Source organism: Amphiprion ocellaris, chromosome 2 (assembly GCF_022539595.1).
Source record: "Amphiprion ocellaris isolate individual 3 ecotype Okinawa chromosome 2, ASM2253959v1, whole genome shotgun sequence".
NCBI lineage: Eukaryota > Metazoa > Chordata > Actinopteri > Pomacentridae > Amphiprion > Amphiprion ocellaris.
The window spans coordinates 12070237-12214415 of NC_072767.1; the positions used below are offsets into that span (position 1 = coordinate 12070237).

Below are 144179 nucleotides of genomic sequence, written 5' to 3' on the forward strand. Positions count from 1 at the left end.
CAGACCAGCCAGTCGTGGGTGATCAGTGTGTATGTGTGTGTGTGTGTGTGTGTGTGTGTGTGTGTGTGTGTGTGTGTGTGTGTGTGTGTGTGTGTGTGTGTGTGTGTGTGTGTGTGTGTGTGTGTGTGGGTGTGTGGGTGTGTGTGTGTGTTGTTTTTATGACACATGTAATGATCTGGAAATGAAGGAAAGTAAAAATGTGAGGATTCCTTGTTCTCTCTGCAGCTCAGGGTGGAATATAAAAGCAGACTTGAGGTGCCTGAGTCACCACTACATACTGTGTGGGAGGACGGGATGACAGAAGCAGAATGAAATACATGGACTTTCAGCATGTAGGACAGATGAAAAAGAGGGCTAATATACATCATGCATTTGTGGTGCATTGAGAAGAAAATTGGAATTGGATGAGTTAAGTCTTCTTACCTTGTGAAAAAAAATGAAAGTATCAGAAAAAATGTGCTGCACATCAAACACAGACCTCAGTCTCCCACTTCCCTGACAGTTCAAATTGATAAAATAACCCGCCTCCTACTTTGAGAACCCTACTGCAACTGCATCACCTCTTTCATTCCACCCTCAGAGCTCTGAGGAAATGGAGGTTTGCAGCTGAGTTCACCACACCAGTGGAATTAATAAGATATGTTATCTAGGCCAGCATGTGAAAACTGCTTGTTAATGTATTTTTTAAAATTTCTTTTTGGAACTGGATGTGTGTTTATCTTCTTTCCTGATAAACTGACTTTTCTGCTTGTTTTTCATTCTCCTGCAAATAAGCAGAGTTTTACATCAATCACAGAGGGTAATAGAGTAAGATAGAGAGAATATATTTTTAGAGGCACTCTTCTAAGGGCCTCCTCTTCCGCCTCCACTGCCTACTGTTGGTAGTAAGAGAATTAGATTCCTAAAAGCATAGACTGCCACATTCTGCAGACTGGATTGTGCATTGATTGCGAAGTGCAAATTAAAAGTGAAAACCAATGTGTCATAGAAAAGTGTTGTGAAGTTTGTAAAACAGCTTAAATTCTCCACTCTGAGACCCTACTGGAAAGAATGAATACCACTTTTGCAAAAAAAAATAAAAAAATCCTTTATTCGTGTTTTGATACTAGTGAACGGAAGCAGTGTTCAAAAGGCTCAGTAACCTCTGAGTTTACAAACCTCTGTTTAATATTCAATAATGCCATGGAGCAATGCCCACTATTATGGTCTATTAATTGTCTATACTCGCTTTATCCTGTAAAGGGTTGTGGGGGTGCTGGTGCCTATTGCAGCTGATACTGGGTGAGAGGTGGGCTACACCCTGGACTGGTCACCAGTCCATCACAGGGCAAACACAAAGAGACAAGAAAGCCCACTCACACCTACAGCTGGCTTGGAATCACCAATTATCTGACTTCGTTAATCTGCGGGAGGAAACTGAAGTAAACAAATACAGATCCAGGGAGAAAACACAAGTAAATAAGTAAGTCAAATTTATTTATATAGCATCTTTCTCAGATACAAAATCACAAAGTGCATTACAACAATAACAAAACAAAACAAAAAACAAGAAAAGCACTCGGAGAGCACAGTACTCTGCCAAGGCTGCTCAGTTGTTGTACCATTTCCAACAGATAAGTCTCGATAAGCCCACAGTGGTGGATTTATAGTAGGATCCCAATCATGTGATCGTCAGCAGGCAGCTGGCGTAGTGTTTACTCAAAAATCACACCTAGATTTCTAAGGCAAGGTTTCATAAAGTCTCTTAATGGCCCAATTTGCTGCTTAATGGATGCTTTCCATTTGTCTGGGGCAAGTATAAGAGCTTCTGTTTTGCTTGTGCTTAATTGAGGGCAGTTGTCAGACATCCAGAACCCTGACCCTTCCTGCTGTGAGGTGGTCATACCACTGCCCTATTGTGCCACCCTAAATAATAACTGGATTGTGCAATTCCTGAAGAAACTGCCATGTAATTGCTGAAAGCTGCTTTAACTTGCTAGAACATGCACAAGATGAACCTGGTACCAGTGCTGCAACCCCGCAGTCAGTGGACAACTCTCTCTCTCTCTCATTTGTCCAAAAATAACAATTATTTTAAAAACCTTTTAATAATATACATACTGGTGGAAAATTAAAGGAAAAGCCAACATAAAGTGTCACCTGCAGCCAGGGGCAGCTCTGGTGTGCCTCGGCATCAATAATCCAAGTCTCTGAACTCTACTAGAGGAATTAACATAATTTTCCAAAAGATATCCCCTATTCAGTGTTTTGATTATGGTGGTGAAGAGTGTTGTCTAATATGTCACTCCAATATCTCCCATGGATGTTCAGCTGAGATGACATTAGGTGCCTATGAAGGTCATAGCATATGATTCACATCAGAGTCATCAAACCATTCAGTGACCTCTGACCACCCACAACAGGATGCTTCATCACAGGATAAATGTGATCACTCAGAGCAACTTTGTTTTGATTTGCAGTGATCCTTTCCTCCAAGGGGACAAATGGAGCAAGGCCATGATGGTAAAATGCCCTCACAGTATAACAGAGCCACCAGGTACCCTCACTGTAGGGGTTGATGATTCAGGTTTTTCATTCAATTTGTCGCCATTTGTATATTCAAGGTGAAAAGTGTTTCTGTTTCCTGTTATGATTGTAAATTATTCTTTGGTGTTCATATTCATATTGAGCAACTCTTTTCATGTGTAAACAAATTCTCAAAGTAAGCATCCACACTGTGCAGAAACCACTTGCACTGCACTGTTTCCTTTGTCTCTCTCCCGTCTTTTTGAATGAGTACTCAATACAGTGAGTCGTATGAATGGGGAATTTTAACTGCTGACTCTTGAAGACATTTACAGCAATGCATGAGAAAAGTGACAGAAACAGACTGAAAGTGATCTCAAACCTTACCTCCTTTACAACAGATTATCAGTTATCAAACTGTCTCTTTCAGAATGTTGTAATTATTTTCACACAGAGTTCCCCTCTAGTTCTGGCATCGTACAGAAGGTTTTAGGAACCACAGTTTGAGCACTACTGAAGCCATACTGAAGCCTTACTAAAGCTCTACACTGTGCACCAGCAATCATCTTGCTCTTATGTTGCAGGTTACATGGGGATGACTCTAAGACATGACTGTGATCTGTGTGAAGCGGTTTTGACATATCACTCTGTTCAGAGACCTGTGGTGCTTTCTTTTGTAAGAGTTTCCTCTGATCAGTGGTTTCCATATGTAGTCACAGATATATATATATTTTATGTGCTTAATTTCTACAATTTAATACGGGTATAGTTGGGTCTCCAAGGTTATTTAAAGGCTCCCTCCAGATATGTTGAACAGATTTAAATTATGATGGCCGCTGTCCGTGGTCCTGATTAACATTTCGTTTGAATCTGATGACCCTTTATGATGACCCCAGGACACACGCGCGAGCGCGCACACATTTATTTAACATAACCCGTTTATGTCACATCTATCATGCACAATTGGACTTGTGCTTCCTTGCGCGCATGTGTGAGGGTGTTTGTGTTTGGATGAGAGACAGAAGGAGAGACAGTGCATGTGAGAGAGAGGGTTAGTTGAAATGCGAGGCGCATTCTTGTGTGGAGCGCGAAGCGAGCAGCCATCCGCAGGGCAGCGGAATTGCTCGAAATATCAACACTTCCAATAGAAGCCTCACTCCGCACAGTAGAGGAAATCTTTTCGTTTTTACATCTTTGCTGCAAAACAAGGTCGTTCCAAGTGTTTAGTCCGCCACAAACCAAACTGAATTTCTGCTGGAAGTTGTGCCGCCTGGATCCTCCACAGAGTCTTGTACCTCCACCACCCCGGGAGGGTTGATTCGTGTCCTGCGGCGTGCAGAGGAGCCGCAGCGCAGGAGTTCCACTAGGAGCACATCGAGAAAATGGTAAGATTTGGCTGAAATGGATGAATTAGAATCGCACTATCTCGAATTAAACACCTCGTTTTTGCACGAAGGTTGACTCTTGAAGGATGGGAGGCGGTGCATGTCAGGGAGGAGAGTGGAAATGAGCGTGCCGGGATCTTGCGGCATGTGTCGGCTGATCTCAGTGAGGAGCCTCCTCCTCATCGGCGGCTCCTCGCAGAGCGCAGTTTGCACAATTACTGCAAACGGGGATCAGTGATCATTGAATATGAGATCACAGAATGACATTGTGTGGGAATGATAAAGGAAAAAAAAAAGCTTATGTGCACAAGATGCTCTCCAACATGCTGACAAATAGGATGTCTGTGTTTTTTTATTTAAGCTGGTGTGTAGTTCAAATGAAATGCAAAGCAGCCTCATAACCTGTTCCAAGGACAATCTATGACTTTAAGACCTAAAACGGTCTGATTTTATTTAGGTACATTCAGACATGCATGGATTATTGTTGTGTTGGTTCTGCACACAGCAGGCCTGCAGAAATTCAATTACCCAACAATAATACTGATGTTATCCTTTGTTTCATATATGGTAGAATGCAGTATGTGGGTTGGATTGCTGAAGATCTATGAAATCTGGCCATTTGGGTAAAAGCTATGTGTGACCTTGTAATACATCTTACTGTCACTGAATCACAATTGCAGCTTTTCTCTTTTATGTGTTTGGATGGCTTGGGAGGGTTAAAGCACCACTGAAAAACCTCCCATTCACAGCCTTGTGCTGAGCAGTGGTTTACTCTCTGTTAGCTCTCAATGTTTATGGATATGGTTGAAAATAAAAACAACCCAAAAAAGCCCAGCATGCATGTATTCCTGCATGTTTTTGATAGCCAGTGGTTTTATTACATTGATTCTAAAAAAAAGTGCCACGCTGAGGTATTTGTTTACATTTCTACATGCTCAGCTGCAGCCTCATTCATAAAGAGTGATGAATGAGTGGCATATCCGCCCTGAATCCTGATTCGAGGCCAAACAAAAAAAAAGAATAAAAAAGATGGGGGAAAAACTGTCACTGTGGGGGCTGTTTTTGTATAAAATCCCTCTCCTGAACATATGAAGTGTTTAAATATCTGAGCTGGTTTATCCCAAAAGGCAACGTTGTGTTTGCGATTCTTTTTGTTTAAATTTACAGTTCACATCTGGGTCAGCTTATCGGGCAAAGTGCAGAATCCTGTTTAGCTTTGCTTCACTTGTGGCAGGCAAGCATATTTGTAGTATGTCATTAAGATGTTGATGCTGCAAAACATTTGGAACACCAGTGGACAAGTACGAGCAAAGAGCTTGTCTGTCTTCTAGATCTCAGTGATGCTGACATTTAAATGGCCCAATTATCCTTGTTGTGTTGGCTGGCCTTAGCAGCAGAGGAGAGAGAGGGAAAGAGCGAGAGGAGGCAAGGACATTAGGCGTTGGGCCCAGTCTCAGCACGGCAACCTTGTAACACAACCAGTATCATGCATGAGCCGAGTGTCATTTTGTCAAATCAAGGAGATCCGGTTCTGGATGCTGAAGCGAAAGGCTGCTCATTATAAAGAGCCACGTTAGATTGTACCATTTAACTTCCCCTTTTGAGGGTCTTTAACTGTATCGCTCTTTTTATTTATAAACGTCCCCCCACGTGCATATTCTGTACATGCAGTTGATGGTAAAGGATGGTCACACTGAGGGGAAAAGACATTTTTTATAGCTGCACCATTCGCTCATATGAGCAAACGCTAGATGAGTTTGTCATCATTTTTTACTCAAATTCAGCCGTTAGCATCATAACACAGGATAGATTTTAAAATAAAAGCCTGTTTGAACAATATTTATCTTGTTTTCACATCAGTTATAACACTTATAACACTGAATAATACCATAAAGAGGATAAGCAAGGCAAGAAATGTAAGCAGTCAGATGACCCAAAAATCCAAAACATGTCTAGGCTTCGTTTCCTCTTGAGAATTACATCTGTTTCTCTGTTGTGTATTATCATTGCTTACATGAAACTACATGTCATTGTTACATTAGTAGTGTATACTGAGTGCAACATATCAAATTGATTTAGTAAATGGCATCCAGTTAAGGAAAGACACTGCAGTAATTTAACACGTTGTGCTGCACATTACTGTAGTTGTTTCTCTTTACTAATATTCAGTGAGACAACATAAATCATTATGCATGGAAATCCAAGTGTATGTAACTCGTATGTTACACTGTAGCTTCACCAAAGCCAAGCTAGCCTTGAAAGAATGTGATTTCTCTGTAGCAGACTGCACAGTGGCTCTGTGGTTAGCACTGTTGCCTTGCAGCTAGAAGATCCCCGGTTCGTGTTCCTGCCTGGCCGAAAATATTTCTACATGGAGTTTGCAGGCTCTCTCTGTGCATGCATGGGTTTTCTCTGTAGCTGCCTGTCTGATCACATGTGTTGATGGGATTTTACAATTTTGCCCACACAGTCATGGCTGGTTGCAGATTTAGGCCTTGCATATATTGACATCCCTGGTTACAGTAGTCCAATTGTCTGTAGAGAATCATGAATAGTAAACCCTGTTATATTAAGTCTTTGACCTGTGCTGCAATCTTAATCCGGAGCAGGCAGTGAGCTCTGAAGATATCAGTCAGTCAGTTGATGGTGGTGTTGAGCAGCCATGCCGGAGACGAGGCTCTCGATGCTCAACTGGTCATGTTGAGAATCAGAGCAGTCAGTGGACAGAGAGGCTTCCCAGTCTGCACATCTCTGTGACTTTGTCCAGCTTCTGCTCCACTTCTGTGTCATACCTGTTCCACATATAATACCAGCCCCATGTCTTCTAATTTCTTTTAGAATTTGTGTTTTGAAAATGTGTGTTGGTCAAGTGCAGTGCAAGAGGAAGTGTTCAGATACCTAGTTAAATTAAATAGGTCTGTATAGAGATTGGAAGAAAGATTTGCTCAAGAGTATGTCATGTGACTTGTTTCATTTGTCTAGATAAGGACTGCAGTAGGCTGCACAGTGGCTTGATGGTTAGCACCGTCACCTTGCAGCTAGAAGGTTCGCATCCCAGCCTGGGTCTGGGCTCTTTCAATGGAGTTAACATGTTCTCCGTGGGTTTTCTCCGGGTTCTCTGGCTTCCTCCCACAGTCCGGGTTAATTGATAAATTATCCATAGATGTGAATATGAGAGCTTGTTTGTCTCTATATGTAGCCCTATGATAGACTGTCCAGGGTGTCCCTTGTCTTCACCCTAAGTCAGCTGGGATAGACTCCAGCCCCCCTGCAACCATAATGAGGATTAAGTGTATAGATAATGGATGGATAGGACAGCTTTGAATTGAACAAAAAAAGCCCACTGATGTTGTTTGTCCAATATTTATTTGTATTTTACAGGTTTAACACCTTCAACAATAAATGTTTTTTGGCTAAATGTAGAGGTCGACCGATATATCAGCCGGCCGATATTTTGGGCCGACATATGGACTTTTTTCAATATCGGCCATCGGCCGATATTTACAAATAAAAGGCCGATTTGTGATCAGGCACCCGTACGGGCAGCTGCCGCGACTGCTTTTCCCTTAGAAGGACCCCCAGCACTCAGAGAGCGGAGCATGAGCGGAGCGAGTGAGCCAGGCAACAACAAGCCTCGCTCCACACCTGCTTATTTGGTAAAAAAAAAAAACAGGTAAGAGATTTGCTTCTTGGTAAGAGAGAAAATGCAGTGTATTTAATTTGTAATATATACATGTATATACTTTTAGTGTTTAAATTGCCTTTTGTAATCGATGTGCTTTAAAAAAAAAAAAGGATATCGGCCTTAAAAATCGGCTTCTACAATCGGCTTTAGATATCGGCCATCGGCTGAAAATTTTTTTAAAAATCTGTATCGGCATCGGCCCTTGAAAATCCCATATCGGTCAACCTCTAGCTAAATGTCACGGCTAGAGGAGAGTCCATGAACTAGTCAAGGGTTATGACTTGTGCATACATGTCTGTAATAACAAGAGAACAGAGAACTGCTTTTGAAGTTGTGAGATTGAAGGGTTTACAACAAAAGAAAAAAGTTGAAAACTGACTTTAAAAGACACCATCAGTGAGTTTGATGGATGAAAACGAGCTACAATGGTATAAGTCCTTGTGCTGCTGCAGTTGTAGTTTCTTTACCCATGCTGTAGTTTTTTTGTCCTTGCTAGCAAAGAAATAGTTTCCCATAGCAACCTATATTTTAGATAGATGATGGGTTATCTTAGAATATAGGGGGGAAATGAAAATGAAAAACACTTCATTTTTCCACAAAGATGAATCAAATGTTAAAAGAGAGATTGCAGTCTAGAGTTTAGTCCAGACATGCTGTCATGGCTGTCCTCTCTGGTACTGAGAGATCACAGCAGTAAGCCGCTATGAACTGGCCTGAGGTTGGTGGTAAAAAAAGGAATATACATGAGTAAAGTATAAAAATGTCCAAGCTATTATGATGCTCAGATAAACTAAAAGTAATAATGTTTAAAACTATTGGTAGAAGTCAGGGAGTAATGGAGAAGAAATTCATAGAAGCCCAAATTATTGCACTGCTGCTTTCTGATGTTTTTCTTGTCTTCTGGCTCCCAAACCACACACTAAGCAGACAAAGGAGGAGTGCTTTTATGCACTTATTCCTCTACGGGCCATATCCAAGATCCATCCAAGTCAAAGGTGGAGTCTAACTCATTTCTATTAAAGTTACTTTTTGTAACATGAAAAGTGGCAGGACCAGAGCTTTTTGGGTCTGTATGTGTCACATGAAAGTTGCAGTAGCCTAGTTGTCCTCTGTGTCAGAATCATTCTACAGCTCAGCTCTATTCCTGGGTGTTTTGCTCTGCTAAAGGTTGGTGGTGCAGTGTGTAACCTGAATAAAACACCCGCAGACACTACTAGAGCAGAAAAAAGTAATCCCAGACTTAGAATAATATTACAAAGAAGCTCAAAAAACAGTCGAGATGCAACATCCAGCATTATCAGAAAGAGTCAGGAAAAGAACTAGCAAGAGTTTTTGTTGACTTGCCGTTGTTTTGTTGAAGTGTAGTTGATGAAAGTGGCCAGGAATGTGTTTGATGAGAGCATCTGAAACTCATCCATGCACTAAATAGTAAAATTAATCACAGAATGATCCAAAAACCCTCACGTTGGGTAATAATTCTTTGTGATTTGCAAGCAGAAGCTAGAGACTTGAAGCTAGAGGATTTACTCAGTGGTAACTACGGCTGCATGATAGATCATTTCAGTATCAACACTGTAGTATGCGCAGTGACATTAAACATCTCTTTTTTTGGTGCTTCATACAAAAGACAACATTTTGTATGACTAATCTAAAAGAGAAATCTGTTTGATAAAACATGATTTACACTAATTTAAGAGTTCTTAGACATACTGTGTTGTTTTTTTTAAACTTTATTTTAAAGACTGAGAGGTTGCGTGCTCCACATGCACAGAAAAATGACATTCAACACAATAAATTCAATAATGATCATGATTTTGGCTTTCCACAGTTAAATGAAGACTAAGATATTTGTATTTTAAATGTTCCATTCAAAGAAAACAGATGCCTGTGTATTTTCAATATACACGAACGTTCAAAGGCTTGCGGTCACCAGGGGTAAATTAATGTTTTCGATGAAACCTCACACTTTTATTCGTGTGCTAAAAGAATTGCACAAGGGTTTTCTAACCATCAATGAGCCTTTCAACACCATTAGCTAACACAATGTAGCATTAGAACACAGGAGTGATGGTTGCTGGAAATGTTCCTCTGTGTCCCTATGTAGATATTCCATTAAAAATCAGCTGTTTCCAGCTAGAATAGTCATTTACCAATAGTCTAATTTTGTCTTCATTGAAAAAAAATGCTTTTCTTCCAAAAACAAGGACCTTTCTAAGTGACCCCAAACTTTTGAATAGTAGTGTATATCACTGAAAAACCAAATATCACAATGTCATTAACTTTTTTTAATATTTTGCAGCCCTACAGCCAATTTTTTTGTTTTGTTTTCCAGTAAATGAAGTGGTCAGTTTTATTTATTTATTTATTCATTTATTTACTTCATTCACAGAACATGGTGATCACAGTTTAAAAAGTATGAAGTATGGTTGTCACATATATAACCAATAACCATGATTAGATTCCTCAGTTTTAATGCTCCCACACAACATGAGTAGAAAATCCTTGCTTTTGTAGCTACAATCTGATACTGTGTCATAAAAATGACAAATGTTTTCACTGAACATATAACAGCAACATTTTGTAACATTTTCAGCACTTTCCTATAAACATGTTCATCCACGTGTCCCATTTTTGTTAATATGTATTTTCCTACTGTAATAACTAGAGCCATGATATCAAGCTGAATGGAAGGAGGACACTATATTCCTGGTTAGCTGGGTTGGGACTCCTAATGGCTCCTGTTTTGAGTGTTTCTGATGATGTTATGATGTTATTTTAAAGATTCCTTTATTTTTGCTTCAAAGCATCTTTGCCTCAGTCCCGTGACTGCACAGTTCCCAAGTGAATTGTGGGAAAAACGGGACATAATGGGAGCGAGAAACCAGGCCAATTTTCATACTCTTCTCCTTCTCTTCCTCCCACTCTCCCTCACTCCCTCTCTCTGTAATATGTGCACCTCCCTCTCCCTCCCCAAAATAATGAAGAGTAAGTCATGTCTGTGTATATTAATTCCTCACATAATTCTTTGGGCTAAATATAGATCTGGAGACTTGAGTGACTTACTGCTATATTCAGTGGGAATTAGACAGTCCGGTGCTGGCTTAACACATTAGATGATGAATACTGAAGCACAGAGAAGATTAACATTTTTTGAAGAAAGCAGTGAGTGCTCAGTAGATGAGAGGTTGAAAGAGAAGAAGAGTTTGAGTTGAGGGTCTCTTAGGGAGTCTGGGGGATAAGCCAGTGCATGCCTTTACTCTTCAGGCCACAACAGCTGTCAAAGCCTGACCAGCACATATCCCGAGGGACCCAACTCTTGCTGGTGGCTCGCACTTTCTTTCCTGCTTTTTCCGTCCATCTCTGTCTTTCCATTTCTGCCTAATGATGCGTCTCATCACAGAGTTTTCAGTGTTTCTCTCAGCAGTGCTGCAGCATTACAGGTGAGTGATCATTAGGAAACCCTCGCTTCTCCTTTTCCCGCTTATTCCTGAGAGAAATAATTCCTTTTCTCCTGAGAGGACTCGTTTCTTTTAACACGAACACCCACTCATGTTTTCAACTATGCTTTTTTTTTTTTTTTTTTTTTTTTTTTAAACTTGCTGTGCTTGTACTTCTTCATTCCTTCCTCTGCTCATCCTCTCTTGGGTGCACCTTTACATGAGTAGTTTACTGACCAACCTAGACCAGTGTCCAGAATGTGTGTATACTTAGTGTGGAGAGTGAACTTGGCTGTGTGTGTTTCTTTAATAAAGTGTGTGCTCTTTACATGGAGCATCAAACATTACACACTCTCAGGCTGACAGTGTTGAACATGAAAGCCGCTGAGACTCATTAAGCCACTGATTACAGCTTGGGGAGGAGAGTCCTGAGCAGCTGCTGAGCTAAGAGACACACACAAACACCCAACTACACACAGTCAGATTTTTTTAAACCCATATGTATCCACGTAGAACCATATGTGTCTTTTGCATGAGGACTAATTTGAAGCTCATTTAAACAAATATATGTGACATAGGCTTAACCCTTACATGCATAAATGGTTAAAAAATAACCCGGTGAGGTCATTTTCTTGCAATATTTTTTTAGTGAATGGTTGTCATCCTTTCATTTTCTAGCCATTCCTAAAAAAAAAGAAAAAAAGAATACAGTTTTTGATATCATTCTGTTTAAATTTTTAGGTTGCCTTTTATACTTTTAAAGTAATTGTAATATTTGTATTACTACCCCAAGCTCTTTATCACTGATAATATCATGCAAGAGGTGATGAAGTACACAAACTTGGAGTGACGAAGAACAGCAACAGCTGGAGGAAAAGAGTGGAAAAATGGCAACAAAATTGATGTTGATAAGCTTCAATTGCTGTTCTGTGTGATATTCTCCTTTTTCAATTATCAAAATGTTTAAAAATCGGCTATAAAGTGAAAAATAAACATATTTCACACATGAAGTCATTTTTGTGGGGACCAAAATATATAAACAGTACAAATGATTATTCTTAACCAAAATGACAAAAATGACATAAAAACACATTGATTCTTAGATCTTAGAAGAGTGTACAGTCCAATCACTCATGCATCTAAGGGTCAATATCACCATGAATCAGACTTGAATGTGTGTATCTAATCAGTTTGTTCTACACACACCTCTAGGTGGGCCCAAGGGCAATTTATGCTTCATATGTCTGACATTGACAGACGCAGAACAGGAGTTCTGAAGAACTTGGAGTTTGGGGTTTTTGGGCTCTGTCGATGGAAAGCATGCACAAATCAAAGCACCTCCACAGCGACTGCTTCTAATGAATTTTCATAAAGGTGTTGCTAGAGACTTGCAGCGACAGATTTGAAGCTCCATGGACGTTCATAGAGGTGTCTGTGTAAACCCTGGCAGACGTGTGGCTGACAGAGTGATATGCAGAGGCAGAAAGCACAAATTGGCTTGAGTCTGACTGATGTCTCTATGTCTGGTAAAGAGACAGTTTGGCCTTAAAATTTCTTCTTTTTATATAGAATGCATTTTTATACTGCAGATTACACTTTACAGACACATTTACTGGAAATCAGGATCTGGTATTAGATGTGAAAGTAAGACCCAAGGAAACTCTGTTGAAACATTTTACAAATAAGTTTGAATACGAACTCATCAATTTTCTTTTTCTGCTCCATAGTTTTACACAGATGTTGTCACGCTGCTGTAGTGGAAAACATGCCCCAACTCCTTTGTATATTTTTAACACAATCACAATCATACTGGGTGGTGCTAGTCAAAGGATGCAGCAACTGTGTTCCTGCAAAATGACAACAAGGGAATTGTTTTGGTTGAATATTTGCAAAGAGGGAGGTGAGAACTATCTTTAAAATACCAGTACCAAAAAAATAACTCTAAAATTAGCAGGGCTGTGTTACTGCACAATCCACGTACAACGTACAATTTTCATTGTAGTGTAAGGGATTATGAAAATGATAACACACAGATAGAAGAAGTGATATAATAAACTGTATGAAATAAGCAGCTGATGGTAGACGTATACCTACAGTCTACATCTGGTGAGTCAGACTATTCTTCCTGCTACCAGAAAGGGTTTGGAGCTTTGTTTGTCACAAGGACCTCATTTACTGTAGGTTTCCTCAGGGACTTTACAAACTTTTGGTCTTTTGAAATAGATTTTGACAAACTTCTCTACAAGACAATGGAATTAATAATAATGTAAGACCTTTGTGGCCTTTTAACTTGAGCAACTTTCTATTTTTTTAAATTAACAACTCAGTGAACCTGAGACTTGTGGATCTGTCAGCCCTTATATGAAACTAAATAAAATCTAGATGGTCACCATTTTAAATAAATGTTCTCCTTTCACACACGAACCTGACATCCATCATAAGTCTCATTTGTAATTTAAAAAACTGCAGCTTTTTTTTATTGTATTACTTAAAGGATGATTCCGGTTTACTTCAGCCTGGTGTATTTCTGATTAAAGTGTCTCTTCTTTGCAGAAATTTTGGGAAACAAGGAGTCGCACAAAACGGTGTATAGCAGGGCAAAAAGCACAGGCTGCTTTCCAGCCCATGAAATTAGCTGCCTGGAAGAGTCATTTTGCTAACTGCATTAGGGATCTCCATCAGAGGATACATGCTGGCTGACCTAATCACCTGCATATTAGTCAGTGTACACCGGTTTGCTGACATGTTTGGAGGTGGGTTTTTGGGAACTCGGCAGCTTAAAGCAATGGTGGAGACTCTGACTGGGCATCCTGACAGTAGCTTAAGAAGCCGGTGGTCTCCTGCTCTAGACTGAGGAAAACTGTTGCTGCAAAGAGCTGGACCTTTTGATACCAGATTTGGAGAATCTGCAAGCATCTATAGATGAGAATGATCCCAGCTGTGGAACTACAACTAATGAAACTAAAGCCTGGTTGTCCTGGAGATGGTGTTTCACCTGACCAGCATCAACTGGAAGAAAAGACCAAGATCAAAGCAGCAGCAGTGAAGCAGCAGTTAACTGAGAGGGATCAGTGGCTTCATGTTGGAGTTTGGTCGCACTAACAGCAGTCTCTATGAATACGTTCTCTATGTCCCATTCACTGGTACTGGATTTTGCACAACTGAAGGATGGAACAGCATCAAATTTCACCATGCATTTTTGTGTGTATAGTGTGTTGTGAGCACTTTAAAACTTGTCACTTCACCTTCATTGTTTTACTAAAGTAAAATCTGTCTGACCTAAATGCAGACTAGAGATTTTAGGTGCTTTTGCCTGTTGCATAAGCCATTCTACACTGAACACGTGACACATGTGGTCTGTTTGCTGCTGCAACACCACGCTTTCAGTGTAATCAATGTAAATGGCTACACCAGGCATGACAGAAGCATGCAACTAGTGTAATATGCACCACAGACTTCCACTCTGCACATGTAAAAATAGATATTCTGCTATTCATTTTTTATGAGAGGTGTGCACGGCCCTATTACACATCAATGGATCATAAAATGTCTATTTTTTTCAAAAATGGATCTCGCAGTATAGATGAAATTACTACATTGTGTCCAACACTGCTTCCACTACACAGTCTTGATCACCCTGGGGGCTTTTATTTTACAGGCAGTTGCTTAGTAACATTATGCCTGACAGAGCCTAAAGACACAGGTATCCCAATATATAAGCTTGTTGTCTTGTTTTTTTCTGTAACTCGCACACATCGCTGCAGGTTAGCAAGGAAAAATATACAATATAGGTAACAGTCTGCATATGTTACATGTTCGATGTTGCCCATGTAGCGTGTTAGGGCTGTATACGACCTGGAAGAGAGACCTATTAAGATGTTTTACCAGTAAAAATAATTCTTAATAAAAATGTAATTTCACTACATATTATACTGTTCATATCATCCTAGAAATAATGTTCAAAGATGAACAAATATTCAAAGAGAAGACAGTATAGAACAAGAAAGGCACTCAAAGAGCGCGGTATTCCACCAAGGCTGCTCAGTCGTTGTGTGATTTCCGATGGATAAGTCCCGAAAGTCCGCAGTGGTGAATTTGTAGTAGGATCGCAATCATGTGATCATCAGCAAGCAGCTGATGTAGCGTTCATGTGTTGTCATAGTTACAATGACGAAATCTAATGTAGGGTTCCTTGTGTCATTTCTGACCTTCAATGAAAATTTCATCCAAATTCGTTATTTTGTTTTGGAGTAATGTTGCGCACAGACAGACAAACGTACGTGTTGGTTGGGGGAGAAATAATGCTGTTTGTAATGAAGACACAAATATCTAAAATGAAGCAACCAAGTCTTTTTTCTGTATCCCCAGTATGAGTTTTCAGATCAGGACTCAGCAGGTGTTCTTCTCTTATACTAATTTAGTTTGTTATGAAAGTGGATGCATGTTTAGGGTCATTGACCTGCTCCAGAAAGAATTTAACACTGATCAGATGCCTCCCTGATGGTACCCGGCAATGGACAAGTATCTTAACATGTAAAGCTGCTAAAGGTTTTGTACAGTACCGCACAGTTACAGGTAACAGGTGAATTCTCTGCCATATGAATTTACACCGTTGGCCAGTCAACACACTGATGCACTGTGCTTGAAAATGAGTAATTCAGAGTGATCTGATAGCTGAGTGGTTAGAGCGCTTACCATATGGGCACATACGCCCTGAGCAGCGGATTCCCAGCTGGCTGGACTTGGATTTGCTACATGTCACTCCCCTGCTCTCTCACCAGCATTTAATGTCTCTCTACACTATTCCTACCCAAACAAAGGTTCAAAATAAATCCACCAAGGTAAAATTATTTTTCAGTGTTTGAGTTTAAAAATGAAAATAGATGTGTGTCGTCGCCCCCCGTACAAGACTTTCAATATCTCATTTCTTTATTGGGCTTAATTTAATATTCTCACGGTTTTCCTGCTCTGCCTCTCCACTGTGGGAGTATGCCATCAGTGCTTTGGTGGTGTAACACCGAATGTTTTTTTCCCCCACAGAAATGAATTAATGGCAGTCTGTACTGAGGCACTCACCATGAAAGCTGCTCTATGGAGGAGCATCAGCAGCCATTATGGTGGCCTTGGCAATGCTGCAGACTCCCATTCATGTTGTGTCTTGTTTTGTTATGTTTCTGGTTTGTTTTTTGGTGTGGGTGTCCTTCGATGACTTACTCAAGCAAAATATGAATGAAGGTGCTGTTTTGTGGGTGGCTGTAATGTATTATTGCTCAGAGGGCAGAACTTAAATTAAAACTGAAACACAGTTGTATGTTTCTACTGAAACTTTAACTTTTAGTTAAGGTTAAATGTTTATTATTACATACAAAAATAAACAAAAATAGGCATATCATCTAATATAAGAGAGGCTATTTTAAAAAAGAGCAGAAGAAGGAGCAGAGGGAGGTTCCAGGTTCACGTGGTCCACTTCAGGTCCAAACTCAGCAGCTCTCTCAGCTGTTGCTCTTGACAACGGCAGGAGGAGGGACTTGGTGCTGGCACTGTTTTGGTGGAGCTGGAATGCCAAGCTGCCAAGCTCTCCCTGTGGGACGAGGCCCGAGTGCTCAGTCCTGCTACTTGGCTTTGTTCAAGCGAAGCCTCCAGGCCTGCAGCGTCATGCTGCATCCATGAGGACTCACACTTACATGCACATTGCCTCATTACAGACGCACAACTTGATATGCTTTTACTTTGAAAACTCAGTCTTTTAATTGGACAGCAGCCGTTTGGACAGCAGTTTGTCATGGTTTACAGCTCTAGCTGGACGTAAACGTGTAATGAAACAGTTGAGTCCTCCATGTTTTTAAAAAGTGATATCAATTTAAAGCAGTTGACCCTTTCTTATACTGAAATCACATTGGCAAAGTGATAACTATTACATTTTTTGCCAATTAGCTGTTTCAAGTGTAGACAAAAGCAAGAAATGTTGTATATTTAAGTTGATATAGCCCAGCAGAGTCTAATGGACATTTTCTAAACTTTTTATCTGTAAAATTTCTCTGAGTGCTTTGCTGTTTGGATTTGCTCTACAGAGATATATACAGACACTTAAAATGTGCTGATGCCATGTGATGGATACTTTGACGTGTGTCTTAACAAGATGACTTCCCGTCTCTTACTGTTCAACACTTGTGTGTTTTTCAGATCCCGAGGTGAGCTGACGTCCAGTTGTGGTCGTTTGTGCCGCTGTAGGAGCTCCGTGTTAAGAGGAATCTCCTGACTGAGAAGTTCAAAATGTCTCCTGCTATCATCAGCCTGCTGACCCTCACCCTTCTCACCCTTTCTCCCTCTGTGAGTCGTTTTTCTTGTTTTTTGGTTTTGACTGGTTTAACTGTACAAACTTGAGCCATAAATATGATGGAAATGCACACATAGGAGTAGGATTCATTTGAGCACTGGGAGGAACACATCTGAGTAGGGTTCTTTGAGCATCAAACACTTCCTTTCCTGCATTCTGGTGAACGTTTATGCACCAATTTGTGTGTTTCTGCACCAATTGCCTTCAAGTATAAAAATTTAAAAGGAACATTTAGGCACCTGGTGAAAATTCTAAATGTAATGGAATATATACGAATCTAATTACATTTTCAACAATAGATTCAGTGGTTGTATGAGCTCATAATTGATATTCAGATTTTTCAAAGTAATCAAAGACAAAGTTCTATTTTAACGTTAGTGTTTTTTGTTTGTTTGTTTGTTTTATGTGGTATTGAGGTGCTTCCAACTGCCAGACCTAAATGTGAGCACACACCCCTTTAACTTTGTATAGATAGAAATTATACTAAATTGTCTGGCCGCTAAGCAAATATCAACTACATTTCCTCCATAGATTGGCTGTGCTTTAGCTTCCCAGCTATAACATTAACAGTAAGTTACTAATTCAGGTTAACTTTCAAGCTCACAAGATCCCTTAGAACATTGCTTAGTTCATTTTACTGCAGAACAACTTATATGAAGGTGTGAGAATAGTAGACAGTAAATCCAATGATTAAAACAATAAATCCCATGATTAATAAAAGAAATAGTACTTTGAAATTCCTGTCAATCATGATGACATACGCAACATTTATAGTATTACTATTTAAAAACAAACTTATCAGAAAATTGCCAGTCAACAAACAATTATGTGATAAGAGATATTTAAAGGAGCAGAGTTAAGGATTTGTTAAGGATCTATAGGTAGGAATAGAAAACAGTCTGCATGTCTGCATTCATGAAAATCACCTGTAAGTATGAATAGGTGTGTTTTTATTAGCTTAGAATAAGTCCATGATATCTACACATGGATTGGATCACCACTGTGTTTCTACAGTTGTCCAGAACAACAAACCAAACACTGTCTCTAGAGAGGGGTTTCTGGCTTTTTACATTGAAGTGGAAACCACCTTAGGTCAGATGTGAAGGAGATGTGTTCTGTTAGTCGCAAGTTGCAGTCTCAACACTATATGTCACTAAATCCTACTCACAGGTCCCTTATAACAGAAACCATATTTAGAACCAATTGCTTAAAGTGTGCTTGTCTTTGTGTTTGTGCTAGTGTTGTTCATACAGTTTATAGGATAATATATCTACCTCTGGCTTCACTCTGTGTACATGTAGCTAAAAGGTCAACAGACTCAGCAACAGGTGGAGCTTCATTTCAATAAATTCAGCAAACAGGGATTGATTTTCACACACTTTCCTTCACGTTGTTAGAGTGGCCATATGGAGTGTCTGCATCAATAATTCACTGATCAGTGTGTGGCAGGAATGATGGATAAGGATGCATTCTCATCATTTATTCATTGTTTGTTCAGTATTATTCCTGTCTGTTAAATGTGTGAGGAAGGAGAAGGACCTCCTCTCCTCTATGAAAAGCTGTGAGGAAAGTTATTTTATTACTGCAGTCAAATGTGAGTCACCACCCTTGAGCTTATAGGTTGTCTGAGAAACTGAGGATATGAGCAGTGGAGACAACTTCTGAATGACTGCAGGGCGATGAAAGAGGGGGAGGCAGAGTGGGAAGAAAATACATGCTAGTATTTATCCAGAATAATCATATGGTCATTTATTTGCACTGGATTTCTCAGGATCCTGCACTGTGATGCAGCAGCTAGTTTATGTAGAAATGCAACATTGACAGTTATTTAAAAAAAAAAAAAAAAAAAGCAAAAAAGATTTTTTTTAAACTGCTTCGCTTTTTGTATAAAGAGCTTCCAAGTTCTTAGTTACTAGTACTACCATTCAAACATTTGGGGTCACTTAGAAATGTCCCCCTTTTTTTGAAAGAAAAGCATTTTTTGAAAATGAAGATAACATGAAATGAATCATAAATCCAGTCTAGACATTTTTTATGTGGTAAATGACTATTCTAGCTGGAATCGGCTGATTTTTAATGGAATATCTACATAGAGGTACAGAGGAACATTTCCATCAACCATCACTCCTGTGTTCTAATGCTACATTGTGTTAGCTAATGGTGTTGAAAGGCTCATTGATGATTAGAAAACCCTTGTGCAATTATGTTAGCACACGAATAAAAGTCTTTTCATGGAAAACATGTAATTGCCTCGGTGACCCCGAAGTGTTGAACGGTAGTGTGAATGGTTTGAAAAGAGTGAATTTTTAATATGGTGTCAGAATTAAAACTCTATTCAATTTTAGTCACGAGTAAATGTATTCCTAAAAACACCTATACCATTGCATATGTAGTTAACTCTTTGAATTTCTTAAAATACTAAAAACATAACAGGTGTTGACAGTTCTGTTGAAGTGTAGATATGCTTTCCTGTAGGGATGTACATAACAGCTGCAACAACAAATGCCATGTAAAACTGATGTTATAGCAAATTGAAGTATGAAAACGAAGCGTGATCAGTTTAGTCCAGCAATGAGCCACTTTTAAATATTGTATGACACCCTATAAGCTGTGTGATCATTTTGCAAGCATTACACAACTGTACACGCACATACACAAAGCCATGTGTATGTAGTGTGAACCTGATCATGCTGGGCATGCACAGTTTGACCTAATTAGATATAGTACAGTGATTCAGGGCAGATAAATATGATAGAATTAGTCCCAGGAGGTCACACATCAGAGAAATAAACACAGAAGCACAAAAACTCTTCTTTAAACTTTCTAAGACCAACAGAGTGTATTTGGCTTTCCTGTTGCTTCCAACATCCATCATTTCAAAGATCATCTGCACTTAATCTGGAGCAAACAATGATGTTCGCTGGCAGGGTTCATTGTCAAAGAGTGAAGTCTGAAGCAGCACAATGTGAGAATGTGGAGGTCAGAAGGATGAATGTGTGTCTAAAACATAAAACACTTTAACACCGACAGCCAAGGTCTAAATCACATCTCATACTGCACTGTTTTAAATACCTAAACAATTAAAGATCAATTTTGTATAGTTTGGTGCTGAATCTCAAACACAGAAACGTAATGTTTATGAGCAGGTTCTCACTCTAATTTTATAATGTATCAATGTATAAAGGTTTTTTGTTGTGTTTGTTGTCTCTTTACACTAAATGCCCAACACTCCCACCAGTTCCCCGCTTGTTTTTCTTTATTAGACCTGAAATGAGACACAAGGACACTAACTGAAAACCCCTGAGTAGATGTGCATTTTGTATCAAGTGTTTTTGCTTTCCTAAATTTACCTGAAATGTGTTTCAGCTGACACATGCAGATGTAGAGAGCTTAGGTTATGTCTTCCACTGGCCACAGCTTATGCTTGGTGAGCACTGAAGAACACCTTGAAAACCTTGTTTCATATCTATGAGATCTCGCTCTCAATCCATTTCTTGTAAAGCACCTGCTTACACAAGTGAAAACGTTTTACATGTCATTTTCTAAATTACACAAGGACACAAAACACATACTGATAAGCACTTCTTAAGATATGACACATGTATGCCAAGCCGTTTCAGCATTTAATAGCTGGGGTTGAATATTCCGAATTAAAATTTTAGATATCAATGCAATTTTGACTCATTACACTGTTCCAATTCAAAATAGGTATTCCAGAAATCTATATTGTTGTCTGTAATTTAGTTTTGACTAGCCAGAAAAGTAGTTGCTGGCATGTTACTGCTCATACTTCCCATTAGATATGCAACGCATTTGAACAGTATTAAACACAAGTAATGGAATCTGCTGTGAAGAAAGAGTTTATCAACAAGGACAAGAACAAGAGTTTTGTTCATCAGAGAACTGTGGTCAAAAATTTGTTAGAACTTATGCCCCAGACTGCTCTGATATTGTAATTAAATGTCATGTGGTAAGGACTGCATAGTATATAATAAGTAGTGAGCAAGCCGCCCTCGCCTTTGCCTCCCACTTGCTGTAGCTCTCCATGTAACTACAGATATCTGCAATGTCATCTCATCTAATCAAAACTCTGATGCAAGATATCTGCAATTTCATTTTGGCTTGTCATAGTTTCAGTTTGGGCTGCACAGTGGCTTGGTTGTTAGCACTTTCGCCTTGCAGCTAGAAAATCCCCAGTTTGTGTCCCGGCCTTCCCTTTCATGGAGTTTCCATGTTCTCCCTGTGCATACGCGAGTTTTCTCTGTGTTCTCCAGCTTCCTCCCACAGTCCAAAAACATGCTGAGGTTAATTGGTGACTCTAAATCGTCCGTAGGTGTGAATATGAGTGTGATTGTTTGTCTGTATATGTAGCCCTGTGATAGACTGGTGACCCGTCCAGGGTGTTCCCTGTCAGGGGGTCAGCTAGACTCCAGCCCATCCTAATGAGGATTAAGTGTCGTATAGATAATGGATGGATCGATAATTCCAGTTTGAGTTATCTACATCATTCTGGCTATTTCAAACTTAATTCAAGATATCTAGAAAAACAATGTAGATATCTTAATTTTGAGGGGAAATTAAAACATATCTTCAACTAGAGTGATGACTTATGATCAAACTGTTGACATCTATAAAATTTTTGCAATGAGATGCCCTATATGAATGGTGATGTCATTTGTCCTCAAAGAATGATGGTGTGAACATCTGAAATAATTTTGAATAAAAAGAATGGGTTTGTATCTCTGAAAATATTCATAGTAAAGTTAGTGGGAAAAAATACAGTAGTTAGTGGGAGTTTTTTTCAGGTTTGGTCAACCCAACAGGAGAGAAGATTAAAGAGGTGAAAAGATCTTTTTTTTCTTCTAAACCCAATAACACAAGCAGCTCATGTCTATAATGTCTACAAAAATGTTTGAAGAAAGAACAATGTCATCATTTACACACTTAAGGACTGTCATCAGTCCAACCATTGATGCTTTTACTGCACCCATTTCAACTGTATTAATACAGTGATGCCCATGAATCATCCTGCAGATTTGTCGATACATTTGATCCATACAATGCCTTCCAACTACGGCATCTCTATTACTCTGCTAAATCTTCCGTGCATGAATCCCAAGCAAGCTCTGTTGACGTCAGTGGATGAATGTTCCCTGCTACACCTCATAAAGCTGAGACATGGTGTCTCCCATACTGACGCCAGTACAGAGACACCAAATCGTGTTCTTACCAGACACCCACCTCCATTACCACCACACCCGTTCCTCGGTCCCAGCGACAGCTTGGCATTGAGCAGATGTCAGAGACGCTGTAATGAAGGTGTCTCTAAACATAACCGCCATGTCTGGAATTGTAGCTCTGGGATTCTGGCTGTCGTCGTGATCTCTCACCCTTATTGTGTTGAAGCTGCTGGAGAGCAGCAGGATAAACAGCTCTGTCTGTGTATCTGTCCACGGTCCTTAACAGATGGGAGTAACGCCTGGCAGGGCCCGGTGTGAAAAGTGCATGTCTGAAAGCCTTTGCTGCCTTGTTTTCATTAGAATAATGCCCCTCCTCTGGGTCAGTTAACATGGAGAGAGTGCCAGCAGCTCTGAAATCATTTGTTTAATTGCTTGAGCACTTAAAGAGATCCCAGAGCTAAGACCTCTCCCATACTGTGGTGTGAACCACATGGAGAAGCTAATGAAGCGGCCTCTTCCATTTTACCTTTGAGTCCTTCCTCTGTGCTCTTCATCCACTTGACTCTCCTTCCTCTTTTCTGTGGTATGTGTTTGTGCTGTTTTCCAGGTTTCCAGCCAACAGGTCCCCATTAACTGTGTGATCAAGAGGGAGCAGGAGAAATGCCTGGAAATGATGGCCTTGGAAGATCTTACTCCAGAATTTGGTAGGTTTTTGTGAGTTTGTGTTGTTTTACTTGTTTTTTAACCTCTTACCCTCATGCTAACCACTGTCATGTTTGTGTTATAACAGTGTTTAGTATGAGGTAATTAAAAAACAACAACACAGAGATCGTTACCACGAACAACTCCAAGGTCTTCATACTAATGAGCTGGAGATAATCTACAAATTGTAGTTGACTCTGACCTGTTTTTCTGCAAAGAGAGATCACTAGAAAGACTTCACCGGTTACCTCAGTGTGTGTATCAGCTTGATTTGTAGAAGAAAAACTCAAGGTGGGCTGACAGAGAAATACAGCAAAGAAAATGAATTCTGACATTTCACTCTGTGCCTCTATATTTGGGGAGAGGGAGGAGCAACAGCTCTAGTATTCAGCGTCCTGTGATGATGATAGCGAAAATGAAAGCTGATCAGTGAGTGACAGGCATTTCTTTGGGTGATTAGATGATAGATGACAGGAAGATCAAACTAAGGGGTACTTTTTGCCAGTCCTCCTTCTTGACTTTGCTTTAGAGACCTTGTTTTCTGACTCTGAAAGTGAGATCGAAATCCAGTATGAAAGCAGAAACTATCCAGAATATTTTTCCTCTTTCTGTTATGTTGTTTAAGGATATGTGCTTGTTTAATCATGACTGGAAAAAAAGCTTTGCTGCACTAACTGGTTAAAAGCAGAGTTTAGGTTATTACTTGCGGATTCTACTCTTGTCTGTATACCATTCTGTGTTGGCAGCCAGTAGTCTACAAAACATAATGTTAACATTGCACTAGAGCAAACATGTCAACTCCTTCACATACATAACGGGGCACAAAATTCACAGTTCAGTATTTACCCCAGTTTTGGAGTAAAAGCTCTGCAAATTTTAAGTGCAACAGAGAAAACTATTTTAGGATTTATTTAAGCATCCTGGGAGTCTAATTGGCCATAATTACTCTGCCAAGAAACGATGGAGTTATGTGACGACAAACGGATTTGGATGACATTTTCCGGGAAGGTCAGAAATGACACAAGGATCAAGTGATTAGATTTTGGCAGTGATGCAGCTTATAGTCCGGATCTGTTCATTTGTTAAAGGGGTAGAGATATGGTTTCTGTATCATTGCGAGTAAGTGGCACGGTGTCACAACAAGCGACCACTACATCAGCTGCCTGCTGGCGATCACATGATTGCAATCCTACTACAGATCAACCCCAGACTTATCGACTTATCTGTTGGAAATGATGCAAGGAACAATTGATTAAGTTGTGGAGGTGTTTCAGAGTCCCATCAATTTCCGCCGCCCATTACATATTTAGGTCGAGCGATTCAGTATCCGTACATAACGTACACATGCATAACACATGCCTGTTATTATTATATATTAAATAATGTATAAAATAAATAGTAAAATTGTAAATGTATACAATAAAATGGCTACATTCTACGGTGCTGTGATTTCTGTCACAAATATTTTATAGATTTCATCTGTCGGAAATGATAGACGACTGAGCAGCCTTGGTAGAGTACTGCGTTCTCTGAGTGCTTTTCTTGTGCTTACTGTAACAACTGAGGCACTAAATAATTTTTAAAGCACAAAATCACAAAATATGCCATCTCATAGCCCTTCACATAGTAAGGTGAATATTTTGCAAATTTAAAAAGGAAAAACGCAACAAATTCAAAGATTCTTTTGCATTTGAATAAGCACTTAGCTACAATGGGAAGGAACAAAAAAACCTCTTCTTTTGGAACAGCTTGAGGTTTTAAAATAATATATCCAACTAGAACTAGAGGACGTCTTTAATAAGATCAGCTCTTTACATGTTCATGTCTCTCTACCTTTACATATCACACTACTGCTAATAAAAGCTTAAATCCTTAAGTGTTCCTAAGTACACATTTTAATCCCCAACTTTTACTCTTTCTGCAGGAATTTAGTTGGCTGTTTAACTGGTGTGTGAAAATGTTTTACCTCTCATTCAAGGGACCTCCTCAGTTCAAACTGACTGGTTGGGAGCCTCAGGAATTTATTCTCACACTGAAACAAATGGCTAATGGTGCATTAAGCACCCAAGCCTCACATGCCTCAAGGTGTGAATAGTTCTGAAAATGCCAGGTGAGGGGCTCAACGTGTTAATCGTGGTGAAGTATCCTGGGGAATGATCTCAGGACACTGTGTGGCTGTTTAGTCTTGCCTCTATGTAGGTCTGTGCACTCCTCACTACATTGTACTGCATGTAAAGCAATGTTCACCTTATATGTGTGTGGGTGTTTTATTAATTAATTAATTAATTCAATTTTATTTATATAGCGCCAATTACAGTCAAATTGTCTCGAGACGCTTTACAGAACCCATATGCCTGACCCTGTTCTATTCACACAGTGAAACACCCAGAAACTAAACAAAAGGTTCAATCGCTTTCTAACGCAGCACTCAGGATTGCCATGACCTGGACATTTGAAGGCATGATGTAATTACATTATCTATCACACTAGCCTGTTGCTCTTTTAATCCTTTGAACAAGTCGTCATGTGTTTTGAGAGATACTTTGTCATTTGGATGTGTTGGCTTCTAGTCTGTGTAGGTAACAGGTGTAGGTAACCTTTGCAGATGGCCTTTATGGTGTTTGTGGGATCTGTCTGACAGTTGGCTATAGGAGAAATAACGGCATATTTTGCTTTGTGCAACTGCTTTATGAACTATTGATGGACAGTCTGTAAAAGCACAGTTTTTTGCAGCCATGCCTACTGTCATTTATTGTTCCCATGAAAACTGCTGTGTGCTGAGAAGAAGGAAGGAATCTCAAAATCTCATTCTGAACTGAACATCACAAGCTGAACAGTCCAGAACGAATATATAAAACATTCAATAATGAAAAGATGTAAATGCAATGTCCACTCTACTACTACTTCAACTGTAACTACATCACTAAGTGGTCTGTGTAAATGGCCACTCACAGGATCTGTACACAAAATATAATGAAATTACACTTAAAGTGTCTCTCATTCAAGCAGACACATTAAAGTGATAGATGAAAACAGTTCAAGTGATATAAGCACATACAGTCATACAAAAAGTTCATTGAAATGTTGAATATAAATGTTTTTCTGATCCATTAGTTTAAAAATACAGTCTATCATTGGGACATTTGCAGTTTCCAGCTAGCTGACTAAGATGTTACTGTCACTGAATTGATAAAGTGAAAAAATTGGTTGCAACCCACCTCAAGGCTGGACAAAGGAGTTAGAGACCCCACATAAGCTGTAGCTAAAAATAAGTTTATTTTACAGAATTAGAAGGGAATTAACCAAAGTACAAACAAATCATATTACAAATCAGGTGGAAGCTAGAGGAGAGAGAGATTGGCTGGCATCACCGCCTTATATAATGGAGCCTAACCAAGTAGTTGAATCACCATGATGGCCTCACTCCACTCAGCACACTCCTGCCAGGACAAACCTGTCCAGATTATCCCCACAACGTATTCTTGTAGTGTTTTCAGCAGTTACCTAACAGTTTCAGGTACATTACCACTATCAAAAGCACATAAAAAGGCATATTGGTTTTGTCTTGATAGAAAACACTTGAAAAGACAAGTGCAAACTGCTTAACCAGCACTGCAGATCAAGACACCAAGTAAGCTAACAGCAGCTTTCTCAGAAGCAATGAGCCTAATGAAGTAGCAGTAACAACAACACCAGTTACAACTTCCACTGTTGATAATATCCTGAAAGCAGACACGTCTCAAGGGACCACTAGACATGCCCCATGAACATATGAAATTCAGGACCTGCTTTATAAGTAAGCTGTATAAAAGCCAATAAAAAAGCATATGTGATAAAGGAGAGAACCAGGACTATTTCCACCTCAAGCAGTAGATGAAAGGTTGAAGTCTTTGAACGTGTCTCTGACTGCACCCATCATGATCACCTTGATTGTGCTCAGGGATGAAGCACAGTAATGCACAGATTTTAAGACTGGGTGTAGTTACTCTTTTTAAAAAAAAAAAAAAAAAAACACATTTTTTTTTGTTGTTGTTTATAAAATGCACCTTCATAATGACTAATCACAAAATGGATCAAACCAGCAAATGGTCTTTAGATAAATTAAAAAGGCAGAAGCAGCTGTTGTGGTGAGTTTCTGTGGCCCCCTGTTGGATAGCATTAGTATCAGCAATGTTGTAATGAACCTGTGGCTACGCTGAACACATACTGTGTTTATAGAGCAGCTGCTGCATCACTCTATCTCCACTGTAATGAATCTGTAATGAAGCTGCCTTTTGTGCAGAAATTGGTCATAAAGTGTCTATTTTTGATATTTTAAACTACTAGCATGTTTGGTGGGGACTGGGGTGGGCGGGGTTGGGGTTTGGGTGGTGGGTGGGTCCTCGTGCCCCGGGCCGCCTGGGTCGGTCTTGGCGTGCTGGGGGTGTCGGTAGCTGCTCCCTCTTGTTCTCCGGGTCCGCGTCGTTCACGGTGGCCCCGGTGGCTCTCTGGGGGTGCCGCCCTGTGGCTCCTACGGCCCGGGGGGAGGGGTGCCCTGTTGGCTTGGCCCTGCCTTGCCGTGATTGCTGTTCTGGGCTTCCGGCTCCTTCACACTTGCATGTTTGATCAGGTCTCGCCAGCTACTGCCGAGTCCCATTTCAGCGAATGATGGGACCCACCAGAATGTGCTGAGAATCTCTCCAGAGTCTCTACCCTAAACTCATTCTCTCTTTCACTAGTATCCTCTTCTGGCCTGTTCTATTATATTCTATTCTATTCTATACTATCAAGACATCCACAATTATGGTGCTCAGTACCGTTTGTTCATTTATTATTGAATCTCTTTTTCTTTTGTGTTGGTTTGGTTTTCTTTTCTTTTTTCAAATTTTTATTTTTTTTTATTGATGGATAGTTAGTAGTTGGGAATAACACACCACCTTACAATCTTTAATTGCAATAGCTCCGCCTGTTAATTTCTATCCCTGTTCGTCCTGTTCGTCCTGTTCATCCTGTCCAGTCTTTGTTTCCCCCACACATCACTGAGGTGTAGCACTGCCCTCCCTGGCTTATAATAGGGAATTCTAATAAAGAATGTCTGCTTAGCTTTCAGGGAGGGCTGGTGATGGTCACACACATGCACTAAATATTAAAATATTTGGCTGCAAGACTAAAATATGCATCAATCTCATACAATGTTGACACCTCTTTTGTGGAGATAAACAATGAGAACAAATGCAGACAAAAAAAAAAAAAAAAGTAAGGCCGCAACCCAAAGGTGTATGTTCGCTGCTGGTGTTTGTGTATTACTTGTTTGTGGAACGCTCCCCAAAGAGTCATAAAAAGTCCAAAGCTATCTCAATTCAAACTCAATGTTTCATAAATTTGACTTCTCTTCTGAATGTTTGCTGAAGTTTCTACAGTCTTCAAGAGACATGATGTGATTTCTTGTACATCTCTCTTCTGTCTCTTTTTTAAAATTTTTTTGTTGGCTGTATATTAAGAATAGCTGTCTTCACATTGAGGCTAAATCCACTGTCTGAAGCGTAGCAGATATTTTGCAGCATTTAAATGGGAACTGATTATGTAAATGTAACATTGTTGGGTTGTTTATTTGCACAAATAATTGTCAGTGTTTTAAAACGTATTTTGGTTTTTGCAAGTTAAATTTATGATGTAAAGCAGAGGTTGTAAACAAAATCACGTTCTAAATATAGAAATCAGATCGTTATTGGTCAGGCTAAACATTGCTGTATTCAGCCCCAATGTAACACCATATGACATGAACATTAGTCATATTATACCAACCATGTTTGTGTCTCTTTTGATCTGATTTGTAAATGTGCTATCCGGTTTCAAAAATAAATAAAATTAAACAATAAATCATTTCCTAATTATTCTAAAATCTAAATTAACAATGAACAAGTTGCTAGCAATGTGTCACAGATTGATTCATTCATTATTTTGTTTGAAAGTATTTTGGGGATGACAAAGAAAAGATCCTTGTTTAAAATGGTCATTGATATAGAGGCTGCAATATGAGATTTGACAGAAGTGTGATTGTGAAATAGTGATAAATGCGTTGCAGTGAATGAACATATGGCTTTTTAAAGGGAAACACTTTGTGTCTCCTGCTGTGTCATCAGTCTGCCCGTGGTTTTGGGACAATCTGACATGTTGGCAGCCGGCCAGGATCGGTGACGTGATTGAGGTCAACTGCCCCGAACTCTTCTCTCAGTTCATGAGTGAAGAAGACTACGGTCAGTTCCCTGTGAATTCTCATACACATTTATCATTAGTTATGAATTATTTTTCGATTACTTCTTACTTTTCTTTACTTCCAATGGACTATTTTAGAGTGAGGATTTGGTTTTAGGGTCAGAATTAAAGCAAGGCTCTTGAGAATCTATGATACATGTGGGTAATTAAAAAAATAAATTTAAAAAAAATTGAAAAAAGAAAACATCCACATCATCAGAAAAACATCATTCCGAATGACACATTAATGTATCGACCCTGAACTCTTTCCAGGGTCTTTCCAGTTGTGAAAGAATGGAAAAGCTCTCATTTGATGCTTTTCTGTGTTACTTGGGGTTAGAAGTTTATATAAACCAGGTGATGAATACAAAAATTATAGTGGGTCTTTACAAACTTATGCTACATCCAGCCAATCCATCCATCCATCCATCCATCCATCCATCCATCCATCCATCCATCCATCCAGTATCTATACACTGCTTAACCTTCATTAGGGTCACGGAGGGCTGGAGTCTATCCCAGGTGACTTAGGGTGAAGGCAGGGGACACTCTGGACAGGCCACCAGTCTATCACATGGCTACATATAGAGACAAACAATCACAATCACATTCACACCTACCAACAATGGGAGGAAGCGAGAGTACCTGGAGAAAACCCATGCATGCACAGGGAGAACATGGAAACTCCATGCAGAAATGTGCTATCCGGTTCCAAAACTAAATAAAATTATTTATTCTTCTAGCTGCAAGGCGACAGTGCTAACCACAGAGCCACCGTGCAGCCCACATCCAGCCCAGCAAAACTAAAATATAAAGAGCAAGGTTTTAACTTTTATTGCAGATCCCATAGTTTCCAAAGACCTCAAAAATGTTTGACTGAATACTGGTAAAATTTATATAAAATAGAGACAATGTGCATTAGTCATAACATAATCCAAATGTGTCTGGCTACAAGTCATGTAAAGTTAATTTGTCTTAAACGTTCAAGCAATTTTGTAACTGATTCCAAGAAAATTGGGTAGTACACTGAGACCTTTTTAAGCAATTTAGTACAGACTCTTCTGTAGTTTTTTTTTTTTTTTTTTTTTTACAAATATAGACCTGTAGATGTGAGAGAAGCAAACCAAGAATAGGTTTTAAAATAAGAACATGCCAAGGACAGTCTACAGATGGACTGAATTCAAAACCAGACCGAGAGTGTGAGTTTCTGATGAAGACAGATGAAACATAATTTAGTCATCAAAGGAGAAGAAAAGGCCCTAAAAAGTAATCACTTTACAGCTTTAATGAAGATTTAGAACAAGCTGATTCTGTCAGATAATAAGGGATGTAAAATTTGTAACAACTTTAAAACTACTAAAGAGCAAGTGAAAGGGGAAATGTGCATGTTAAGAGGTTGCATATTTATAGTATTATGTGGCATTGTTATAGCCCAACTATTTCTGAAAATATGATTCAATTAGGGCTGTGCAGTGACTCTGTGGTTAGCACTGTCGCCTTGCAACCAGAAGATCACCGGTTTGCGTCCCCATCTTCCTGGGATCTTTCTGCATGGAGTTTACATGTTCTCCTTGTGCATGTGTGGGTTTTCTCCAGGTTCTCCAGCTTCCTCCCACAGTCCAAAAACATGCTGAGGTAAATTGATGATTCTAAATTGTCTTTAGGTGTGAATGTGAGTGTGACTGTTTGTTTCTATGTGTATCCCTGTGATAGACTGGTGACCTGTCCAGGTGTGCCCTGCCTTCACCCTAAGTCAGCTGGGATAGACTCCAACCCTCACTACCCTAATGAGGATTAAGCAGTATAGATACTGGATGGATGGATGATTCAATTACTTTTTTGCATCTTACTGTACAGAATTTTTATCCAAGTTGTAAAGCAAGAGGCAGTGAAATAAAAACAGCAGCTAAAGATTGATTATACCACCAATATTTAGCAAAACAATCCGATCACAGTCTAAATGATAGACGTAGCTTGCCATTATTATTATTATTATTATTATTATTATTATTATTATTATTATTATTATTATTATTATTATATAATTATAATAGTTATAATATAATTAATATATAATTGAGCTATTATTTTTTTATATATATATATATATATATATATATATATATATATATATATATATATATATATATATATATATATATATATATATATATAAAGAATTTTAAATTTTATTTATTTTTTTTTTTAAATTGCCCCCCTGGGGACAAATAAAGTTTTCTGAATCTGAATCTGAATATTATAGATTTAGCTTTTATACATGACCTTAACTTGTTCAGCTCCAGATCTTGGAGAAATAATTACTCTTAGAAGGTCTGCATCTCTTCCTGGTTTCAGTCTATAAATAAGTGTGTGTTTGCTGTAATCTGATAAAGGTCTCTGTGTCCACAGAACTGGGGAAGGTGAGTCGTAACTGCACCGAGTTTGGCTGGTCAGAGCCCTTCCCCCACTACATCGATGCTTGCCTGTATGAGGAAGGAAACAGCAGCCACCCGGTGAGTTGAACATCACCACGACATCTGCGGCTGTGACCATGTCAGAGTTTTGGACATTTTCTATGTGTAACACAATGTTTTTTTAATTGTGCTTCTGTTCTTATTTCAGGACATGTATTATGTGTCAGTGAAGGCTCTGTACACTGTGGGCTACAGCACCTCCCTGGTCTCCCTCACCACAGCCATGGTCATCCTGTGCAGGTTCAGGTGAGGTGTTTGGAGTCATGGCAAAGAGCTGCTCACCGATGACTTCCACACCTTGTCACTTAAAAGAACACAGATTTTGAGGAATTCAGTCTCAACAGAAGTTATTAGTTGTTAGAGACTATCATAAAGAGTAATTTTTCTATTAGATTTTATTGAATTTAAACAGAGGAACAGCACAGTGACAACCAAGACTATCCATTTTCCTGCAAATGTATGTCAGTTTGCTTATCCACCTATCAGATTACTAATAATATCAGAAGTGACCCTGAAAAATCATTGTTGGTCAGTTCCTATTCAAAACTAAACACAAACAACTTCGAAACATATAAAATGCATAAATTTGCATAAAAATGATACATAGACAAAATAATATTAAAAAAGTAGTCATAATTGTCCAGTGGTAACTGGAGGAACTCACATCGCCGAGGATTTAAAGGATCTGCTGCTTACATCTTGGTGCCTGATACCAAAGCACACCTTCAGGGGTCTGCAGAGTCCAGGCCTCTATGGGATCAGTGAGAAGAATGCAATATTAGCAGTTTTGTTGTTGCGCCTGATCAGTGTGAGTTTAGGGTATGAAGTCACAAGTAGCAACCTGTTTTAAAGGAACAAAATGAAGGTTTCCTGGTCTGCAATTGAGGGATCCAGAAAAGGGGACTGTCATTCCCTTGTAAAGCACTTTCCATCCTTTTCTGTACCCGATTGTAACATGAGGCTAACTATCTTTTATCCAAGTATGGAGAATGCACAAGAGGTTTTGACAGTAATGGGGGTTTGATGCATTTCCCTGGAGGGAAGGCTTTTAGTTTTAACCCCAAGATTCCACTTTGTTTTCTGGAAGTTGACACCCATTATCAAGAAATTAGTTCACATTCTCCAAATCTGAGTGGCACTTAATATATACAGTGGAAAAATGAGAAGAGTCTGTGCAGCCTGTGGAGAATTGCACTGAATCTCTTTCTACTTCCAAAGGTACTGTTCTTCAAAGGTACGTTAACATTAGAGTGAAACGGTTGTTTTTGCTACTTTCGGAATCTGAATTAAAGATCAAAACATGGCAATGAATAAAGGTAGAGACTTGCTTTGATCTAATCACCCATATAGCCATCTGACAGTTGTCTTCATGCTAGTTCTTATTCAAAATATTACAAAATGAAGGTAGGTCATATAAAGAATGAAAAAAATAATGATATGAAGTGCTTTCCATGTGATGAAATAAATCTCTCAACATCACTGTGAGAGGCTCATGGGCACAGAAGTAACATGAAAAAACAGAACAAACCAACGAAATAACTGTGATTATTATTTTGACCAGAATTGTGCAGCCCTGATCAGTTGTATTGTAATATGTTGGCAACAGAAAAGATGATGTTGAACACAAACAGCTACTCTGTCAGTAGTGTCTTGTAATTGTTACCACTATGTGAGGAAACATCTCCTTGTTTGTCCATTTAAATCAGCACTACACCAAGTGCAAATCCAAATACCTCTCTCTAATATCGTTGCTGCTTGCGCTGCTGCTACCACTGCTACTCATAGTACTACTAGTCCACTATTAATTATTACCAGTCTGTTGCTGCCTGCTGCTACAATCACTACTTATTGACAGACATAGTATGATAGTAGAACCAGTGTTACTAAAATGCTACTGTTGTTGTTCTTACTCTGCCGAGGAACGTGGCAGAGTTGCGTGACAATCGACGTACGTTTGTCTGTCCATCTGCTATTCCGTCTGTGCGCAACATTACACAAAAATAGACAAATGGATTTGGATGAAATTTTCAGGGAAGGTCAGAAATGACACAAGGACGAAATGACTAGATTCTGGCAGTGATGTGGCTTATGGTCTGGATCCATGGATTTATTAAAGATTTCTGTATAAATGCAAGATAGCGGCATGGCGTCACTGTAACTATGACAAGTGAACACTACGTCAGTTCCCTGCTGACGATCCCATGATTGTGATCCTACTACAAATCCACTGCTGCAGACTTATCAGGACTTATCCATCGGAAATGAATGAATGAATGAAATGATACAAGGAACAATTGATGAAATTGTGGGGATGTTTCAGTGTCCCATCAATTCCCGCCACCTGCTACATATTTAGGTCACGCGATTCGTTATCCATAGATAACCTACACATGCATAACACACGCCCGTGATTTGTGATCATCAATGACTAATAAATAAATGCTGCATTTCTAAAAAAAATGCTGCATTTCTGACAACGTCATATGGGGGAATGAGCAGCCTTGGCGGAGTACTGCACTCTCCGAGTGCTTTTCTTGTTACTAAAGCTTCCACTTTTACTTCTACCAGGATTGCTGTTGGTACCAAGTGGTTGAACTGCTAATGCTAACTAATGCTGCCAATATTAAAACTGCTCCCATCATTAAGCCTTCTACAGTTATTGTCAGTTCACCTACTACTGCTGCTCATCATGCTGCTATGCTACCACTGTAGTACTGCCAACATTAGTTCTAGCCTTTTCATGGTAGTAGTACTACTACAACCTCAGGTGCTTCTAAAACTATGATCAGTGATATCACTATTAATTAATTATTAGCAATGTTTTACAGCTGTTTTCCAGCGTAAATATTCTCTGCATGTGTTGGTTTTTATGGATAAAACCCATAGCATGATTTTCATTATGTTCTTGTCCACACAGGAAGCTGCACTGTACCAGGAACTTCATCCACATGAACCTATTTGTGTCGTTCATCTTGAGAGCTATTTCTGTCTTTATCAAAGACGGCGTGCTGTACGCCAAAGAGGACAGCGAGCACTGCTTCATACACACTGTGAGTAACACAAGTGTAGCTGCACACATGCCAGAGAAGCATGCCGCTCTCATGTTAGGGATCTTTAAAGCCATCCTAACTGCCCATTTCCTTTGTTTGTGTCATCTTAAAGCTGGAGTGTCGAGCCGTGATGATATTCTTCCACTACTGCGTCCTGTCTAACTACTTCTGGCTCTTCATCGAAGGTCTCTATCTCTTCACTTTACTGGTGGAGACCTTCTTCCCTGAAAAGAGATACTTCTACTGGTACATCATCATTGGCTGGGGTGAGACAATAGACACATCACACACTCAATATTCACACATTGAGCCCTGTATCGTTTACATCATGTTCTCTGTTCCACCAGGAACCCCAACAGTCTGTGTGACCATCTGGGCGGTGCTGAGGCTGCACTTTGATGATATAGGGTCAGTTATTAACAAGGTTACAATTACATGCAGAGATTTAACTGTTCACGTGCTGAATGTCTGGTTTTATTACTCACCCACTCAGGTGTTGGGACATGAATGACAACGCTGCCATCTGGTGGGTGATAAAAGGACCTGTGCTGGCTTCAATTATGGTAAGAAACGGGGACAGGGAAATACTCCTTTCTTTATCAAAGATTTGCTCATTTATTCTAATATCATGCTGATGTTTTTTTCCCCCTACAGATTAACTTTGTGCTCTTCATTGGCATCATCATTATTCTGGTCCAGAAGTTACAGTCCCCAGATATCGGAGGAAATGAATCAAGTATTTATCTGTAAGTACTTTTCATTTAACTTTTTCTGGCTGACATAGTATGTTAGATATTTTAAGATGATGTGTAAGGAAAAGAGACAATATTGGAAAAAAACTTTCAAAATACATGTAGTAAAATACATATACTACCATTCAAAAGTTTGGGGTCACCCAGACAATTTCATATTATCCATGAAAACTCACACTTTTATTCATGTGCTAACATAATTGCACAAGGGTTTTCTAATCATCAATTAGCCTTTCAACACCATTAACTAACACAATGTAGCATTAGAACACAGGAGTGATGGATGTTGGAAATGTTCCTCTGTACCTCTATGGAGATATTCCACTAAAAATCAGCCATTTCCAGCTAGAATCTGTGTTCTTTCTACTTCTAGACATGGTTGTGTTGTTCCCATAGAGGTGTGGGTCATTATATTGCAGTGAAAATTTAACCCACAGTGAGTTAAAATGCAACAGGATCAAAAAACAAACAAACAAACAATAAATTAATTAATAAAAAACACCCAGAAACTGTTTGGAGATCAGACGGTTAAATAGCAATAACCATGGTCATTTCTGATATCGGGAAATATGAAAAAAAAACATACATTTGTTTTGTGAACCAGTTTACAGTAGAAATATTATTCTTCAGTTGAAAATAATTGTAAGTGCGTACTCATGCATATATGTAAACAGTTCAAAATAAATACACTACCGGTGAAAAGTTTTAGAACACCCCAATCTTTTCAGTTTTTAATTGGAAATTCTGCATGTTAATGTCTCGTTGTACTCTGAAATGAAAGTATAGAACAAATAAACAAATGAAGTTTAAAAAAAAATCACTTTAGAAACCAAAATGTATTCTAAACTTTTGACTCATCAAAGTAGCCACCGTTGGCAGATATAACAGCTGAACACACTCGTGGCATTCTTTCCACAATGGAAATCAAATATTCCCCAGAAAGTTCTTCCTAACTCTGTTGCAGAAGTTCCCATAAATGTGTGGCATTTGTAGGTTGATTTGCTTTCACTCTTCTGTCCAGTTCATCCCAAACCAGCTCCATGGGGTTCAAGTCTGGAGACTGTGCTGCCACTCCATGTTTTCAAGTTTACCATCTTGTTCTTTTTTCCTAAGGTAGTTCTGTCATAGCTTGGACTTATGTTCTGGGTCATTATCTTGCTGTAGGATGAACCTCTGACCAACCAGGAACATACCAGAGGGTACTGCATGGTGCTGCAGAATGCTGTGGTAGCTGTTTAGGTTCAGGGTTCCTCTCATTCTATACAAGTCACCGACCCTGGATCCAGCAAAACAGCCCCAGACCATCACACTTCCTCCTCCATGTTTGACAGTTGATGTCACACACTGTGGAACCATTCTTTCTCCTACTTGATGATGTACAAAAATCCTGCGTGATGAACCAAAGACTTCAAATTTTGATTCATCAGTCCATAATACCATCTTCCAGTCTTCAGTTGTCCATCGGTGGTGTTTCATGGCCCAAGCAAGCCTCTTTTTCTTATTCTGATGTCTTAGCAACGGCTTTCTTGCTGCAACTCCACCTGTCAAACCTGCAACTCCAAGTCTTCTCTTCACAGTTGAAACTGAGACTTCTTACTACGACCACTATTAAGCTGTGCTTGAAGCTGTTGTCCTGTGAAACGCCTGTCACCAAGCTGTTGACTCTCATAAACTTGTCTTCTGATTCTGTTGTGGTTTGGGTCTTCCAGACCTCTTCCTGTCAGAGTTTCCCAGTTTCTGACTGACTCTTGATGGTGAAGAAAACTGGACTCGCTGACATCTTGACTTTGCAATTTCTCTGCAAGAAAGACTTACATTCTGATGGTCTGTCTCTCTTCTATTGTTAATTGCTTTTTCCTCATCATTTTTATAGCAACACATTACTTTCTGCAGTACAATATTGTTCAAATAATGCTCTAGAGGGTATGGTGTGCTCCAACCCTACTTTACTGCAGACAGAGGGGATTGGAAGTAATTAAGAAAAGTTGGGATACCTGCAGGATTTGGTAGCACCAACTTTCAGGACGTGATCAACCTCCATTACTGCTAAACAGCTTGGAGCTGTTAATCCATTTCTTGTTCCCTGAAAAAGGCCTTTGTGTATAAGTTTGAAATGTACATTATTTTTCAGTTTTGGGTACATTTGACTTTTTTTTAACTTCTGGCAGTTCACCATTTACCTTTGTACCATTTCAAGCTATGCATTGGACTTGAACTACTTAAATTTCAATAAAAAACTGGAAAAATTGGGGCATTCTTAAAGTTTTGACAAGTAGGGTATATATAATATTTGTGTGTGGTGATTGTAATGAGGACACACACAGTGGTGCAGGCCTCTTCTGACTGTAATGATGAGTGTGTGTGTGTGTGTGTTGTGTTGCAGGAGGTTGGCTCGCTCCACTCTGCTGCTGATTCCTCTGTTTGGGATCCACTACACAGTGTTCGCCTTCTCCCCCGAGAACGTCAGCAAAAGGGAGCGCCTGGTTTTTGAGCTCGGCCTCGGATCCTTCCAGGTAAGGTTTGAAAGCTATAACTGATGTCTAATCTATGGACAATTCAACTTTCAGTGACAGACAGTGGATGAACAATGAGGGGATCGGCAGGGACTTGAAATTCAAGACTCAGATTTGAGTCAAACCAAAGTCACAAAACATAGAACTTAGTACTAACTGCAGTCAGACTTGATTCATTTAAGTTCTGACTCCCTAATGATTCAATTTAATCCTTTCAATTTGTAAGGCTTTTGTTTTGAGATGAATGACAGTGATGGTCATGGGCAGTACAGTGACTTGGCATCAGCGTTTTTATACCCAGCCCTCTGATTCAAAAGACTTCATCAGGACGCATGATTTGATTAGGACTTGGTTTAAATACTTTAAAATTATATTTTCACCCCAAAATGAGATAAATAAGATAAGTGACTCTAAATGTCTTTCAAGGCAAGGCAAGTTTATTTATATAGCACAATTCATACGCAAGGCAATTAAAGGTGCTTTACAATGGCAAAGAAATACATTCAGAAAAATGATTTAAAGGCAGATATGCATTAAAATCATAGATATAAAACATAACAAAATAGATATTAATATCATAAAAGTGCATTAAAAGACAAGAAAATAGATTGAGCATCTAAGAGAAAGCTGTGGTAAACAGCTGGACTTTCAAACAGTCCAAACGCTAATTTTGCATCAGAGTCTTGAGACTTGGATTCAGACCAGATTTAGGGAAGTAGAAGCACACAGAACGTGTGATTATGGTTTATTTAACAACTTCATGTGATTATTTGTGTATATAATGTGCATAATTGTAAAATTAGCTGTAGAATAAGATCTATGTCGTATATTATTGCTACAGTACACACACGGTTTCAACATGTTTCTGTTTTTACAATTATTGTTTAACTTAAACTGTAATTCTGGTTTATTTCAGCCCGTTGTGTTTCTCATTACTGTGGCTGTTGTGGCTCCATGAGTCATGCTAACTTTGCACTCCATACCTCTGTTGTAGAGATTTGGGGAAATGAGAAGCTGCACAAAACAGCATATACTGGAGCAAGTCTACAAGTTGCCTATAAATTTATGGAAAAAAAATTATAAAATGAGCTTTATAAAATTTTATAAAGACACAGAGCCACACTAGCAACATTAATGGTTGAAATAAATTGTTATAACTCTTTACCAAAAAGCCCTGTTTACAGTCGATCCATCGGTGTTTTTGTCTCGTGCTCTGACCAGCTGTGTCTCCTCAGGGCTTTGTGGTGGCCGTCCTCTACTGCTTCCTCAATGGAGAGGTAAGTCTCCTTTAAAATAAACTGTCAACACTGTCACAATTGTCTTCTTAATGCACAGTTTTACACAACAGAACAAAAAGTTATTACTGAAACACGATATTTACACCTGTGAGAGATGAGGTTTAAAATGCAAATAAATGAACCTGAAATGCTCATTATTTTTGGTTTTAAAAATGTACTGGGGGTTTCTAATTGTGATTATTTACAGGAAAAATAATCAGGAAGATTCAATTTTTAAAAACATTTCTTGTAAATATACATGTGTATGTATAAAATACCTATTTATAGGAGAGTTTTAGCTTAACTGTTCAGTTCATTCTCTGTTTTCTGTGATGTGTGTATGCTGGCATCTACAGCGTATTTACATATAAAACTAGCTGTTCACTGACCACAGCTAAGAAATCTATTATGAGAATTCTCTGCTCTCAGAACTATGCATAACTTAAAATCTACAAATACTTGAAATTACATGTTTGTGTTGCCATTGTTTTGTAATTAACAAAAATATCTTCCAAATGCCATTTAACTGAGTGCAGCATCTGTCCAATGTAGGCCAGTGGAAATCAAAATTTTGTAATAGTTTACACCCTGAGCACAACTAAACAGTAATATTATATTGCTGTTTTGTTAAAAATAACATCTCATATTTAGTGTTCTCGCAGATAAATGCATGAGTAATATTTTAAATTAAGTATTTTATTGCTTCCGTGGTATAGAAGTCAAAAAATCAGCCCAAAATAGCTGCTTCAAAAAAGGGCTAGAGGGACTTTGGTACTTTAGAAGCAGCTCATTTGCATTTTCTAACGGCAGAAACATTTTTCAAGCTCAGCATTTTCTTACAACAGGTGACCTAACAAATTTTATCTGATGATGTGAACCAACTTGACCCTTTTGATGAAATTCAGTAAGAATCAGTGAAAACCAAAAACAATGAGCTTATGTAGAGTGCAGCCAGAGATGTAGAGACTGAGGGACAGTGAGCTTGTCTCTTTCCAGCGAGGTCCATTAATAATGACCTTGTGAAGTATATCCCTCAAGGTGCAATCGGAGATCAAGAGGAAATGGCGCAGCTGGACGGTGAACAGGTACTTTGCTGTGGACCTGAAGCACCGGCATCCTTCGCTGGCGAGCAGTGGGGTGAATGGGGGCACGCAGCTGTCCATCCTCAGCAAGAGCAGCTCACAGATCCGCATGTCCAGCCTGCAGGCCGAGACTCCGGCCACCTGAGCGCCGCCGCTGGGGACGTCACATCCGGCGCCGACGACGCTTCTGGACCTGATGCCGCCAAACCCACAACTCCTACCCTCATACCGATGACTAACCTCAGCAACCCATTCCTCAACCCTTACCCCAACCCGTACCCCAATGACACCATGATGGAAACCCAACTCAACTCCAGCGACCCAGAACAGCCTCTAGTCTGAAGCTGCGGCACCTGAAACATGACCAAATAATCAATCCAGTGCCGTAGAAAACTTCGCCATCCTGTTCATGAACATCTCCAAAAGGCATGATCAAGGAATCTAGTGTGTATCCTGGCTGGAACCTGCAAAAAAGTGTTGCTGTCTCTCTGTATATATTGTGTTAGTGTTCAAAGCTGTCTGGTGCTACAGAATTTGCAGGACCAGTTCATTTCTGCTGCCAGAGAGCTCCAGAGTGTGTGTCCTCTTACACTGATCATTCCAGTCTGTCTGAGGATTTTTTGTCCTCAAGTTTCACACTTTCCTCAAAATGTGTTTTAGACTATAACTATATTCCTCTTTAAATGCTTAAATGCAGATACCTTATCTGCTGTGAAGTAGTTTAACTGAAGAGAGACACTACTGGTCACCCCGATGTAAATACTTCTAAGAAATGCTTCACTGATAGCGAACATGAAGACTGGTTTCCTTGATGTTAAGTTGTCTTTTGCTTGTAAAAAAAAAGAACAAAAAACAACAACAACAAAAAAAAAACAGTTGGATAATGTCCCCTGTGGCTTTGGAGCTGAAATAAGAAGTTGGACGTAAAGGTGATATATGTGTGACATAAAGCCTGTGTTACAAACTGCAGGCATGACACTGAATGATAAAGGATCACATGAAAATGTATGTGTTGAATCATGGGAAACGTAGTGTCCTGTATTTTTCAGAGCTTGCTCCAAATTCAACACTAAAATTCAGGAAATATCTGCCTCTGCTGCTTCGACTTTAACTTTTTTTTTCAAATCTGTCTCTAATGTGTCCCCGCAAACACAAATAAGCAGCAGTACTAAATATCTGGAGTGATCCTTAACGAGAAATTGTACAGGAAATACCTTAGATAGCAGTTATAATGACTACAGCTTAAGAAATGAAAGTTCACTGTTACATCAGTGTGAAAAAAAATGAACTTTTTATCCTCTTATCAGTGTTATTGATTGAAGTAGGGCAGCAATGGGTTAATTTGGACTTATTAAACTTCCACCCTCAGTTTATTCAGTTTCAGTGCTAAAAAAAAAGCTCTTTATCATTTCTCATTTCCGCTGCAGCACTCTTGTGTACAAACTGTATATGAAAGCTTAATATTACTACCCACTTTTGTGCCCAAGCCTTTGTTAACTGTGCAAACTGTGACTGATTTAAAACAATATGAGTGTTGAAGACAACCAGACTGAGGAATGTCAAGGAGTAATTTCACTAACAGATGAAATGTGGAAAAACGGTATTTATTAGAAGGACATATTTTCTACAGTTGTGTGAAATGCCAAAAAAAAAAAACTGCTAAAAAGCCCCACAAGGGTTAAATGCTTGACTCTAACAGTCTTCTTCAGATGTGTGTACAATGCTGAGGTTTGTCGAATACGACCACACATACGAACCTCTTTTAAATCTCAGCAATGGAGAGCAGACATCTGAGAAGACATACATTGGAGGTCAGTGTGTCTGTAGTTTTAAACAGCCGTTAGTACAGAAAATGTCAATGAAAATCAACTCATGTCTGAAGCATCATGGGTTCTACTGCTTGCATGAAATTGCATTTATTGCCCATGTGGTTTTGTTGGACTTTTGTGTGAGTGTTTTAATTGGATTTCTTTTTCTTCATGAGTGTTAGCAGGCTGCTGTGGGGGCAACATGCTCTCATACTTATTCACTTTCGAAAAGCAGAACCTCTTCAGCAGCCTCCTGCAAGAAATTTCAACATTGTACTGGTCTAAGTGAAGGTGTAGACCATGAGAAGCATCACAACATTTGACCTTTTTGGGATAAAACCTTTTGATTTGTTTCTGAAAATTGACCGTTTGAAAGATTAGTTTTACTCATTTTGATTAATGAGGGTTTCTTTTCAGACAAACCCCTCATGACACGTCGCAGCATCTCTTGCTGTCTCTCTGCAGTTAGTGTCTCTGGTGCTGTTTTCTCTCTTTATGCTTGAAAACCAGCACACTGAGATGGATGTTTCTTTCAGAGAGGGATTTTAAACTCGGGGGTAATTCTCTCATTCCAAAGACTAGAATTAATCGACTCCTTACTGAGTATTTGCACGGCCGTATCTGTTTGCGAAGGCTGAGTTAGCTTTCCAACTGATGTCACTGTAGATTTTTCCTTTGGTCTGACACAACTATCCTCTGAATCCCAACGTTCAACTCTACTTTGTGTCTGCAAAAGTGCCTTTAAGCACAAAACAAGTATTTTGACTTCTGTTGATGATTTAAAAGGAAAGATTTGTCTATTCATTTCAAAACGAAACTGCAAAGTAAAGAAAAGGGTTTAACAAAGTGCTTTTAAGATGCTTAGAACTAAATCAGTGTTTTAAACCTGGAGGCCTTCAAAGTACTTTAACTCATGGGTAAGGATGAGTAAAAACAAGTGTAAACTATATTGACTTGGTGGTTCTCAGACTTTTTTTGGCTATTTTCATGCCTCCCTACCCCACGGTGTTTATCAGTTATTAACAATGATTAGAAAAACTAACAGTAAAACAAGAAAACAAATATCTGAATTTTAATGAAACAAATCTCAGCACAATAACATCAGCACACTCTTACAGAAATCCCATTCATTCAGTTTAATTCCCATCCTTATTCCTCCTTTGGTCCTACACACCCCTCAGTTTGAGAACCACTGACTTAATATATAAATCCATACAATATACCACATTACATGTACAATAACAGATATGTTTTCATGTTCTTGTTTTTCAGGCACATTTTTTTCTCTACAGCAAAAAATGGAAATTACTGGACTGTAAAAGATCTCATTAACCAGAAAAGACCAGTTTTGTACTTTATAGAAACTGTTTTTCAAAACATCCTTTAATTTTACAGAATTTCAGATTTGTACAAGAACAGATCGAGTTTGGTTTAATTGCAAATGTCTGAACTGAAGTGTTTTCTAAAGACAAACTGGAGCTGTAAGACTCCAAAGCAACAACAAATGACTGAATTCTTTGATCAATATCATAGAAATTTATGAAATACATATTATTTATGACAGTAATAGAAAAGCACATCTTCTCAGTTCAGTATTTTACTGTAGTTGAGTTTCTCTCCTCATCAGCTGTTTGCAGTCACACAATAAACCTTGTTTTTATGATTTACAGGTAAAAAGACGTCTTGGAAGGAAGCCCTGTAAAAGTGACACAGTGTCTTGAAATAATAGTAATTATTCATTCAAGATAAATAGAACAATATAATTGATTACCTTTGTAACAATAGAATCGGCTGACTAAAGGTTTTCACAGACTATTGTCATTTTTTCAGCTATATTTGGTCATTTTATGACAATTTTGTCAATTCCAAGGCTCCATGGTCCAGATCCAGATTTAGATCAACTGAGGTCATAAGTCTGAGTTAACCCTAAGAAATCCACCTTGATTTATTTATTTTCTTGAGCAAAAGAGATTTTAATTAATGCATTTTTACACTGCTGCATTATTATTTTATATAATTAATATGGGTGTTTGATGATATTTAATCTCTCTGATGAAACTCTCTATGATGCTTTATAGTAAACACTGTTAAAATGCAATAACAACAAATACATAATCTTGTTTTTGTATTGAAATTAAATTAGATCTTCATTGTTGCAAAAAAAAAAAAACCCTAACAAATAACAAAATTCCTAAAACTGTAATTGCCTGTTTTAAAAGGAAGGAATACAGTGGACATGACCTCAGTGCTCTAAACAGCAGCTACGTGTTTAGATAATAGTAAACTAAAGTGGTTGAATACTGGACATTTTTAGACATCTAGATGACATATAACCACTGAGGCTGAAAGTTCAATTCTGAGCTTGTAGACTACAATTTGTTTTAATTACCCCACAACAAGCTCTGTTTCTATTTTCAAGTTACTCTCTTTTGGTATATAACAATATTTTTATTTATCCTAAAATGACCTATGCCCTTTAACAACTTCTATTTATTTAATTTACTTGGTTTTCAAATAAATTGTCATTGTAGAAAAGCCCAAGTGATGAATTGATGGAAATAATGATCAATTAAGGTGGTGAACAAAATGCCCACAGTTGCCTCTAATTGACCTTGTAGTTATTTTATCAATGTAAGCAAATTTGCAGACTATGTTTAAGTCTAGTATAGTCACAGGGAGAAAATGTTTATATGCGATCTAGATGTCTAAAACTCTTCCAACCAAAGGCGTCTTTCGACCTGCAAACATCCAAATCCATGTTTTCTGGGAGTCCAGGCCACTCAAGGCAAAGCTGAGAAAAGAAGGGCTGACCGGAAACTGTATTGTCCTGTTGTTCTGCTGTGTATGTATTCAGTGTGACCTGCAATAATACCAGTGCAGATCCAACAGCAGCCATAAGGGGGCCCTGTTTCATTAAAGGGCTGGACAATCACCACCTCTGCTCTGGTTCGGTCTAGCGCTCAGTTGAGTTCATTTCAAACATTATGACAATCTCACTGGGTCACAAGCCTATTTTGGACCATGTATTTGTGAATCCGTTTGTTTGGTGTTACAGTGAGAGTTGGAGCCTTATATTGCCAGTACTATGTTGATGTCACACAAAGATCTTGCTATTATTCTAAGAATATTCATTTGAGCCTGTTGTTTTGAACTATGACGTAGTTAGTTAAAGTGTTTGAAAGGTCTGTAGCCAACCTTTGTGATTAAATAAACTGCAGTTTAAACGTGCAAGACAGAAACAAGCTGCCAGTGTTGTACCTTGTAAATGGAGTTTTCTGTGGTTCAAAGTTAATAGCTGTCATTTCAAAACTTTACGCTGTGATTGTTCTCATTTTTATATCTTATTTTTTAATGGTGATCGTGTTTGCTAAAAGTATAAAGCCTCCTATAATGCCTCTGTACTCTCTAATAGGCTGATGCATGCTTGTTAAATTGTTTTGATCTCATTTGACCAGCAGATGTAATCACAAGGGAGGATCGAGCTTTCAGGCCATTAAGGGAATCTGTGCTTGTTTTAAATCCACTGTAGCAAGTGGATGAGCAATTAATAAGCCAGAAGACAGGTATTGGGTTTCAACTGTGAAGGATTTATCGAACTGTAGCTCTAGAGTCCCCACAGGACCCATTAAATACTTTTCCTTTGAATGTTAATCTTCTCAGACATGAGGAAAAGTACAGTGCCATAAAAACTGCTGTACTCTTTTTTTGAAATTATTTTTACTGCATAGCATGACAAGGACATTGATTTCAAATGTTTTTCTTTTGACTTTGACAGTGGTTGTCTTTATTGAATTGCTTCATTGTAATGATTGCGTGTTGGAAACAGTTAAAGGTGAAAAATGGGGCCCAGCAGTTTGCATACTGAAGGCTGAATGTAAAAGTACCTTAAAGCATCCTGCTGTGAGCCCACTTCTGTCTGCTCATTAGCTCTTCTTTTTCATTTGATCTCTTTCAGTGCAACAGTTTAACTTTTTTTTCCTTCTGGTGTGCACATTAGAAGGTTTTTTTTGTAGTGGAAGTGACAACAATAAATGTTTTTAACTTGTTGACTCGGTATTGTTTGTTAGAGTTGTGTTGCAGCTCAAAGGGTGTGGGTACGTCTCATCCAAATCCAGCCATTTGCGTCACCTGTTTGTGGCATACAGTCCCATTTTTTCGTGTTCCTCCTGCAATGCAAAATTTTAAAAGCTCACAAATATACAAGTTAGTTTTTAAAAAAGGCCCATTCATTTCGTAAGGCGGCTGGGCTTTGTAGGTAAATCAAGCAGGAGGAAATACTGCAGACATTTTTCCCGTGGGGGATTCATACTTATTTGGCACTCTAGTGAGGATCTGGGGCAGCAGGACTGTGTAAGCTAATGAGCTGTACATTTACATGATATGTCTTTCACATAATCCTGCACCATTCTGCACTCTTTTTGGTGTGCAAATAAGAAGGTTTTTTTTGTACACTACGTCGGTATCAACAATAAATGTTTTTAACTTGTCGGTTCAGTGGTATTTGTTGTTAATGTTGCATTATTGCTCAAAGGATGAGGCCGGTGTTAATTTTATTGTTTTGTTAGTGTCAGCCCTGGAAAAAGATCAATTATTAGTTTTTAACTAATCAAATTCCAATTAGACATCATACTGCATTTGTTGGGGGCTAACTTTACTCTATTATTGAGGCATCTATAAAATAAAGCTGTCATGTACACCACCGTTCAAAAGTTTAGGGTCACCCAAACAATTTCATGTTTCCATAAAAACTTACGGAATTGCACTACAAAACCCTTGTGCAATCATGTTGTGCGATTATGTGCTACCATAATTGCACAAGGGTTTTCTAATCATCAATTAGCTTTTCAACACCATTAGCTAACACAATGTAGCATTAGAACACAGGAGTGATGGTTGCTGGAAATGTTCCTCTGTACCCCTATGTAGATATTCCATTAAAAATCAGCTGTTTCCAGCTAGAATAGTTATTTACGATATTAACAATGTCTAGACTGTGGTCTTCATTTTAAAAAAAAACTGCTTTTCTTTCAAAAACGAAGATATTTCTAAGTGATCCCAAACTTTTGAACGGTAGTGTATATTTGCAAGGAGTTTTCACGTCTTCAGCAGGAACCAATGGGATTGGAGTGAGGAGCCACAGGATACAGAATTATCAAGAGATTGACTGAAGCATTGTTGGTCTTGATGCTTTCATGTGATGTTGCCAAGAAAAAACCTTCTACATCACCAGCCTAAACCTTTAATGTGCCCCCCAGCCCAAAAAAGTAAACACCAAACCAGAAATTTTTCCTCATGTAGTAAACTGCAACCTGTAAGGGAAACATTCACATCACGCTTTAAAGTAACAAAAAGAAATGACACTTTCACTGTCCACACTGAGACTGAAAATGAATGTAATCTAAACTGCAGAATCCAGACAACATGAAAAGCTTTCTTTCAAAAACATTGTATTACAACAGTTAATATAAACCATCACCTCCTCACTGCACAATTTTAAATTGGACTAAAACTTTGCTTTGTCTTTTAAGCAGAATATTTTTTATGTACTGGCACAACACAGAAGCACATCTATGCTGCTCAGCAAAGCACGTGTTATCACCATCTCAGGTACATGACTAAGGTAAAGAGATTTAGAATGCAAACCTGCTGTAAGTTCAATCGACCTAAACTGCAGAGAAACACTAAGATATACTGTATGAGAAAGGCACTGTAGTGATCAGTAGCTAAGTTATTTTTCTTTCCAGAGACAATACTGTACATACTGTACATACATATGAAATGCCTTCCATGCCAAATACAGACAAGAATAGCAGATCACAGTAAAGATACATGGTCATCAACTTGACAGCAGCTCTATCAAAATGATTCATCAAAGGAAAACAGGTTTTGGATCAGTATTAGCATTAGCAGAGCAATTAGGAACTGGGCTTCACTAAATAATGCCAACAAATAGGAACATTTACAGTAGCATTTTCTCTACATTTTAAAATATTACATATAAGAATAAAACTAATCTAGATGTATTTTACCAAAAATATTTTGATTGTAAACACAAACATAGCAATTTGCAACGTTGTTAAAACTATTATTTACTATTATTTTTGCAGTAACAAGGCCATTTATTGTGGTTATTGTAGAAATCAACTTCACAAACTGCAACGTCATAAAATACATGTAAACTCTAGGTCAGGTGTATTTACATCTACACAGACAGAGAGACAATAATCAAGACAAATAAATAGCTTTTACAGTCTAGTGCTCCAGATGTGCGCTAGTGCACTGTGCAACATGTTGCATGCAGGGCCCCTGATGACAACATAGGCAGGTTCCCTTATATGAAAAAGTTTTCTTTATAAACTTCTCTCCGACGTGATCACACTGGAACGCCCAACTCAAGAAACCAAGAGGCCCTGAATCAGCAACAGCAATAATAACATGAATGTCACACTCAGCAAAGTCCAAGTATGATGGATGCCACTAATTCACCAGACAAAGCTAAAACAAATGTTTAATTCAAATCTGGAACACTGAGGAGCAGTTTATATTTTAGTTCATATTTCCTTTCACAAAATACTGTAATGATTCCTTGTTAAAAGTATGTTTTTGGGGGCTATGTTGTTTGCAGACTGGTAAATAATTGTCTGGATAATTGTACTGATGGCTTATGAGAACCAATAATGCTGAAAGGGTGGTGCAAGGTGCTGGTCAGTCCCTCTGCTGCCAAGACCTGGAGTTTCACAAAAATATGTCAGACTAGTATTTTACAGATATTTTATACCAGACTTAATTTGGCTAGATGCAGTGCCCTGTCATATTACTCAGATCTCAGATGTTACGCTACTTAAAGCTTTATATTTTTGTGGTATTTGCAGTGAATTGTTCTTAAATTAGTCAAGAAGCTTTGTGCAAAATATGAGCAGAAACCTGAAGTGAAAGTGGAAAGTAAGGCTTCTGCTCTATAGAAATTTAACCTCATTCAAAGTCAGTGATACAAGCTGTGTTTCCACAATACATTTTTATATACATTTTGCAGTAGAAAATTTTTTATGTAAAATGCAAAAGAAAAGAAAAGTTTTTGAGGCAGTGGTTTTTAACTTTTTCGGAGAACAGTGAATGTACTTCCGGGGGGTGGAAACAATTTTGAGTTTTAAGATAATGTAGGGAACATGCAGCGTACACGACTAATCAGCTGCTGCCACTTCTTTCATTGTCTTAGTATCTGGACAGCATGAAACATGGTCAACATCAGCCTACATGAAACAATAATTACAGCATTCCTGACTGAAAACATTTCTTGAAGACTTCTCTTCATTTTTTCCTTGTACCTGATTAAAGTTTTGTATGTTTCTTATCTTTTCTTTTGTAACAAACCCTCTGTCTCATCCCTCCTTTTAACATTTAGCTTCTGTCACTCTCCTTGGAAATGTGAAAAAACAGTAAGTTGTGGAAACAAACTCTGAATGTTCTTGTGTATGACGCTTCTATAAAAACCTTAATAATCAATCAATTAATCAATCACTCTCTTTTAAAAAAATATTTCAAAAATATCATAATGGATAAGGTTATGTCCCATTGTTTCTAATAACTAGTTCGAAGCTGAAAAAATGATTTCAGAAGAAGGTGTTGGACAGTTTTGAAGAGACAGAAGTTACAAAGATGCTGCTGAACTGGCAGGGTTTTCTGTGTTTGAATTAGTTTTAAAATTTAGCATTCAAAGGTGCATTATTCTGAGTTTGAACTCCAGCTCCATCACTGTTTCAAGATCTACCAGAAATATTTCTAGACTTCAGCTTTGGTCCTTCAACAGCTGTATTTCTAATATACTTCATAATTGTGCAGAAGACTTTTTTGTGTTTTACAGCTTGTTAAATATGGGTTTATAGCTTGTTTGGATGCTTGATGGCTGTACTTGAATATGACAATACTTTATGTCTCACTTTATCTGTCATCACTCATTTTAAATGTTAATATAACTGAACGCAGCTCACAGCACAGCTGCAGCCAAAAGACTTTTTTCATTTTGTCAGATGATGTAATAATGAAAAATAATGATTTTATCAACAGAATGTTGCTTTGGTAAAGACTGTTGGTTAATACAGTTGCTTATGTATGAGTCATGATCACTGCAGATCAGACATCTAACAACAGCATAAAGAAGAATATGTGAGCAAACCACCAGTACAGGTGACCACATATACACACATATATTGTTTCAACTTGTTTTTCTTCTTCCCTGTCTTTCACACTAAATTCAGTCAAGAAAATGCAGTTTTGTAAGACACTAAGATAACAGAGCCAGTGGTGGATGTCAGACATTTTTCTCCTCTAATTAATCTCATTTCAGTATCTGACTCACCTCTCATGCCACCATTCGTTCTGAGCAGTGATTCTCTTGTGGTTGTTTCAGACCTCAAGTAATAAAAATCTATTATGTTGATGCCCATTTTCCTTTATGAGAAACTTCTAAGCAGTTAATAACATGAGCTGAACAACACAACAGCTAAGGGTTCAGGAAAACTGCAACACAATTAATTAATCATAGTTCTTACTCTTTCACTAACAGGGATGACCATTTATTTTTCATTAAAATATATACACTACTGTTCAAAAGTTTGGGGTCACTTAGAAATGTTCTTATTTTTGAAAGAAAAGCAGTTTTTTCAATGAAGACGACATTAGATAATCATAAATCTAGTCTAGACATTGTTAATGTGGTAAATGACTATTCTAGCTGGAAACAGCTGAGTTTTAATGGAATATCTCCATAGGGGTACAGAGGAACATTTCCAGCAACCATCACTCCTGTGTTCTAATGCTACATTGTGCTAGCTAATGGCGTTGAAAGGCTAATTGATGATTAGAAAACCCTTGTGCAATTATGTTAGTACATGAATGAAAGTGTGAGTTTTCATGGAAAACATGAAATTGTCTGGGTGACCCCAAACTTTTGAACAGTAGTGTAAATATCAAAATAATAGTATATATATATATATATATATATATATATATATATATATATATATATATATATATATATATATATATATATATATATATATATATATATATATATATATATATATATATATATGTACATATAAAGAGGAGAAACAACTAAGTGTGTGTCAGATGTGGACAAGGAGCCACAAAGCACACACAAAAGATATGACCTCTCTTTCTGAAACACTATGACCAATGTCGCTGTCGGGGAAAGTTTCATGTTTGAGTTAGACCTACTGTACAGTAAGTTTAGACATTAAACAAAGCTCTGAAAAAATCCCACCATACACAGTTAAGAGGTACCTTAAACACAGGCTCTGGTGTTGAGTCTCTGTTCAGAACGATGTCCAGATACCATGAAGATGTTTCAGTAAAGGACGTGACTATCAGCGCTGTGTCTCAGACAGCGGACACGTTGTTGGGTGTGAGGCTGTGTGTGAGCGCGAGTGTGTCTGAGACCGGCTGATCTTTGGGGCTGGATTTGTCCAGGACAGATATCTGAGTGACTGTGCTGCTTTCAGTGAACAGTGTGCGCCGTCGTTTACTGTAGCTCAGGTAACTCTGAGTCTGCCATTTCCAAAACCTCTTCTTCAGCTCCGCCTGCACCTGAAAACACAATTGAAAATCGAGAAATAAGAATAAAATTTTATAACATGGAATGCAAATACTTCAGAATGACACTCCTGTTAGTTCTTTCACCGTTAGGCTGAGACCATTTAAAAAAAAAAAATTTAAAAAACCCTGACAGTGGTGTAAATCCTCTGAGTGTGTCTGTGCACAATCTAAACAGAAATCCAATCAACCAGAGGAAGTAAAATCACCTGTGTCAGTGTGCAGGGCCTGTACATAGGCAGATTTAATTGTGCAGAATTTGACTATATTACCTCAGGATTGAAAACATCCTTTTTCATAACAGTACCTGCTGACAACTGCTGCACCAGATGAAAACAACACAGCGGTGACATAATGTTTAAAAGCTGTTAAAAATAAACGTATATATTTAAAACATGGGGGCACTAAAATGGTTTACCACAGGAAAATTAGTCTTAATATTTTACAATATGATGTGGAAAGTTGCAACAGAATGGAAAGAAGTGGCAGACTGAAAAAAGAAATACAAAACTGTGTATGTTGTGTATTTACTCACCTCACCATTCAGGAAACAGTAGAGCAGGGCCACAACAAATCCCTTCAAAGCATAAAAATATTATACAAAACTGTCAAATGCATTTTTTTTTTAAAGTCTTATTAAGTATTTTGTAGCCTCTACCTTTGGAGAAGGGTATTGCATTTTACCTGAAAAGATCCCAGACCAAGCTCTATGAAGATTCGGGCCTTTGCTCCTGTTTGTTCTGGCAGGATGGCAAACACCATGTAGTGCATCCCAAACAGAGGGATGAGCAGCAGAGTGGATTTGGCCAATCTCCTGCACACACATGAACAACAGTGACTACATGTGTATATGCTTGTGCTCTGTGTACATAGAGCACAAGCATATGTGCGCACACAAACAAACACACACACACACACATATATATATAGAGCATAATTTATTGTGCCTCACTTGAAGTGACTGGTATCGTTTCCACCAACACCAGGAGATCTCAGCTTCTGGACCAGAATACGGATTACATTGATGAAGATGATGAAGTTCACCTACATAAAACAAATGAAAAGTTGTCAAACATGTCATCATTCTGCAGATGTTGTATTTTTCCTTTGTTTCATTTTTGTTCTATCACTACTTCACATCGTAGAGAAGAATTTACAAATTTTGGCCATGCTACAATCAATCAATAGTTCAATATGGTGAAAATTGTTTCTTTATTGAGTTTTGTGGTTGTTATAAACTTGGAGGTGTAAAATACATACAAGCTGTTAAGATATGAAGACATAGATAAGAATTAAGAGTTCAACCCAGGTGTTACGTAACACCTAACTAACCAATAGCTGCCCAGCTCAAACTGTGCAGAGAGTTTGTTCTTCTTGAAGGGGATAGATCAGCAGCTGCTCATTGGTTCCAATAGCAAAACAGTCCATGTAGAACAGCCTTAAAACCAGGTGTAATGCAGTCATGGTGAATGCAACCATCCTTACAATATTTTAAACTGAGAAATATGGACCTTCAATATTTAATTTTTGAATCTTTAATGTCTGCTGAAGATATGGCCCTTCCATTTCCAACCTTTAACTCTCCAAGCACTCTTTAAAAATCCATAAAATTACGCCATTAGTCCGAGCCAGAAACTGTATGAACAGAAAGAATTGTTGGATTTTTCAGCTTTCCTTTGTCGTGTATAATGTGTTGTGCTGTCAGTGAAAGCTTGCAATCTAAGCTTAAAATCATGATGTTTCATCAAAATTACTTTTCACATGTCTCTTGGTCACACCCATTGGCATCTGGAGAAGCTTTGCTACTTTTAATTCCAGATTTCCCCATTTTTATACAAGAAATTTAACTTTTGTTTTTTCAGGATTTATGGCAACTAGCTGTAGCTGTGTCATACTGCATACTTTTGAGTTCTCTCTATTTCTAGTCATTGTTGTACTGTTTCTATTGAGGTGCAGTTCTGTACATTGCAGTGAAAAATGAGCCATGGTGAGTATATATATATGAGAGGATAAAACTGCAGAAATTTGTCAGGGCTCAGAAAAGGCTCAACATGGTGGGTTAAAAAGCTGACAAAGAAATCCTCAACCCCACCTCACACACTTGTCCAAACCAGTTGGGGAGGAAAACAGAGAAAAAATGAACATAAAATTAAACTTCCAAGCAGGAGGCTAATGGGAGCTATAATGAGTCTCTCAGTGAGACAAACTAAACACACCAGCAGGGAAACAATCAATCACATTGATTAGTTGCTTCTGTTAACTGTGTGTGCACTGGCTAGGTTTCAGTGTGGTAACTTCTTTTTGTTGCCCCTTTTGCGAAGAGTGCAAAAGAGTGCAATACTTTCTGCAGTGTCAAAATACCGGACTGATCTAAGATTGAAGACTCTTATAATGCCTCAATGTTTCCCTCTACCTGCTCTGTACTCACCAGTACTGATGCAGTTATTGGCGCTTTTATGATCCACCACACAAAGGCCACATCTGTGTCATCCCAGCACCTGAGACGCACAACAGGCAATAATGAAATAAACAAGACCCAGTCCCAGGCCGACAATATCGAACGTCTCATCATGACACACGACAACTCAGCGTCCACAGCCAGGACATCGTGTTAGAAACAGAAGAAAATCCTTCCCGGTAGATCTCAATCTAAATCTGGCATTAGCATTTTGTGAACATAAGTGCACCATGCACTTCACAATCACCCATTCATCATCATTCATTACTATATTTAAGATCAAATGCTTTGCTAATTTTCTAATTAAGTAAAATGATACATTTTGTATAAAGAGGTCGATATGTCTTCATGTATATTATCATGGATATTAGCAAGAAGCATCTTAAATCTCTAAGAAGGAGCTCAGAAAATACATTAGTTTCACATCATACAAAATTTTAAAAACACTTCTCCTGACATTAATTAACCCCCTAAAAACTAATTTCTGTGTATATGACTTATATATTTATGTTTTTTGTTTGTTTTTCATGAAAGTAATGCTTCTGTGTCAAATGGCAAGATACATATCAGTCAAAAATTCAGGGGTTGATTTCAAAGAATACTGAATTGTATGTGGGGGGCCTGCATGCTGATCTGTCAGAATGTTTAAGGTTATTTCATCCTACTAGAGACTGTATGGACTGTGAATGTAAATGGTTACTGTCTCAGGAACTCTCTTAATATGACAGTATGACCCCTCCAGTGATAAAATTAGGGAAGGCAATGTGTTTTTAAAAAAAATTTAAAAAATTAACTACTCATGACTTCTTAAATTTGTTTTCTCTTGGCAAAGTTATCCAGAACCACAGGCTGTATGTTTAACACCCCTGATACAAAACAAAAACAGATCCGTAAAAATTACAGCTCAATGTTATGTAACAGACCATTTCTTAGCTGGGACCAAATACCTTTTTTCATCTAGAAATAGTATGACACATGCAGACACTAAAATGATGACATGTTTTTGTTACACTCTGCACAGTGTGTTAATCAGTGAGGTGGACTTTAGTACCTTTGTGTAGGGCCAGGGCAGCTATTTCCCCTGTTCCCCATCTTTATTGTGACCTTAAGAAGAATCAGCAGCTGGTCCTAACTTTGTATTTATTGTAACACTATGAGAGTGTCATTTCTCAAGTCATACAACTCTCTGCAAAAACAAAACTTAAATCAGGGAACCATATTTGGTGTCACTTATTCCAATTAGCAGCCAATTTAGTATGAGAAACACTCAATGATTAGCATAAAGCACCACTAAATATGAACTAATGGCCATTTGAAACATCTGGTTATCTGCACAACAATGGTGCCACAAGTATGCGCTTCCAGTATTGGATTTATTCTTAACAGTTTTTTCCTATTTTACCTGTGTAAAAACATCATTTATTAAAGAAGGACACAATTTCACTGTATATGACTCAAGAAAAAGATGCAATTCCTTGAATTATCCCCAGTTGTCTTTTTGATGGTACCATAAAGACATTATATCCCACTCTAAATGCTAAGTACTATGGTGATTAGATGCAGAAATTGTTTCAGAATTTTCACATTAGGCTATATTTGATATTTTCTCAGATTTCCCTCAGCAGCAGCTCACCCTGTGTTATTGTAGAAGCTTCGAGTGAGAATCCAGGCTGTTATGATTGTAGTTGGGAGACCTGCAAGGCACAAACAGTGTGACCCAATCATTAGGAACGAGTTAAAGAACTACTCTTACAAGGGACAGAAAAGGGATGAAAGAGATATAAAGAAGGGAAACAGAGTAAGGTGAAAGAGAGGTATGGTAATGAGGGGGGCACCCACCCCAGCCGATGAGTATGTACCACCAGAAGTACTTTTTCTGGAAGACAAAGGTGAGAGCAAGCAGCGTCTGCAGGTACATGCCCTCCACCAGCAGCCAGAAGTAGTTTGCCAGAATACTGAACTGGAAGAAGGCCACGGCTGATTTACAGGATGTCTGGGGAAGAAACAAACAAAGAGAAGCCACAGGCATCAAATTAGTCTATGGAGTTCATTCATCTGGAGGATCTGCAATGGTAACAGCTTCTCCAATCAGTACAATCAATTTTGTGGATTACAAGGAGGTTTATATTGATAAATAAGGCAAACAATGTAACAGCCCAAGCTGAAATTCTTTGCTTCTCAAATACACCTAAAGCTGTAGGTGTTAGCTATAATAATAAATTATATAAAATTCCAATTAAGGTTGAGGTCCTTCCTCCTTAGTTACTGTTGCTATTCCTGGCCATCTTTCTGGAATGGTACAAATGCAGTGACAGATTTACTACTCAATATTCACAGGCCGTGTCTGAAATCCTCATTTACTGTTCGTACACAACATTTACTGTCTGCTATTTTATTTGGGTGTCTAATTCTTTTATGTGGCTCTAAAGCTGAAATAGCACTGCTGGCTAATTTCAGTTTATACATTAAATCATGAATCTGTAAGACTTGTCTTAATGCACATCTTATTTTTTTCTTACTTGAGAGTGTGGAAGTTCATTAAGAGAATCAAAACTGTCAAATTTATTGTATGTGTTTATATGGTTGGCCAATGAAGCTTATTCTGATAGAATATAAACTTGTAGTCTGACAGTGGACAATGTTTCAAACATGGATGTCCATGCAAATAAGCTACACTACATTCTACAAGGTGGATGTTTTAGACAACCCGGCAGCGCTAAAGATCAGTACAGTCACTACAGTTATAAGGTGGAGACCCAAGATTAGTGTCACCAATACAATATTAAACAAAATGTAGAATATAGTCACAATTTCACCTTCTGTTCCTTAGTTATTACACTGAATAACGAATGGAAAAATGTTTTTGATGAACATTGCGATGTCATGGCCTGCACAGTAACTTGGTGGTTAGCACTGTAGCCTTGCAGCTAGAAGATCCCTGGTTCGCGCCCTGGCCTGGGCCTGGGATCTTTCTGCATGGAGTCTGCTGTATGTTCTATCTGTGCATGCATGGGTTTTCTCTGGGTACTCTGGCTTCCTCCCACAGTCCAAAAACATGCTGAGGTTAATTGGTAACTCTAAATTGTCTGTAGGTGTGAATGTGAGTGTGATTGTTTGTCTCTATATGTAGCCCTGTGATAGACTGGTGACCTGTCCGGAGTGTCTCCTGTCTTCACACTAAGTCAGCTGGGATAGATTCCAGCCCCCCCATGACCCTAATGAGGATTAAGTGATTTATAGATGATGGATGGATGGATTGCGGTGTCACAGTGAAGCTGACCTTTGACCTTTTGAGTATAAAAGGTCAACACTGTAAAATGGAATATGGTCAGAAATGTTTTTTTGTGAGCGCACAGTGACTTTTGACTTGTTGCTTCTAAATTCTAATCAGTTCATCCCTTAGTCCAAGTGAACATTTGCGTCTAATTTGAAGATATCCCCTAAAGGTGTTCATGAGACATTATATTCACAAAAAGCGGGTATGTGCATGAACAACCCAACAAAAATATACTGTCTCTGGCTACAGCTGTTGCCAGAGTGAGGCATAAAGAAGTCAGGTAAAATCAGTAATGAAATGGAACTGGGCAACAAGGACATGTAGGTAAACTTGTGAAATGCTTACATTTGTACCTGTTGGCAGTTCATGAGCTTTACCTTAAGACATGTTAACAGTTTAATGCCCACCACAAGCAGAATTTTCATTTGGACTGATTTTGAAACATTTTGGAGAATTTGACAGAGTTTGTGGTTTTAGGTTGTCTCGGCGTCTGCTGTGCTCATGATGTTGAGGTCAAGGATCTGTTTTCAGACTGGGACTTGGTTTAGGACTTGTCTTTATCACCCTCCTGTTTCATCGAGTATGTTTACATGTATCTGGGTACATTTGTTTATCACCTGTCTACACTAGTTGTGAGCAAGTGTCGTTTGATAGTATTTCAGTGTCAGTCTATGATGGATTTAAATGGTTCGTATTTTTTTTAGACATGAGATAGTTTGAATTAACCATATACTTCTTCCCACCAACATTCTCAAGGATTAGTCATCCACCTGTACTCAGATAATTTTGGAGTGGCTTTGGAGGGAGCTGGCTTTTTTGTTGTATGTTTCCAAATTGAGTTCACTCTTGCAGTTTCTGCAAACATACGATGCCTATAAAAAGCATTCACCTCCTTGGATGTTTCACCCTTTTGTTGCTTTCATACATGAAATCATGGTCAATATACTTTGGCTTTTTTTTGACAAGCTCGGGGATCGGGAGCGAACAACTCTTTTCAAATCCATCTATTAATTCTCTATTGGACTGATATCTGGGCTTTGACTAGGTCACTACAGAACATTTACCTTGTTGTCTTTGAACCATTTCTGTCTATCTTTTATTGTATGCTTGTGGTTGTTGTTTTGCTGGAAAATAAATCTTCTCCCCAGTCATAGTTCTTTTACAGATTGAGTCAGATTGTCCTCTAGGATTTGGTGATATTTTTCAGCATTCATGTTCCCCTCCACCTTTACAAGCCTTCCAGGACCTGCTGCTGAGAAGCATCCACACATCATGATGCTGCTACCGCCATGCTTCATGGTGGAGATGGTGTGTTTGTTGCTCGATTAACTATTGGCATCTCATTTTAATGCTCTTAATGTTTTATGTAAAGCACTTTGAATTGTCTTGGACATGAAGGGTGGTATACAAGTAAATTTGCCTTGTCTTGTCTTGCCTTGATGTGCAGTGTTTGGTGTTACCAAATATAGTGTCCAGTCTGATGGCTGAAAACCTCGGTTTTTGTCTCATCAGACCAAAAAAACCTTCTTCCACTTGACCTTGGAGTCTCTCACATGCCTTTGGATGAATTCCAGGTGAGATTTCATATGAGCTTTTTCCAACATAGCTTTTTCTTTGCCACTCTTCCATGCAGCCTTGACTGGTGAAGGACCAATGCAGCAGTTGTTGTATGTACATTCTCTCCTGTCTGAGCCACTGAAGCTTTTAATTCCTTCAGAGTGGTCGTAGGTGTCTTGGTGGCCTCCCTCACCAATCTTCGTCATTCAGATTGTGAGGACAACCAGCTCTAGTCAGATTTAAACTGCCATACTCCTTCCATTTCTTAATGATGGATTTAGCTGTACTCCGTGGGATGTCCAGTGAGTTGGAAATCTTTTTGTAATCTCCTGACTTTTCAAAGATCTTTTCTCTGAGTCACTTGGACTGTTCTTTTGTCTTCATGTTGCAATTGTAGCAGGAATACTGATGAACCAGAGACTGGACCTTCCAGATACGGGTATTTTTAAACTACAATCACGTGACACCCATCAACTGCACTCTGGTGATCTCTGTTTCACTAATTGTGACACTGCTTGCATCAACTAGCTGGACCTCTGCTGAATTAGATCAGTCACTTTAAAGGGGGTGAATATTTATGCAATCATTTAATTTATCTTATATATTTTTAAATAATTGACATGATTTTGCAATTATCTGTTTTCACTTTGATATAAAAGAATTTTTTTTTGTAAACTCTTGTCAAAAAAAACGCAAGTTATATTGACCATGATTTCATGTCTGAAAGCAACAATCGGATGAAACATCCAAGGGGGTGAATGTTTTTTATAGGCGTTGTACATCCTCTGACTTTAACTGTCTTTTTAGTAGCATGTTGTGTTCTGAAGCACAAGAGATTTTTCTGTTCTCCTCCTTTCGCTCCCAGTCCTTATTACCTCAGCCTCACATCTGCTGTAAATGAATCAGGGTGATGTGCTGATACTGGTCCTTCATGGAGGGGCTCTCACCTTCACTCCAAGCAGCCTCATCAGCAGAAAAGTAGGAAGAGAAATGCTCGTCATTAATGCTTTCACAGGCTCACCACCACTCCCAGCATTTCAGTCCTACCCTTTCCGCTCTCTATAATACGTAAGCACTTCTGAGTGCGTGTCCAGTAAACATAATAATCCTCTCCTCTCTGACTTCAAACTCATACCTGTTGCTCCAGTTTGAAGTAAATGTGAGACATTGTGAATTACAGTTAAATAATTTTGTCTTCATATTTTCTGCAAAGAAAGCTTGTTTGCTTTTGCTTTATAGCACTGTAAAACAGTGGGGGTGACATTTTCTTTTCTTGGGGTATCCTACTGCTGAATTTGCTAAAGTAAAATATGTGAGTCCTTCACTCTTCAGTGTAGACCAGTTGATGCACACTCACCGTAGACATGAAGCAGTGGTCCAGGTTTTCATCAGAAAAAAGGACTCCGTCTTTGATAAAGACAGCACTCGCTCTCAGGATGAAGGAGAAGAACAGGTTGATGTGGATGTAATTCCTGGTGCAGTGAAACTTCCTAAAATGCAGAGAAAAGACTACTGAATATATATTTTTCTTAAAAATGTAATCTGTTTGGACAAATATTTATTCACATTTTCATTGTCATTGAAAACTTGACACAATTGCTAATCTGGAGGTTTTTGAGAACATGTTTTTTAGGGAAAACTTTCAGTATTACCTGAAGACAGTGAAGACAAAAATAGCTGAAATAAGAGAGATAAGGGAGGTGGCATAGCCAGCAGTGTACACCTGTTTGAAGTTGGAGAAATATGTTGTCTGAAATGCAAGACACACAAAAGAGACAGGAAATAATCATAAGTTAGCATGTGTCAACTTGCTGAACTTTGATGACATGATTTAAATGAGATTTGTTCCGATACAAAACTGTAAAGAACTTGTACATTAGTCATTAGCATAGCACAACTCCTATGAAGACTCAGGGCAAAAATTAGCTCTGGAAATTTCATCTCCACAGGCACTCACAAACCAACAAAACTCCAGAGCAGAGTTGTTCAGTTAGTCATGACATTAGTTATTTTCATGACAGAACAACTATTGAAATCACTTTTTTCAGCAAAAAAGAGCCAAATTCTCTGGTAGGAATTTCTCACGCGTGAATTCTTATAAGTTGCTAAGTTCTCTTCTTATTTTTGTCTGTTGGCCAGACAAAACAGGACATTTTAATCCCATTAGACCTTCCATCTAAAAAACAAAAAACAAAACACAGCACATGTTGATTTCCTGTGTGTTTTCCTGTTTGTCTATCTCTCTGTTTGGGTAGGCTTTGCGCTGTTTTCAGTTACTACCTGTTTTATTTTGAAGTTGTTTCTCCTCGTGTCAGTTTTTTATACTTCTTGTCTCTGTTTCCCTCCGTTTTGACTGCCCTGATGTGTTTCACCTGTGTCTTGTCTCTCCATTCATTGTGTATGTATAGTCCTGCATTGCTGTTCTCCAGCAGTTGGTCCTGTTTCGTGTCATGTCTGGAACTCTCCCCAATGCCTGCTTGACTTCCATTGTTTGTTACTGGGATGGGATTTTAGTTGGGTTTTTTGTTTTTATCTTGTTTTTTTCACCATGTTTATTCACCTTGTGTTTTCTGCCTGTTTGCTGCTATTTTGTTTGGCCTCCTGTTCATGCACTTGGTGGATTCAGTTTTGTTTTTTGTTTTTTTACCTTTTGTGCTTCTTTATTTTTTCCTTCAGTTTGATGCCATGCTTTTGTTTGATAAATCTTTTTGGATTTTGGATTCTGTGTGTTTCCCGTCACCTCACAGCTAGAAGGTCACTGGTTTGCATCCCGGCCTGGGCCGGGTCTGGGATCTTTCTGCATGGAGTTTGCATGTTTTCCCTGTGCATGTGTGGGTTTTCTCTAGGGTTCTCCAGCTTCTTCCCACAGTCCAAAAACAAGCTGATGTTAACTTAACTGGTGATTCTAAATTGTCCATAGGTATGAACGTGAGTGTGATTTTTCTTCTCTATATGTAGCCCTGTGATAGACTGGTGACCTGTCCAGGGTGTCCTCTGCCTTCACCCTCAGTCAGCTGGGATAGACTCCAGCTCCCCGTGACCCTAATGAGGATTAAGCGATGTCTAGATAATGGATGGATGGATGTGTTTCCTAGTCTGAGTAGTTTTAGTCTGATTAAAATTTATTTTTTCACAACTTGCCTGCCATTTTTGAGTTTCTGCTCTTAGGTCCTGACCTAAAAAACCAACAACTGAGAGTAGGGGCAAATTTCAAGCAAGTTTGTGATTGGACAAAACAATATGAAGTAAACTTGGGCAGCTAGCTGCTTTGCCTGGTTGGGAATAAGAAATGCAGGATCGGGCAGTATACTGTGACTACAGAGTGTCAGATAAGTCTGAGTGCATGAGCTGAACCATTCACTGACCTGTGCAAGTGTTTCTATGATAAATCTGAATTGTTGCCTTTAGAAACCCCTTGTACTTTGAACAACTTCACATTCACTGAGTCCGTGCAGCTGCAGCTTATTTGTCTCTTGCACTTTATCCAACCCGAGTTATCTTTTGAGGTTTCATGTCTATTTTAATTTGATTTGCACTTCATTCCCCTAACTGCATCTAAGAAGTGATCTGCACTTGTTCAATTAGGACAGATGAAGTTCAAAGCATTTTCTTGAGCAGACCATCTCTCTATGAACCAGCACTAAAATCATCCATCTCAGCCTTGTCCCAAAGAATTTCTGCAACAGTTTGGCCACTTCACAATACCTCCCCATACAAACTAAAAGAGAGGCTCAATATTTGCTAAACAGAGGCCACAATTTAGGAAAACACAAATGTACAAGATTTTATGCATTTCAACATATAGTAAATAATTTACACTTTCGAAAGCACTTTTCAGCAAGTTCTCCATTCACACACAGTCACATCAGAGCTATGGCATGTGCTAATCTGCCATCAGAAAAAAGTGGGGTTAAATGTCTTACCCAAGGATGCTTCAACACATGGAGTGACTCGGATTCTAACTGCCAACCTTGAAATGAATGAACAGCCATCTGAGACACGGCTGCCTAAATGCCAATGCTGTTATTTTTGCAGCAGTTGTGAAGGGTTCAAGTTGATGAAGAGAGCTGTCATCTGTTTTGCAGTCTGCTTAAAATAACGTCATTTATCTTGTCTCTTCTCAACCATAAAAATTGCAAGCCTGGTAATTAAAATCTGTTATTAGCATGTATGTGGTGTATGTGTCCCCATTGGTCTTCAACAGAGCAATATGCTTTATTTGATTTCACAACAATGTGAGGGTGCTGAGTGAGTGATGAGTGATGCTGAGACGTGTAACAACACTCTCTGGCACCTTCAATATGTCTGTACTGACTGACAGTAGAAGTACAACAGCAGAGAAACTGACAAATAAATTCAAATGAGAAGGAAGCAAGAGAGAAAACCTCATCACCATCATTTGGGCTGATGACAAAGACAGTCAGTTAGGACGTCTACCTCTGGTTCTGTCTCTTCATCCTCTGCAAATTCGCAGGCCTCCTCATAGGATGGGTAGAGATCAGACCATCCTTCTTCAGTGCAGTTCCTATAGATGTAACCTAGAAAACACATGGAGCTCTCAGAGGCTTAGGCAGAAAAGAAAGAACAAGAATTCTGAAAAGCAAGTAATCTAGAGAGCTGGTTCTCAAAGTGGGTGGTCTTGAGGACAGGTGTAGGAAGTGTTTTGTTTCACCAAGTTAAAAAAGGTAACATAATGTTAACTACATTTTGTTTTAGACTTCCAAACATGTCAAAAATGTTGCATTTGAAGTACCAGTAGAGCAGGCAATGAAAAGGAGTACAAGTATTTAAACACCAATAAGAAACTGGGTGAACTTCAGACTGCTGTCATTGAAATGTAAACAGAAAGAGAGATTAAAGTACTTGATGGTTCCTCTCTTCTCTTTCCATTATTTATACAAAATCTTCCTTTAATAGACTTTCAGTGCTGGTCTCTAGTACTCTTCCAGTAGCAGTTTGCAGTGTCACTTCACTGAAAATTTAACCTTTTCTTGCATGCTCCACCTTTGATGGTACAATGTCATGCAAACAGTTTGTTTTACATCCAAGTTCTGTAGCTCTGTTTCTGAGAAATTCACCATGAAGGGATGCAATTTAGTTTGTGATGCTTGAAAAAGAATAATTATAGTTGGAAAATTTTTAATTTTTAAAGAAATAGTCCCCAGTATGAATCTTAATAAATCCTAGTATCAATATTATAGTGACAGGAAACATTCAGATCACTTAAAGCTGAAATACAAGTTAACAGAAAGTTGTTAGTTGAGATTTAAAGAACCATTGAGGTAGATTTCCACGAAATCTAATTCTGATGCCCAGGCCACGGGACTGCTAGCATAGTTTTGTTACAAACGCTGAGGTTAAGTGCAGGGACAGTACAGGCACAGAATCTGTCCTTATTTATACACTATCGTTCAAAAGGTTAGGGTCACTTAGAAATGTCCTTATTTTTGAAAGAAAATCTTTTTTTTCAATGAAGATAACATTGAATGAGTCAGAAATCCAGTCTAGACACTGTTAATGTGGTAAATGACTATTCTAGCTGAAAACAGCTGATTTTTAATGGAATATCTCCATAGAGGTACAGAGGAACATTTCCAGCAACCATCACTCCTGTGTTCTAATGCTACATTGTGTTAGCTAATGGTGTTGAAAGGCTAATTGATGATTAGAAAACCCTTGTGCTGTTATGGTGAGTGGAATCTGTGAACCCAAATGAGAATACACAGAGTGGCAGTACGGAGGATATAATCAGATTCCTTTATTCAGAAACAACCCATAATTAGCCACTACGGCCAGAAACTCACTGAAGTAGGGAAGTGGGGAGGAAGGCAGGCTCCTGAGACAGGGACAGAGCTGGTCATTGCGGTCTGAGGGGGGGGGGGCACGTCTTCTATCTGGAGGCCACATGCAGTTCCTCAATCCGGAGGCAACTTAGGAGGGGTCCAGGACCTCTGTCTGGAGGTTTCACTGGAGACCCGGCAGGCAGCTCCGTAGACCAGTCTGGCAAACCGTTTGCAGTAACTCCCAGTGCAAACAGTGCGTACAGTACAATCCCACGCTGCATGCAGTGTGGGGCTCCCTCTTAAAGCCACGGTGATGAAGATCATCCACAGGTGAGGATGGCCACTGCTGCTCTCCCTCTGTGCTGATCACCAGCCGAGCAGAGAGAGAGGGGCAAAAGCCGATGAGCCAATAGCAGGAAGGGGGAGGGGGTCAAAAACCGTCCATGACATGTGCAATTATGTTAGCACATGAATAAAAGTGTGAGTCTTCATGGAAATAGCCTGGGTGACCCCAAATTTTGGAACGGTAGTGTATATCCTTTATTCATTGTAACTGCTGCATTCTGGTTTTAAGTCCAAGACTTGAGAAAGTGTTGCAATTTGTAAAGAAATGTTTTTACTAGTTTGCCGAGGAGCTATTTGACCCACCTGGACAGAGGTCTAACCCCATTCAACACCTATGGGATGAACTGGAACACCAACTTTATGACCCAAGGTCAGTGCAGAACCTTACTAATGATCTGGGAGCAAATCCCTGCAGCCTGGCTCAATATCTAGTGGAGAAAACAGAACTCACAAAGCAACACATTGACACCTAGGCATCAAGCAATTATATGTCTGCTTTCCAGTATATATCGTTGTAATTTGGATTAAAAAATATTAAAGGAACTATAAACTTAAACCTGTCACCTAAACAGACACTGTGACTGTGCTATAGTATCAAATAGATCTATAAAATGGAAATAAAGTATGACGCCTGATTTATGTTCATTTGCTACTTTTACATCAAAATGAACATTCATTTTATTCAAGTCCCTGCTAAACTAATTCATATACTGCTGGTTAGGCCTATCAGTTCCAAGTGAATCTCTCTGAATTTCACAGTATAACAGAGTTTTGAATATAGTGTCTATGGTGACATTTTTGTACCGTCATACCGGTAACAGTAATTGATTTGCCAGAGCTAAAGAGGGAAGCAACTATAGCTTTGGAGATGGAGGAGGTTATAGCAACTAGGAGTATGGTGAATAAATGATGGACTGATGGAATGGTAAAATTGCAGAAGTGCAAGGCTGATTAACACCTGTCCACACAGGTTGTAATTATGGCTAAATGTGCATTTATAAAATACAGACTTTAAGTTAGGGAATACTTTTGCAGTCAGTAATGAACACCGTATTTATATATATAGTTACGTTTTCACTTTGACATGAAACTGTATTTTTTTTTTTTTTGCAAATTCTTGTCAAAAAAGTCAACTTTAATCTATGTTCCAATGTGGGTGAATACTATTTAGCATTGATGGTTTACACCAAAACATATGTGCTTTTAGTGAAGGACATTATCAGTTTAAACAGGACTGACACCATTATTTACACTGTGGCAGTACAGAAGCTGATATCTTGTTAATTTTCTTTCTGCATGGCAAATAACTGTAACCAAAACTGATAGGCTTGATTGTCATGTCATATTTCACCTCGAGGACTCATGTATAATAAGGTTTATTATAAAGATTGCATTAGCTGAGTGGGGTGGCCAAACTTCAGTCTCCTGGCCATGACTAAACCCGGTGAATGATACGCATGTATTGGTATATCATACTTGGAATTATTATCCAGTCGAGCAACTGTCGAGTCCATCATTCCTCCACACACTAAGTGCTGAGTTAAGGTATTGTTTAACTTGAATACAAGCTTTACTTCTAAATTTAAGTCAAAAGCATAAACTTTGAATTAAGATATTCTTTCTTTTTTTATTCTCCAAAAACCTCTTTGTAAGTATTTATGAAACTTGGTCAGGTGAAGGCTGCTAAAGCTGAATATAAATTAGCTGAACGTAACCTGTTCTCCCACCATGGCCTGGAGTTAGAATGACGGAGCTCAATCACTGAGCCCTACGACAGTCATGACGCACACAAGGTCACCAAGTATTCGGTGTGAATCTATGTTTACAAGAGGGAGGATACAAAGTTTACAGTGGAATCAAAGCTTTGAGATTTGTGATGTGAAAATGCCTGTCCGGCTCCTTAGCACAAGAGAGGAGAATGTGGGGGTTTGAGTTGTGGGTGGATTAACCGATATCCAGCCACATTAGCCTCAGTATAACGCGGTGTGTGGAGCCTGCAGGCTGGAGCTGCAGCAGATTGGCGGATGGATCTGAATGAGGGTTGAAGGCCGAGGCTCTGGGGAGGGTGCGAAAGCTCATACCGCCATGCTTAACAAGCAGCGCCAACTCCTTCCTCATGCTCTTGGCTCTTACAGTGAACTCTTTGATTTTCCAATTCATTATTTTCTCTGCATGCAGCCCCCCATTGGAAAAGCTCGATCAACTGCACAACTATGGCGCCGGACTTAACCAGAGTGTCTGTGGAGGAGGAAATTCAGAGAGGTCTAGGAACCCACTAACACTGAGTTATGAGGTCGTCAACAGCAACCTCCGCCTCCTGATCCCTCCACGCAAAGTATACGCTTAACTTTCACTCACAAGCTGCTCTGTTTTTTTTGTTCTTCTTTCATTTTCTGTTGGAAATCAGTCAGCTGTATTGTTTTTTTCTACACCCAGCATCCCACATACTGTCCATGCTCTCAGCTGCACCTGCCTCTCCTGCTGAAAACAATCTAACAGCTCAAACTCACATAATGGAATTGTCCATGCCTCTTTACATCATGTGATTCCATTGTTATTTTGTCATTACAGGTCAGAGACTTGTTTAAAGTCAAGCATGTTGTGCATGACTTTAAATACCCTTCACCCATCCTCTAGCTTCCTTTTAAACCACCTCCCAACCCTGGCCATCAATACACAATATTCAGAGTAACATAAAGGTATAGAAATATTTAACACTAGAGACAAATGAGGTATAACTGATTTGAAAGCAACAGATAAGCATGCAACTAGCAGTACAGAAGAAGGTAAATAAATACATAAGCATAGGAAGAAAAGCCCTTGACACCTCATCAAAACTGTATCTGTTCATGTCACATTTTCAAATTCAGATCAAATCAGTTGACTGGTTTAAAAAAACATAGCTGAGGATCCTTTATTCCAGGTTTAATTTGAAGTATTAAAAATGACAAGACATCACACAGACAGGGATTGCTTGGAGATGGAGTCAGTTATTTCCATGTAGTATTCTTCGGTGAGTGATTAAGGCTGCAAACTTGACAACATTTGTCTGAGTAGATTTCGGGATCACTGTTGTTCATTTCTGTTGGCATATTGGAAATTGTAATGCCCTGCGGCTGGATAATGTTGCAGTTGCAGATGTATAGATGTATCGATGAATGGTAATACAGTCAGAGAAATAGGTCGGAAACAATCACATCTTAACTATCTGAATGTAAAGTGGTCTACTATTCTGTTTAAACAACATACATGTGCATTTTTACTGCATACTGTTAAAGAAGACATAGGCCTACTTTGGATAAACAATCTGTTACATTTCCATGAAACTGCTAGGGTAGTGCTATTTGCTTCCATACCTCCGGGATATTTAGAGAGGCTCCCCAAAAAGTCCAGCTGGCTCTGATTGGTCAGTTCCACAGGCTTTGAAGGGACCATAGACTGCAGAAGGACCCAGAACATGTCGGATGAGCTCTATTTTTGTTATCATGTAGATGATTTCTCTAATGCAGCTATCCTCAGCATTCAGATGCAAGCTTTGGAGATTCACAACCAGGTGGTTCACATATTCCCTCCTTCACCCCTGTCTGAACCTAACAATCAATAAAAGATAAATGTGTCAACCTTTACCCCATATTATTTTATTTGTTCTAATTTTATGCTTTTTTTGCCATGTCTTCCACAATGCTAAATTCCCACTGGATGTATTTGTGACAAAGCACAGATTTTTCTGTGAATATTAATTTACCCATTGCCCAGAAATGTGTAATTTTCATCATCTCCACTGCTTCTGTCAGCTATTTGAGAGATTGAGAGTGTATTTTGTTTTCCTTAGAGCAGCCAGCTGGATGAGACAGGGGTCTGGAGATGATGGGGATCATGTAAACAGTCAGAAGAGTGCCCCCCTCTGAGGTCTTTTTGCATGTAAAAGAGCGCTTTCTCTCCAGAAACCACTCAATGAAAGCATAACATGGGTCCTCAGAGATCTCTAAATATAACATGGTCACTTTAGGAAAGATGGATGAACAGAGCTAAAGTTCATTATGCTGTTAAAGTAAAATTGTCTGTTTATTAGCTTGTAAAAAAAAAAAGAAAAAGAAAAATCACATCTTTATATTGAGGATTAAGGGCCCAGACTACAAGCAAATGTTGACATGGCATGAAGACACAGTATTGACTTACAACATTAAGGGAGGAAACAGAATAAACACAAATAGGAACAAGTAGGAGGATAACAGTGAGATCCCCATAACTGTTGGTAGCATTATTAATTAAGTATTTCTGCTTTAAGATTTTCATTTGTGCCGCTATGGTTTTTGAGATATTCAAGATTAATTTTTTAGGTCATTCAGAGGTCATCATCCCCCCAGCTTGCTCCAAAATGAACCAGACTGGTTTATTTTTTTAGTGCTTCTTTTGTGCTGATTTGTGCCGTTAAAATTTTCGTTTGTGCTGCTGTAGTTTCTGGGCTATTACCAGTTTTATTTACCATGCTAGCTATACCATACGTTAACTCTGTATTTTAACTCAAACTTTGGTATTTTACAAGTCCACTTACCTGTCTAGAAATCAGATTTAACTGAGGGTTATAAAAATACAACTGAGATGGTAAAATTGTATAAAGGTCATTGAATTAGTTTTTTCAAAATACTAGTGGATTCACTGTGAAAGACTGCTATTTTGTGCAGTTTTTAATGGGAGTATAGAATGTTTTTAATACTGTTCATTTTTAACGAAGTTTTTTTTTAAAAAATGCTCCACACTCCTAAATAAACCTTGAAGCAATTGCACTTACTGTCTTATGACAGAAATGTGATTGGAGTAAAGATAAAACAGTGTTCATTAAAAATTTATATCATTTGTTAACATAAAAAAACATTTTATTTTTTTAAATGAATTTCATTGAAAAAATTTATACACAAAGGCACAAAGTCATTTCAAAAAGACCAGCAATGACACAGGTTGAAAATTCTCAGATGCTATTACATTAGTTATTATACATGTTATATACATTACCACGTTATAAACGTCGCAGACCACAGACATCATCAATTTGGGTCAAGGTATGTGATCGTCTGTAAATAAAACTGGTCATATCTCAGAAACTATAGCAGCACAAACGAAAATTTTTAAAAGCACAAATCAGCACAAATGAAGTACTAACCACTCAGCCTGTTTGCTTGGATTTTTTATGTGGGTGGGAGATCAGCTTCACTGAGCTCTGTTTAGCTTATCAGAAACCACAAAAGTACTCAGTTTAATTTTGGTAATCACAGATTCTAATTTGACTTTGAGACATGTATTGATTAGTGCTGTCAAGAGATTTAAAAAATGAGAATTAATTAATTATAATCTGTAATTAATTAATCTAATTAATCATTTGTAAAACTCTCACCTAAAAATTGCTGAGAAAAGCCATCAACTTGAGGTATTTTCATTTAAATTCATTACATTGTTGTGGTAGATCAAAAGATTGATATATAACTTAAAAAGGGGACTTTATAAAGTAATTTATTGTTTTTAATAGACTTGAACAGATGCAGTCCTAGCCATTTACATTATGCTGTATTTGAGACGAGTCCCAAGTGCTGCCTGAAACCTTTAGTTTCGATACAGTCTATGGTTTCAACCACTGGGGGGAATATTGCTGTGTTCTTTTGTCAATCTCCAAATAATTAGAAAATAAAAAAAAAAAAAAAACATCAGGTCCATATAAAGTGCTGTAAGTTGACATCAAAAAACAGTAAGAACACTATTCTGAGCAATACAAGTATGAACACTGAACTTGTTGCTTTTTCTCTGCTTCAGATAATATAAAATAACTAAAACAGACCGATCAATCAATGCGCTGTAAGTTAGCACATCAAAATAACATTGTTCATCATCACAAAATAAAGTACTGAAATAACAAGCAATCACTTCTTGTAGGCTACGTAGGACATAGCAGCTATACTGACCTCATGACTCTTACTTCTTCGTCTTCAGCCTGTTGCTGAGACAGACCAGCTTGATCATAGGCACTATGTGGACTGCGAGGCTAAACAGTCTCTCACAATATATGGAAATTGCCGGGGAGACCAGGTACTTGCGTGCTAGAGCTGACAGCTGTTCATAGGCTCCAGAGTGAGCATACCACCAAGGCAGGGGACTGGGCTCTGCTCTGTAGCGCCACAGGTCTTCAGACTCCATACCATCTTCTTCTGAGTCAGGGGATGTTCTCCTTGAGTTTAGTTTTGCGAAGAGCTTTGCTATGGCTCACGACTGGGTGCTTTGTGTTGATGTGTTTGGCTAAACTTGAGCTGCTTGGGTGGTAAGCAAACTCTTTCTTACAATGCTACCTTTATTAATGGTGCCGTCGGGACATTTTTGAAATGTAAATTTTTCATTCATCGGACTGACAACTCCCACGTGCTCTTCCATTTCCACGTTACTTACCGCTCCTCACCTGGCCTTCCCAACTACAATGGGGGCCTATCAGCTTATGCTAAACAAGCCCAAAATCAATGACAGCCAATCAGTGTCCACTTCAGGGTGTGAGTGACCATTGTTTTCCACCTCCAACAACTCAAGCACAGGAAGCCCTTCACATAAAAACGGATTTAATAAAATGGCAACTGGCATACAGAAACAGTAAAGTTAGTAAAATTAGATTAAAAAACATAGCACGCTAAATATTTCTGCAATTAATTAATCACAACTAACGCGATAATTTGACAGCCCTAGTATTGATACAGTCTTACTAAAGTTCATAAGAGGAAACACTGTACAACTTAGTAATAATGACATAATTAAGATATGATACGATATGAATAATTTGACATTTGACTGATGCTTCACATAGGGTGTACGCATTCCTGTGATATATTGTATCTCTTGTGCCTTCAGACAGTTCTGGCCCTATGTCACAATTGAGCTGTGATGAAAGTGATTTACCTTGGTTATTAGCAAACAGCTGGGAGACGTTGGCACACGAGACGCTGATCACCTGTCCAAATTCAGCACGATGCCAGCACCGAATGTCATCCCAAACTGTCGGACAGCCTGAGACAGGAAGACAACATTTATTAGCTGCAGTCAAAATTATCAGCAGGACTGATGAGTTTTAAACAAACAAGACTAAATAAATAAAGATTGAAAAATGTGAATATACTGTATTAAATCCTGGCAGACATATTGTCCCTGCACAGTTTAAGTGCACCTTCTTGTACAATAATATAGAGCATAATCACAATCAAGAATCAAGATTCTCTACTGTGAAAGTTGACTCTTTGATACAATATTGTGAGGTCTTGACCTTACTATGTAAGTGCTCTGAGATAACTTATGCTGTGAAATGTAACTATATGAATAAAAATTTACTAAATTGAATGGAGGGCTGCACAGTGGCTTAGTGATTAGCACTTTCGCCTTGCAGCTAGAAGATCCTCGGTTCGTGGTTCCCGGTTTGCATGTTCTCCCTGTGCATGCGTGGGATTTTTCTCCAGGTACTCCGGCTTCCTCCCACAGTCCAAAAATATGCTGAGGTTAATTGATTATTCTAAATTATCCGTAGGTGTGAATGTGAGTGTGATTGTTTGTCTCTATATGTAGCCCTCAACAGACTGGTGACCTGTCCAGGGTGTCCCCAGCCTTCGCCCAAGTCAGCTGGGATAGACTCCAGCCCCTTCACGATCCTAATGAGGATTAAACGGTGTAGATAATGGATGGATGGAAAATTGAATGAAGCTGAAACTGAAACTGAGATCGCAAAGCAGTCAAATTAAGAACTTTTAAGATTTGAAGTAATTAAATGTAATATACAAATAAAACAAACAATACTAGAAGAGGAATTGGAGAGCATATCTGTGGCCAAGGCCAGTGGTTTTTCTCACACTTTTAAAGACAGTGATTTGAATCAAAATTTAATGGGTTGTTCCCTTGGCTTTTCCACCAGGCTTCATAGACAAAGACACGGCACTATAATTATACACTCTGCTCTGGCTCTTGCCTTAATGGAGGAAAATTTTTGATAATATACGTGTTAAGACACACTAAAGCAAGAGCACAATTATTAAGAGAGAATTCTGGTTTATTTGAACCAGGCAGATTAATGTGTTTCTTGTTGTTCCGAGGGTGATGTTAACTCTCTGTACAGTCAGTAAAAGCTGTCACAACAAGACAACAGTCATTTTAACAGCTGAATGTTTGGTTTGCTACGGCCCTTAAGTTGCAAGTTATCTCAAGCCTCACACGCATAAACGTACCACATGAACCCCCAGATGATCCAAAATGCTGCAATCAGATTTTTGCCAAAAACTAGTAAAAGATCATGTTTCTGACATATTAGCTTATCTTCACTGGCTACCTGTAAACTTCCAAATAGAATTTAAAAATCCTTCTCCTAACATACAAATCTCTGGATTTCAAAGCTCTGTTGTGTCTTTAAAGACCGTTTTTCCCAACCGAGCCCTTCTCACTCAGAATACATGTTTGCTTGTGGTTTGCAGAGTTTCAAAAAATAAAACGGGAGCAGAACATTCAGCTATTAGTCTCCTTGGGTTTAGATTCCCTCTTTGGGGCCACAACAGCACAGGATAATATGAATATGAGAATATTTCTGTAATACGTGCTCTGTGGTATTATGTATGTTAATATTTGAAAGGTATGACTGAAAATAAATACATGAGATATACATAGTATGTATGTATACAGCGCATCCCCAGTCATCTACAACCAGGACACATGCCTGTATATACATCATTACAAACCATACTGACTGAGCCAAGCATATACAGCGGGGATGTAAAGCTAATGCATATTTCAGTATGTGGAATCAAACGATGGAATTCTCACTGCCTTAGAATATAATTTTAACAATCTGAAAAAAAACTGCTGCTGACTGACTCTGCCTCATTTGTTGGCTGGTTGTTAAAAGTATTGGCAGATCATTGGAGTAGAGCTGCAGTAATCAGTGCATTAACCACTTAGTGACTGACAGAAAATTACCAGCTATTTTGATTAATGAGATAAGCAAGAATGAGAAATGGTCTTTGTCTTATTAGTGTGAATGCACTGTTGGATTGTTACACACACATGATTTCACCTTGAGTTTTATGAAATTCTGATGGGAATTTGTCTTTTTCTTTTGCACTTCATAGAACATAACATTATCAGTTACTCGGTAATCAAAATGAAAGGGTGGACAGCCCAATTTCTTGATGTGAAAAGATCTATCCATCATCTATACACTTCATTATCCTCATTAGGGTCACGGGAGATTGGAGTCTATCTCAGCTGACTTAGAGTGAAGGCAGGGGACACCCTGGACAGGTCACCAGTCCATCACATAGCCACACAGAGACAAACAATCACACTCACATTCACACCTACGAACAATTTAGATTCACCAATTAACCTCAGCATGCTTTTGGACTGTGGGAGGAAGCTGGAGAACCCGGAGAAAACCCAGACATGCACAGGGAGAACATGCAAACTCCATGCAGAAAGATCCCAGGTCCAGGCCAGGATGCAAACTGGGGATCTAAGCAAGAAGATGATACTAGATTTTTAATTTTTCTTCTCTCTTGTTTGGTGTTGATCTAACCTGGATATTTCTTTCATTGACTGTATATACAAATGGAGAAAGTCTGCATGATGTCACCCATAGGTTTCCTGAACTCACTGTAGTTTGCCTTGTCATCTTTGCAGTGCTGAACTCCTCCTAAATACTGGCTAAAGCATAAATGAGGAAATAGGTGGAGTGTGAGTAGAGGTGAGGTGGGTTAAGTAAATGTCTCCAGGCCATGGACTGTCCTGTGATGGCACCAACTTGTCAATGACAGTAGCCACACTCTAAATTGTGCATAAGGTTAAACCTTAATGGAATTTAAATGGTGGAATAGCATAAAAATCAGTCCTGCATGCGGTTGTCACTAAGAGGGAAATTCGCTATAAAAGCCAAACCCATTTTCATATCAGAATGTAAACTTGTTTATTTTTGCTACAAAGCTGAACATTTTAACACTGGAGTCTATAGGGATTGACTTGTGTTTGGAGGCAGCCTCATGTGGACATTCAAGAAACTGCAGATCTTGGCACTTCCATGTTGGCTTTATTTTTCAGCACAGGAGGCTGCTGTTTAATTTGCCTCAACAGCTGAGTCCTAAATACCCCTTGTCTGAACTTGAAATCTGCAAAGACTGTCTCAAATATTCTCTCAACCAAATGATATCCTGTTTCAAACTGTCCAGCTATACATTTCAGAAATTCAAACAAAGTAATTCAAACCAAAAAGGAGAAGGCAGGAGGTTGAGCTGGAAGCATGAAAAATATTCTGCTGATTTTCATCTGAAAATGAATCAAAGTGATCCTCTAGCACTGGCTAGATCTTTACCTGTTTTAAGAACATAACAATTTCAGACCAAAAGAACTTGATAAGAAGATTTTTTTTGTCTGATCCAATCATGTTTACAGACAGAAAGGTTAACATTTGTCCTCTTGTTTTATGCAGCACACTTAAAATTCTGTCAGCGACTGACTTGTTTGACCTCAAATGCTGCTTAATCCTACAGTACCAACTAATGAATCATTTTGGCAGCATGGAAAGTCAGTCTTCTGATGTCATTTTTCAAGGGGTTTTCCCCAGTCTGGGAAAGCGAAGGGGTGTTTGATTAGGTGACGTCCTCAGCCGTCCTCCCTGCCCACGCTTTGTCTCCACTGTTTCCCTCACATGGCTGCTGAGCTCTCCCTGCTGCCTCTGAATGAGGAGGTGTGGAGGGGGATAAGAGAGAGCAGTAATGAGGACCCTGTCTCTCGCCGCCACCACAACGCCTCGTACATCAAAGCTCCTCGGCCCTATGTCAATTAAAAGAGCGGCGTGCAGAGACACACCACCACTCATTCATAATAAAACACAGCTTTTGGCTACTGCTGGAGGTTCTCCTGCCAAAGCTGTGATGAGGAAAACATCTCACTGGATAAACGTGGCTTTGAACTCTCCTTTAATTTAGTGTTTTCTTTGCATCATGGCTGTTGTTTGTACCCTCACATTTTCATTTTTCATCTGTTGCATTGACTGAAGATGTTATGTTATTAGGTTGTGGTTATTAATGCCCTAATGGCCCTCCAGGTAATAAAAGGTCACTGGTGGTATAAATGAATGCAGTGCTTTTGTTTGCGTCTGTGTGTGGAAGGGGTTTCATAAATAGCAATGAAGTTCCTTTAGTAGGCGCTAATTAAAAGCAGAGTTTGTAACATTCTGGCAGGGTGATACAATGGATGAATGGACTGGTGCTTCTCATCAGGTATTAATGGTTGCACTCCTTGAGAGTACACTGAGAACAAGGCTATGTTTCTTCATGCTTTCAGTAAATCCCTTCACCAGAGCAAAGTCCTCCTGGTAGGATCAGTGGTCTGTGTGACAGACTGTCATGTAATGAGCATCATTATGCTCACACTTGCATGAATGTGTCATTGAAGCACACCTTCACACATTTTAATTGAACATAGCAACATGCAAGCAAAGCAAACATGAAACAAACTGAAATAAAAGAATTCTCTTCGGGTTCTTTTGTTGATCTTCCATTACATTTTCTGTTTCTAAGGCACAATTTATGATTTTGCTGCAGTATTATGCTACATTCACACCATGTTGGCACTATTGAAAGAAAAGAAAAGCATCGTGGTGATATGATTTTGGAAATGCAAACAGTGCTGGTCTTGTAGCCAAATCATATGAATGGAACTTTATTACCTATTTTTACTGTTTCACAGGTGTGTTAACCAGGTGACTGATTAGTGAGAGCAGAGTGAAGGAAAAGCATCTAGCAACTGCTCAATATATGTGGTAACTCCTTCAGCTGTTAGAAAAGTGAAAACCTCATGAAGATGGTTGAAGGATGAGCATACAAAGCTGTCATCAAAGCAAAAGGAAGAGACTAAATATCTAAACTATAAAACACATTTTGGTTTAAATATTTTTTTAAGGTCATCCATCCATTATCTATACAATGTAGTTCTGAGAGGAGTTTGTAAGAGAGATCATATTTCTCCTATACTGGCTTCTCTTCATTGACTTCCTGTGAAATCTAGAATAGAATTTAAAATCCTTTTCCTGACATACAAAGCTCTAAACACCCAATCTCCATTTAATCTTAAAGACCTTATAGTAGACCTTATATCATCCTAGCAGAATTCTTTGCTCTCAGACTGCAGGCTTATTTGTTGTTCCTAGAATCTCTAAAAGTAGAATGGGAGGCAGAGCCTTCAGTTATCAGGCGCCTCTCCTGTGGAACCAGCTCCCAGTTTGGGTTCGGGAGGCGGACACCCTCTCTATTTTTAAGACCAGGCTTAAAACCTTCCTTTTTGACAAATCTTATAATTAGGGCTGACTCAGATGACCTTGAGGGGTTCAGCTGGAGTCTGCGTGTACAGAACAGACTTCTTCTTTGACGTCCCTTAGTTATGCCCCTAGTTATGCTGCTGTAGGCCTAGCCTGCTGGGTGACCTCTCTTGATGCACTATTACCCATGTATTTACTATCTATCTATCTATATATCTATCTATCTATATATATATATATATATATATATATATATATATATATATATATATATATATATATATATATATATATATATATATATATATATATATATATATATATATACTGTCATTGCACTACATTGACTCTGTTTCCCTCTGTGTCCTTCCCCGTACCAGAGTTGGATGCTTCTGATCTGTGCTTGCTGTCCCACCAACTGGCTTAGTCTCCATTATGTCCATTGTTGGATGCTGCTGCTTACTTTCCTCCAGTCCACTGCTTCCAGCTGCCCATTTCCACCAATTTGCTCTGTATCGCCCACACTATACTTGATGTGCTCATATACACACACTGTTTGCATCTTACTACCAGCTCCACTGGATCCTTTTTTCCCTCATGTAAACGTGACACATCTGAAAACTGCCCAGTTGGTGGGTGGTCACACTTCAGCGAAAAGTATTTCTGAAAGCATTTAAAGTGAGAAGTAACCTGGGCAGTTGCTGAATCTGTCCTCATTTTATTTCCATCATAGCTAGTTTAGATGTTTGCCGAAGTTTTGCGAAGCGTTGGACCGCCGCACTCCACATCAAATTTGCATAAAGTAGAAGTCGAATCTACTTTATGCAAATGAGATGCTGCCCACTCTGGGGAGATGCACTGTATTGCAGCTCGAAACGCAACACAACGTAACCAGCATGCAATGCGATGCATTTCACATAGACAATGAGACAATGAATGGGATGTGGGAAATTGCTGGATCTAGTGGACATGTACCTTTACACCATAACAGTAAACTTATGAATCAGTTTTAATGTTAGCTTGTACTTTTTATGTATCATCTATCTTATCATACATGTATCCCAATGTGTGTTTTACGTTTTGTCCCCCACCCCACTCTACTCCCATCCCTCCCACTCCTCCATCCCCTCTACCTCTTCTGTCCCTCTCAACCCACAGGCCAGCAGCAGATGGGTCCCTCCATATATGCTGGGTTCTGCTCAAGGTTTCTTCCCGTTAAAAGAGAGTTTTCTCTTGCCACTGTCGCCTTAGGGCTGCTCTGGAGGTTCAGGCATATGGGTTCTGTAAAGCGCCTTGAGACAATTTGAATTGTATTTGGCGCTATAAAAATAAAACTGAATTGAATTGAAAGCTGGGAGGTTAACTCTCATCAGTACACCTGGGGTCCATGCAGAACCCCGTCAGACTGTGCATCTTTCATTTATGTATGTTTGTGTTATGTTGCTCTTGTGATGACTGCTTCAATTGCATTGTGTTTCATTTCAATTCAGGAGTTTTTACACTAATATTGTAAGCAATACACGTCAGTAATCATCAATAATATTTTCATTGTTTCTTTCGTATTTGTATCTATATATGACACATGTTTTAGGAAGATATATATTGAGAGGATTTGGACAGGTACAGAAATGTGAAACGATGAAAAATTACTGGGGTCCAGCTGAACCCCAAGTGTAGAGATTAATAGGTTTTGCCATGTGTACTGATGAGGGTTCAGGGTGCTCTTCCAAATTTTGGGATTTGTAATTTAAAATTTAGTTTTTGAACACATGCATTTTGAAGGTTATAAAAATATGAGAAAATAATTGGGAATTGTAAAAAGGTTTGTTCTTGTAATAAATATAAACCCATTTTCTATAAATGTGCTGCAAATCCTGAAGATGATTTGGCTTCAACACTAATATGAGACAGTATCAAGGGATGAACATCATTGTCTGTTTAAAGCTTGAAGCACAGCTGCCATCTAATTTGGCTTATTGGATTATCTTTCTTGCCAAGAGCTGTGGACAGTAAACAAAGTCAAACCTGGCTGTACAGTTCTGAGGCATCTTTGTCTCATATGAATTACTGCAGTATTCAAGCATTCACCTCTCTGACATTTATGTGATCTATAAAAAAAATCAGGAACAAGTTATGACGACAGCTTTGTCTTTCGTGAGGACAGGCGTGATGAGGGAAGGAGAATTAGATCGACCAAACCTCAGTCTAAACTTACAGTCTGTCCTGTATTTTCTCTTGCACTTTACCTTACAGCATCTTCATGGTTCAATAACACACATGTACATAACTGCTGCTGCCATATTTATTTATTTATTTATTTTTACAAATATTACAGAAGAAAAGGCTCCATTGGGATGTGTACCACCATATCTGCCCTTTTTAACTTTATCTGATTAAGAACAAGTCGAGGTATAGAAAGAAACAGAGAGGAGAGAGACGTGATCGAGGAGAGATACTGACTCAAAGTGCTCAACTTTAAGGGTGTCACTTGTATAGTTTATCTAAAAGATAATGGAAACATAAAGTTTTCTTTTATGTTCTATTTAGACTGACCAGACATCTCTGCTCTCTTAACACTCATTTCATCTCCCTCCTGTTCCCCAAAACCAAAGTCTCACTGCACCTGATACTGGCACTGAACTGATAATAAAACTTGATCTAGTTAAAATGAGGCAGTTAAAGACAGCGTCCACATTGTAGCAGATATTTCCTGAGAAATTATCTCCCCCAAGCATGCACCCAAAGCTACACAGAAATGGTTCAAAGACAACAAGGTGAATGTTCTGGAGTGGCCAAGTTAAAGCCAGGGTCTCAATCCAATGGAGAATGGAGAATATATATATATATATATATATATATATATATATATATATATATATATATATATATATATATATATATATATATATATATATATATATATAAAAAAAATAAATTTAGATTGACCATGATTTAATGTATAAAAGCAAAAAGAGGGTGAAACTAAATACTTTTTTATAGACATTGTAAATAGCTGAAATCATGTTTGATGTGCACATGTCTCAGGAGAACTGCCATGTTTTCCTGCCAAATAGAACAGCTAGAAGGCAGCAACATCAAACTCTGCGACAAAATAATCAAATGTCCATCTCTGCTCAGCCTTTCTTGGAAGGATTTTACACATCAGAGTTAGCTTACAGGTGTGGGGATTCTTACAGGTATGGACTCTTTATCCTGGTATTCCACAAAAGAAAGGACAAACTTCAAACAAACTCATAATTATTTAAATTTCAATGTATTTAAAATAACCAATTGTCCTATTTACGTGGTTTTTGATAATGTTATTAACTAATCAAATGTTGTTTGTTTTCACTAACTCTAATACCAAAGAACTGGAGCAGCAGGGTCCATCTTTAGGATTTGTTCCCTACTCTCACTTCTTATGTTTCCTGTCTGAATCTCTGCTGTCAGTCTTTCAAAGATTTGAAGTCCAAAGTTCATCGTTAGTTGTTTTCTTTAGTCCACACTCCAATTTAATGGTATATTTCTTGGCATTTTTTGATTAAAATATACTTTGTGACTTTTCTCTTTCCATTCACTGTTCCGCTTTTGCTTTGTGTAATTAGTTCTGAAAATGACAACCATGCATGACCACAGAAATATGAAGAGGGCAGCAAAGTCAGTGTGTGTAATGATCTGTGGAAATGCCAACAGTGGAGCATGACAGCCATGTGGAAATAGGCATTGACATACATACACATAGAATCACACGGCAGGCTGTTGCTCACTGTGTCTAATTACAAGTATCCTTTAAAAGAGAGACTCACTGCCATTCACTCCTGCATTATTTCCTCATTTTCTTTCTGTCACCAATTCCCCATGTTTCTGCTTTGATGGTGTTTTCTGTAGGACTGGTGGTGTGAAGGTAATTAACTTGAACTAGGCAAGACATCGGCCATTTTTTCCTTCAGTGGATAGTTGATTACTCAAGGAATAAAAACTGTAAGAGTGGCTGTGCTGTTTGCTGTGTTGGTTCCATATTCTTGTTTTATTTTACCCATATCAGCCACATAACCACACTAACAACTGTAAATTCTGTATTTATCGCTTTAGTAGCCTCTACACTTTGTGCAGGCCTGTATAACAATGCCATAAAAACATCATTTTAAAATCATTCGCCTATTTCATGAGCTGTATCGCCCTTTGCTATGCCTTTATCCTGTCCATCCATTGGGCCATTATTTAATCACATCTAATGGGCTCTCCACACTTTAACACACTGAATTACACTGAAAGGACTAGCAGTTGAAAAGAGTACCTAAACCCACCTGTTTAATCTTATATTGAACAAACTCCTTTTAATACACCTAAATAAAGAAGCATTACAAAGAAAAGTTGTTAAAAGCAATTCGCTTTACAAAATTATATGCAAAGTATTAGAAAAAATTACATTTGGGGGATTTTTATGCTTACTAATAGTAGAATCAACATTCACATCACAAATTTTGTTGCAGGATCCAAATACTAGTATTTTTTGTTAGCTTTTCCTCAGTTGAGAACTGAGAAGATTCTTGAATATAAATACAAATTCAACATGTAATTCAACATGTCAAATTTTCCTCGCATAGAGAGAGTGAATGAAAGTGAGCTGAAAACATAATGCCCGATTTTTTATCTTTTTTTTTTTATTGTTGTTTCTGTTGTCGGCTGAACTGAAATGCAGCCCATTAAACTAGTTATTAACCACCAGTAACTTCCCACTAAAACTTTGGTTTAAAACCACACTGTGGCTTGACAAAATCTCCACACAATAAGACAAGCACGGTCCTCCGAACTTGACTCTTTTTACATGTAACATGGTCACTCAGAGATAAAGTCAGAAACAGCAGGATGTTTTTTTCTCCCATACAGTGTGGAAACAAGCTCACTTGTAAGCTCTTAGGTTACAACTGAGTTTGGAAGTTTATGTGACATTCCCACACTGGTGTTGTTGCTAGCAGGGTCTGTAAAATCATTTAATCTTACAACATAGTTGTTAAGTTAACAACAATGCTGTGAGCAGCAAGTTTCTTTTAACTGCTAGTTGCTGTGCTCCACCTCTGGAGTTGCTTTCTTCAGCTCTGGCAAATGAATCACTGCTGGTTCCTGTAAAATGCATCCCTCCCAAAGCACCAGTGTGGGAATGTCACATAAACTCCAGTATACTGTGAAATACAGAAAAGTCACCTACAGCTGATGGCTTAATCAACATGGTCAAACCTATTTAAGGGTTTGAATGTGACAGAATTTCATTTATATGTAAAAGACTTCATTCTTAACTTACTGACATAATGTAATTATAGCTAACAATTAACGCTAATAACTAACTATAGTAGAGATATGATTATATAGTACATATGTAGTCTCTACTCCTTCTATTAAAATGCAGTCACTGGAAAGGTTACATTTTTTTAAAAATATATTTTTTTTAATATTCTGTTGATACAGAAACTGAAGCTGCAGCAAAAGGTAATCGATTGTTGGAATGATGTCTATATAAATATCAACAAGTAGTTTTTTCAGTGTAGTTTTGCTGACAATCACATGTCATGTGGGACAAACAGGCAACATGTTGAATCTCTGGACTGTCAATCTCCTGCTGTACTCTGAGTGACTTTAACCTGTTAATATGTTTCCACATCATGCGCAGGTGAGGTTTGCTGTGTTGCTCAGTGGTTGTTGTACAAGCAGAATAGAACAGAGTGGGAGCAACAATATTATTTTCTGTAGAGGTGACTTATTATTACCCAACAATAGGGATGTCTATAAAATTTTCTGATGGTGAATTGAACCTCAGCCCTGAGATAAATGTAGGGCCTTAACTGTACAAATTTGTGCCCTGAAACATAGTTGAGCTAAAGTAAAATATTTCATAATCTGAACCACACAGAGGAACATTATTACACTTTTGCAAAGTCTTTCTGTGTTTAAAGTAAGAAAATTGCTGTTTTAGACCAAATGCACTGCATTAAACCGTGTGGTTTAATTAAGATTTGCAAGTTAGAAGAAAGGCAGTGTTTATGAAGTGTACTTTGTAGTAACTTAAGTATGAAAGATGAAACGTGCTAAAATGTATCAAATTAAAGCTGCATTCTACAGGTTATTTTGCACTGTTTATTCACAAAGTATACATCACCACTGACTATTTGAATATTTCACCTGCTCGGACTTGCCCAGTCCTTATTTATTCTGACAACAGCACTGAGGCTCACTGGTCACATATTCACAGCATTAGTTCAGGGATAAGCAGTAAGGTCACATTTACATAAGCAGAGAAGAACTTAGCAAAGCATGATTTGCTATCAGTGGTCATACATGTGCAGTAGGTCAGCTTAAATGTATTCTGTACATGCACAGTACCGTAGTGCCCTTCTGTCACTGCACAGACTCTATTGGACTTGAGGAGATGATGAAATTTACATCATAAAGGAATGAAGCTTAGTCGGTCAAAGACTATAATAACAGCAAAGAGTTAAGCAGGTAGGGTCGTTTAATTTATATTTTTCATTTAAGATGACCTTTGGATGGTAGGAAAGCCTGCCTGCAAACCAAGTGAGGTGACTGGATAACAGTTGAAAGGTGGAGCTCAGTGTGATGACGGAACAAGCTGACATTTATCCTCCTCCCTACGCAGATGCGGAAAACCTTAACGCACCAGTTTCTCCCTACAGAAAATCCTATTTGGTGAATTCTGACAGAGGAAGCAAAGCAACACCTCACTCTACTTCAGTCAGTGTTTTGTCTTGTCATGTAGCAGCCTGTTATACCTGTTGTGTCTTTGCTGCAGATGATCACAGAAAAAGGGTGGCAAATGATGCAATTAATTCTGAGCAGCACCAGCTGTGGCGTGCACATGAAGTCCCACCGGCAAGCAGACAACTATGTGGAGCTTTCATAACGAGCCTTCAGAGTGGAGTGGAGAGTGCATTGCTTACCTGGCTAGAATGACCCTGTTCATTCAAAACACTTCAAAAGAGAAAGAGAATTTTAATTCCAGGTGTAATCAACATGCTTTTAGACAGCATCTCAGATGGAAATTGAAGTGCGGCCCTCCTGAAGGACAAGCTTTTCCAGTGGAGCTTCTAATTTTTTTTTTTTTTTTGAGGCATTAAAGGGATAAATGAAGAATCTTCTCTAATTCATTTGGCTTGCCTTCTACCTGAGCTGCAGATATTAAAAAATTCTCACCTGATTAGTTCCTTTGATTGTTTTGGCGGCTCAGCCAAGCGAAGGATGGTAATTTGATAACAGGAAGCAAATGAGCTTGCTATGCTTTTGATTAAAGGGCTGCAATCATCAGATACAGGAAGGCATCCAGCAGGCCTGCTGTGTTTGCAGCAGTCAGTTGCACATTCTGGTGTGGTTTGCAGGTATGTGCTGAGGGTGAGATGCTGTTAACTCTTTATGCATGGACATACGGGCATTATTTAGATTACAAACTTACACTTGTAACCTACACCTGTAGATTACAGGCCTTTAAAATTGTACTTGACATGCCAGTATTTTGCTTTTTTCTAACTTATAATTCACATTAAAATAAAAATAATCACATCTATCAAAACTTATGATAATGCACAAATTACAATTAACAATATTCAAGGAAAGATATTAATCGCACAATGTTTTTTGTTTTTTTTTAACAGAGAAGATACAGAAAGTTTATGTTTATTTGTATCAGGATTTAATTTTCCAATGCAATCAAATTTTGGTACATTTCCTCAGTGTCTCCTCAGACTCTTAAAAAGTCCTGACACATGCCTGGAATTACAGGAAGGGAAACTTTAAATGTAATCAACGGCAGATTAATGTTATCTTTTTTATTTAGCTTTTATGTTTTAGTGATTTTATAATATCACTGAACAATGACAATTCCTGCAACAGTCAATATCTAACCTTCACTCTGATTGGTAGGTGGTAGTAGCATGCCATGCTGGTTGCGATCTGTGTTTCACCTAGAAAAAGAATATGTTTATCCAGCCATCAATGTAAGGGTTGCGGGAGAAAAAAAAAAACAATAACATGACCCGGAAGCAAATACTGTCGGCTACGCCATGGATAAATGCAAGCTAAATAAGAAAGGGTTTGTAAGACGCCAAATATTTTGGCCAGCTGACACCATCCAACAATTCGTACAAGGCTCAACATAATGTCACAGATCATTTAAATGTAGGAGAATGAGTGGTAGCATGTCTATATAGATTGTCAGTCATTCAGTTCATGGTAAGTGTAAGTTCTTCAGTCCAAGGCAACTCACGACTTTTCTCTACTTATCTACTACTATACTTCATACTGTACTACTATATCGATATTTGTCTATATAAATGAGGATTCCATCCATCCATCCACTATCTATGCACCGTTTAATCCTTATTAGGGTCACGGTGGCTGGAGTCTATCCCAGCTGACTTAGGATGACAGCAGAGGACACCCTGGACAGGTCACCAGTCTATCACAGGGCTACATATAGAGACAAACAGTCACAGACACATTCACACCTATAGACAATTTAGAGTTACCAATTAACCTCAGCATGTTTTTGGACTGTGGGAAGAAGCTGGAGAACCCGGAGAAACCCCACGCATGCACAGGGAGAACATGCAAACTTCATGCAGAAAGATCCCTGGAAGGCTGGGATGCGAATCGGGGATCTTCTAGCTGCAAGACGACAGTGCTAACAACCAAGGCACTGTACAGCCCTAAATGAGCAGTCCAAGATATTTATTCTAACCCCCAACACACATTTCTCACAGTCTGTTAACAATCCAAGACTCAGGTGACGTAAGGTATGCGAGTGCTGTAAAACTACCTTGGGAGGGATGACTCAAGGTGTTAACGGTGGGAAGACAGTCCACGGAGGGATTTCAGGACTGTATTATAAGTAATATATAGTGTCTCCTTAGAGGACAGCAATGTTCATATTCTGGACATACCAGACGGATGGTTTGAGAAACAAGCTCAGAAAGTTGTCTATGGAACTGTCATCTCTCAAATGGGATGGCTCTACGATGTCACTCATCCTGTACTTCTAACACAGTCCTGGGATCCCTCCCTGGACGGTTTTATCACCATTAACACTTTGAGCACTTTGAGTCATCCCCTGCCCAGGTAGTTTTACAACCATTCACACCACAAGGCATGCAAGTCTTGGGTTGTTACTGAATAGTGACTAATGTGGTTTGGGGGTTTAAAAAGAACACAGAGCCTTCTCTTGAAGAACTTAGAATGGGTGGTAAAGCACTCTCATGCAATCTGGAAAAGCACAATCACTCTACTAATACTAAAAAAAAGATTTACCAATCAGGTCATTTGCTGCTACTAATCATCAGACAGAATTCAATACTTTTTCTCTGGCAGGGTTAACCCTAACCCTCAACGCAAGGCAGCGAAAACACAAAAACATCAGTCATATGAATGAATTATCCAAATCATAACATTTCATAAATGACAAATATTTTGTCTGTTATTGTTAACAAATGACTAAATCTGCCTTATTTAAATGCTGAGGTATCACTTGATGTATATAGGAGTGTCTGAAGAGACAGCAATGTATCTAACACTCAAACCAGGTCTTACTGTAACACTATAGACTGTGTTTGACCTTGTGGAGAACTGATGCTTCCCCCTGACAACAGCATCTGCACAGATCTTTGTTGCCACAGCAAGACTAAAACACATATCCACCTGTCTTGTCAGAGTGGTTGTTCTCCTCTTGCCTGAGGATCTGGTCGCATTCTTCCTGAGCCTTCATGTGCTGAACCACCAGAGCGCAGTCTGGGTGGATCGCTTCCGTCTGTAGAGAAAAGAGGCAGATCTTTATTGCAGTCCAGTTACACAAGAAAATGCACAACAGCACAGTGACAAGGTTTAAAAGTGAGTTTACCAGTATGATTTTGGCACTGCAGTGCACATCTCAATGCTGAGTTGTAAGTCCCAATGAGCCAACTAAAGCATAGAGTGAGTCAGTATTACAAATCAGAGAACCAGCAGCCATCCTCCTACAATAACTCCACTGCTTGCGCAGTCTAGCTCTGAGAAACAGGTGAGCAAGGGTGTGATAGTTTAGACAGTGTGAAAAAAATGTGTAACATGAACCTCTATGGATGATGTCCAAAAAAAGACCCTTGTTTGCTTTAGGCTCAAACATGCAGAATGAAAGTCTGCTAAACAACACAAAAAGAAGTCTGATTAATATTGAGAGCAAATTCTTTGATCAGATGAGACCAAGATGAATTTGTTTTAATCAGCTGGGGTCCAGCATGTTTGGGGTAAACCTGTTCAAGACTACCACAGTGAATGCATGGTCCTGAAGGTGAAGCATAGAGGTAAGAGTGTGATGACTGTGCTGCTTGATTCCAAAATGTGTTAGGGAGGGATGGCATTTATAGATGCTACCATGAATATCTGTGGATAAACCAAAATACTGGCTGACAAGATAAGTCTAAGTCTGCAGATATTTGGCAGAACAGGAATAATAAAACACAATAACAATCCAAAGTCGCTCCGGAGTATAAGTCACACCAGTCAAAAAATGCATCATGAAGAAGAAAAAAAACATAATAAGTCGCACTGGACTATAAGTCACATTTTTTGGGGAAATTTATTTTACACAATCCGAGACCAAGAACAGACATTCCATCTTGAAAGGCAAGTTATAATAACAATAGAATAAAGAACAACAGGCTGAATGGGTGTACGGTATGCTAACGTAACATGCTAACAGTTATTCAGAAACACGAAGCATAAACAACATAACAGGGAGGATGAATAGGAGGAATAAAAATAAAGTTGCGAGTCCAAAAAAGCAAGATACCGGTAAGCAAGTTTACCAAACTCTCGATCTCAGTCCAAATCACAAAATCCATTGAATTCAGCATCAGTTCCGGGTTCAATTAATCCGACCTTTCTGAAACCCGACAGGGTGGTTTCAGCTGTCACTGAAGTCCATGCTTTGTCGATCCATTGAATGACTTCCAGGAAAGTTGCATGGCGTATCCTCCTGGTTGCCGGTGAAGCTGTACGCTCCATCCATCATCCACTCCTCCCACAGGTGACGCAAGACTGCCTTAAAGCTCCGGTTCACCGAGATGTCAAGTGGCAGGAATACTTTGGTTAAGTCTCCAGGGAAGATGGCGGGTATGGAGTTGAAAAGGTTTAATTTGTCTTTGAACTGTGGCGTGATGTGCGCTCGCATACTGTCCATTACAAGCAGGGCTTTGCGTGTTTTAAAAAAGCCATTAGGATACTTAGTGTAGCACTTGTAAGCCAAAACTTCAGCATTTCTTGATCCATCCACCCTTTCTCATTCATGGCCATGACAACTGAGGGGGATAATTGGATTTTTGGCATGGTTTTCCATTTGAAAATGACCATTGGTGGCAGTTCTGATCCATCACCACAACATGCCAGCACCACTGTGAAGTGTGATTTCTCATATCCAGTTGTCAGTATATTCACACTCTTTTGCCCTTTCTCTGTGACACTTCGGCCCATGGGGATGTCAAATGTGAGGGGGACCTCGTCCATGTTGATAATATGATCCGGTGTCACGTTGTGCTCAATTAACTGCTTTTCAGCGAACTCATGGAAACTGCCGACCTTGGCTTGGAAGTCTGCTGGCTGTGTTTGGCACACCGTTGTCCGTGCTCTGATAGAGAGGCGGTTGCATTGCATGAAGCGGTAACACCAAGAAGGTCCTCCTGCAAAGTCATTCATATTCGCCTTGGCAACTACCAGGGCGTGGAGACATAACTGCACCGTAGACAAACCTCTTCCGGCAGCACGTTGTTCAAGCACCCATCTGTGAACTTGTTCCTCCAGCTGTGGCCATCTTGCTTTTAGCCTGTGATTAGCTTTCTTTGTTGTCTTCATTGCAGTAAGAGTAACCTCCGCTTTTTGCCAGTCCCTCACAAGTTTCTTGCTCAATCCAAACTTTCTTTCTGCTGCTCGATTACCGTTTTCAGCTACATATTTCACTACTTGCAGCTTGTAGCCTGTAGAATATGATTTTCTTTTTGGGGGCATTTGTGTTCTGTCTGTCTCAGTTGTCTTTAAGTTAATGTTTAAATTAATTTTCAGTGGTACATGAGTAGCAGATACCGGTAGTTGTCACAAGCCTAGAGTGCCTGTAGGTAATGCTTACGCCTTGGTCATGTCGGTGAGTGTGAAATAACATTTAAGAGCATGTGAAATTATATATTTTAATATACACAATTCGCCCCTGAGTATAAGTCGCAGGACCAGCCGAACTATGAAAAAAAGTGCAACTTATAATCCGGAAAATAAGGTACACTAGAAATCACACGAGTTTCTAAAAGAGAAACAAAGTGAAAATTATTACATGGCCAAGCATGTCACCTAAACTGAATCTAATAGAAACCTTTTTTTGCATTTTAAAGAGAAAGTACTTATGGCCTCCAGCAAAGAGCAGCTGAACACAAAAATATCTCTGAAGAATGAAAGAACATCTCACCAGAAATCTGTGCTCCTTACCGAAGAAGAGTCATCGATCAAACAATGAAGGTGGACATATGAAGTAATAATAATCTAAAAGATTGGATTTTTATGAATAAAAAGTACCTGCTTTTGTTGCATTGAGTTCCTATTATGGGACCTGTATTCTTAATGTAGTATATCTATTCTGTTAGCTTTATAATTTGACACAGGAGCAAATACCCTACTGTTCAACTTACAAGTAATGCAGATGCTGTAAGTTGATTTAGACTCATTTGATATTTAAGTGATATGCACATATACTTGATATATCTCTACATTCTGGCAGATTTTTTAAGAGAGATTTTAGAACTTAGTTACAACTTAAAGAACTGATCATTCAGATATTAGTCTGTACATTAATAGGCTGCAGGTTTCAAGTGAACCTTGCAAATGTGAGCATACAACAACTTCCTCTAGACATCTTTCACTTTCTCATTTCTTCTGATGAATGTGAACAGACAGAGGCCAGAAACCTGCAGATCTATTCTAACCTGAGATGAGGAATTAATTTCCTTTGTGCCAAGGAAATGTAAGATTCCAATCTCCAGAATGAATTACATTTGTCCAATCATGTCGTGAAAATGATCTACTTTGTTGTCAAGTTAGAAAAAACTCAGATAATTACTTTGAAGGTGTTTAATTGATTTCTCTAGTGGATGCATTTGATTTAATTTGTGTGAACCATTTCAGCTGCAACACCTGCCTGTGGAACAGATGGAGACACTGCAGGCGAGCATGACCTTTGACTCTCTGCTCTCACAGCACTGCAGTGTCCAGGATTGAAGAGAGGAGGAAGAGATGCTCACTGCTATTCAACAGAAACACCACCTGGTCTGCTTGCAGGACTTTTTTCCCTGCATCTCTGCATGTGTTTCTTTTATTGAACCAGTTGCTGGTGTGTTTCAGCCTTCTAAAACACCTAAAATATTGTCTATCTCACCATTACAATTTTAAAACATTTGATGTTTTGATGAATGTCTTGTACAAGTGTTTGTTCAAAATCAAGTTGCTATGTTGATTTAAATGCAAAGCTATGTTATCTGGGTAGCATGATGCTTCTTTCAAACACATATACAGAGCCCATTAAAAGTATTCAGTCCAAGGTAGTCCAACATTTGAATTTTCAACATTGAACCATGTGAGATATGTGATATATATATATATATATATATGTATATATATATATATATATATATATATATATATATATATATATATATATATATATATATATATATATATATATACATATATATATATATATATATATATATATATATATATATTAGGGCTGGGACTTTAATTTCGATTCATTAATAACGCGTTAAAAATAGTAACGCAATTAATTGCACCCTCCTCAGTTCCCTCATTTCTGGCACACCGGTAACTCTGATGTACACTCCAGCCCAGTAGGTGGCGGTAATGAACCTAAAGTCTGTTTGTAGCCATGAAGAAGAAGCACGGGAAGTACTGAGTGAAGTCAGGCACTGGTGAACAGTGAAGGAAGACCAGATTGAGCTTGTTGGACAGAAAGTGTCCTTTTAAAAATCTTCCCAATGGCAGCTTGGATAAAAGCCTGGTTGTGTGTAAATTGTACAACAAAGAGTTTTCTGGTCACTGCGTCACTTCAAGCCGACGGTATCTCCTCAACGTAAAACATGTTGCTGTTAGCACCAGAGCTAACGTTAGCTACGAGTCATGCTAACGGCTAACGGTGTAGCCATCCCATAATAGGCCACTTTTCTAGACAGTGCTTGAGTTTACAGAAAGTCTTAAAATGTTGAATAAAATCGCTATAATTGCACTTAGATTTGCAGTAATCTGTGAATGTAGCAGACAGATGAAAAATGCAGATAAATAGAAATGAAACATTTTTGTGGTTTAAGTTTTTACTCGGTTGAGGCTCTGCCTCCTTGGAGGAGGAATAACCTAAACAACAAAAACATCTCTTTTAATAACTTAATTATAAACTTTTTGTTTATAAAAAAATTACATAAATAAAAATTGATATTCCTATAAAAAGAACCATCAAAATTCCACCATTTATCAGGCCCAGAAAAGATGAAAACAGAATGAATCTCTGGATTTTCAACTTTCTGAAGCTCCTTGAACTACTTATGCTGATTTTATGAGCCATACAGTGGAAAAAAACAACTAAATTCAGGCTTTAAGTCATCAAAATCACTTTTTTCTATATGTCCCATTTTCCTTTTTTAAAATAAATTTTAAATTATAAACACGTATATGTCTATTCATTGATTCAACTGTCAACCACAATTTTATTTGAATTGAAAAACTTCACTTATTGTATCAAATATTGCTTTGACAAAACTGCAATTAATTGCGATTAATTGATTACAAAGCCTGTAATTTAGATTAAATTTTTTAATCGCGTCCCACCACTAATATATATATATATATATATATATATATATATATATATATATATATATATATATATATATATATATATGGGTCACTTAGAAATGTCTGTATTTTTTGCAAATTGAAGACATATTTGTAGTTTTGTAGGGCCAAGTTGTGAGGATCCCGACAGACAACTGCATTGTCTTGGATACCCTTTTTGAACAAGAGAAAATGCTTCTTAATGTACCTTGTCGGTTTTAACTACAACATGGAGAGATAGTTTGGCTCATCCACCCACCCAGTAAGTTGGTAGCTCATACCTCTGGCTTATCCTACTTTCTCAAAAATATCTGCAAGCAAACTCTTCATTGGCAAAGGTTAAACATGCAAGTCCATGCTGCAGGGATGCTTAGTATTTTAACAAATCTGCCAGTTCTGCCCACTTAATTTGCATTTTGAGATGTGAGCACAGTGCAAGCAGAACTGCAACACGACACAAAAGCCTGTGATAAAATATTATTATTCAAATAGCATGTCCAGATACAGACTGCATGTTCATAGCAGGTGGAACAACCTGTGACAAGGTATCCAAAGGTTGGGAAACATTGGTGTGAGGTGCATTCTGTGGGTACATGTGGGAGCCATTTAAATAAGAAACTTTATCTGATAAAAAAAAAAAATTATGTACTTCAACACTGCCTGTGTACAGTACCCCTTTGAAGTTTTCCCCTTATATTACTTTTCAACCTTGAATCAGGTACATTTTGATTTACAAAAAAATACTCTTTCATGTCAACATGAAAACAGATTTGTACAAATAATGTCAATTAAAGAATACAATTATGAATATAAAATGTAAAATAAGTAAGTTGTAAGTTTTTACGCCTTTTACAGTCACTTAACTGATTCAACACAGGTGTAGCCAGTTGGTGCTAGAAGTCACCCAATTAGTGAATTAGAGTTCATGTTGTGAATGTTCTGGAGGGGCCTAGTTCTCAGTCCAACTGAGAATTTATGACTGGAGTCTGCAGTGCAACCTGACAGAGATTGAGCAGTTTTGTAAAGAAGAATGGGGTAAAATTGCAGTGTCCAGATGTGTATGGTTGACTGAGATTTTTAACCATTTCTCTCCTGTCACATCTTTCCTAACTGTAGGCACATTTTTTCACTGCAATAAAAAGTCTTGCATCTCCATTATGGAAACATCACAGCCATGGCTAGAAGTAGAGAAAATGAAAAAATGTTTCTTGTGCAGTTATAAAACTATAGATAAAAAAAAAAATACACAGAGACATAAACAGAAGTTGAGTTTTTGAAATTATTTTTTTCTTTTAAAGTGGAATCATTATGTATAACATTTGTATGTATAACAAGTGCCCACAGATGTTACCAAAATTGAAAAAAAAAAAAAAATAATGGCTCTACATGCTACAAGAGGGATTTAACTAGGCTCATGTACATTTTTACAACCTCTACAAATTCATATTTTTCACATCACATCAACTATAGAAAGATATTTCACCTGTTGAATGTATTTTCCAACAACTTACTGACAACATGTTCCTCTGTATACTGTTCATGAACCACGTTGCATTTTTTTAATCGATCAAATGCATTTTATTTTCCTCCTCTTAGTCCGTCTTGTCATGTCCTCTCTGTTCTGTGGAAACACGGCCAGCAGTTCACCTGAATCTTCTCACGTGATTGTGATTCACTGCTGAAAAAGGCACGGCTTTTGGGCTACACAGAGGAGTGTAGAATTTTTTTTTTTTTTTTTAACATAATCTAAGTGTATTATTGACTATTTGCTCTGACTGACTTGCACATTCAGACACTTTTGGAAAGTTGAAAATCTGAAGATTTCTCCAGTTTTTACAGTTTCTTTTTCTGAAAAATGGTTGAATTATGGCATTTTATTTTAAGGAAAGCATATCTGTCAAACCCAGTGGTGGACTTTAGGATCAGAAGGTTAAACTTAAGTGTACAAACAAAAGGTATGTAAGCAGAAAGATGGAAACATTTTTAGACCAATGATAACTTGCAGTACAATTTAGTTTTGTCTTGTTTGTAAAGCTGATCCTGCTGCCTCCTTTGGAGATTATAACTCACATGTTGGTATCTGCTGCCATACACAGTAAAGCCAGGCTTTCTGATAAATAATCCTATCAGTTCCCAGCATAACATGGACCGATTTGCTGGGATGAGACTGCATGAGCAACATGAACGATGATGGAGGCTATAGTCAAATATACTCCTTATTTTCTAACAGCTCTCTACTATCTCTGATACTCTCATTTTCTATTTTAAGTATTATCAGACACATCCAGCATGCACCTTACATGAGGGAAGAGAGTTTATTATGAAAAAGCTAAATATTTTCATGATTTACTTCAACTGGGTGGCCTGTAAACTCCTACATCATTTATAGTTTATACCTACAGAAGCAATAAATGACAGCATGTAACCGAAAAACTCTATCTGACAGCCCAGCCTCACCATAAAACAAGACAGTGTAGTGATATCTGTCCTGCAGGTGTATGGAACAAACCGCCTTTATACAAACAAGATAGTAGCACGACATGCTGTCTTATGAAGCAACACGACATGTTTTATAGTTCAGTCGTCTGCCAAACTCATGTGAGGAGAAGCAGAGACTTGCAGATGTTTTCCTAACTTCAGTAGATAATAAAACCCTATTGTGTGTGTGTGTGTGTGTGTGTGTGTGTGTGTGTGTGTGTGTGTGTGTGTGAGAGAGAGAGAGAGAGAGAGAGAGAGAGAGAGAGAGAGAGAGAAAGCAGAGATTGAGTGTCATTTAACCATGCATTTTAATTACACTAACCCTCAACCCTACATGTCAACAGTTTTCATTGCAGCTGTGTCATTTAAATTCAATCAGTGCCTTAACCAGGCATTATATCAGGACACCTGTTGCCTCCAGCCATCTTTACTAAGCTGCCATCATTTACATTCAAAATTTCACAGTGATACAAAGGGCAGGTAATCACCAGGTCTTTAATGTCATTACTGTGTGGTATGTGTGTGTGTGTGTGCGTGTGTGTGTGTGTGTGTGTGTGTGTGTGTGTGTGTGTGTGTGTGTGTGTGTGTGTGTGTGTCTAACATTGGCCCTTTAATGTTTTGAAATGATATCCTACTTTCTTTCTCTCACAGTAGTAGTAGTAGTTTTCATTTTTATGCTGATGACACACTGTAGGGCTGGGCAATACAGCTGAAAAAAATTGCTTCAATAAAATATTTCATTTTAGTCAATATTTATATCTTTGTGGCTTATTTTTTACTTTTTAGGACCCAGACAAAAAAAAACAACAACTTTGATTTGAAATTAACCACCTTTAGCCTGCTAGTCAAACTGCACAGAAAAGAATTTTAATTTCAACATAGCTATAAAAACAAAAATCAGGCTGAAGGAATGATCTCACCTTGATAGACATTAAATAAAGACAGAGGACCATCATAGTGAAGCTGACGCACCGTGCTGAGGTTAAGGCTCAGAGTGACTCACCTGAATCAAGTATCACCAGAGAGAGACCCTGCATTGGCCTCTGCACTCCAACATCAGGTCTGTTTGCTCTGGCCCAGGGAGTGCATTACCCAAATCAAGGTGGTGGGGAACACAGGGTTGTGGGTGGTTTTTGCCTTCTAAGGGCAACTTCTCTTCCCTGTCAGGGCCATTGACTAGCTAGTCTCAGAGGACCTGCATGGAAGCCATGGACAGATTGACTGAGGGTGCAGGAGCTCCATTGTCAAGGTCTGACAGGGAGGGTCCATGCTTGGGGTTTGTTCCTGCTTCTGAACTTTTCATTATGTGCTCGCAGTATGCATCTGATGCAGGATTGAGAATATCAGTTTTACTGTGGTTAAACAAAAAAATATATAAATGATTACAGCTTGTGTCCTTCCTTGGAGTACTATAATGTCTATTAGTAATAATAATGTTGTACTCACAAATACAAGTACTGAGATGTGGGAACGTGGCAACACAGCAGTGGTGGGCAGATCGATCCAAATATCAACATTATCTATACCAACGTTGGTATTAATATTCAACGATACCAGTGTAATGAGATGGATGTTTTAGTTTTGGTTTCTCTCCTGTATGCCTGCACTGCTGTGGTTTCATCAAAGAGGAAACCTGTCTGTCTGTCAGAGCTCCTCCTGTCACAGAGCGGAGCAGCAGTTAATCCTCCTCCCTTTTGTGATTGGATGTTGTACCATCACATGACTCAGCAGCGGCAGACAGACAGGCAAGCAGGTTCAGCAGCTACATCATATATCATAGTAACTTTCATTTCTTCCATGTCTCCATCAGTCTGTTCCTCCCTGATGTGTAAAATGAGCTGTTTAGTTGTTGTGCGTTCCTCAACCAAAACTGAGGAAAGAGGAGACAGAGAGCGAGAAGTCCAACTGAGACACAGCTGATGATCGGACTACAGGCAGGAAAATAGTGAATCACAGAACCCATTACAAAGCCTAGCACCGTAGCAGGGCAAAAACAAAATTAAACAAGAAAAGCACTCAGAGAGCGCAGTAGTCTGCCAAGGCTGCTCAGTTGTATGATTTCCAACAGATAAGTTTCAATTAGTCTGCAGTGGTGGATTTGTAGGAGGATCGCAATCATGTGATCCTCAGCAGGCAGCTGACCATGCGTTCATTTGTTGCCGTAGATATAGTGACATCGTGCCGCTATCTCGCAATGATACAGAAATCTTTAACAAATCTGTGGATCCAGACTATCACCACATCACTTCTAAAATTTAATCACTTGATCCTTGTGTCATTTCTGACCTTCCCTGAAAATTTCATCCAAATCCAATTTTGAGTAATGTTGCTTACAGACAGACAGACAGACAAACATACGCCAATTATCACATAACTCCGCCTCGTTCCTTGGTGGAAAAATAATCACTAATGACATGATTTTATCTTCAAACCACTATATGAAAACGAATGACTGCGGCCCTTAAAATTTCAACACTCTTGAGTGACATAGCACACTTAAGTGCGCTGTTTTCTCCACTCATAGAAAACAACACATCTGGATAAAATCAGTCACTTTCATCTTGGACAAATCTGAAATGAGGACACTATCTCACTCTTTTCAAAGTCATTTTGGCTCACACCTCTCTGAGCACCATAGCCACTGAGCAGCATCTACCACAGTCTGCACTGTGAGGCATTTAGAGAACATTGGTAAATGTAGCGTCTGTCGATAAACAATCATGGTCCCACCTGGTCGCCTGTGACCAGGTGGGACCAGGTGGGTGCAACCAACTGGCCACGTCTGTCGCACAAGTGTGACAACTGAAAAAGTTAGTTTGGAGTATTGATATCGGCCCTGTATTTACTTGGTATAGGATCGATACCAAATCTTGTAGTATCACACTCCACTACAACAAAGACCAACTGAGAAAAAAGACCATCAGACATGTTGGAAAACAAGCAGTCCAACACATTTAAAGGCCTGAAGTAATGGTAATTATTGCTCATTGAAAGAAAAACTGTGTGAATGCAGGAAATCACAGAAAAATGAAAAAGTCTTTGAACTATGATGTGTTATGTTTGGGTCATAATGTCTCAGTTTGCCTTGTTTTTCTCTTCCAGTTAAGCTTTACTTACACAGGAGGCTCTTAAAACTAAAGGTACAACTATACTGGAATTTTGAGGCAGATCCTACAAATAATATAATTTTTAAAAATAAAAACATTGAGCAAAATGGAATGAACATATAGTATATGTTGACCATCTGCTATCCTGCCCTCTTGCCTGATTCTGTACCTATTGGTCTTGTCTGGGCCAGAGACATCCTCCATACGTTTTTTTTCACTTTTTAAACTTTGTGTCCTTACATGAATTTATCTTTGTGGTCCAGGTTCTCCAATGACCTCTCTAATGCATATATATTAAATGTGCATATCCAGTGTAAGGATACTATTATATATCATTTCATCCCAATCCTTTTCTCTCTCCATTCTCCTTTCACCCCTTCCTGTCTTAATATTCAGGAAACAAATTATTGTCACTCAATATTCAACCCAAAAGTCACTTAATGTCTTTGGTTTTTACAGATAACAGCCAAATGAAGAGCACTTACAAGATGTTAAAAAAAAAAAAAAAAAAAAAAAGTCACAGTACATTTCTTCATTTTGGCCTCTGTGTACCAGTTACCTGTGGCCTTTAGAGCTGATTTTAAGGCTTTATGGCTTGTTTAAAAGGCAGAAGCACGACTTCCCTCAGGCTGGTGACAGATGTTAGTGGGTCAATGGACATCTCAAAAGCTCTGGAAGAGCCTTCTCCTGGAAATCAGTGCAGAAATGCCAGCATGTACAGTACCTAACAAATTTATTAGACCACCTGTCATAAAAATGAGAGAACATAAATATTTTAGAAATCTGTCAAAAATTTGTTTCAAACTAAAAATTGTATTGTTATTTATTAGGCAAATAACAAACTGGAACAACTAAATAGTCCTTATTCACATATATTAACCAAACATCTTAATATTTTGTATGACCTTCTTTGGCCCTAATAACAGCTTACATTCTTGCTGCCATTGCTTTTATGGACTTTTTCAAGGCATATTGACCACACTGTGAGAACACACACAGTGCCCTATTTGTCTCAAAGACCATCCAGCATCATAAAGTGCTTTAATTCAGACTCTTTCTTCCTCAGTGAGTTCCCTATGCTTCACCATTTTCAACAGAAGTGAGGAATTTCAAACTGAAATTATGTTTTTTTTACCCAAATTTGAGCCAGCACGCTGGAATTCTCTGAATTCAACACTAATATATAACCACAAAAAAAAAAAAAAAAATTCTGTTCAGGAATGCAAGCAAATAACTGTAATTTAGAATCTCAATTAAAATATTATAATGTGCTTTGCTATTTTTTCTGTTTTTTGCAAAACAGTAAATTTGAAAATTCATGGACAACAACAATAATTCTATTTTAGCATTAAAGATACCATTTTCATTAAAGAGCTACACATACTGGTGGATTAACCATTACAGAAACATAAAACAAATATTTTGGTTATCAGCAATACTGTTTATTTAGGGCAGCAGTAGCAAAAACCTTACACTGAATGGTGGTCTAATAAATTTGTTAAGAACTTGATATACATACATTAACTTAAGAACTGCTCTTATGTTGATGTTTGGGATACTTGTACTTTAGTAAAGTATTTCCATTTTATTCTAGTATATACTTCGACTCCTCATGGAGGAAAATGTACATTTGTTTCCTACTACTTTTATCTGACAGCTATAGTTACTTTCCAAATTCATATTTTACATTAAATTTGTTGTGCATTATACATAGACATTAAAAAGAACATGTAAAATGCTGGTCATAAATAATACATGAGTAATATTAATCCATTACATATAATAGTGTAGCAACTGCAGAAGTCATATTCTTGCACAATTAAAAGCTTTAAATGTTTTACTTAATTTTTGAGTTTTTTAAACTAACATTTGTTATAATTACACTGATTTACTACATCCACTTTGTCTTGTTTCTCTAAAGTTGCACTGCTGTAGCAGCAGGCATTCCAGATGTCCTTCTCCCCAGCAATATTTTCTAGCTCCTCCGGGCAGATCTTTGGATGTTACCAAGACAGATGAGATATGTAATCCGTTCACCAGATCTAGAATAGCAACTCTACTTCAAACCCCAATGGATCTCTGAGCTCCTCACCCTATCCCTACCCAACAGAGAAAACTCATTTTGACCACTTGTATCTAAATCTCTCTGTCATTACCCTCATAGGTGATGGCTGGAACATACATCGACTTGTAAATCCTTCTTCATTATTACAACCCAGTACAATGCCTGTGTTATTGTTGAAGCATCACCAGCTCATGCTCCATTTTGTTGTGACTCATGAACAAGATCCCAACATATTTAACGTCCTTCACTTAGGGCAGCAACTCACCCCCAGCCCTGAGGGAAAAATCCACAACCGAGCACACCATGGCCTCAGACTTGGAGGTTCTGGCTCTCATTCCAGCCACTCAGCGCTCACTGTAAATCACAGTCTGATGAATACAGCTGAAACAGGTCACCCCTAAAAACAGGGGTGTGACTCTGAGGTTCCCAGACCAAGCATCAGGCCCTCACTTTGACTGATCCTTGACATCCTGTCTGTGAATATTACAAACAGGATTGTAGACAATTCAACATATATTTGCTTAACAAAACTTGTCTGAGTTCAAACGAATGTGTCAAATCCATTTCCTTGCTCGTAAAGCATTTGCAGAGCTGATTTCCAGAATTTGAAACTGCATTGTTTGCATCTATGTCTATTGGCCAGAAGTCTTCTTTTAGCCAAAAACATCACAGGATTATTTTATTAAGTATTTTAATTATACTAATGCAAGAAATGATGACATGTAATATGAAAAATGTTGCTCACAGCACCAAAACCACTGACAACTAAAACCCCACTTGATATTTTAATCTTTAAATTCACAGATTTGTTTGTCTACATTTTTATTGTTTAATTATCAGTGCTCTCAACAAGCCCCATCTCTAGATGCAATCAGTAACTAGTTTATAACAACAACATAACACGCTAAAATTCCATTGTACAACACTAAAATAGATGCAGACTCACTGGTGAACATAGTGGCTTGTTTAGCAGCTGGAGACTAAAATAGAGTCAGAGGAAATTGAAAATTGGACTCATCCAGTGCATCAAAACACGTCTTCAGCTGAGTGCTAATGTTGTCCTTTGTCTGCTGGATCTGTAAATCAGCAACCGTTTTTGAACACATTTGTTGTCCCAATTTTGTGAGTAGACATTTAGTCACTGTCCAGTTCACAGTTTGTTCTGCTGACCTCAAGTGGCCATAAAGGTCTATTTATGCAGCTTTAACCCTCCCAACCCTGGAGGCCTCTGTTCGCCTCTGCCAGACCATATCCACTGTTATAATGCATATTTTCAACTTTGAGTAGCAGTTGACAATTAGAACAGACTCAAAAAACATCAGCGTTTACAGACTGTTGACAGTTGAAGAACTGTTGCTAGCTGAAGTCCTGGGAGGGATGCACAGTGGCTTGGTGGTTAGCACTGTCGCTTTGCAGCTGGAAGATCCCCAGTTCGTGTCCCTGCTTCCCTGCATCTTTCTGCATGGAGTTTGCATGTTCTCTCTGTGCATGCATGGGTTTTCTCCAGGTACTCTGGCTTCCTCCCACAGTCCAAAAACATGCTCAGTAATTCTAAATTGTCCGTATAGGTGTGAGTGTGATTGTTTGTCTCTATATGTAGCCCTGTGATAGACTGGTGACAGGTCCAGGGTGTCCCCTGGCTTCACCCTAAGTCAGCTGGGACAGACTCCAGCCCCCCGTGACCGTAATGAGGATTAATTGGTGTATAGATAACGAGTGGATGGATGAATTTCTGCGATGTTTTTTCAGGGGCGGACCCCAGGTTGGGAACCTCTGCACTAAAACATGGCGATAAGCACGCCTAGTAGACATGGCAAAAGTCTTGCACATCCGACCACAGCTCCTAATGAGGTTAGAAACGGAGCAGTGGTCAGAAAATCCGGTGATCTCTGAGGATGTGACACCACTGGAGACACACTGACCATCAGGTCATTATTGTATTATTCTAATCCACTTCAGACTAACATGAGAAACATGAGGGTAGCAGGTCGATATCTGGATGAAACACTTCTCAGTTACACTTGCTGTGTTTCTGACATTTCTGACTTCAACTGAGTAATAAATGTGCAATCAGCTATTTGTGACATTAAGAAAACTTTAGCTATTCCTCAGAATGTTTCAGTAAATAAGCACTACAATAATTTAGAGCGACCTCATTTTTGGACAAGTGTTAAAAACTGCTTTTGATATTTAATCTATGAGAATTCTCCTTAATTTGGTGATTACTTGTCAAACAGAAGAATAAATACAATTCAACTTGAAAAGCGACCACATTAACACAATGTAAGAACTGTGTGTCCAAGTAAATAAACAAATCTGAAAGGAGAAAAAAAAATCAATAACAAGTTCCAAGCTACCATTATTATGATCGTGTTGCCAAAAACGTAAAAATCTGTTCAAGTATCTTAATCAGTCTATCAAAATGAAGATGGTCACTTTTACCTCCTATCATTAGGAACTCTTTGTTGGGACATGATCGTGGTAGTATTTCTTCCATAACACTGGGAAATTATGAACACTACAGTGAAAGGCAGACTGCTTTATTCTGTACACACGCAGAGCTGCAAAAAAAACTGTTTATCTCAAATAAAAAAAAAAAACCAGCCTCAAACAACATCCACAGCAACACACTTGTTCATTCAGATGAATGTCTCCAGCAGACTCACCGCATCCCGAACCGCCAGCTGCAGGAACAGACCCAAGTGAAGCAACGTGTCCGTCCACTTCATCCTGAGGCTCCCACAGAGGAACACGCGGTGAAAGAACATTTTTACGCTTGTAAAAGTTCACGCGTAAAGGTAGCGATGTGTCCAATGACAAAGTCTTGGAGAAGGAGAAACTATTTCCCCGTTCAGTTTACACAACCGCGACAGTCCATGAACTGAGCAGCTGCCTGGCAGATTGCCGGGATGAATGTCGTCGGTATCCGTTGAAGGTCCGCAGTACGCACCGAGGAGAGCGGAGACCGACGGAGCCGGAAAAAAAGATGCGCTCCGCTCTGAAAGCACCGAGAGGGGAGGAGGAGAGCTGCGCGCTGACACACGAGACAGGACTGAAAGTGGAGAGATCTTCCCTGCATCAGTCACAGTGTGTGACTAGAGGGAGTTAGGACTCAGTCTAAGGTCCTACGTAAAACCAACATGCCTGTGCTCAGTATAAATACATCCTAACGCATGTTACACTTCATGCTTCCCCGAATACATTGAATCTGAAAACCATAACCATCAAAAGACAAAGCAAACACCTCAAACACTGTTTTGAGAAAGCTCCACAAAACACAGCAAACTAACAGAGGTAAGATTTGAAAAAAAAAAAAAAACTTTTGGTAGACTACTGTTTCAAAGTCAAAAGTTATTTTATTTCATGACTAATTTTTGAAGCATTTGTGTTGTTTGTGGGCAAATTGTCTTATATCCACAATGAAACCTGAAAATTGATCTTAGTAATTCAAAATATTCTGAATAATTCTTGTATTGTCATAGCATCTAAAGTACAAAAAGCCCTTTTATTTGTGAAATCTGAAGGCAATTAAAGCATCCTTGTCCATCTTGTAAATAGAGACAAGACAGAATTGTAATTACTCCTCTATTTGCTATACCCGTTTAATCTTGTGTCCGGCTGTAGATGGGCAGGAGTCTGTCCCAGCTGACTGGGGGCAAAAGGACATTTCAGTAGTCCATCACAGGGACACACAGAGACAGACAAACACACACTCTCAGTCTGACCACCACCAGTTAACCTCAGCATTGTTTCTGGACAGTCGAAAGAACAGAAAGAATAGAAATACTTTATTGATCCCCAAGGGAAAATTCTCTAGTAACAGTATCAAACTGCACCACTGTGCCAATTGTATTTTCTTGGTAAAATAACTGCAATCAGTGATTCTGCAGCTAAAGCCTATTTCATGACCAGAAACATATGGCAGTTCATGTTAGCAAACTGAGCAGCCTTCTTTAATTGTAAGATGATATTCATAGTGGTTCTACTTCCTTTTGTGCAGTCACTGCAGTCCTTTGTCAAGGACAACATATCACAGAGCAACCCTGTCTCTCAGAAATGCATGTCCTGTTTAATTAAACAGCATAGTCACTTGATAGAAGTGTGTCTTCTCACTAAAAGGTAAGACTCTGACATTGTAGGACAGAACTCCGCTTTGAGACACTAACACTAAAAATCGGAAGGTAGGATGGTGGCGTAAGGAGACTGTGGTTCACATCCCATGTAGGACCTTTAGGCCAGTGTTATACTTTGTTTATCCACAAGTACGCAAGGTTATTCAAAAAGAATGAACTGATTTAGTTACGCAATATTTTAATAAGGAAAAGCAACAGAAAACTCCCGCCAAGCTACAAGTATTCTACTCACAATCAACTTTTATTTGATGTTTAAAGTCATCAAATGACATCGAATAACAACAGCGATCAACTCAGTGGATCGTGATATGCTGATACGCATCTGGGAGAAATTCTCTTATCGCATTGATGTTGCCCGTGCTGTAGGTGGTGGCCACATTGAACACTTGTAAGACAGGAAATAAAAGTTGATTGTGAGTAGAATACTTGTGACTTGGCTGGAGTTGTCTATTGCTTTTCCTTATTAAAATATTGCATAATGAAATTGGTTCATTCTTTTTGAATAACCCTGTATAAGGAGTGGGCTGGAAAGGAGCAACAGTAAAGCAATAAAATTAATGGTAAAGATGTGTTCATTTGAGACGTTCATTTGCTGATCTGTCACATACAAGAATAGGAATATAATTAGTGGCAGACTGGGCTGTAGACAGAGAACATGGCATGCATTTCTCGATATGCACGAAGACTGGAAGTGCGGGAGTGAAGTATGATAGACTTGATAATGCCTGCAGTGTCAGAGTGTGTTGTGTTCTGTGGGCACAGTAGGAATGCCCTTGCAAGAATGTGTTGCTGCTCAAGACACTTCACATAAACAGTATAAACTTAAACAGTGCCGGCTGACAGCAGCCCCACAAGGCACCAGTGTGTGTGTGTGTGTGTGTATGTGTGTGCGTGTGTGTGTGTGTGTGTGTGTGTGTGTGTGTATGTGTGTGCGTGTGTGTGTGTGTGTGTGTGTGTGTGTGTGTGTGTGTGTGTGTGTGTGTGTGTGTGTGTGTGTGTGTGTGTGTGTGTGTGCGTGCACACGCACACTGGAGGCACCTTGCACAATCGATGACGGACGGTGTTTTTGGCTTTTCCACCAACAACAATGAACTTCCTGCAGACAGCAGCACCTGTGAGCAGAGGAAGCTGAGGAGGGATTAAGCTGCTTATATTAGTTTACATTCTTGCTTTATGAATGTGGTATACTAATATCTAAGGGGGTCAATATAGTAATGCAGCCCCTGTTGGTCAGTAGTAATGTGTGCACATGTTTACTTGGAGAAGACAAAGGCCATGATGAGTCAAAACTTTCTCAAGCTAAACTGAAGCCATTCTTGTTGGCACCCCTCATCAGGTGGAGTCATCCTCCATAACCACCATCACCTTGTCCGGACAAGACATTCCCCTCCCAGTGGTAGTTACCAACGTTGGTGTGAGATTAGACCCTCACCTGACATTCAAAAACCACATCAAACATCTGTGCAAGTCGTCATTTTTCCACCGCTAAAATATTGCCACACTTGGTCCCAACTTCACTTTTTTTTTCTGATGTAGAGAAACTCATCCACGCCTTTGTCTCCTCCAGGCTGGACTACTGCAATGGACTGCTCATCTGGATCCCGAGCAAGGGCCTGCAAAAGCTCCAATATATTTAAAATAGCGCTGCAAAAATCCTGATGAGAGTGTGGAGGCAAGACCACATCATACCCATACTCCATTCACACCACCAGCTTCCCATCTTCTTCAGAATTCAGGACAAAATCGCTCACCCATCAGTGCATTCATGGCAATGCCCGAACTATCTCAAAGCACTCCTCTGCCACCAATCGTACACTTGAAACCTCTACACCAATAATTGTGACCTCCTCCGCACAACCAGAACAAAGCTCCAGACGATGGGAAAAAGTTTTCAAGTCCTGCGTGCTTATGGTTGCACTGTATGTAGCAAAACTATACAAAAAAAAGAAAAGAAAACTATCTGGTTGGACCAGAAACCTCTTGCCAACAAGGAAGTCTTCAAAAAATCCTCAGGAGACAAAACATTGGAGAAATCCAAGCAAGGATGGTGGCAAGTGGGACCCTCATCCAAAGCTTGCTGTTGATCTGAGCTGTACGTCATAGAGGTATCTGTTACATTCAAAAAACTGAAAAAAAGAGGACACTTATCTGCTCAGACAAGCAACCTCTTGTCAAAAAGGAAAAACTCCAAATATCCTCTGGAGAGGAACCATTGGAGAAATCCAAGGGAAGATGTCAGCAAGAGGGACCCTCTTCCAGGGCTTGCTTTTCAACTGACCTTTACATCATAAAGGTTTCTGGTACATTTAAAAAACTAAGAAAAAAAAAAAGGAAACTTACCTGGTCAGACAAGCAACCTCTTCTCAACAAGGAAAAAATCCAGATATCCTCTGGAGAGGAACCATTGGAGAAATCCAAGGGAAGATGTAGGCAAGAGGGACCCTCTTCCAGGGCTTCCTGTTCAACTGACCTCACAATCATACAGATTTCTGCAATGCTTAAATATCTAAAAGACTAAATAATAAAGTAAGGAAAGTCATCTGGAGAAAAAAACAACCTGGCGTGGAAAAGGAAAAATTCCAAAAATCCTCTGGAGGGGAAACACTGGAAAAATCCCAAGAAGATGTCGGCCACAGGGACACTCTTCCAGGGCTGACTGTTGAACTGACCTTTGCATCATAAAGGTTTCTGGAACATTTAAAAAAAACAAAAAAAAAGGATACTTAACTGGTCAGACAAGCAACCTCTTGTCAACAAGGAAAAACTCCAAATATCCTCTGGAGAGGAAACATTGGAGAAATTCAAGGGAAGATGTCAGCAAGAGGGACCCTCTTCCAGTGTTTGCTGGTGACTTGACCTCATTCAAAGCAGCTCACCTGAGATTTCCCATTGAAACAAGATGAAAAATGGAATCACATGATGAATCTCCTGAAAGCACAAGGGTGACAAAGTTAAGTAAAAACGTGAGAAATGAGAAAAACTTGGAGCTGCATCTGCATCATCATGAAGACAATGAATTTCAGCTGATTTAAATAAAAAACAAAAAAATTCTGAACACTGAAAAATTTTTTTTATTTTTATATATATATATACAGATTTGTTGTGTGGACAATACTGACAGTTTGGGCCTGTTTTTTCTTCTCTTTTTGTATAATCACATGTAATTTAATACTTTAATTTGCAATAAAACAGGGTCCACCTGTAAAATAACACTGTGAGAAATGATTTTCCTATATTGAAATCCTTTACATACATCACTTTTCTCTCACACAACAGCAAATATCAGCACAATAAAAAGATTTTTGCTGATTCAAACACAATATAGAAAAGTGTAACTTCATGCTGAAATGCTGCCAATTATTATCTGTAATTTCAGGAAATGGGAAAAAATCTGTAAAATAACAGTTACAAAATAATTTATCTTTCAAAACATGACAACTATTTACAAAATCATGGTATTTTTGTTTAACTACAGATAATAACTAGTAAAGTCACAGAAAACAAAGTACTAATTCACATCCTGACTGTAAAGAACACACCACATTTATAAATTCTGTCCAAATCACAACTGTGTGATTATACAAATACTCAACTGTTCTGTTCAAATGTTTTAGGGTAAAATTACACCACTTTACTTTCTACGTTGAAATCAGAGACAAATATATTATTTCATGCTTATCTGTTGTTATTTGAAAGAAAGTGTATATATTATTGATAATTTGTTTTGTAACTGTTACAGTACTGATCTTTCCTGTTTGATTACAGATAATAATAAATACTTTTTTCTGTGATTTTTACAATTATATATTGAACCCAGTAAACATAAGCATCAAATATAAAATGGAATTTAACTTATCCAGCCAGTAGTTTGGCAGCTAATGGTCAGTAGCAGAAACATTGCATATAAGTCATCCCCACTGATGAATACTCTATGAATTCTAAATGGTTTATCGATAGATAAAGACAGTCTTCTAAACATGTCAGTTAAAAGCAGGAAAGGTTGCCTGGCAACTCTGGGTCCTCCACCACTTTTCCAGACTTGACAGTAGACAGTAGACATTCCTGGCCAGATAATGTATTTTAATATATACTTACCAATCATTTTGAGAGATAGTAAGCATTTTGATTGTTAATAAATATAATTTCTGACAAATAAAATGTCATTCACTGTAATGCAGTAAAGTGCAGGTCCACTTAAACTACATGCAGAGGGCTGAAACCTCACTTATCTAAATGTGATTCACTTCATGAAATTCATGATACTGTTTTATTTTGATGATGCATCTCTACAATACTTACTGTGTGAAATTATGTCTGTACATAGCGACAGGAACACTGCTGCTTAAAGCAAAACCTAGTGATGTCCAAAAAATTGTCAGACTAACGGAGCCAACTTTTAAGCAGTTTTTAATAGTAATGAAGAATCTGAAATTGTGGAGACAAGGTTTGCCATAAGAGGCTTTAAGTGACAGAGTTCAGTCCTTTTAAATGGAGACACCGAAGTATTTGGAAATGCACTTTTCTTGGAATTCTATTTTTTTTTTGTTTCTCCTCTTAAAAGTAGATGACTTCTTACACAATTGTAGCTTCCCTGATTAATCATGGATACTGCCTCTTTGAAGAGACAGTTACTTGTTCTCTTTTTCTTTGTCCAATTGTGTATGTAAATGTTTTAAAACAAACTGCATTAACCTTTTTTATGTATTTTAAACAGAACACTGACACTGCAGAGAAGTTGGTTGCTCCCCAGAAGTTTGTGCTACGTGTATAAGTTACTACAGATGTTTCCATGAAGCTCAATCTAAATGGGCGGCCAGAGACAGTAGAAGAGCTGAAAAACTTATGGCAAGAGAAGTTGAAGCCAAGACTGGATGGTGACTTCAATATGAAGATCCTGACTTTGATAGACACCTTAGCTCCAATTGGACATGGATGAGATGGCAGACAAAGGTATTTTGAAAGTAATGAGATCAGAAAGTCATGATACTTGAGTTGCACATTCTGATAGAAACATACTCCTGCATGTTGCTATAACATGGTGACAGAAGACCTGGCCTGATTCTTTTCCTGTGCTGTCTTGTTGTTTTGGAGTGGAACATGTACTTGAAAAAGGAAAATGTGTTTTTGACAGCTCTGGGAAGACTGAAATTTACAAGATGCCATAAACATAACATTTGGAAAGAATGCTGAAACGATGGCCAGGTTCAAATCAAACCCAAATGAAAAGGAAATGAATCAGGTAGCCTAGCTCTAATTACAGCACATCTGTGTCTCAGAGAGCTTGGAAATGAGTGTGGATGGTATGGATGGAAGGTGAGTTTAAAGCTCAAGATGGGGAATTATCAGACAAAACTGGCCAGATCTGGATGTGCAGAGGTGTCTGTCAACACAGGCAGGAGGAGCAGATACAACCGAGAGAACTTAACTAACATTCCAAATTTCCATGAGGAGAGAACGAGGCTGAAACAGATGAGACTACAAATTATACAAGAGATTCAAATTACTGAGAGAAAAACTCATGCAAACCACCTTTGTTCTTCGTCAACAAGATGTTGTTGAAGGAGATCTACTAGTGAGGGACCTGTTGATGAACTGGTCAGCCCTATAACTGGATTCACAGGCAATAGCTGTACTGTTCTTAGTCTATATATTCTCACATTTGTTTAAAAAAAAGTTAAATTTAGTGTGAGAAACCAGTTATTAATATTTTAAAAAAGCTCATGCAAACAACCTTTGCTCTTATGATATCAAGGTATGTTTAAGATTAATTTTGCCATCAGCATAACACTGATCACATTTTCTAGACATTTCAGAGTATTGGAGCATGAGGTATTTTGAAAGTAATGAGATCAGAAAGTGATGATACTTGAGTTGAAAGTTCTGATACAGACATACTCATGTCCTCATGTTGCTTCAACACAGTGTCAGAAGACGTACTGGAAGAAAGAAACCATGATGAGACTCTAGATCATACGAGAAGTTAAATTTGCTTGGAGAAACCAGTTATTGATAGAAAAGCTCATGCAGATCACCTTTGTTCTTTATCATCAAGATATTGTTTAAGGAGATCTACTGGTGAGGGACCTGTTGATGAGCTGGTCAGCCCTACAACTGGATTCACAGGCAACAGCTGTACTGTTCCTAGTCTATCTGTCCTCACACATTTGTTACAGAATCCCACCTGCCCTTTGTCTCCCCATAGGTTTTATTGTGTGTTTTAATTTGTGATAATTCATATCAGAGTAGAAAACAGGCTCTGTGCTACTGTCACTTTATCTGATATATAATTTGTTCCTTGTGAAGCCAGCAACATGCAACTATACAGTTACTCATTCCTTGGACTTTTCTATGTGTTTGAGGCTGCAGGCATTTGCTGACTTCCACTGCATTGCAAATGTGAACCTACATAACCAGGTCCACTCAGAGCTCGATGACACACCACAGATGATCACCTTGTACAGACAGAAGACCTTGTAGACAGTCAAGACAGCAGAGGTGCTGCAGGAGGTCCCTGGGAGTTCTATCTGATTAAACCAGCGATGTAAGCACTTTGATGTGTTAATATCAACTAATACTAAACATATTATCAATAAATTAAAATGTTTTCCTGTATCTTACATAAACAAAAACAAATACTGTATAGTTTTCTATTTTTACAAGTCTATCTTAATACAATGGTTAGAGTCCGTACATGAAATATATACTTAATGGTGGTTGTAATTATTTGACCCTTTTTGATGAATGGAATCAGTTTAAGCAATTAGGAACAAATCTATGACCCTGATTCTTTCTGGTTTGTTTGAGACTGATATAAGACTTCCATAGACTGCTGATGCCTCATTATACTGTAGCTTCTATTGAAACAGACTATAATGTGAATGTGAGAGTAAAAGTATCATGTCACATCCACTGTGGATAGTAGGAATTATTCCATCTTAACTCTGACTATACTGTACATACAATTTTCTTTTTAAAACTAGAATAGATCAGAGTAACCTGTGACCTGATCTTAAATTGCTGAACAGAACACTTTAGTGTTTTTAGAATATGTAAATATACCCAAGGGTATGACAACAAAACAAGGTTTTTGATTTTAAAATGCATTTTAGAACATTTCAAGAGTTTAGAGAATACAAATTCTGACCTGCGGCTGATAAAATCTTCACAATGAAAACATTTATCAGAAACTACAAGGACAATTAACAAAGGAACAATTAACTTGTTGGTAGGTGCTGTCCACTGAGCTCCACAGCACTCTTTGAAACATCAGTATCAGTATAACATCAATCAACAACAAAACAACAACGACAGAAGTATGACGTTGCTGAACAGCAACTAAAACCGTTCATGGTGGACCAGCTGAGGCAAGAAGCTTGTTTTTAAGTGTCATGAAATTGGTTTTGGGCGCAGCGAGTCTAGTCCAACAAAAAGTCTTTGGAAGACCTCAAATGTCTTTGAGAGTTTAGGTGGATACTCAGATTTATATGTTAATCCAAGGAGTAGGTAGCATGCTCTTGCTAGGCTTTCAAGACCAGCAAGCAGTGGGACACCCTCGATGATAATACCAGCAGCATCTGGCTCCTGACAAGTGTAGATTCTCACACTTTGAGTTTTCAGTTCCTCATGTATATTTCTCTCAGTCATTCCCTGTGTGACATGTACAAATAGAACACAATTAGGATGAAATGTCTCATTTGTTGAAAAAATAAATAAATAAAAAGAAAAACCACAAAACTAAAACTAAACTCACTGTCATCTGGAAAGTAAACTCCATCATGTTTGAGTAGTTTTGAAATGGCGACTGGGCCATTTTTCATAAAATAATTGGATGTGTATTTTTGGTAACCATGGAGATGATGGAAGTCTTCGGAGAAGCGTGGGGGGAACGTCATGACGTCAGAACGTTCAGGCGTAAACAAAGCAGCTGAGTTGATCTGGTGGAAGATGTTGTCGGAGCATCAGGTCCTTTTTAGTTCAGAGCTGATCCTGTTTGTGAACTGATGGTTTTAAAGAACCGTATTTTATGGTTAGAAAATCATGTTATTCTAAAAATGTGTTTTCAAACCACTGGTTTCTGAAAAACACCTGTGACTCTATCTTCAAACTGTCCAGCATTTGAACATATGAAAGGTCATTTAAAAACGTACACAGGATAGTATATTCACTGAATGCACAAATGCTGCTTACTTTAGTGTTAACAGACAGTTTTGGGTTAGTTTTTCTTTCCATTGCTTGTTTTATTTACAAAAAAACGCATTAGATAATGACATAAGAAAGTGAAAACAACATAAATCAAATCACAAATAGAAAAAAATGAAGTAAAAAAAATTCAAAATCAGAGACACAGTACCCACCACTACATGTCACCTCCTGAATGTGTTGCTTTTACTGAAGTCCAGAGGTTCAACAGGTGCAGCAGCTTCAGATCTCTGTGGACTGAGCTGAAATCTGTTCCAGGGCAACAAAAATCTAATTATTTTAACCTACTGATAGGATCTTCTTCCCTCCTGTTACTCTCTGCTCTTCCTGCTTCATCCTGGATTCTAAATAATCCCAGTTATGATGGATTTTAATATGTGGCTATGGTCTGATAACTAAAAAACAAATGCTGCATTTCTTAAAAAAAAAAAAAAAAAAAACATTTCTGACTGCCATATGGGGGAATGAACAGTCTTGGCAGAGTACTGCGCTCTCTGACTGCTTTTCTTGTTCTCATTTGCCATGTATTTGACATTGTGAGGACAAAAATCTGTTTTCTGTAAGAATGTACCAAATGTCCAGAAGATAAAAGACAAGATTGTTAAAGAATGTAATCCTATCGATCAACAATTCCTATTCGCCACTGATTTCAGACCTGGCCTAATTACTGAAAAATGATTCAAATTAGCATTGATCCACCACCTCTCTGGTTAAGATTTGGCTATGAGTACCTAGTTAAAGTTTGAGAAAGATAATTTCTATGGTTCAACAAAAAACGAAGTCATATACACCCCCAACCAACCCCTCTAAATGTGTATTTCAAATCCTTTCCTCATTCCCATGTTCATATTCAGTTTAGTAAACTAGTGACCTAGACAGCACACTGGGATCTATCCCATGCTTCAGTTCAATTCGCCATTAAAATTTTAGACTAAAGTTTATTTCAGTGATGGATCACTTCAGTGGAAGTTCAGAGTTTGTGCTGCCGACCAAGACAAATTGTCTTGCAGATATGAGCTTTGAGGGATTTGCAGACACGTCTACACCTCATGGATTTCTTTCCACTTTCAAAAACAATAGATGCTCTCACAACTAGACTAGACTGCTTTTCATACCAATCTATGCTCCATCGTATCTGCGGAATCTATGGAATCACTGTCAGCACTGGGCTGAAACATGGGGGTTTTAAAGGTTAACTTTACCACTGGTCTTTGGCTCTTTTGGTATTGCATTGAACACATAAAAAGCAAAAAATAAATTCTGTCATACAGAAAACAAAACTACTCAACAACTGCAACAGTAACCACGACACAACCTTTAAGCCTATCACCTAGTTTCCAACAATGCAAACGGTTTTATCACCAGACTGTGTCCTGGGGGCTGAACATGATGTATGATGTGATTTATGATATGATAAATCACTTCCTTCCTCATAAAACACTTAGAACAGAGTTGTATTCAAAGTTTGTACCCTTCTGTGTTTAGGCTCACGTTTGTTTGCAAGTAATCTTCTTTTATCCTGCTTCGTTCAGTAAAATAGTGATCAAGATGAAAAAAAAAAGATCCACTTAGACCATGTTGTTATTAAAACTAGGTTTAAAGCACCGCAGGGAACCATCAAGGCCATAACTCTGTCCCCAGGAAATTAATGTCAATTAATAGGATGCCTCACAAGTGTGTGTGTGTGTGTGTGTGTGTGTGCGTGCGTGCATGCGTGTGTGTGCGTGTGTGTGTGTGTGTACAGTATGACATACTGAGGAGAAAGCACCTGAATCTTTGTGATTTTGACTCCTGGACAAAATGCTCCCTTACGGTGTAGTTGTTACTCAGTCAAGGAACGTGGCAGCATTATGTGACAATCAGCGTACATTTCTTTGTCTGTCTGTCAGTCAGTGTGCAACATTACTCAAAAATGGACAAACGGATTTGGATGAAATTCTCAGGGAAGGTCAGAAATAACACAAGGATCAAGTGATTAGATTTTGGCAGTGATGCAGCTTATAGTCTGGATCCACATATTTGTTTAAGATTTCTGTATCATTGTGAGATAGTGGCATGGCATCACTGTAACTATGACAACAAGTGAACACTACGTCAGCTTCCTGCTGACGATCACAAATTGACCACTACAGACTTATCTGGACTTATCCGTTGGAAATCATACAAGGACAATTGATTAAATTGAGGGGGTGTTTCTGAGTCCCATCAATTCTGCTACACATTTAGGTCATGTGATTCGGTAGTCATACATAACGTACACATGCATAACACACGCCTGTGCTCAATATAAGGTCATGTTTTATTAAGGATTTCATCCATCAAAAACAACACGACTGAGCAGCCTTGACAGAGTACTGTGCTCTCTGAGTGCTTTTCTTGTCTTCTACATGTGATGTCCTAGTTCATCTCTCTGTGAATCACAACACTTTATTTTCCCAGACAACTGACCTGTATTCTTATAGTTTGAATACAATGTGATTTCATTTTCAAACAAGAATATTTTCAACCTGAAATGTAAGACTGTGAATTCGTAGGAGGGGCTTCCAGTTTGAAAGAGCCACAAAGTCCACGCACGGAAAGTGTGATGTAACTTTTGTCATTTCAGTAAGTCCACCAGAGTTCATGCAGTAACCACCATAGACATCCTGGAGCATCGCAAAATTTGTATCCACAGCAACTGTACTACAACTACATCGCAAGGGTAGTAGTGTGCATGTTTAACAGAGGTGTGCATGTTGGAATCCTTGGGTCCTACTGCACATGTTTGAAACAAAGTTCTCAAAGCAGACGTCTTATGCATCTGTTGTGTCCACAGCTGGATAGAAGGAAGAACAAGACAGCAACAAGACTTTCACCCAGGAGACTGGGGCTTGTGTCCAGTTTGGGACCATCATTTTTAGATACAAGCTTTGTTTTCACTCGTTGTAGACTTTTGATTTTCAGCTGCTGTTTTTTAGGTTTTAAGTTTAGACACCAACCTGAAATATAAGTTGTATCAACAATATGTGAAAAACAAAAACCTTATTATCATCAGTCTATCATTATCATTTTGGATGAGTTAATGTGGCTCTGCATGAATCTAACCCAGAAATCTAATCAGTAGCTACAACTGTTAAAGGTCAACAGAACAGACACTAGGAGCTAATGTGAAGGAGTAACACAAAAGAGATTTAAGTCAAATGTATGTAACCTCAACAAAGAACATTTGTTTCAAATAAGTTTCTCTTCCATCGTGCACAATTTTCAGAATTACAGTTTTTTCTAAGGAAAGTTTAAAAACCAAGCTAAATCATGTGTACATTTTTAGTTGTCAGCTCCTCTGTTTTACAATCAGCTCCCAGTTTGGGTTCAGGAGGCAGCACCCATCCTAAAAAGTCAAACTTTCCTTTTCTTAAAAAGCTTAGAGTTGGTCCTGGCTCAGATACGCCTGAACCATTGCTTCGTTATGGTGCAGTAGGACTTTTCTGTCTCACCGTTACAGTCCCTCCAAGCAGTCAAGGTAGATGGCTGCCCTCCCTGTGACTGGCAAAGGTGTCTTTCTGTTAAAATTACGTTTTTTCTTCCCACTTGAGCTCCGCTCAAAGAGAATTGTCTGGTTTGTTGGTGTTCTCTATAATATAATGTTGTGAAGGCTTCATCTTAAATAACTAAAGAGCCAGGTTCTGTTCAAGGTTTTTTTCCCTGTTAAAAGGGTGTTTTCCTTGCCACTGTCGCCTTAGGGCTGCTCTGGGGGTTCAAACATATGGGTTCTATAAAGCGTCTTGAGACAATTTGACCTGTAATTGGCGCTATATAAATAAAATTGGATTAAAATTGAATTGAAATTGAATTACTGTGTGCCCTAAGATGCCTCATGTTGTGATACATAAAAAAAACTGAATTGAATTGTACTGAATATATCTGAGCAGCATTATGTATAGTCCAAATGAATTGTATATACAATAAATGTAATCTCATGTTGGAAGGACTATATATTGGAAACTAAATGAATACACACAAACTGGGGGCTTTTCATTAAGTAGAAAGTGCTGCTCATGAACCAGAACAGCTGTTCTAAGATGGGCTCATCAGATGGACTTTTCCAAATGCACAAAGTATAGAAATGCCTTGAAAGCTTGTGTTACTGCCATATGTGTTGTGATGTTGATGCATCTCCAGAATATGGTGAATAATTTGTTCTTTAACTTTGAACCTACAGCTGAACTTGTCTGTTTGTTCACATTTGTTCCTTTGTGGCCTGATGGTGAGTTTGAAATAAATTCCTGTGTGTGTTGTCATTGCTGGACACCTGCTGTTTGCAGCTGCATGTCCCTACATGACTCACAGAGGCACTGCGAGGCTCTAAACTCTCCAACGAAAATGACGGAAACAACTTTTTTTTTTAGATGTGTCACGTATCATTTACTCACTTCAAGACTTCATCATCACTCTCCTCTGAGGAAGAACAGCGGAGGGGAAATTGTTGGGTGTTATTTTTGATCATTAGATGTAGTCTTAGACCAGCAGCAGCTCTCAGTCATCTCATCACCTCAGCACTGTTCCTACTGATAACTTTAAAAATTGCTTAGCAGGACGATAGTTTCACAACAAACTACACACTTTTTTGTCTTTAACAGTAGGGAAGAAGCATAGACCTTACAGACTAAGTTAATATTGTATTAAACACAGGATAAGCTGATTATGTCACGCCCTCCACCTCTACTTCCAGGTAGTGGCAGGTTTTCCCTTCCCCCTCCCTTCTCCTCTCTCCTCAGGTGGGCATGTGTGACCTGGCTAGCTGGGCAAGTGTCTCCAATGCAATCAGTAGTAATTGGCGCGTGAGCAGGTGGGAGTGATCTCGTTAATTGCATCCTAATTGCACACTACTCAGCGCTGGACCGTCGAGCAGCCTCAGTCAGTTCCGACTCCTGTTCAGTCTAGCTGTTACTATTCGTGGGGATTTTGAACCCAAATGTGAGAGGCCCACAGAGCAGACACAAGGCAGATGGAAGGCAGCAGGAGTTTATTCATAAAAACCTCACAAAAATACAGCAAAAACACCAACTATGGTGGAACTCACAACACGTGAGGAAGCGGGACGCAGTCGAAGGGGGGAGGCGTGCGCCGGCACTCTATTCCTGGGGGAGCACAGCTGCGGCGGCCAGGAACGACGCCGGGTCCTTCGGGGGAGTGTGCCAGCCGATCAGAGCAGTCCGGTACGGGGAAGGTCCACCTCCTCTATCCTGAGGACGGCAGGGGTCCACGACCACTTTCTGGCAGACGGCTCGGGGGAAACGTGGGCTGTTCTGACGGCTCAGTTTCTCCATCTCCCTGCATGAAGACAGAATGAGGAGAGATAATGATCCGGTGCTGTGTGCAGTGCAGCGCCAGCCTTTATAGTGGAGGAGGATGAGAGGATTAGCTGCAGCTGCGTCAGTCCTGCAGCTGCTTCTCATCCTCCCTCATCAGCACTGTGACACTAGCTCCCTTTCCTGACAACCTCATTCTAACCGCTTGCTCTTTGCCCTCCAGTCTGGACCCCCTGCCTGCTTGTGCTGCTTACCTAGATCATCGCTGCTTCCCTCCTTGTCTATTGGAATCCATGACAGTCAAGCTGTCCGCCATCAACACCTGACCTGCCTTAGTTGGCTCCGGTTCAGTTCCTTGTCTTTGAGTTGACTTCCTATTGTAGTCCTTTGAGTTTTGCACCTTGTCTTTATTGTAATAAATTGCTTGTTTTGCCTATACTCTGTTGCTGTGTCATCATTGCTCTGCATGTGAGTCTCCATCAGGGGCCAGTGTAATGGATAATAAAACGAATTATAAAATAATCCAAGAGTTTTCATCATCTATGTAACAGTTTTTGTCTGAGCCCTGTTTAGTGTTCGTCGTTTCACAGCTCCTGCATTTGTCCATCCATCCACCCGATGTTTTTAGATTTCTACTCTTCCAGTTACCTCTCTGCCACAGCCACTTCACCTGCTCTCCATTTCCCAGTCAATGTGTGCATGAGGGTTGATCAAAACATTACGAGGCTGTGCCTATAAAAATGGTGGACTGTATCTGATTCAAAGCATAACCCTTGTGCAGTGATGCTCCACTCCCAGTGGTTCTGCAACGCATCTAACGCTTCATGGCAGTCCTGTTATTAAGTATTTCAAGTCCCATCTGTGAATAGTGCTGATTCTCTTAAACTGTTATCGTTCACCTTAAAGTTCATTTTCGGGCAGAGAAAAAATCACAGGGAACCACATCTAGTGAGTAGAGTGGAGAGGGAGCAATGACTCCTTGTAGTAGCCAAAGACTGCATACTGTGACCAAGCCCACGACACAGGTGGACTTGCCATTATGTCACAGTTCATGTGGTTTATGCCAGATGTTCTCCCTCAGACACATCAGGACATTCCAGAAGAATTCAGTCTTAACAGCCTGACCAGAAGGGAATTAAATCCTGGTGCACAACCATGTGAATGTTGAATAAAACAAGCAGTATGCTCTTGATGTGTTCCTGACGTGACGCATCGTCCGACTGCAGCTCTTCCACTGTTAGAGATGCTGCTTTCTCTTCTGTCGGTGGTAGCTGCAGACCTCTCATTAGCAGTGAGGATCCAGAACATTAAGGCTGGATCATCCGAGCTGCTGACTGATACAGGATGGGATTTTGCTCTCTTGAAATTGCACATATGCACCTTCCAGTGATCACAAAAACATGTGGTGCACCACTTTGAATGTTTCTGCTTTAAGGGCTAGACCAATGTATCCTATGGGAACAGAGACATGACAGAAAGCTTTACGTTTTGAAAATTCAACCATGAAACACTTCCTGGCCATGTCACTCAGGAACCATTCTGAACAGAAAGACTGTTACCACAGCCCTACTCTAAACATCCACCCCATGTCAGATTTTGTGAATTGCTGTTATCTTTCTAGTTGTGTTTTGTGTGTGTGTGTGTGTGTGTGTGTGTGTGTGTGTGTGTGTGTGTGTGTGTGTGTGTGTGTGTGTGTGTGCGCTTTTACCTTAATAACTGTTTGACCACTTTTTTTGGACCACTGCATTGGACTATAGCTTGTAAGCTACTGAAATTTGCATTTTACAACAAACCACTCAAAAACTGTTCCTACATACCTGGTTCCACCCGCAATTGGGACCATCCCAGTCCTTGCTCCGTTGTCACAAACCAGGACATTTTAAGCCTTTTCTCTTATGTTAAGTGAAAAATGATGGATAGTAGGAGTGTGAGATGGACAGATGGATTGGGGCGATTGTGCCAGATTGTCATGGTGCAGAGCGACCTTAGATGGTAGAAGGTAGATCTCTTGATTTACTAGTTGGTGGGGAGCTCAGGCATTTAGGGGGAGCTTGGAGTAGAGATACTTGTTCAGGCATCTGATTAGGATCTTTGGAGGTTTTTCTGGAATGCACAACTAGGAGGAGACTGCCTGTTTCTGGACAAGGTCTGCAGCTGCTCATTTTGTGCATCTCTTACCTTCACAAGCAGAGCTGTTTTTGGAGGCGGCTCCACACATTTCATTGGCAAATCCTGCAGACTGGAGTGGAAGGATATGGGAGTCTGGCTCCACAAAAAAAGATTGAACCTGACTGACTTCTGGTCCAGGGAAGGAGATCCCAAATCAACGTTGGTGCTCAGCTACTCAAGGTGTTTTTGTTTATGTGTCACGGCCAATGATGAGTGCAAATGCAGAGCAGCTGTGGAGATCCACACCTGCAGCTCATCATTCTTTGACTGCTATAAATACCAGTGTGGTACAGCACTGGGCGTGGGTTCGTATTGAATCAGTCACTGAGACAACGCCGGAAAGTGCCAGACCCTGCGGAGCTGGAGCCGGAGCCAGAGCAGCTATTCCCTATCGCCCTTCAAAATGAGGACATGGATCCCCGCCACCCTCCAAAGCGAGGACGTGGACCTCCTCCCCCCTTCCCTCTGAACTGCCCCGGTCAGACGGCCCAGCCTCTTAGATGAGGACCTGGAGTCATCCCTGGCCGCCGTCCTCCGCTGCACGCCAAGCAGCCGCTGTTCTTTACTGGGCGCCGTCAGCACCGGCGGGGGTCCACGTCCCTGAATGCTGGTCCCTGGGAGCCTGCTTTCCCCATGTTTCCCCATCAGTGAGTGCTGACCTTAGTTTGCTTTTATAAATAATCACAAAATAAATCTTAGTGATTTACAATGGACAAACAGATAATGACTTGTTGGAGCAAGTGATCACATGAAAGGTAATTCCTTATCCCCAAACACATAGCAGCCATTCAAAAATGTGACAAAGAATAACTGATATCTTTTGAAATATGATGTCATGTTACCACAGAGGATTTCATATTATACGGAGAATTAAGCTGTTCAAACTATTCCTAAACTAATACAGGAAACAGGAAATGAAGTTTTGGAATGACATCCTACTGCAGACATCCATACACCACTTAATCCTCATTATGGTCACAAGGGGGCCAGAGTCTATCCCAGCAGACTTAGGGTGAAGGCAAGGGACACCCTGGACAGGTCACCAGTCTAGCACAGGGCTACACATAGAGACAAACAATCACACTCACGTTCACACCTACAGACAATTTAGAATCACCAATTAACCAGAGCATGTTTTTGGACTGAGGGAGGAAGCCGGAGAACTCAGAGAAAACCCACGTATGCACAGGGAGAACATGCAAACTCCATGCAGAAAGATCCTAGGCCCAGGCCGAAACATGAATCGGGGATCTTCTTGCTGCAAGGCAATGGTGCTAACCACCGACCCACTGTGCAGCCCCTACTGTAGACAGCAGATACTAAATTATGTTGAAACTGAAGCACCTTTAGCAGCAGCTACTCATGGGGAAGGCCTTCATGTAAAAGATAAAACTGGAGAAGTGAATCAGAAAATGCATTTGCTGAATTGCTCTACCAAAACCTCCAACATTGGACCGACCAGACTGCACAACAATAGTGACATGGACTGATGAAGCACAGAAGGTTACCGGTGACTTAGACAGACTTAAAGCCACTCTGATCTCAGACGTGACCTTCCATACCGACTGTAAGATGAGAAAAATGGTCACAAGACATCAGGACTACTACAACATGAAAAGATGAGACCTATTAAAACTAGACTCTAAACCATGACAGCTAAAACATTTTTCAGCTCTTTGTAATAAATTACAAAAACAAATACTGTTGCACATTGACTGTTTTTGCTACGGCTCATCCAGATTTCCACAACACCATAGGGCCTTTTTGTGTGTGTGAGACAACGGTTCTCCAGGATGCCCCGGTACACAACGGCGTTGACATTTCCATCCAGCACTGAATATTTTACCCAATATTTGTATTTCAGCAGTTAGTTTCAATTTCACACCATGAATTCTTCATAACCCAGTTACCATGGTGATCTCTATGTGATGAATGGTATAAATGCCTGTATTTCTGAACTTCTGCTGCTAGGAGCTCCTGTTCTTCCACCAGCTTTTCACGTGTCTCTGTCCATGTAGTTAGAAAAATTTGGAGGTACGCAACGCTGAAATTTTCCGCTTGAGAAGGACCATGTGAGGGGGCGTGACTGCTAAAATGACATAGTTTGTTCACACGGAGCTGCACGGACCTCGCGGATGCAGCAAGCATAAAACAAGCTTTAGTCTTCCATCTAAATGGTTAAAGATATAGTGACTCTCATCCATAAAGACCACATGTCCCCAGTCCCCAAGCTGGAATCTTCTGTGCTCCCTAGCCAGCAAAGTCAAGCAACACTGTGTTGAACACTTTGCCGTGGACATTTGGTCATTCATCTCAACCACGCTGAAGCAATCTTCGATTTACATTTTGGTGGGAAACGTGGATTTATTTATTTTGTTTATTTGATAGGGACAGTGCACATTAATGAATGTCTATTTAGACAGCAACAGATGTAAATTTGCTGGATTATAGTAACAATGCAAATTTGCATCCGCAGTCTCTAGGCAGGTAAAAAAATATACATATATAACAGTGGAACATAGGACACTAGGTCACAATGAAAGCACATTACAAAAATTGCACAAAGAAGTTAAATGTCAATGGTCACCAGGCTGGTTCACTTTCAGCCACTGTTGAAGGTGAGTTCTGAAGGTTGGCAACGTGGGACACTCCCTAATGGAGTGTTCCACGTTACCTATGATAAAATTACCAATGATAAAAATTAATTGAATTTTCCTTCTGCCTGATCTGTGTCTACACTTGGGTTCTCAGACCTTCCCCTGTAACATATATTTTTTAATATGGCTCTTGAAACACAGTATGGAATCAAGTGTGGCACAAAGATATTTGAATTCAGAGACAATTTCTAGTTCCTGTCGTCCCAAAAAGACTTTCATTGCATCTTCTCCACAGACAACCAAGGCGGCTCACTGGCATTTTCCGATTTCTACACCACACATAAAGCAGTTGCCAATCATCTTGTCTGGTGGATAGTTGTGGTTGTCCTGGAGATTTTCATGGTCTCAAATGACCCTCCTCTCGATGACATTTGAGGACTTTACAGACCACACTCTGCGATATTCCATGGAAATCAGCAATGTTGTCTGGTTTGTGTCCATCCTGTTGGAGTTCAAGCACTCTTTGACGTATTGCCAGTTGTGTCGGATGAGACATAGCCTAGGGAACTTCTGTCTCAAATTTGCTTAAATTATATATCCGATTCTGAAAACATGGACTAATGCATAAAGACTTTAAGCAAAAAAAAGGAAAACACAGTGAATGTCTTGCTTTTATTGCGGCAAACAATTGTTCAGCATGAACTGGTTTCACCTGGGTAACTAGGACTCGGTATGTAATTACTGTATCTGCTCAAACGTGATTACTGATGTGTATAAAAAGAGGAATGTGTCTAAAAACAAAAATGTTTTAACTTTATGGCTAACAGTGTATATAGTGACATTAGTGCTGAAAACGATACTGGTATGTTATATCCAATCAGAAGTTTTTTTTTCTGCTGTTTTTCTCAGCAGAGACCTAAAGTTTATCAAAGGGCAAGCAGCTCTAGTCAGCTCAGGGAGTCAATACTGAATTACAGCTTTGGTTCAAAACACTCAGGAACTGAGCTGTAACATGTCAACATACAACACACAAAGCAAAAGCTAATAAAAGCCTCTGCTCACAGGTGTGGATAACATGACCTTTACCTACAGTCAGTGCGTGGCACATGCGTGTGTAAACCTGCATCCTCACGTGTCTCTGTTTTCCTTCGTGACCGCAGTAAAGGTAAACCTCCGTCCTCCTGACATCTGCATCATGGCCGATTGCAGAATGACAGATGGCTGCACTTGATGACGCCTTTGACAGACATTTCATTGAAACACGGGATGTAATAACCGACACAGCCCCTTTTGGAAACTCATGAGGAGACACTCTGAAGATACTGCAGGATGATTTCAATGATAATACAGTGGGAATTACGATGTCACTTTTAATGTTTCATATTGCAGTTTTGACCTAATGTGATGACTTCCCTGAAAAGCACTGCTCATGTTTGGCATTTCTTCTGTTCATTGTTGTTGCAATTCTTGTTATTTGTTTGCTGTTTGTCTTCAGTTATTCATTTCACTACAGTGTCCCAATCAGTTTCACTGACACTTCCTTCGTGTTTGACAGTTACTATTTTTACATTTACAGTACTGTTCAAAAGTTTGGGGTCACCCAGGTGGATTCATGTTTTCCATGAAAACTCACACTTTTATTCATGTGCTAACATAATTGCACAAGGGTTTTCTAATCATTAGCCTTTGAACACCATTAGCTAACACAATGTAGCATTAGAACACAGGAGTGATGGTTGCTGGAAATGTTCCTCTGTACCTCTATGTAGATATTCCATTAAAAATCAGCTGTTTCCAGCTAGAATAGTCATTTACCACATTAACAATGTCTAGACTGGATTTCTGATTAATCTAATGTTATCCTCACTGAAAAAAACTGCTTTCAAAAAATAGACATTTCAAAGTGACCCCAAGCTTTTGAACGGTAGTGTATATGGGAGGAATTCATTTTAGACTCTATATCTGTGTGTACTGCTGAGGTTTGGCATCAACAGAGGAGATGCTGTCACTGTAAATGTGAGTATGTTCATTCCTAATTTTTGTTAAGCTGCTGTAGGGTTTTGATGTTTAGTTGAAATGTAAGGAGCACTTTGCAAATGATTTCACAAAGCCATTTGAAGGTCATATTTGATTGCGTTGCAGAGAGAAGCGCCCAGCTGGATACAGCTTTTATATTTTCACATCTGACCCACACAGTTAAAGATGTTATGGACAACACTGATGGTAAAATACAAGGCTGATTTAATGGGAGTGAGCAGCAATTACAATTTACTTAACCTCCTAAGACTTGGCGTTCACATATGTGGAGATCATTTTTTCCCAAAAAGAGCATATTGTTAAAAAAAATAAAAAATACAAACAAAAATAATATAACAAAATATAATAAATCTAATAATTAGATATTAGATATTATCCAATTATTGTATTTATTAGTTACTCCTTATCCCAAATAACTAGAAGAAATCTAAAATGCAAGCCCAACCAAAGCTCAGGTCTTAGAGGGCTCCGTAAGATATGTAATGCAGAACTCTTACTTTCAGTGTATATTTTAATACTGATGTATTGGTACTTTTCATGTATTACGGAATCTGGGTATTTTGCGTTTTTTCTTTAAATACCTACAACAGAAGTTCATGGATACTATCTTCAACACAATGCTCAGCTATCATCATAGTGCCACTAGACAGAACAGCTGTTTCACCCATTATAATGTATCATCGCTACAATCACAGGTACAGCAGTCTCACAGCTACTGTCATAGTCACGGTTGCAGCCTGTTTCTGCCTCTGCAGCTGTTAGTAAGAGAGCTGCTGAATGAGATCCTCTCGTTTTCTTTCCAATTGCAATAATACAGATGTGTCCTTTAGCTATGACAACTAAAGCGTTATAGTATATTAAAGCTCAGGCTTTCTCTCTCTGGATCAAGAAAATGTGAACATTATTGTGAAAAAATTCTGTATTCCAGAAAAGAAATTTTCAATGTGACCCTTAATCATATGTATGGGCAATTTTAGCAATATCCATCCATCTTGGAGTCTGTCCCAGCTGATTTAGGGTGGAGGCAGGGCTCATCCTGGACAGGTCACCAGTCTATCACAGGGCTACACACAGAAAACAATCACACTTAAACTCACACCTACAAACAATTCAGAATCATCAATTAACCTCAGCAGTAATATAAGGGGAAAACTCAACTGAAACTGGACTTGACTGATCAATTGAAATAATCAAATGGCATAAATGCTGGTGCAGACAGATGTTTTTGTTTTGTAAACAAAAGACATCACAGTGCTGTTTATTGAAAGGTTATAAACATGTTTTCATGGAAGTGTTTCAAAAAGAGAGCCAAGGCTTCAAAGTAGACAATTCAATGTCTTTGCTTTGTATTGAAAAATGAAGAAAAAAATTATCATTTTGTGTATTACTGAGTCGAGTCATTCCACTCTGCAGTATCACCGGTATCTCTCCTCAAAGCCCTAACCCTAACCACCATGGAGCTGCTCTCAGCGTCATTAAAAAGAAACATGATCAGCAGTATCTTCACAAGGACCAACAACAACATCGTCCCTGCTGACTGACAGAAACCCTTCAGAATGAAAAGTCTGCCTTCTCTTTTCTCATTAGGCAGAGGTCAGCAGGCAGGATGAACACTGAAAACTGAAGAGTAGGTAAACATATGCAAAAGAAAAATGTTCACGAATAGCCTTCATACATAACGCTCATCATGATGCATGTGGTCTTTAAGTTCCCCTTTTCTCCAAGAAAATTTTCTGGGTTTTAATGCACGGTTATGGCTTTAAAGTGTTTTTATGAATTTAGTCCAAAGTTGATATGATGATAAGATGAACTCTGTCAGCCACAGCTTATGCTAGTTTGCAACCACCGATGTCCTCTTGTGAGCGAAAAAAATGCTTCTACTTTTATTACCTAATAACTTATCATGTAAACACCAAATAATCAGTTAATGTTAATACATATGCAACATATTTGTATAATTTAGTTATCTAGATAGATAGCTAGATAGATAGCTAGATAGATAGCTAGATAGATAGACAGACAGACAGACAGACAGACAGACAGACAGACAGACAGATAGATAGACAGATAGAAATGAACACTGATTGTTTACCAGGTTCAATGCTTATCATAACCCCAACCCTTGCTGCCTTGCTGGGTCTTTATCACTCCTGTTATGGTACAGCAAGCCTACTGTTCGTCTTTGTTCTGACTTGTGAGCAGGATTTAATGAGGATATCAGCTTGGAAAAAAAGATAGCCGACTCCTAATTACATCCTCATCCAAGGCCTGACTCCTGTGCCTTTTCGAGAGGCTGCATTCATCTCCTCTGTTTACATGCTGTTTCTCTAAAGAATTCCGCTTTCTGTATGATCATGGTTGCTATAGAGTTTCAGAGGTCTCGTTTAATCAGATGAACAAGTCGAACCATGCACATTTCCTCCCTTTCTGATAATGTCTCTTAATTGAACACTCAAAGCCTTGCATTCATCATCATTATCTCTGGAGTACATAAACACACATTCTCTCCATTAGGATGGCTGTCACTCATTAAGCTGTTTTGTTGTTTAAGACGCAGCACCACTTGCAAATGCATGCCACTTGCTGATATACATGAATGCTCACAACATCACAACAGTGCTGTGTACACTTTTCAGCTTGAGTGATGTCTAACACTGATTTAGAGGTCTGGAATTGGGCTGATGTTGACTTTGATATTTCACAACCACAACAGATTTCAGTATAGTTTGGTGGAAACTTATTCAAACATTAGTCAAACATCTTCTCCCATAACTACCAAACTGTGAGACAACTGCACAAGATACTTACCTGCTGTCTGCATCTCTCTCTGTCATATCACCTATTTCTTAATATGCTGATGTTTTTCAAATGCTCATTTTTGTGATCAGTTTGTAATTGACTGTTTGTGGTTATATAATATGTGTCATCATGGCATACATTGTAAGTGGATCAGGGTCACTGAAGAGGAACTTGAGAAACACTAGATGAACCCAAAACCAGAAGACCTCTTTGTCTAGACATAATAAGGCAGGGATTGGAAATTGCATTGTTCACAAAAGAAAACACACGCTACCATTCAAAAGTTTTTGAACACCCCAGTTTTTCCTTTTTTAATTGAAAATTATGCATGTTAATATCTTGTTGTAATCTGAAATGAAAACATAGAACAAATAAACACATGAAGTTAAAAGAAATCAACTTAGAAACCAAAATGTATTCTAAACTTCTGACTCATCAAAGTACCACCTTTGGCAGATATAACAGCTGAACGCACTCATCACACCCATCCTTTCTCCAACTTGATGGCATACATAAGTCCTGTGTGATGAACCTAAGACTTCAGATTTTGATTCATCAGTCCATAATACCTTCTTCCAGTCTTCAGTAGTCCATTGGTGGTGTTTCATGGCCCAAGCAAGCCTCTTTTTCTTATTCTGATGTCTTACCAATGGCTTTCTTGCTGCAACTCCACCTGTCAAACCTGCAACTCCAAGTCTTCTCTTCACAGTTGAAACTGAGACTTCTTACTATGACCACTATTAAGCTGTGCTTGAAGCTGTTGTCCTGTGAGCTTCTATCACCAAGCTGTTGACTCTCAGAAACTTGTCTTCTGATTCTGTTGTGGTTTTGGGTCTTCCAGACCTCTTCCTGTCAGAGTTTCCTCCCGTTTCTGACTGACTTTTGATGGTGAAGTTTTTCCTCACCATTTTTTATAGCAACACACTACTTTCTGCAGTACAATACTGTTCAAATAATTCTTTGGAGGGTATTGGCCACGGTGTGTTGCAACACTACTTTTATGCTGACAGAGGGGGTTGTAAGTAATCAAGAAAAGTTGGGACACCTGTAAGATTTCGTTGCACCAACTTTCAAGGCTTGATCAACCTCCAGTGCTGCTGAACAGCTTTAAGTTCTCAACCCATTTCTTGTTTCCTGAAACAGGTCTTTTTCTATAATTCTGAAATGTATATTATTTTTCAGTTCTGGGTAACTTTAACTTTTTTTTTAACCTCTGGCAGTTCACCACTTTTGTTTGTACCATTTTAAGCTATTCATTGGATTTGAACTGCTTGAATTTCAATAAAAAACTGGAAAAGTTGGGGTATTCTAAAACTTTTGACCAGTAGTATATATTATCAAAGTACACAATGGAAGGAATATATAGACAAATGTAAGATAGCAGGAGTCTGCTGAGTCTTTAGTCAGAGTAGTAGTAGCTCTGGTTGAACTCGCTCCAATATGAATGACACGGACATTTTGTAGCAACCATTTACATGCACAAATGCACATTACTGCACAGATTCTGCTTGGAAAAGAACAGTAATAGTTGGCAGCACCCGTTAGGATGGAACAGCCAACATTGCCCTTCACAGAGCCATGCTGCTAGCAAGACTAAAAAATTAACCAAAGACATCCTAGTACAGCAGTAGTAACACTATCAGGTTATTTTACATTCTCAGTTTGTCTCCTATGAATTCATTCTATCTGAGAAGCTGGTTTCAGGCAGATGTCACATGCCAATCATGAAGGTTGTTTTTATTTTAGACTGCACTCAAAGAGACGTTTGTGGCATTACTGGTTCTGCTTTGGGAACATGAATGCATCTTTAGGCTGGTGCCTGTCCCTCAAAGTGCCAAATTAAGGCTACAAATCAGTGACTACAGCATCCACATGACATGTAAAGTACTAGATAACAGAAAGCCACCAGTTGCATGGAAGGCCTGCAGCCTGTGGGGGATCGATCAGTGGTTTCTCACTAAAAGCCCCATCTTATGGTCCCATTATGGGTAAACTCGTCTCTCTGTTTATTGTGATGGATAAATCAGCTTCAGTCCCCCTGGGCAGCAGCACAACAACTGACAGACATCCTTTATTATTGTTTGACATTATCAGGCTTCAAGACGCCAACTCCCTGTACCACATATTTAATCTTTCACATTACATACTTCCACATTTATGTCAGCTTTGTTCCTGTCACATGTCTCAGCTGTCGTGGGTGTTGGCTGAAGTATAATAAAGAACATGGACATAAAACCACTGTGAGACAAATACCGAATCTGCAAATGAGGCGGAGTTAACCTTTGCAGTGCTAAATTATGCAGATGTAATATTGGCCAGCCAATGGAGTTTTTTTATGCTCATCATGATGGATGTAGAGCAGGTTCCCCCAGGTGCTGACATACAAATTTCAAATAATATCTAAAGATCATGGCAGACTCTAGAGATGTAAGGCACAAAAGCCCCCATAAAGACAACTGTTTTAGGCCAGCATGTGTGCTTTAATGACATATTTATGAGTGCTAATGCTGACAAGTAATTGAAAGAGCATATGGATATGAAAGTCATAACTCTCTTGGTGTGGAGAGGGGGCAATAAAAGCCTTTCTTCTCATGGGAAAAGAGGAACTTTTTATGAATCTGACTCGATTAAAAGTGGATTCCCAACAGAACAGAGATGTCCATAAAAGGTTTAATACATGTGTGACCTTTAATACAAATGGCCTAGTAAAAGCATGTGGCAGAAGAAGAATAAAAAGAAGGTCCATTCAGAAATCTAAAAACGGTCCAAATTCAGGTCAGAAATTAATAAATTTACCATAACCCAAATAAAAACTACAACCCCGACTGCAAAACTTTGAGATCAGCTAATAGAACATGTAGAGTCCACAAGCTTGAAGTGAACAGCACAAATGTTTCTGTTGTCAGCAGGCTCAGGAAAAAGATGTCACAGTTAAGACCAATAGTATTTGATGTCCTTCCTGTTGGAGGCTCCCTGACTCAACAAAGTGAGGATGAATGCGTTCAGATCTGAAGCAGATAAGGAGCAAATACGATGTGCTGCACAGTGCAGTGTTATATCACTGGATGAAGAGATTCTCGTAGTGATCATATCAGAACAACTGAATTTTTGTATGTATACGTTTATGAAGTAATGAATCACTATACAGTATGTGCATTTGTTGTCTGGATAGTTTGTAGCTGATTTCTCAAGTCAGAAATGGACACATCAGATCAGAAAGACATATTACTTTGCAATAATAAAATGATCAACAGTGAAAACGAGTTCCTCGAATGTAAGGATTAGAAGGCAACATAGGGAATTAGTCAAATTTTTATTAAGCCTTCACTAGGCAGTTTAAAAGAGGACAAGCATTACAGCTGGACTGATTAGAAAGTTGTCTCTGCAGACCATTTTTTCTCCATTGCAACCAGACTAGAGATATCATGTTGAGTTTGACAGGAAAGACAGTTAGGCAGACTGATCTTTCAACAAGCTCAGGAGTAGTTCAGTTCTACTGCTCCGACAAACACAAACCTCACAGATGCAGTATGTGTATTTTTTTTGCATAAAGATGAATATGCTTGAATATGCTGAGCATGCTGGACTAAAGGGAGGCTGCTTTGTTGATTTGCAGGGCCGTGCATTAAGACTCAAGGCTGCTCCCTCTGCTGCAGCCATCCATGCCCTTGAGTATATAAAACAACCCAACTCATCACAGAGCAAAGCAAAACACAGCACAGCACTCCTAACTAGCGTAGAGGTCATTCAGAGAGCTGATCACAGCGAGACAAAGTGGAAACACGGTGGACAGCAGGATCAAAAGCATCCGGAAGGAAGACAAATATCCAGAGAGGCATCGTTTGAAAGAAAGATGAGGCAGAAGGAGTGAGAGCTGAGGAGACTCTCGCTCTTTAAAGTGTATTCAGATCACGTGAAGCTGTAGTACATGTGATGCTGGACTGATCGAGTTGAGGTTGGCGCGACACCTAAGCACACTTCAAAGCAGCATTTTGTTGTACTGTAAGCATAACAGACATTTCAGACCCTTTGAGGTGTGTTAACAGTTCATTTCCTGCTTGTTCTCTGATACACCAAAGGAAACTCTACCAGCACCTAGGGCAGCAATGAAATGTGTCTTTAAAGCAGATGAGAACTCAGAAATAATGAAAGTCCAGCAAAAAAAGACAAATTTGATTATTTATCACGAGAGGAATCATACAAACAACCTCTCGACCACATTGTGAGATTTATCTATACAATATTCCCACCTAGAGAACTGTAGGCACTACAAGTGTGTTCAGACCCACAATGATGCACATTTTAGACTGTGGCAGGTGTTTACAATGAAGTGTAGATGGAAGGAAGACACAGACCTGGATGAATGAGAATCTACAGACTAATACAATAATTTACATGTTTGTGGATGTCTGTAGGACACCGTAGGACCTAAAGTTTCTCTTATAAACCGTAGCCTTGCAAATGGAACTGCCCACTCCTGGCTCAAACATGCATGAGTCCAGCCTCTTGTCAAAAAGTCAAACCTCAACAAATCAGATCTAAATAATTTCTGTTCCATATCCAGGCTCTGTTCCATATATAGACTCACATTACTGTCCTGAGTTTTAGGGGAAGTTGTTTATGCACAGCTTTTTAAAATTTCCAGTCAGGCTCTGGGGCTTACTACAGCACAGAATCCTCACTACTCAAAGTTTCTCGTGACTTACTGCGGTCTTCAGACTCTGGTAATTGTACAGTTTAATTCTGTGAGACTTCAGTGCAGCTACTAATACAGCTGACCGGAGATTCAGGCCAAAGTGCTTTACCTCCTACTTATGCGGCAGGTCTTTTTCTGGTAAAACTGGGTGTACCTTGAGGTTCTATTTTAGTGCCCATTTCATGTTCCATGTATATTTGTATTGTGTTGTATTCTATTTTCTATGTAAATAAATGGCTTCTTCCACTTCTACAATCATGACACAAAAATATAAATGCCTCCTTTAAAATACAAACCGCCTGTCAGATAGCCCTTTTCATGGCTTTATTTCTATAAGTCTGTGACTTTGCTGAATGAAGCATATAGAAAAAAAGATGGCATGGAGAGGGTCACTAGGATTGATCCATCCATTTTCTACACACTGCCTGATCTTCTGTAGGGCCACGGGGAACTGGAGTCTATCCCAGCCGATTTAGGGTGAAGGCAGGTTCACCTGGACAGGTCACCAGTCTATCACAGGGCGGCACATAGAGACAGACAACCAAACACACTCACATTCACACCTGGAGACAATTTAGAATCACCAATGACCACCAGTGAAAACCCACACAGGCACAGGTAGAATATGCAGATGTGTCAGCAAAACGTACCTGTGTCCACGTATCTCCTGCTCTTTCACTTCAGACAGATGTTGAGATGTTTAACTATGTTTTTATTTATTATAAGTATTGCACTGTGTAACAGAACCAGTCGCAACAAACATACAGTAAAAATGGAAAAGGCCACAAGCTCAGCCAGGACTCCAAGAGTGCAGTTTTACCAATCTTGCGATATACTGTATAATATTATATCTACTCTTATCCAAAGCGTCATACCACTTAGGATGCCGATAGATGCAAAAAAAAAAAAAAGGATTTCCATACAAAAGAGCAAAATATTATTTCCTGAGGTGAAATTCAAATAATAGAATTTGAAAAACAGCAAAATTTTGAAAGTGTACTAAAATATATCTAGTAACTGGTCCAGCCACCATTCTAAACCTCGCCAAAAACATTCAGCTCCAATGGTGAGCTTTTTGAGTAAATTAAATATAGTATATTTACAATAGTATTGTGCAGTGCCATTTATTACAAGCCACACTGAATATTTGTTATGCAGCTTACTGCAAACTCATTTACTCTTATAAATTTAGCAAAAGGTAATTTGCAATCAAAAAGAGGAAACCCAAAACAACATCTCCAAATTACAATGCAGCAGCCCATCACAGGCTGCATGTTGGTGACTGTCATAGTGCAAAATTACTAAGAAAGCAATGTCAGTTTGTCAGACCATCATGTGATTCACATCATTTGTCCTTTCCTTCTTCTAATATTACAGAGGTTAAACAACATTGTTATAAATTATTCAAGCGTAATAATGTTTTCCCAACACCAGAGCAGAAAACTATATATTCAGACACATGAAAAATGAAAGGGAAAAGGAACATAAATTGTCTTCATAAGCGACTGGGCCACCATTCTGCTGCCAGAACAGCATCAGTTCATCTTGGTGTTGATTCTCCAAGTCTTGGAACTCTTTGAGAGGGATGAACACCATTCTTCTAATAGATAATCAGCTATTTGGTCATGGCGGTGGGGAGCACTGTCAAACACACTGGTCCAAAATCTGCCATGCATGTTCGGCTTAGTTGAGATTTGGTGACTGTCAAGATTCACATCATTTCATCAAACTATTCAGTGAGCCCTAATGCTCAACAGATGGATGCATTTCCTCCTGGAAGAGACTACTCCCGTCAGGACAGAAATGCTTCATCATAGGATAAAGATAATCCAGTCTAATAAAGACACCAGATCCCCTCATTGTAACTGTCAGGGGTTCAGGACTTTTCCTTTAATTTGTCACTTGTCTGTATAAACAAGTTTTGTCTGTTGTTTGTCTGTTACTACACAATCACTTAAATAAACCAGTCCAGCAAAAGAAAACTGAATCAACTGCAAGAAAGCAAAAACATTTTTCTTTTTTTTCTTATGGACAATAAAAGAATTCTCCAGTTTAGAGAAGTAATGAGACAATTAGCGATAGAGGCACATGCTGGTGCTCTGGTACAGGTACATGTAGGCATCGCAGAAAAGGCGCTTAGCCACACCTTTCATGTCTCGAGGCACCTGACTGGCCAGCTCAGCAGGAGTCATTTCCAGGTATGTACCGACCTCTGGGCAGGCTTGCACCTCCGGGATGTTGAAGCCATCTCTCTCTCCTGAACACAATACACCACTGTTTTAACGAGTGCTTGCATAAACAATGAGTGTATTGAGAATATGCATAAAACTCACCTTGTCTGTCTGCCATGCTGTCAAAGAAGATCCAGTCTCTGCTGTTTGGTCCATGTTTGACAAAGGACACATAGTGGCTCGTCTCGATGCAGAGCACAGCAAACAGCTCTAGTTTGTCCCTGGTCAGAGCATGAGGAATACCGTGACTCAGGTAACCTTTGGGGATGTCCAGGCGAGTTGGCTGATGGGATCTACGCTGAGGATGAGAGTGCACCTTCAAAGAAGAACACACTGTTAGGGCTGCAACTACTGACAACTTCTATCCATCTAATCATCATTATTTTTCACACTTAGCAAATTAGTACAGAGTCAACAAAATAATAATCACAAGTCCCTTGAGCCCAAAGAGATTTCTTCCTATTTGATTCACAAAACAGTCCAAAACATTCAGTTTACAATGATATGGAATAGAGAAAAGCAGTAAGTCTTTACATTTGAGAAGGTGGAACTTGATGTTGGGTATTTCAGATCAACAAACTAATTAAGTAATTACTGAAAATGTCAAAATTTTGAGAAACTGGTTCAGAACTACTTACAGTCACTACCTGTCTAAATACCCAAACCTACCCAAATTTGGTGAGGAAGTGACATTCAGCTTGGTGAAATATCTTTCTAGAGCTGATGGCCATGGTGGGGTAAATTAACGAGTCTAAAGTATTAGCTACTTCATGTCCCCACTTTTTAGTATTGGTAACACTTGTGGGCACCTGGAAAAATATTGTACATGTTATTTTCATTTTAAAAAATGTATGTATAAGAAGTATTTTTTAATAATCAAACTGTTGTTTTTGTATTTTTATAAATTATGGTATTATAACTGTGTTCTACGTCACAAAAGACTTTTTTTTTCACAACACCGCAGTGAGAAAAAACGTAGTAAGAGAAAAAAATGTCCAGAAAGTGCTTGAGGTTCAGAGGTTTAAACATATGGTGTGCATTTGATATCATGCACCAAACAAGAAAAAACTCAACTAAACAAGAAGTGCACAAAGAGATTTAGTGTTTAACTGTACTAGAACACACACAAAGTGAAGGGCTTATTATTACTCTGCTACATTTCTCACCAAATACACAGTTTTCTAAATGAAAACATGAAAAAACATTTGACTAATTTCATATCTGTTTCCACAGGCAGGGCAGAATGTTCTTTGAAGCACTGGCGATTTTGATCAAACAAATCCAGCCTTAAAATATTATTGAGTATCCATACTCACATTCATACATTATAAATGTCGAGAACCTTAACCTCTGTCCACATTTCAACATTAAAAGACCACTGATTGATTTGCGGCATAGCTCATTCTTGAATCAGATTAAATTTTTTACAAGTTTCTTCCGTCCCTGTAGCTCAACTCTATTAATAGCAGCCAAAGGTGGTGAAGTGGTGGTGAGATGGGATATATTGCACGGAAATGTGATGTCTAACTGTTCTTTCTATGCTCCAGAAGCTACTAATCACGGAGAAAATAACACGAGTGTCCAGATAATGCTACAAACCTTAGATGAGCACAACATGCAAAAGAGCTTGAATCCTGTTGTGCTGAAAACAGGATCTTTAAAACAGTCAGCGCATTCTTGCTCAGCCACTTTTCCACATAGCATGCACTGCTGAGGACCTGAAACACATACCATATTATATTCACTGAGTTAAAACATGGATGTACATGTGTGCTGAATGTGGATGTGTGTGCTTAACAGTACCTTCAGAGAGCAGGTCAGTGATGTCGAGCTCCAGAGAGGGAATAATTTTGTCAAACATCTTAAATTTCTTCCCAAAGCGAGGCATCTGGAGGATGAGACAGGATGGCACCTGCAAGTATAAGACAATAAGATCCCACACAGCACACAGAACACACTAAAATGAACGGATCCCAAGAGTTCTGCTGAGAAAACTGTCGGACAGCGCCATCTACTGATTAATCAGCCAAAGAAGAGACAAGAACTAGATCAAAAACTGTTAAGGAAAAGTATGTGATTCTTTGGTGGGTTGATCACTAAGAAAAATGTTTTTCTGTAAAGTATCGAAGTATCAAAGATAGTTTAATATCATTCTAACTAATCAAAATGTATTTTTTTAAAACCAACTAGTAAGCTTAAACCTCTCCTGCTGTAGAGCATTTTGAATCAGAGGGTTTGTTACTATTTTTTGATTAGTGCCTCAAGTGATTGAGAAGCATCACATCACTGCAAATTATTACATAAAATAACAAAAGTAAAAGTGCGCATTTAGCACTGCAGTTTATGAAAATCAAGTGATCTCACCTCTGCCAGCTTGAGTCCCGCACTGTGGAAGGAATGTTCCAGTAGCTGCTGGACAGTGGGCAGAACCAGACTATGGTTCTGATCCAGGAAGATCTGATAGCAGTAACTCTCCTGCACTTTACCACCAGCTGAACTAAATGAGAGAACAAAACAAGACTAAGGCTTTCATGGAGTAGTGTCAAATGATTCAAGCTATATATTGGGGAAGAATACATAACAGTAAACTGTACAGTTTTAACAGAGGGTCCAGGGAAAGAATGTGGTGCATGATGACGATGAGGAACTCCTCTGGATCTGAAACACAAATTTCACAACGAATGTTTACTTTGAACTGAAAAACCAAGAAATCTGTTTTAAGCTTCCAGACTGACCCTTCTCATCTGTGGTGAAGGAGTGACTGTAGCCATGTTTCTGCAGCAGCTGCCTCAGCTTCATGATGTGCCGCCCCTCCACAAAGCCCTTACTGCAAACAACAAAGACAACAAAACACATAAAATAACAGCCATGTGTACCTGTGATTAGAAAAATGTTCAATAAAATTTTCACTTAAATGCATCAAATACAAACCACTGTAAAAGTTCAGTTCATGAACAAATCCCAAGTGTGATTCTTTCCTGGGTCATCATAACTCTGGATAAGGGAGACCTTCGCCTTCTATTGTTCTCTTCTTGGCCTCCATGCAGGTCACCTTGGTAACCTTCCCTGCACCTCAATGTTTTACTTGCTTTCTTTAATAATGTGTATTAAAGTAAGATATTTGGTTTATCTCAATTTATTTTTTTCATTTATGTGTGCCTTCACTGCTGTCTTTAAATTAAAATTATTAGGCTTATGTGGTTTGATTCAATGAAAACTTTTTTTCTGCTGGTCTGTATTAAAACAGGTTATTATAAATGATCAATAATTATAAATATCAGCTGAAATGAAATATTTCGTCATGATAAACTTTCGAGATATATTGCTCAGCCCCAGCACATGGTATTTTCAATAGAAATAACTGGTCATGTTTTGCATGACATAAATATATAAAAGCACACACCTGCGGAGGGGGTTGACAATGTCATGAAGCAGAGTTTTCTGGATTGGGGCATCCTGAGGTGCTGTTGATTTGAACAGCATGGAGTCCAACACAGAGGAGCAGGAAAACAAACTGAAAGCAATTGAAGAAACATGAAAGCATGAAAAAGTGCAGTATGCCCTCCAACATAATGGAAGCTTTAAATGTGATTTTCTACATGAGTGTGTGTTTTGAACACACAGCTGGAATATATATATATACACCATTCTGGGAGCAGGACTGACAAATGTGTTCATGTAATAACTATCATCCAATTGCAATACATGGTGGTAGTTTGCATTATTGCAGCTAGAAGGTCATGGGTGTGATTCTGCGGTTGGCTGGCGTCTCTCTCTGTGGAGTCTACAATTAGCATTGCCTAAGAACAACAGATCTGAAGTAAAGATGTCTCATTTTGTTAAATGAGTCCTCTCTTCTCACATCTCTTCTCTGCCTCCTCTACTCACATTCTGGGTGGGAGGGACTAAGACAAGAGGAGGGATGCACCAACTGAGAAATGAGAAGAAGGGATATTATTTATCATCATATATTCATGATCCTGACCTGAAGAGAGCAGCGTCCATATAGCAGGAGTTACAGTGTCCTTGAATCCCCTTCATTCTTCCAATCAGAAACTGGTGAATCTGCTCCGTGCTGAGAGGAAGGACAGGGTCCAGTGTCCCTGTGCTGTGCTCTGTCTCTTCCTCTAAAGCAAAACACAAACAGAGAAATATAATGTGTGGACACACAGAAAACTGTAACACATCAAACAATAGGCAGCAGTATTTTATGTACATGATGTACACAGCTATCAATACTTTTGAAAACAGTAGGTTTATTGAATATTCACGGTCTCCCTTCTAATTTTATAAAATGATAACCGAGAGAAAAAAAATCCATTTCCACTACTGTTCAAAAGTTTGGGCTCACCCAGACAATTTCATGTTTTCCATGAAAACTCACACTTTTATTCATGTGCTAACATAACTGCACAAGGGTTTTCTAATCATCAATGAGCCTTTCAACACCATTAGCTAACACAATGTAGCATTAGAACACAGGAGTGATGGTTGCTGGAAATGTTCCTCTGTACCTGAATGTAGATATTCCATTAAAAATCAGCTGTTTCCAGCTAGAAAAGTCATTTACCACATTTACAATGTCTAGACTGGATTTATGATCCATTTAATGTTATCTTCATTGAAAAAAAACTGCTTTTCTTTCAAAAATAAGGACAAAGTGCCCCCAAAACTTTTGAACAGTAGTGTACATTTTTAAATGAGTGAGCAGGAGGACATGCTGATAGAAGAACTGCTGCTTCCAAAAAGGGGGCACTAATAGTCTCCCTGACCAAAATTACCTTCCTGACACAAATGCACTACGTTTCAGGAAAATAATCCATTCGGAACAAGGGGTCTCTCAAGACCACTCAGAAGTTAGTTGGTCAATCCTGTACAAACCTTTGTCTTCCAGCATTGGCATCGTCTCAGTGTGATTGGCTGAAAAGCTCTGAAAGCGTGAGTCAGGACGGCAGGAGCTCAGCTTTACAAACAGAGCTCTTTTGGGAGGACATTCGAAATAACGCTCATTTTTGAAAGTGCCGTCACTCACTCCTTTGTCTTCCTCCTGTAGGTGGAAATACAGACTGATTAGACTGATGATTAATTAATCACAGAACCCCATAACAGTATCACGTCAGAAGATCAATTTTAGATGTCGGTATTGTTGACTCATCTAAACACAATAGATATTCCTAAAGCTTCAGAATGAGCTCCAGCATCCCATGCTACCTCTCAATCCTACAGATAAACAACAAACATTTTCACATAGGCTCAAACTATATCCTAAAACTATATACATTAGTTTGTGTTGAGTATTAATGAAGTGTGCGTCATAAATCGCATTATATTGGTATACAACAGTACATCACTTAAATGTCAAATAATTCTAAACTGTATCACCTTATAATAATCGTGTCCCTTCTGAGCGAAGAAGAGGTTATTTACTCTGATATCAAAATAAAAATGCTAAAAGTTTAGATGTAATATATGAAAAATACAGTCCTACAGGTTCTGCAGACTGGGAGTCATCTAGTCAGCCAGTATTTTATATATGATATGATATATATCCAGAGGCATTTATGGTTCATCTATAACTGTCACATCTCAACACATCTGGCACTCATGCAGCCCCATATCGTTCCACCTGCACCTCTGTTTTACTGTCAGGATGACGCATTCACTGTGGTATTTCTGCCCATGATCATGTCTGACATGTTGAACCCCAAAGTTATCTCTGTCTCCTCAGACCAGAATGTGCTCCCAATGTTTATCAGACTTCTTTTCATTTTAATCTTGGGAAAAAAAATACAAAATACTTTTTTCTTTTTCCTGTGCGAACTGTACACCGTCTGTGATGTTATTTTAGCAGCAACTGCAGCTCTGAGTAGTGGTACTATGGCTCATTCTATGCCTCCTGATTATTTAGTTAGTCACTGGTACTTCTGTATCATTTTCCTTGTTTGAGAAGGCTTACAGGTTACTTTCTAATCATGTTCATGCAGTTACACTAACTGGGAATCACAGTTGTACTGTTTGGTTTCAGTAATCAAAAGTTTTCTAACTTGTGTCAGTGGTCACAAATGTATTCACCTTTGTTGCATTAAGTCTGTACTTCGGGGTCTTGTATTTTAAATAGTTTCTTTAAAACATGTAAAAAATAATTAGACCATCTTTGTTTTCATCAATTTCTTGTTCATTTTAATGCCTGGTACCACTAAAGGGACAAATATCTCAAAAGAGTTTAATTTAAGAGATGATATCTAGACATTTTCTGTGGTTTTCTTGATAATAACCAAAATCACTTCAGTTCTTCCATCAATAGCTATGGCATTGTACTGCCAAAAACAGTGCTTTTAGGCATTCCATGTTTTCTTTTCTGTCTGTTTTAGTCACATGATATACAGAGGAGTTACTACTTGATTCCATAACCATTGTTTTTGATGACTGCAGCCATGCATCTTGGCATGCTCTCCACCAGCTTCTGACATTGTTCTGCTGTCACAGCAGCCCATTCCTGTTGTACAAATTCAAACAAATTTGCTTTGTTTTTGGGCTTGTGGTTCTCTACTTTGCATTTCATGATTTTCCACAGGTTTTCAATTGGATTTAGATCTGGTGATTGAGCAGGCCAAGGCATGGTTCTAATGTTCTGGTTCTCCATCCAGGCTTTAACTGACCTTGCTGTGTGGCAAGGGGCATTGTCTTGTTGGAAAATCCAGTCAGTGGTGGCAGGAAAGAGTTTTCCAGCTGATGGAAGAAGACTGTTTTCAAGAGTAGCCCTGTACATGACCTGGATCATTCGCCCTTCACACAACTGCATTTGCCCTGTTCCACCCACAGTGAAACAACCCCAGATGGTCACTGATCCACCCCCATGTTTTACTGTAGGGGAAGACAGTCTGGTTTGTAGCTTTTCCAGGTTTCCGCCTAACCAGTAAGTTGGCTGAGTGGGCATCAATTGAAAATTGGATTCATCACTGAATACAACCTTAGCCCAATTATCAACAGTCCAATCCTTGTGATCCCCAGGAAAGAGTATGACATGAAATGGCCTCTTATATACCCTGGGAATACAATTAAGGTTAAGCATGTCAAACAGGACATAAAGTATTATGTAATCAGCTGCATTTTTTGTCGTGTTCATTGTATTCTTCAGGTAATATACCTTTAGTGGTACTAGGCATTAAAATGAACAAGAAATTGAAGAAAGCAAGGGTGGTCTAATAATTTTTTTCCATGACTGTATTTGTTCTGACTGTCTGTAAGAGGTAGTAGTCTACTGTTCAGCTAAGAAATAACAGAATTATTCAGAGGCGATTCAATTTTGAATCATGTTGCACTTAAGCGATATTGCTCTATACTGTATCAGTACAAAAATTACCAGCTCTAATCCAACCATGGTTTCCTTTCGGTTAGGGAGAAAGCCCATCCAGCGGATGATTCCATGTAAATTGCCTGCACCCAGCGTCACCTCGACCACAGAGTTCACACTCAGACTCACGCACTGATCATCGGTGTCTCCCTGCACCGGGGGCACATCAATGTCCATGCTCTCTGGTTCTGCAATGAAGAACATATGTGGGTCACATTTATCACAAATGTGACAAACATTTTTACATACCATCTTGTAAAGAGTTGCTCAAACCTGCAGGCACCTCTCCCTTAGCCACCATATGTAGTGGAACTTTAACTTCGCCCCCTGTCTTCCCAGTTTCATCTCTGTCCTGAAATTGCCAAGGAAAAAACTGAAAATGTCGTGTGCACTGGCAATGATATGCTAAAGTTAGTTGCATATTTGCATTTGAATATGAAGGTTTGCTTGTATCAAACATGGCAACAACATGGTGTCTTACAACTCAAAAGAAACTGTCAGTAGGGGTAGGTATGAGTTAAAAAATGCTATTCAAGTTATAGGCATATAATGAAAATGGAATTAAAGTGCAGACTGTCAGCTTTATTTAAAGGGTACTCAAATCCATATTGGAGGATGGTTTTACAAATTGAAGTTATTTAGGATGTAGCTTTTTCAGTGGCGCAAAAGTGATTTGATACTGATGCAAAAGCTGTTTGATGGTAAAAGGCAAAAGGTCTGAAGCTGATTCCAAACTGTTGTTATACACCCACAACATTGGGTTACAGAAACTCTTCAGTGCAAAAAAAAGAAACTCAAAGTGCAAGTCAACAGGCCATCCTTAGGCTGCAAAAAAATAAACAAATACATCAGGAAGACTGAGAGAAACAGAACAGAGCTCAGCAAGATTAAAAGACTTGATGTCCACGGACGACATCCTTGTTGATGACTGGAGGATCCTATCCAGTGTGAAGAAAAAAACTACATCCAGCCAAGTGAAGAACACTATTCAGGATGTAGGCATATGATTATCTGAGTTTACTAGAAAAAGAAAAAATAATGAAAGCATGTACAGAAGGTTCACCAGCAGGTGAAAAGCTTACATAATGCAAGCATCAAGAATAGAAAGGCCAGACTAGTCTTTGCCAAAGACCATCTGAAAAATCTTGTCAAGTTCTACTGTGGACAGATGAAACTAAGTTTAACCTGCACCTGCATGAATGGAACAAAATGTATGGTAAAGACTTGGAACAACTCATGATGTAAGGCACACATCATCTGTAAAACACACGAAGGCCGTGTGATGGCATGGGCATTGCATGGCTGTGTCACTTTACTGATGATGTCACAGAGGACCGAAGCAGACAAAGTGAAATAAAAAGTTACTTTCTGCTCAAATTCAGTCAAATAAAGAAAAGCTGATTGGATGGCGTGTCACAACACAGATGAACAATGACCCAGATCACACTGCAAAAGAAAACCAGGAGTTTTTGAAGGTAAAAAGTGGAAAACTCCACAACAGTTGCATCAGCCACCTAAACTTGACTGAGCACGTATTTCACTTTCTGAGGACAAAACTAAGGACAGAAAGATGCATGAACAAAAATCAACGTGACTAACGGTCTAAGAAAGCCCTACAAAGGAGTAGGACCAGTTCTTTGGTGATTTTCAGACATCAGGAAGGAATTCCCGGCAAAGGATTCTTGGAAAAGTACTAAAAATGGTTATTAATGATATTATTTACAATCAAGTTAATTTGTCCAATTACATTTGAGCCCCTACAAAAAGAGGACTGAATATAAAGACGGTTCGGGTTCCTAATGTTAAATATATTTTTGTTCATACCCTTGAATTAAAGCGTAGAGTCTGCACATCAGTTGCAGCTCGATTGTTTTCATTTCATGTCTTCAATGATGGAGTACAGGGATAAAATTATAAAAAACTGTGTGACCACTGAGACCTAACTCTAAGTACACCATATTCAACTGTACTGGAGACCATTTGTAACACAGACTTATCTATTTATTTGTATTTTTTTGTTACATTTGTGAGAAAATTTAAATTAAAAAACTGAAATATTACTAACCGTGGAGATCTGAACAATGTGTTGTCCATCCTTTTCCTGAATATCCACCACCATTCCATGGCGACATGTGTCATTGATGAAGTATGTGACTCTGTCTCCTGGAGTTAGCTCATCTGGTTCTGGCTGTGGGGACGGCTCAGGATGAGATGGCGATGAGCTGTGGACCAAAGGCCTGACTCTGGAGAATGGGGCAAAAATGCCACACTTTCTGTCACATGAGAAAAACTCTTTATGCCCAAAGGTCCCGTCAGTGTGTCCCTTCTTTCTGTCCGCTCC

The 144179-nt window shown here is 38.9% G+C and overlaps 3 protein-coding genes across 5 annotated transcripts in view; 1 reads left to right on the forward strand and 2 right to left on the reverse strand.

The window, feature by feature from the left end:
• Positions 1-3551: 3551 nt before the first annotated feature.
• Positions 3552-46467, forward strand: adcyap1r1b (adenylate cyclase activating polypeptide 1b (pituitary) receptor type I). 2 transcript variants are annotated; one of them, XM_023289044.3, is made up of 14 exons: positions 3552-3890; positions 17196-17342; positions 23137-23233; positions 29354-29467; positions 31875-31978; positions 32088-32185; positions 34857-34989; positions 35102-35255; positions 35337-35397; positions 35483-35552; positions 35644-35735; positions 38125-38254; positions 39490-39531; positions 40557-46467. In XM_023289044.3, the coding sequence occupies exons 2-14, from the start codon at positions 17286-17288 to the stop codon at positions 40953-40955; spliced, it is 1551 nt and encodes a 516-aa protein (XP_023144812.2). In that variant the 5' UTR covers positions 3552-3890; positions 17196-17285; the 3' UTR covers positions 40956-46467. The 2 variants fall into 2 exon arrangements, with proteins under 2 accessions (XP_023144812.2, XP_023144813.1); XM_023289045.3 differs by having other exon boundaries at positions 3553-3890; positions 40570-40900.
• Positions 46468-51531: 5064 nt separating this feature from the next.
• Positions 51532-103374, reverse strand: ghrhrb (growth hormone releasing hormone receptor b). The gene is made up of 13 exons (XM_035956695.2): positions 103002-103374; positions 87469-87577; positions 72384-72491; positions 63763-63863; positions 60978-61075; positions 60683-60815; positions 56331-56484; positions 56125-56185; positions 54462-54531; positions 52986-53077; positions 52718-52847; positions 52569-52610; positions 51532-52027 (listed from the first exon to the last, which is right to left on the reverse strand). Exons 1-13 carry the CDS (start codon positions 103101-103103, stop codon positions 51821-51823), a joined length of 1407 nt encoding a protein of 468 aa, XP_035812588.1. The 5' UTR covers positions 103104-103374; the 3' UTR covers positions 51532-51820.
• Positions 103375-132944: 29570 nt separating this feature from the next.
• Positions 132945-144179, reverse strand: part of cyldl (cylindromatosis (turban tumor syndrome), like) — a 14951-nt gene continuing 3716 nt past the window's right edge. For both annotated transcript variants that reach the window (XM_023290919.3, XM_023290918.3), the window contains exons 3-15: positions 143904-144179; positions 142112-142190; positions 141848-142026; positions 139366-139531; positions 138470-138611; positions 137888-137998; positions 137220-137311; positions 137079-137142; positions 136849-136981; positions 136288-136396; positions 136084-136202; positions 134587-134800; positions 132945-134510 (exon numbers count right to left, since the gene is read on the reverse strand). In XM_023290919.3, the coding sequence (XP_023146687.2) occupies positions 134326-134510; positions 134587-134800; positions 136084-136202; positions 136288-136396; positions 136849-136981; positions 137079-137142; positions 137220-137311; positions 137888-137998; positions 138470-138611; positions 139366-139531; positions 141848-142026; positions 142112-142190; positions 143904-144179 (1869 nt within the window). In that variant the 3' untranslated portion in view covers positions 132945-134325. The remainder of the gene's footprint in view (positions 134511-134586; positions 134801-136083; positions 136203-136287; positions 136397-136848; positions 136982-137078; positions 137143-137219; positions 137312-137887; positions 137999-138469; positions 138612-139365; positions 139532-141847; positions 142027-142111; positions 142191-143903) is intronic.

Excerpts from the sequence above, each read along its gene's own strand:
- adcyap1r1b (XM_023289044.3), top strand. The coding sequence starts at position 17,286 with ATGTCTCCTGCTATCATCAGCCTGCTGACCCTCACCCTTCTCACCCTT. Across the intron at positions 23,234-29,353 it reads AGATCTTACTCCAGAATTTG|TCTGCCCGTGGTTTTGGGAC; the intron begins GTAGGTTTTTGT and ends CTGTGTCATCAG. Across the intron at positions 29,468-31,874 it reads CATGAGTGAAGAAGACTACG|AACTGGGGAAGGTGAGTCGT; the intron begins GTCAGTTCCCTG and ends CTGTGTCCACAG.
- ghrhrb (XM_035956695.2), bottom strand. The coding sequence starts at position 103,103 with ATGTTCTTTCACCGCGTGTTCCTCTGTGGGAGCCTCAGGATGAAGTGG. Across the intron at positions 53,078-54,461 it reads CAATAACTGCATCAGTACTG|GTGAACTTCATCATCTTCAT; the intron begins GTGAGTACAGAG and ends TGTTTTATGTAG. Across the intron at positions 52,848-52,985 it reads AACGATACCAGTCACTTCAA|GAGATTGGCCAAATCCACTC; the intron begins GTGAGGCACAAT and ends ATGTGTGTGCAG.